The 110843-nt window shown below is 39.8% G+C and overlaps 3 protein-coding genes and 1 long non-coding RNA gene across 4 annotated transcripts; 1 reads left to right on the top strand and 3 right to left on the bottom strand.

Moving 5' to 3' along the window:
- Window positions 1-7046: 7046 nt before the first annotated feature.
- mvb12ba (multivesicular body subunit 12Ba) lies at window positions 7047-29813 on the bottom strand. The gene is made up of 10 exons (XM_031751296.2): window positions 29548-29813; window positions 22466-22588; window positions 18222-18329; window positions 17948-18044; window positions 17664-17793; window positions 17030-17170; window positions 13564-13658; window positions 12800-12855; window positions 10509-10568; window positions 7047-10257 (listed from the first exon to the last, which is right to left on the bottom strand). Exons 2-10 carry the CDS (start codon window positions 22574-22576, stop codon window positions 10171-10173), a joined length of 885 nt encoding a protein of 294 aa, XP_031607156.1. The 5' UTR covers window positions 22577-22588; window positions 29548-29813; the 3' UTR covers window positions 7047-10170.
- A 2884-nt stretch (window positions 29814-32697) lies between these two features.
- On the top strand, window positions 32698-58556 carry mapkap1 (MAPK associated protein 1). The gene is made up of 12 exons (XM_031751305.2): window positions 32698-32883; window positions 34743-35221; window positions 44219-44308; window positions 48915-49063; window positions 49637-49809; window positions 49923-50099; window positions 52161-52270; window positions 53528-53635; window positions 54419-54559; window positions 55279-55416; window positions 55834-55931; window positions 57762-58556. The coding sequence occupies exons 2-12, from the start codon at window positions 34939-34941 to the stop codon at window positions 57879-57881; spliced, it is 1587 nt and encodes a 528-aa protein (XP_031607165.1). The 5' UTR covers window positions 32698-32883; window positions 34743-34938; the 3' UTR covers window positions 57882-58556.
- A 6446-nt stretch (window positions 58557-65002) lies between these two features.
- Window positions 65003-65893, bottom strand: LOC120440879. Its single transcript, XR_005613590.1, has 3 exons — window positions 65529-65893; window positions 65253-65452; window positions 65003-65170 (listed from the first exon to the last, which is right to left on the bottom strand). It is a non-coding gene; the product is annotated as an uncharacterized LOC120440879 (long non-coding RNA).
- Window positions 65894-72057: 6164 nt separating this feature from the next.
- On the bottom strand, window positions 72058-91645 carry ajm1 (apical junction component 1 homolog). Its single transcript, XM_039614296.1, has 2 exons — window positions 91408-91645; window positions 72058-77629 (listed from the first exon to the last, which is right to left on the bottom strand). The coding sequence occupies exon 2, from the start codon at window positions 77573-77575 to the stop codon at window positions 74297-74299; it is 3279 nt and encodes a 1092-aa protein (XP_039470230.1). The 5' UTR covers window positions 77576-77629; window positions 91408-91645; the 3' UTR covers window positions 72058-74296.
- Between the last annotated feature and the right edge of the window lie 19198 nt (window positions 91646-110843).

Raw genomic sequence — 110843 nt, 5'->3', positions numbered from 1 at the left:
TCGGCAGACACCCCACATATGGTGGTGACCACAAAAATGAATTAGATTGAGTTAATTGTTTACAAACGAATTAAACTCAAAATACAAACAATAGAGGGGGCATCATGACACTCATTTAAATATGTGCAGTTTGACACAACCATATATCTCTCTTTCTCTCGCTCTTGCAATCAAGCAGTCAACGTAAATACGAGTAACTACATACATACAACAATAAATATAACATAAAATACATTTATATTATAAATATAAAAAATACTCCTAGCTGGTGGCCATTAGGTTTTCAACTTGCAAAATAAAAACAGAAACAATATTAAAAATATTTTTGCAATACTAAAAATTGAATGAAAATTGTAACTTGACAAAATTGAGTCTACAACCCCAGTAACATAAAGACTACAATTTTTATCTGTTTGTGTGCAGAGATTTTAAGAATTTAACTATTTCTTATCCACATTATTAAATATGCAAAACTGGCGTTTTATAGGTGCCCTGTCACGTGACAGCTCCAAACGTCTCCATGCCTAATGGTAATCTATTCACGTGAAAGACAGGTTTGGAGCAGATTGTCAGGATGAATTCTCATTAAATCTGTGTAGCCTGATGCCGCATAAACCCACAGCCTGCTCTCAAAAACACGCTCACATTCACTTTTGCATATGAAATACATCTCATCAATCGTCATATAACGTCGCATATTGTCATATATACAAACCATGTGAGCCGCAGTAAACAACGATTTGTGTCAACTGTGTGCGATTTTGTTCGTACAGCCCTCACTGTTAGCTCGCAGGTGGAAAGCGTCAGAATATTTGAAGAGCAGGAGGAAGCTTTCACTATCGGGGAAAAATGAATTTTGAGAAAATGAAGGATGTGAGCAGGTCAGGCTTGATACTGAGCCTCAACAGGGCGGGGGATTAATTAGAATTGACAATCTTAGTAAAATATCACTGAAATAAACAAGCACTGACTACATGAATAAGCCAAATAAAACTTTCCGAGGCAGAGGTGCCGCCAGGAATTTGGGGCCCCGTGAAAAAAAAAAAAAAAACCCACATTGGGCTCCACCATTTCATATTGTACACCATTCCAATCCTAAAAATGTTGTTGTTCAGCTGTGCAGACATGGATCAACATTCTGTACAGATAAATAGATTTTTTTTGATTTCATGCAAGATTCATTAGATATGTGCAACTAATTTCTTACATTTTAATATTTTTAATGATTACTTTTTTTGTTATATTGATTGGTACCTTACACTAAATAGAAAAAAAAAATATCCATCCATTTTCGTCCACAGGCTCACTGGAGGTTATCCTGGCTACCAAAGGGCGAGAGGCGGGGTACACAGGTCACCAGTCTGATGCAGGACTATCACATAGAGACAGCTATGGACAATTTAGAACAACCAAATTAATCCAACCCCACTAATTGCATGTTTTTGGACTGTGGGATGAAGCTGAAGATGGTGAATCCTCTTGCTGTGAGGCAACAGGGCTAACCGTGCCACCCTACCGCCTGCAAATAAAATATATATGATTTTTTTTGGTTTAAACAAAAGTTAAGATAAGTAGATAAGTATTTTTACTGCTTAAACATTTTTATTTATAATGTTTGCGTATTGGTTATGGTATGGTATGGTATGAATGTTTGTGAATGTTTGATAGAAACTACTTAGGTAGAAAGAGCATGGAAAAAGTGCTGGGGTGAATGAGGTAAGTTATGTAAAGCGCTTTGAGTGCTCAGAGTAGAAAAGTGCTATATAAGAAGGAGTCCATTTACCATTCCTCTGGATAGCACTTTTCAAAGTATAGACAACTCCGTCCTGAGACCTAGTGGAACTCAAATAGGTTTTAATCTCATTTAGCTTACTGAAAGCTCTCACCACCTGCACAGTCATATAGTGTGTAAAATATATCCAGAATAATACAGTTTTCCAAAAATGCTCTGTGTATGTGGGGTATAATAAAAATAATGTATTATTATTACTAAATAAATAGTGCATAGAAAAATAAATACGTTTCCCAGGGGGCTTCATGCAATTACAGAAATTGTTTTGACAAAATAAACCTACTTCTTCAGATATCAGTGGGGATGGTTAAGTGTCAGGAGTGTAGGTATGGAGAGATGAGAGTGGGACAGGTAGGCCTGAGCCTGGGGTTTGATCTGTTTGGCCTGGCAGCTGATTGGGAAATAAGTGATTTAGTATAGATATGTACATTGGGTCTGCCAGCACCATTTACATGTTGACTAAAATAACACAAACACATTATTTTTTTGTTAAAAATAAAGCAATAAGAGGAAAGTCTGTCAGTTTATTTCATGTGAAATTCGCTATGAATTTCCACCCCTCTCTCTTTTCTTTTGTTTTTTAAAACCCTGACTTAACAGTGCCATCCTACGATCCTACCGCTCCAGCTCTGCGTCAGTTAGGAGCGCTGGCACCTGGACCAAATCAAATTCTGAAATAAGGAGGGTGAAGACGGGGTCAGAGGCTGAGTGGATATTATTGTTCAAACGGAGTTTTAAGGTCTCCTGAAAGGCAAAATATATAGCCCCCCACCATAGAGTGATCAATTCTGACACCATGTGGTTAAAAATTGTATGTGGTTTAAAAAAAACAAAAAACAAAAGTTTGAATGGTTTGAATGCAGTGCTCCTAAAAGCACCAGAGTGACAAGTTATGTGAAGTAAAGTTTAAAAAATATATTTCAAATGTTTTTATTGTACGCTAATTTTTGTTTTTACTTTGAACTAACTTAAAGAAATTACTCTAATTTGTTACAGCTAAATTAGTTTTACTCAGACAACAATTGTGATTTGATTGAAACAAATGTACATTTACATTTACATTTAATTATTCCAAAGACCTTAAAGACCTTGTTGCAGAATTTTGGTATTGGAAACTCTCTTGGCCACATCTGGGTTCTCGTGGAGACAGAGCTGGAAGGTGAGGTTAAGAGTTCTGTGTCATCTCAATGAAAAGATACAGAATCATCACTGACTGTAGCCAAGAATCTAACCCAACAATCAGTTATGGGGATGACCTTTACAGCTTCCAAATCATCAATTTCCTCAGTAGATGTCAAGTTTGCTAGTGCATCTCCGAAGTCTTTGTCTTGGTATTGTAGTCTTATATTCCCTTTTAAACCAGACACTTTCTTGATCTCATTCAAAAACTGCTCCATTGTCTCTGGAAATAAATTAGGCAAAAATACCTTTCTGGTGTTGTCAGGATTCAGAATAACTCACAACTTTGCTGGTGATATATCAGGTCATCCAATACAATCCATTTAAAAAAAGAAAGAAAAAGTATAGAAACAGAACCATATGTTATAATACAAAATTACCCATTATGCACATCACTCATGGACATTACACCTTATGGACATTACACCTTATTTATAAATCGTATTTCTGTTTATACTTCAATGCAAACAACACCCTTACCACTTTAAACTTTATTTATTATAACCTTATTTAGTATAGTTCCAACAGCACCCCCCCACTCAATGTGCAATATCACTGATCACACTGCACCTCTCAATGCACCTGCTAGTTAGATGGCATGTATGTGTATGTATATAGATGTAAGCGTGTATGTGGAAATATGTGTGTGTATGCATGTACGGATGCAAATATGTATATATACATATATGTATGTATGTGCGTGTATGTTTGCAGGTGTATTTATAACTTGTACATATCTTTCTTGTGTAAATGTAAATTTGTCATTGTGTAAATACTTACGCTATTGTGTACTTCACACACATGGAGAGATGCCAAACTGCCTTTCACTGTTCTTGTAACAGTGACAATAAAAAGCTATTCTATTCTATTCTATTCTTATTCACATAAAAAGTAATTCAGTGGTCTTCAGTCTGAAGAAGTCACTTGGATGAGTGACGAAACATTTCTCCCACAAAACGCTACATCCAGATGAACAGATTCAACTTTTGGAGACACTTGTCATTTGATTCAGGTGTGCAGAGGTTTTCCTAAAATTAGCATGAAATTGTGCAAAATGTCTTCTATGAGTTCTAAGAGTTCCTTTCACTGTAACTAAAGGACTGTGCCAAACTCCTGAAAAAAACAACAAAAAAACTCCACACCACAACCCCTGACCACCACCCACTTGGCACAATGTAGTCAGACTGTTCTCGTATTTATCTCGTACCACTGAGAGTACATCTTGAATGGGTGAGTGGAGAACAGCTTGTTTATTCTCATTTATCAACGCACATCACCATTTTTCTGATCCTGCACTCTCAGGATAACCAGGGCCATGCAACTCCTGCCTCCGTTTTCAGTGGGAGAAATGTTTCATCACTCATGTAAATGACTTTTTCAGTCTCAGCTGACTGCAGGTTTCCCCAATATTAGAAACAGTAAATTTGCACAATGACTGAAACTAGCACTACTGAAGGAACAATGGGCTGGGAGGTCAGTTCCTTGATCATTAATATGCAAATTGTCATGACCATTGATCAACAATGACAGATCAAAGCTCATTGATCAAAGACCACTAATCAATGGCCATTCACAGAGAGTAGGGGAATGGCTGCAATCACAGCATTGTAAGATGGTGAAAGATGTACTCTTAGGCCCCCTCCACGATTCAGAGATGGTCTTTCCTTTTTCACGTAAATGGCCTCCTTGACTCCATGCTCAAACCAGGCGATGAGCATGAATCAAGACGTCTTTGCATCCTGCTTACCACCTATTTGACCTGCTGCCCTCCGGTCAGCACCTCAAGTCAATCACGTTCCATACCTCCAGACTTACAACCGGTTTTCTCCTCTGGGCCATTTGGACTGTTAGTATCAGGTGTCCATTTCCTGACTGAGTTTAGTTGGAGGCTGCACACAGGATTTGTAACAAGTCTGCAAAAACCAAGATGTGGTCAGATCTAGAATTATACTTACATATGCATGAGTGTGTGTGTGTGTGTGTGTGTGTGTGTGTGTGTGTGTGTGTGTGTGTGTGTGTGTGTATGTATATGTATATATATATATAAAATATCTGTGTAGTGGAGCAGGGCGTTTGCTTAGCCAAGGAGGCTCAAAAAGTAGATTTTACTTTTGGGATGTAAGCCAGGTTTCTCTTCTAACATATAAGATTGATTCAGTTTAAATGCAAACCACACAAAGGATATTTGTATATTTTAAGACAACACCCTGAACAATGAATGAAAACGAACCCAATGAGATTTAAAACACACCTAGAAATATATTCACAACACTCAACCACAAAAACAATACAAAATTCCATCAACCAGTAAATTCAGTACACAGAGTCCATAATATCAATGCATAGGAGTTGCATAACTTCGTTCACAAAACAGAAGACAAGGAATCCACTCCAGATTTTTATTAGTTCCTCAGTTCATTACCCGTCAGTCCAAAACAACCACACCCAAGCAAGTTTCCACCCACCATGAAGCAAAACAAGGTAGTGTCTTACTTTCTAAGTGAATGTTCTGAAGCTTTTAATTCATTTGACATATTTCTCACACAAATAAACCGTTACCCAGACCAACTAGGTCACAAAGAGAGGGATGGTAGTCAGAACTGAGGGGAATGACTACTGCTTGGCAACACTGGAAAAATCAGGGATAGTTACAAGCACTTTTTAATTCTACAGGCAGGGGAACCACAAAGAATCTGCAACCAACAAATACCTGTAGAGTGTAAGGCAGATCCACCACATAGCAGCAGGGTGCAAGATGCTAGCAGGAAGGGCATACATAGAACGCCATATCCAAGTGGCCGACGTAGTATACAGGACCATCTGTGCCTGGAAATCAAAAGTTCAAAATGGGTTGTCGAGAATGACTGAGCTAAGATCCTGTGGTACTTCAATTCAATTCAATATTATTTATTCCAGATACAGACGTACAAACTGGTGATGGCTAACCAACCGGACATAGTAATGGCAGACAAGTAGAGGAAGACAGCCACAGTGATAGATGTAGCTACACCAAATGACGATGATAATCAGGAATAAGGAACACAAGAAGCTGATGAAGTACCAAGGCCTGACAGCAGAACTTGAGAAGATGTGAAGGGTGAAGTTAACACTGGTTACCAGTTAACACTGGTAATCACAGCACTCATTGTAGTGACTCCCAAGCTAGGTGAGTGGCTCCAGTAGATTGCAGGAAAAACATCCAAGTTTCTGTCCAGAAGAGCGCAGTCCTAGGAACAGCAAAGATTCTGTACAGCAGCGGTCCCAAACCTTTTTTGCGCCACGGACCGGTTTATGTCTGACAATATTTTCATGGACTGGCCTTTAAGGTGTCATGGATAAATACAACAAAATAAAACCAGTACCAAAAAAACCAAAATTTATTCATAACACACGGGAAAAACCCCAGAGAAACCGAGTTAACGATAAAAAACAATTTAAAAAAAATAACGATAAAAAGCAAGCACCCTGAAAACCGTAAATATCACACCCGAGCCTGAACTCTTACGGCCCGGTACCAAACCCGGGGATTGGGGACCGCTGCTGTAGAGGATACTGGTAGAGGACTTGACCTTGAAGGACAGATCACCCTGAGGGGTGAGGGGAATTTTTATAAGGACTTCAGTTCATCACACTTTATTAAAATGTAATCAAAACACAAATTAAGTTAATGTTTTGGTCATGCTTACTAAATAAAATGATTTTGAGACAAATTGATCATTAAAAATATAAACATTAACTGCAATACGGAAACCTCTGAACCCAACACGTCACCATGCATACTATTAATACATTAAAGCGAGATTATTTGTAGTTAATAGTTACATTACTTAGCAAATGAATACTGCAGCCCACCTGGCTGGAAGTAAACAAAGTTGAGAAATATACATGTGTAGCTTATCACACAGCAGGCAGTTACACACGGCTGAAATACACAGAGCTTCACAAAGCCATTTGTCTAACCCTATTAACGTCAGCAGTATAATTAAGTTTTATAGGACACAGTGGAAAAAAGAATTTATTTAAGACCAAGTAGGTACTATACTGAAATACTGACAAAGTAAACAAACAGAGCAAAAGGAGTTACTCTATTTAATGACTTGATAAATTGCAGAACATTTTTTCTTGTCACATATGACCTGTGAAAAAAAATAGAAATCAGCAAAACTAAAACTGATTTAATTTTCTTTACATAATCGGTGATGGTACATCATGTGTTTTAAGAAGATGGTAGACAGACTGACCTTCACAGACACCTGTTCAGGCTGAACATAAGGTCAATAATAAGAGCCCAACTTATACTGGCCTATCACACATGTCTATTAGTGTACATTTTGTTCGATATGAGGAAACATGAAACTTTTTCTATTACAGGACAGACATGGAGATAATTAAGCTGAACTAACATGAGATAAATTATCACACAATTAGTTTCAACTCCATTTTGTTCACATCAAAGAGAATTAAGTGAATAAACAAGACCACTTAATTTCCCTTTAAAAAAAAAAAATACATACGCCTTTTTAGTGTATTACAGATTCAAAGTATCAAACAGCAATAGTCTACAAATAAAAGAAAGTTTCCAATATGACCTTTTTTGTAGCGGTTCATAAGAATACAGTAGGCCAGAGAATACCTCCCTATCTACATCAAACATATCCTACTATTTATTCTCCTGCTTTTCTTTAAACATCTCAAAGGCTCAATGTATAATGTAGGTAGTGAAGGAAAAAAACCAAAGTAACTAACTGATATTTATTTTATCTGGTGGTTTTAATAATAGTGGTTAGTGCTATAGACAAGTGTAAAAAAAAAAAAGTTATTTGGATATAGTGGTGACTCTAATCAGGGTCTAAATTCCATAAAGTCACATGGTTCTGAGTTGGTCTTTATTGTCATCACGTGAAATAGGTGATTTTAATATTAATGGTCAAAAGTTTAAGAACACCCCAATTTTTCCAGTTATTTATTGGAATTCAAGTGGTTTACGTCCAAGGAATAACTTGAAATGCAACAAAGGTAAGTGATGAACTGCCAGAGGTTTAAAAAAAAAAAAGAAAAAAAGAAAAAAAACCCTCCAAAACAACAACACAACCCCCCCAACGGCGAGTTTACCCAAAACTGAAAAATAATGTACATTTCAGAATTATACAAGAGGCCCTTTTTCAGGGAAAACAAAAATGCAGTAACAATTTAAAGCTGTTCTACAGTAATGGAGGTTTATCAAGCCTTGAAAGCTGGTGCTACTAACTCCTACAGGTGTTCCAACTTTTCTGGATTACTTCCAACCCCCTCTGTCTGCATAAAAGCAGTTTTGGAACACATTGTGTTACCATATTCTCGTAAGCATCACTTGAAAAAGGCATAGCAATGGAAGAGAGACGGTCCATCAAAATGTACATCTTCCTACAGAGAAACTGCAAAGAGAGTTAAGGCGTCAATGAGTACAGTTTTCTTCACCATCAAAAGGCACTCAGAAAGTGGGGCAAACTCTGACATGAAGAGGTCTGGCAGACCCAAAGCCACAAATGAATCAGAGGACAAGTTTCTGAGAGTTAACAAGCTTGCGTGATAGGCGGCTCACAGGACAACCCTTTCAAGCACAGCTTAATAGTGATCGTAATAAGCAAGTCTCAGTTTCAACCGTGAAGAGAAGACTTCAGGCTGCAGCTTAGACAGGACAAGTTGCAGCAAGAAAGTCATTGCTAAGACATCAGAATAAGACGAAAAGTCTTCCCTGGGCCACGGCTACCACAGCACTCTGTAGTGCCATGCAATACCCTCTGGTATGCGCCTAGTTGGTCAGGGTTTAGCACGATCTCCAGACTTAAACCCCATCGAGCTGGTTTGGGTGCCACACATTTATGGGAACTTATTTAACAGATATATTCTTCAGAAAGTTCTTCCTATATCTGCCAAAGGTTTCTACTTTGATGAGTGAAAAATTTAGAATACAGAATACATACAGTCTATAAATTGATCCCATGATTTTCTTTTTTTTAAAACCCCAATTGCTTATTTGTACTAGGCTTTCATTTCAGAGTGCAATGAGACATTAAACTGCATAATTTTCAATAAAAACTGGAAAAATTGGGGTGCTCTAAAACTTTTGACCAGGAGTGTAAAATTCTGTACACACGTCCCATAACAAATGTACTAAAATAAAACTCTTTGCGATATTATACTTTTACTATAGCATCCATTTCTGATATAACACCAATGAAGATGAAGGAAACTGAAAACGATGAATATAGCTATGATATTGTCAAGATATAAGGACTAATTATCAGTGCTAAAATGTGTGAGGTTTGCTCGATGTTACTCATTCAGTGGAAAAATGTATCAATAAAATATCTATATGCATGCAAAGTAAGGTATTAGAGTATGGTATAAATAGAAAATCTTGATGTGAATACTCCGCACAGTGAATATTAGCTGTAGTCATGGTTCTGTCAGGCAAGCTGCTACCTCACAGAAAGAGAAGTGGTTTACAGAATATCTACAGCAATCAGGAAGCACAATAACAATCTCGAACACAAAAGTGCACTCACAGTCACACCAGTAAATGGCAATACATCTAGAAAACAATGAGAAGCATTTCCCCATCAAGAAGACCAGTACAAGCTCAACAACAAAACTTAAAATCACAGTTTTCCTTTAATTTTCTGACACACCAAGTGCCTTTATGGTGCGCTTTGATTCAGAACAGAGCATGTTATAAACAAAAAGGCAATATGACTGGTGTGAGATGCAACAGAAGTCCTCCATGAAAAAAGTACCGTGTGATCCTTTTATCTTATTTCTAACAAGATCTTTAGATGGGACAGGGTTATTTTTTTCCACCACAATACGACACTTGACCATTCTTCACTTAACAAAAGAAATGTATTTTTGAAGTCATTCGACTGAGATACTGAAGTATCTCGATGAGCATAAAATGTGTTTTCTTGTCCCAGCTCTGCCATGTAGAAGTTTAAGTCTGACTGAATTCCATTGTTTTCCATTTCCTTTTCATTTCAACAGCACACAGAGGGCCTACAACATGTCCCAGAAGTTAGAAAATCCACAATTTTTGATGGGAATTTTTCTTCTCATTTACAGATTGAATATCCCCGTTGTAGGTATGTTCTCAGTAGTTGTGTGCACTTCTCTCCTGCTGCTGTCTATAGTGTGGAGATGACTGTTGTTCATATAAGAGATGCTTAGGCCTCAGAACTCAGAGAGGTCCGTGTTGGGCTTGGGGGGAGGCGAGCCGCTGCACTATGCTCTGTGCGGAAACTGTAATCATACTTACATAGGGAGAGTTGCATATTATTATTATTATTTAGTATGGTCTTACAGAGATATTCTTATTGTTCACTAAAATTTCATTAACTTATCTGCAAAATAAAGTGTTGATTAACAATCATATACAGTAATCTACTGACCATACTGGTCTCTAGTGGACAGTCAGTAGTTAAGCAAATACGACTTCATTATTCATCTCTGGAGACCATAAATTATACTAGCAAAAATGTAACAAAGTCTTTTGTCTACTCACCTCCTTTTCAATCTCAGCCAGTGATTTAATTGTAATACCCATCAGATCCACCTGCTGCAGCTGTACATGGAGAACAGGAATGCTGAGATGAGTGAACAAGCTCAACTTTAAGCATGATGCAATTGTGTGGGAGTAGCGTTGGGAGACTTGTATTACTACAACGTAAATTATTTGAAGGGGTAAGTCAAATTAAAGTTTATTTTTCTAGGTGCAGTCTGAACATTGTGATGGAGGCTCAACAAATTTATCAGCCCATCACCCAATAAAAAAGGTTTATGCCACAGCCACCCTCAATTAACAGAATTGGTAATTTAGAGCAATACTGGTAATACGACTATTAGCAAAATCCTTTTGTATGTTTCTGTAATAATTGATCTACCAGTATGCCGAAGGTCTTTAAAATATTTTGAATGCTAAAATATATATTTATTGCTACTATCCATGAATTTTCAAATTTACCATTTCATAAATAAGCATTAAATATATTAAAGCATGTTACTTATTAAGATGCCAAATTACTTTTAATTGTATACCATCTGTCATTATGGAAAATGTTACTTAATGTTAATCTCTTCCCAACAAGATGGAAGAGTTAATTTGTGCTGGCTAAACAATAGTGGTACTGACAGTGTACCCTTTAGCACTTCACTGAGATTAGGCTGAATGAACTGTGAAGAGGCTCACTCATCACTCTGGATGGCTTCCACTGGCAGACAGGATATCACCAGAGAGTGATGAATGAGAAAGGGAGGAGGAATAGTGATGTTTGTGAATGAGAAGTGAAATAACACTGGACAACACTTCTTGAGTGCTGATCGAATGAGGAAGAAACTAAAAAAAAAAAAAAAAAAAAAAAAAGGAAAGCTCAAGACCAGAAAAGCTCCCCACTGCTCAGGGACCGTGCAGATCAGCTCTGTGATCATGCGCATGTTTAACCCGAGCTTCAGTCTGGAGAAGGTCCCTATCCCGTGGAAGACATCCTGTGTGGTTCCAGTACTGTCTAACCATTTCACACATATAATCTTAACTTCCCACCTGATGAAGACATTATAGAGGATCATCCTCAACCACCTCGAAACTCTAGTAAGCATGCTGCTGCCGGACCCCCTGCAGTTCACTTTACGTCCTGGAATTGAGGACGTTACATACATTACTGTCATGCCTAATAATACTGGAAACACTGTGAGGGTCATGTTTTTTGACTTCTCTAGCAGTTTCAATACAATTCAACAGGCACTGCTAAGGTGAAGAGCGGAAAAGGAGCAGGAATCGCCTATAACCTTACTTTATGGGCTATCGGGCAATTTTTTAAAAAGCGGTTGTCTGATGGGGAGGTGGCAGCACAGAGTGGGACGGGAAACAGATTAACAGTCTCATAACAAGGGCCAGCTCTTGCCTGGCCAGTCCCCTTGACCGCATAGAAGAGGTGGGTGAGAAAAGGATCTAATGGCCATTAAGGACAACATCTCTGACCCCTTAAATTAGATTATAGAGGTCCTGAGCAGCTCCTTCAGCAGTAGACCGTTTTAGCAACAATGTGGGATGGAGCTCTATTGTAGGTCTTTCATCCTAACAACAGTCAGACTGTAACCACACAGGATAAATACCGTTTAAAAACAAATGTGTATTGTTACCACTCTCACTGCACTTTAAGTACATATAAAAATCTTGATGTATTTTACTGTATATAGTAACCATCTATAAATAGTATAGTGTTTTTGCTTTTTGTACACTACTCTTTTTTTTTTTCCCCCCTATCTTTTTATTATTTGTGCTGCTGTAACAAGTTATTTCCCAAGAGTTTGGGATTAAATAAAGTTTATGTCTATTTCTACTGTTATTCACTTGCATTCCTGAACAGAAAATTTTGTTTTTTTGGTTTGTTGTTGTGCTTGATTAATTTCTGACTTCTCAGTGTGCTGCCTCAAGTTTGGGAATAAAAATATGAATTCATTTAAGTTAATTCTGTACTTTTTAGTTTCAAACAAACTTTTAATAGATTTCTAAATTGTGTGTGTTTTCTTGTGGGTGACATGTGGGTCTAATAAATTTGTTAAGTACTGTACCCCTTTCTTGGGGGTACAGCAATCTCAACTCAGAAATATATGTAATCTGACATTCACGTACCAAATACACATCAGACAATGTAGTGCAGCTTAGTGTATGAATGTAAGGCTACTCTCTTTTTACAGGTTTTGGGCATATACTGTGGTTCTTGTACTTATTTTGAGCAGAGATGATAAAGCACAACACTAGAAATTGATACAGGGGGACATGTTGGCAAGACTTACATCAGATGAGGCACAGGCAAACTTCTCAGAGATCATAAAAGGCACCCCGTCCATTGCTGAAAGACAAAGGTCAAAGAAATGTCACATAATCTCATCTCGTAAAAGAGATCAAGTAGTAACCCATACAAACCAGAAATTGAATAACAGCAACGACTCGAGACTGTTAAACAAATAACAGCGTCCACATATACAGAGATGTGGACACTGTACGGTCTGTTATGAAGAGAGAGCTTAAAAGCACACACAAGTGAAGCTGTTGATTTACCAGTAAATACATATCCCTACCCTCATCTATGGCCACAAGCTCTTGGAAATGAAGAAAAAAAAAAAAATTAGACTGAAGCTATAAGCAGTGAAAATTAGCTTTCTCTGCAGGGTGGATGGGCTCAGCTTTAGAGACAGGTTGCTTAGGCTGCTGCCCCCATGACCCAGCCCAAGATAAGTGGTAGAAGATTAATTAACTGGTAAGCTACAGCTACTTAGGTATGCCAGCAACTTTTTTCCCCTTCGCATTAGGTGAAAGCTTATTATTATTTTTTAATCCTACACATTTCTTTACACTATAATGAATTAACTATGACTATATTATTTCAACACACACACACACACACATACATATGTGTATATATATGTGTATATATATGTGTGTGTGTGTGTGTGTGTGTGTGTGTGTGTGTGTGTGTGTGTGTGTGTGTGTGTGTGTGTGTGTGTTCATCTTTAAATCAACAAATCAACAAGGGCGACTGAAACTGTAAAGACCTGACCTGTAATAGCATACAGGTTGGAGTTCTGGTGCTCATAGTCTGGTCTGGTAGTATTTTTTCCTCTGAAGCTGGCAGGGAGGGTCATGGAAATATGCCTTGAAACAAAAAGAAAAAAAACATTAAGCACCTCAGTAGTTCAATATATATGTGAAAGTGAGCCAAACAGTTTAAGATTTTAAAGAAACTATCACTATCCACTCCTGCTGTGTCAGCTAGAACTAATCCTGGACTGTCCAGTTGCACAGCTAAGCAAAGGAAGTTGGGTTGTACATTAGAGCTGTATCCAAATTTTTGACTATGGCTTGTTGGGTAAATTCTATTCACCCTAGAGACATGTTAAGTGAAATTTTGGGTATTAATACTTCTTCATAAATTGTTATAATGTACTTAATTTGAAAATTATTTTTGCTACAGTAGATGAAATATATATTTTTAATGGTGGTTCCTCCCCTTTCATGGGTTTCTGCAGCGATCAATCGATCGAGGCACAGAGGCACTAATCATGGCAGCACAGGAACAAGCTCTGAGCACAAGATCCATGGAGGCTGTGGTCTATTACATCAGGCAAGACTCCAGGAGCAGGCTGTGTAAAGATGCCTTGGAGACAATCCAGCACATAACAGCATGGTGCAAGATGCTGGCAGGTAGGGCATACATGGAACGCCTTAACCAAGTGGCCAGCATAGTATACAGAAACATCTGTGCCGAGTATTACCTGGAAGTCTCGAGGTCTAAATGGGAGACACCCCCTAGGATGGTCAAGAATGACCGAGCCAAAATCCTGTAGGAATTCCAGATACAGACGGACAAAATAGTGCTGGGTAACCAATCAGACATAGTAGTGGTGGACAAGCAGAGGAAGATGGCCGTAGTGATAGATGTAGCGATACCGAATGACAGCTACATCAGGAAGAAGGAACACGAGAAGCTAGAGAAGTACCAAGGATTTAGAGAAGCGCTTGAAAAGATTTGGAGGGCAAAGGTAACAGTGGTCCCAGTGGTAATTGAAGCACTCCATGCAGTGACCGCGAACCGAGCCGAGTGGCTCCAGCAGATCCTAGGAACAACATCCAAGATCTCTGTAAAGAAGAGCGCAGTCCCAAGCCTCTGGTAGAGGAGTGTTATTCATTATTGTATTATTTGAATTCTTAAGCACATTTTCAATAAAGGTTTAATTAAATCGCTCCAAATGGACAACTTAGGTTGAAGGATTTGGAGACAGAATAAAAGAGGCAAGACTAAGTTGGTCTGGAGTTGTGCAGATGAGGTATAGTGGAAAAAGGATGCTGAGTATGGAGGTGCCAGGGAGGAGAAAAAGAGAAAGACCACAGATGTTTACTGGATTTGGTAATATATGGACATGGAGGCATACGATCTGGAACTGAAATAGGAAGATAACAATAAAGTTAAGTAAGTTCCTCCATTGATTTTTTTCCCCCCCACACATTCAAAGGTATAAAAATAAATATCCACTGTTAATTTATTTATTTATTTATTTATTTATTTTTTAAACCTGTCCCGTTTGGTTCTTTTGCCATCAGAATTATTGTCTAAAGGCGAAGAAAGATGCCCAACGGATTTACTCTACCAAATTGACCATCCCAGCCTTGCCGTAATGGTCCATTTGATTCACCTTTTATTGTTTATTTTATTTTCACTTGCTGAATACGGGACAGACTTGACTGGGGAAGGAAAGGGAGAAAGAAAGAGGAAAAAGAAAAACAGCGGGAAGAGGGACGGGAAAAAGGGCAAAAACCAAAACCAACAGAATAAGCAGACAAAAAATACATATATTGATCACCTGGATCACCTGTTGAGAAAGAAAGAAGAAAGCAAGCAGAAGAAAATGAGAGTAATAAACATCATCACAATGATCTATGGGAATATGACAGTAAATACTAAATATTAAACATTATTGTGCAAGCACGTAAGATCGACAGCGCACAGTGTGCTTTGAGGTAGGAGCCAAAAAGGGTGTAGTTTGTGTGTGTGATCACCTGTGTGTACACCTGTGAGCATGGACGCGCTTGTTTTTTTTTTTGTTTTTTGTTTTTTTAAAAGGTTCCTTCATGTAATGATCGGCTAGAGGGTGTGGGGGGCCACTGCTCCGTCCTCCAGGGCATGACGCAGGTATGGAGGAGATCAAAACTCTAGACATCCAGAGGCCCCCAGAACACAAGAGACCAAGGAAGACCAACAGAGGGGCAGCCGCGTCACTATCCCAGAAAGAGCTGAGGAGAGTCCCAGATGAGGGGTCACTCAGCAGCCGCGGAGCAGAAGCCAGGGGGGGTTGCAGTGACGTGCCCGTGAGCTCCGCCGGCAGCCAGCTGTGCCTGTGTGACCGAGCTCCGGGCCGAGAGGCCGAGGGCACCCCGCCTCCTAAGTGGCCCGAGCGAGCCCCAGGCTCCAGGCCCCGATAAGCAGCCGCCAAGGAGTGAGCCGGTGTGTACCTGGGCGCCCACCCCCGGACACACAGAACCACCAACGCACCGATGTCTGAGGGCGTCCGCCACCGGCAGGGGAAGTGGTGGGGGGAGATAGGCCTCCAAACCTTGGAGGGCCTGAGATGTCCCCAGAGAGGTGGCGTCTGATACCCAACCTGACATATAGACACAGACATACAGGCACACACAGATACAAACATCCATTCCCACCCTCATGCTCTCATAAGCAATTATTCCACACTCAACCAACGTGGAGACAGACATAAAGAGACGCTGTACACACAATCACACTCCCCAAGCGTACTCTAAGAACCGGGTCTGGGTACCCTTGCCCCTGGAGGGGGAAACTGCACCCAGACCCAGGTGGTGTTACCCTTTTCCCTGGGGTGGGGAGAAGCAGACCGCCCCGACTCCGTAGCAGCAGGGAGGCCCCACATTCCAGACCCCAGTCGGACGGCCAACTCCTCCTCCCAGCCCCCCTGCTCCAGCAGGTCGCAGAGAACGGGGGTGTGTGAAGACTCCAAACCTCCCTCCACCCGCTCATATGTAGTGTTGATGCATGTGTGTTCTAAGGTGCATTTAAAACCCAGGAGGGCATGGAGCTACCTGCCAGAGCAGCAGGTAAGCGCATAGCCCCCCCTGCTAGCCCTCAATGTCTACGTGTATTTAAAATTGAGAGGTGGGCAACGACGCCAGGGGTGAGGTGCTGTTAATTTAAACATATCATCATAACAATTTTTGTGACTTCTTAAAGATGCATCCCGCTATTGGAGAATGGTGGGATACATCTTCTCTATGTGTTGGGGCACTCACAAGCGAATGAATCACTACTTGCATGTACATTCCATAACCTCTAGGCAATACCAAGATAAACTAAAGTGCTAATCTGTGCAACCTGTATTGTTACAGTGCACTTGCTTTGTTTTGTGTTGTATTTCTCTTTTAAGGTTACTAGAACTAGTAAGAGATACAAGTGAAGACAATTACATACAAGTACTAGCACATCATTAGAGTGAATTTACTTAGGCATGGGAGCTGGTGGGGCTGATCCTGAGCTGGAGGAATTCACATTCTGGGTGTTGTTGATGGTTTGTGTGTGTGTGGAGTCCTGGGCCCGAGGAACATTTCCCATGCGATACCAGATTCCCATGTTGTTGAGCTCTCTGTCAAACAATGTTAGAAGCATTATTAAGCAGAAAGCGCTGATACCAGTTCCAAGGTTAATGTAAACCTGCTAGTCAAAACGTGTGTGTATTAAATCCATGCCCTCCTTTCTACTTCATACATTCTCTAAGCAATTATCCTAGAAATGTTTTGAGGACAATGGTATTTTTGTAGGTTTTTTAATAAACATTTTGCTAGAAATGCTTGTGATTCTTTAGCTCTCATGTGGAACACATCTGACATACTGGAAGCGTCTTTTCATGTAGAAAACTTTCTGATAGAAATGCCCTGAACATTCCATCATACATTAAAAATGTAAAAAAGGTTCATGTGACTTGATTTCTGGAGTAAGTGGAAACTGTTATGCCAAATGGCGCGATTCCATTTCAGTACAAACAACTTTTTTTCTTTTTTTCTTTTTTTATTTCTAAACTATTTTCTTCTGTTTTTAAACAAAAAAAGTTAAATATGACTGGAAGTTGCAATGCTCACCCTATAAAGGTATACTGAGGAGGTGCCTGCTTGGAGCGTCCCAGGATGCGGATATCACAGATGGCTGCCTCTGTGGAGTCCCGTGGAATAAATTTGATGCAGAGTCGCCTCTTCCTGAAGGCCTGCTCCTCTGTTGCAGAAAAGACAAACTGACGGTCATTCCACAACGAGGTGGTTCATGAATAACAATTCTTATTTGAGAGGTTAAAAAGATGAATTATTTTCACATATTCTTACCACACATTGAGGCTCTAAGTGTCTTTCCACTTGAGATAATAACTTACGAGTATCAACAGTTTCCTGGATTGGGATGAAACCCACAGGCAAAGTGTCCTTTATATCAATCAGCTTCATGTCCACAAGAACATTACCTAAATGGCTCTGCAGAGGAAAGAATAGAGTACAAGAATATGGTATTGAGAAAGGAGATGTTTATTGGGGAGGAGGTGGGACCAAAAAACAAAGAAGCATAACAACTGAAAAATGCTATCTGCACCAAATAGTATTAATATTATTGTTCTTATTATTTATAACTGTTGAGGAGGTAAGTAAACTTACATTTTCTTTAGAGAAAACTCTGGTGAAGCAAAGGTATCGGGTCACCTTGGATTTGAAAAGCCCATCTTTCCACAGGTCAGCATCCAGGCCATCTGTTGTTGTTGAAATCTATAAGCAGAGGGGGATAGATTTTCATTATTCTGAGACAAGAATAACAATATCTGTGGATTCTTTTAAACATATCTCATTCCTTCTTTTTAACCCCAACCTTCCAAAGAAAATTCTCATCCGTTTAACAGATGAGAACTGGCTGTCGGATAATTCCCTCATTTTAAATGAGAGGAAACTGAAATTATGGTGTTCAATAGCCATATTCCTCAAGACCAGCTTGTTGCCCTACTGGGGCCCCTTGCTAACTCTCTCTCTGATTCTATAAATAACCCTGGGTGTCTATTTGGACAGATCCTTTAAGCTCGATAAGTAAGTGTCATCTGTAGTTAAATCTGGCTTCTTTCAATTGCGTAAGATTTCTAAAGCTAAGTGTAATATACCACGCAGGGACCTTGAAAAATGTATTCATGCTTTTGTGACCTTCAGGTTAGACTATTGCAATTCTACAGCTTGTTCAGAATGCTGCGGCTCGCCTTCTTACCGGAGCTAGAAAATTTGATTCTATCACTCCATCTCTTGTTGATTTACATTGGTTACCAATCAAATATCACATTGAGTTTAATAATATTGCGCACAGTTATCTCACTGATCTCCTCAATCTGTACACTCCTTGCTGAGCGTTAAGACCATCAGGTCAATTACTCGTGGCCCAACCTAAGTTTAGGCTGAAGACCAGAGGCGATCGTGCCTTTGCTTCAGCTGCACCTAAACTTTGGAATAGCCTCCCTGCTTCTATTTGTGCCACAGACTCGATCCAATCCTTCAAATCAAGATTGAAAGCTTACTCATTTAACCTGGCTTTCCTGACCACTTATTACCCTTATTAAACTTATAAATAATTTTATTGCTGGTTTTTAACTTCTTAGTTGATATTTTGTATTCCTTCCTTCTGAATTGAGGTTCGATACCTATTTTACTTAACTCTTCTGGTCTATTAGTGCCTGCTTTCTGTCTGTGCTCGTGCTAGTGCCCGATCTGTACTTTGTTAATTGATTTATGTTGATTCTCTGTATTATTGTGAAGCACTTTGGTGTGCCTTTGGGTTTTTAAATGTGCTATATAAATAAAACTGTATTGTATTAACAAGCTAAATTCCTGGTAGGTAACAAATTCAAATTTGGTTGATTGCAGTTGTGAAGGTAATAGTTGAAAAGATTTTCCTGGCAGCCAATTTCTTAGTCAATTAAATGAGGGAGAGAGAAAAAAAAAATCACTTGAAAAACAAAACAAAACAAAAAACTGTAAAACTAAGACACTCAAATATCAAGTTAAATTTGAGAACCGTTTAACGGCCAATGACAAAAACTCTGTAAACAAAGGCATTTGAAAACATTAATCGCATTCTTCAATAATGAATCATGCTGCTTAACTGTGCAGGACCACACATTGTGCATACTGACCACATTACACTCCAAACAGAAAACATAGATGAAAATAAACCGATGTTAAATAAATAAATGTTAAATTCTATAATATAAACTTACTATAAAAGATGTTCATGTATTATTAAAATATGACAAATTAACATTTGAAAATCTAATGAATTCCAACTGAAAAAACACTAAGTGAGGAGGAGGGACATCTCCCTATATCCCTTAAAAAACAAAACAACAAACAAACAAACAAACAAAAACCCACGGCCTGCCTGGGACGGGAGTCTACAGGCGGCTTGTGGTGCATTTTGACTCCGTTCTGCTTGTTTGGGGCAGCATCTGCTCGCTGAGACCACAATTTGTGAACATGTCTTTGCCTTGTGTGTGTCATTAGTGGGTGGGAGAGAGTGAGAGGGCCTCCCTCCTTCTGCTGGGATGGGTGCGCGGATGTCACAGATGCATGGCCTCAAGTCTTCGGTACTTTTGGGAGCTGTTGATCGCTGTGCTGTCCTGGTTCTGTCTGCCTCCAGGCTGGGAGGCATCGCTGCAGCCTCCCATACTCGTTATCAATTGCATTTGTTACAAAGACGCAGGCATTCCCACACCCGCTCACTCACTCATACATCTCTCACTCACACACACGCACTATAGGAAGATTGTTGATTTATGTATTTTCTATTTTTTGTGTTTCATGTGCTGTATGCTTGTTTTGGGGGTTTTTGTCTCTTACGGGTGCAGCAGTTGGCGATACATTGTGTATTTCTATTTGTTTCCATCCCCCCACACCACTTTCTTCTCTTTTTTTCCTCGCTTGCCAGTCTTGCCTTAGACATCGTCATACTATACCATATATAATGTAAAATGTTAAATAACACAGGACAAGATATTAAGAAAAAAAGTTAATATCTAAAATAGTAAATCAATAAATCATCCAGCAATTTTATTCCGCCTATCTGAAGTCGCAGGGGCAGGAGTCTAAGCAGGGAAGCCCAGACCTCCCTCTCTGCAGCGACCTCCTCCAGCCTATACTGAGAAATATCGAGTCGTTACCAGGCCATCCAATAGATGTAATCTCTTGACAGTGTTCCGGGTTTACCCCGGATCATCTCCCGGTAGGAGAGACGGTCCGGTTACCCTAAACTAGCTCCTTTCAGTGTGGAGGAGCAGCAGCTCTACTCTGAACCCCTCACAAATGATTGAACTCTTAATCCTATTCTAACGGAAAGCCCATCAAGCTCATTTTCGTTACTTGTATCCTCAATCTTTTTGTTTTGCTTATAAAAGAACTAACAATAATAGATTAGCCCAAAATTAACAGATTAATGGAGTTTCTCAACAACGATGCGCCAAATGGCAGCACATGGCTGTATAACATTTAGGCACAACAATTTACCATCACTTGGGATCAATTAAAATGACAACAATTAGATTAAATGATTACTACGTCTTGCACTGAATAGTAAATGGCCTGTATTTGTATAGCGCTTTATTAGTCCCTAAGGGCCCCAAAGCGCTTTACATATCCAGTCATCCACCCATTCACACACACATTCACACACTGGTGATGGCAAGCTACGTTGTAGCCACAGCTGCCCTGGGGCGCACTGACAGAGGCGAGGCTGCCGAACACTGGCGCCACCGGGCCCTCTGACCACCACCAGTAGGCAATGGGTGAAGTGTTTTGCCCAAGGACACAATGACCGAGACTGTCCAAGCTGGGGCTCGAACCAGCAACCTTCCGATTACAAGGCAAACTCCCAACTCTTGAGCCATGATCGCCCCATAATAGAATAGTGACAATAGCGACGATTACTTGCCTAGTTTACAAGTGATGCACATCCCTTATTTTATAGGAAGGAAGGATAGGGATTCTGCTCCTCGTTAATTGTAAACTACCAGAGGAAAAGTTGATACAAATGCTAAAGCAGCTACTACTGTTAGCAAACACACACTGTCATCCACCCGATACATGAAGACTAATTCATAGCAAACCACTGTTAAGACTGGGCTATCACCATATACATGGAGAATAATACATTATTTTATTTTTTATATATATATATATATATATATATATATATATATATATATATATATATATATATATATATATATATATATATATATATATATATATATATATATATATATATAGATAGATAGATAGATAGATAGGGAAAAAAAAAAAAAAAAACCCCAAAAAAAAAAAAAAAACAAAAACAGACAGAATCACTATTGGCAAGCTTAAAAAAACAAAATAAAATCAGCCAAGAAAAAAGGAATTTGTGCATCACTGAAGTTCAGTCACTGCTTGTGTTTTCCTAACAACCAGCTAACCATTTTGCTGCTTTTGCTCTCCAGGAAGTCTCGTCTCGTGGTTAGACAGAATTCAACTCCACCAGCATGCAGGGCAACTCGCAACTGGAGGTGTTGTATAAACCGGAAGGATAATCTAACCAGAATGTGCACCAAATGAAAAACAGGTTTGTATGTCAGATGGTGGAGTTTATCCAAGAGAGGAGCCCTCACTGAAAACACATGCGATTATTGTTCCATTAATTTTGTCACAATAGAATACTTAAGAAATTAAATTAATTTAAGAAAGCATGCAAGTGCCTCCTTTCATGCGCACACACAAGTGCATAAATGCGCAAATTAGATATTTGTGCTACTCCAAAAAATAAAATCTAATAGTGTGGGGAAAATTTAGGTATTTGGCAATTCTGACCAATCATTCTTGAGTTATGTTATGTTGCTTACCACATCATATCCAGTTGGTGCTCTATTCCTAGAAGCTACTACTCCGACTCCAGTGATTGGGTCCATTGGCATCTCTGGCAAAGCTTCAGAAAGGTCCCGAACCTCAGGCATCTTTATAGAGATCTGCAAACAAAATCCCCACAGATGACATTATTGGAAAACAGGCACAGAAAGTAGGACATTAAGGGAACAGGAATAAACACCAGGATTGAAGTCTACCTTAACGTAAGATAACACATGTACTTTCCTCTGCTGTTCATACAGGGCGAATTCTTTTACTCTACAGGGAGTGCAGAATTATTAGGCAAATGAGTATTTTGTCCACATCATCCTCTTCATGCATGTTGTCTTACTCCAAGCTGTATAGGCTCGAAAGCCTACTACCAATTAAGCATATTAGGTGATGTGCATCTCTGTAATGAGAAGGGGTGTGGTCTAATGACATCAACACCCTATATCAGGTGTGCATAATTATTAGGCAACTTCCTTTCCTTTGGCAAAATGGGTCAAAAGAAGGACTTGACAGGCTCAGAAAAGTCAAAAATAGCGAGATATCTTGCAGAGGGATGCAGCAGTCTTAAAATTGCAAAGCTTCTGAAGCGTGATCATCGAACAATCGAGCGTTTCATTCAAAATAGTCAACAGGGTCGCAAGAAGCGTGTGGGAAAACCAAGGCGCAAAATAACTGCCCATGAACTGAGAAAAGTCAAGCGTGCAGCTGCCAAGATGCCACTTGCCACCAGTTTGGCCATATTTCAGAGCTGCAACATCACTGAGTGCCCAAAAGCACAAGGTGTGCAATACTCAGAGACATGGCCAAGGTAAGAAAGGCTGAAAGACGACCACCACTGAACAAGACACACAAGCTGAAACGTCAAGACTGGGCCAAGAAATATCTCAAGACTGATTTTTCTAAGGTTTTATGGACTGATGAAATGAGAGTGAGTCTTGATGGGCCAGATGGATGGGCCCGTGGCTGGATTGGTAAAGGGCAGAGAGCTCCAGTCCGACTCAGACGCCAGCAAGGTGGAGGTGGAGTACTGGTTTGGGCTGGTATCATCAAAGATGAGCTGGGGGCCTTTTCGGGTTGAGGATGGAGTCAAGCTCAACTCCCAGTCCTACTGCCAGTTTCTGGAAGACACCTTCTTCAAGCAGTGGTACAGGAAGAAGTCTGCATCCTTCAAGAAAAACATGATTTTCATGCAGGACAATGCTCCATCACACAGCGTCCAAGTACTCCACAGCGTGGCTGGCAAGAAAGGGTATAAAAGAAGAAAAACTAATGACATGGCGTCCTTGTTCACCTGATCTGAACCCCATTGAGAACCTGTGGTCCATCATCAAATGTGAGATTTACAAGGAGGGAAAACAGTACACCTCTCTGAACAGTGTCTGGGAGGCTGTGGTTGCTGCTGCACGCAATGTTGATGGTGAACAGATCAAAACACTGACAGAATCCATGGATGGCAGGCTTTTGAGTGTCCTTGCAAAGAAAGGTGGCTATATTGGTCGCTGATTTGTTTTTGTTTTGTTTTTGAATGTCAGAAATGTATATTTGTGAATGTGGAGATGTTATATTGGTTTCACTGGTAAAAATAAATAATTGAAATGGGTATATATTTGTTTTTGTTAAGTTGCCTAATAATTATGCACAGTAATAGTCACCTGCACACACAGATATCCCCTAAAATAGCTAAAACTAAAACAAACTAAAACTACTTCCAAAAACATTCAGCTTTGATATTAATGAGTTTTTTGGGTTCATTGAGAACATGGTTGTTGTTCAATAATGAAATTATTCCTCAAAAATACAACTTGCCTAATAATTCTGCACTCCCTGAACTTCCTGAGCTCCGATCTAACCGTTTTGAACTTACAGTATGGAATTATTTTTCGTACCATAAGTCACAAAGAGAAAAAATATAATCCAAGCAAATAATTTAATTTCTTGGGCACAACTATGACGTGAATCCTGCTTGCTTAAACCATCAGATTTTTGACTGTTTGGAGGGGGAGCTAGGGCTGTGCGATATGACCAAAATCTCATATCCCGATATTAAGACATCTATCGTCCAATAACGATATAAATCACAAAAATGTAACATTTTCTGTAAATTCTGTGAATGTCGGGCAGCTCGACTTGCATGAAGTGTTTCCAGCTGGGCGTCGCGTACCTGGAGTCGAGTGTTTTAACTGATGCATGAAACGATACATTTTTAGACATAGGTTGTAACGGCCGCCGTTTTCTTTGTATTTATTACACAGCGTGCTGCGGGGAAAAAGCCTGTTCTAACGTTTGAGTCTAAGGTTTATTTTTAGCACCTGACGGCTCTTTTTGCTTCTCATCCGTAAATACTCTGCATCTTTCACGTGATTCAGTTTATTTTGAAAAGTCTCAACAGGATCTTGAGCTTTATTGTGAAAGGTTTATGTGGAAAATAAACAAGCGGACACGAGGTGGTTTTACCGTCGTTGTTGCTAACGACAACGCATAAAAATAAGCGCTTGTCCGTCTGTAGTGTGGTTATATTAAATATAAGAGAAAGAGAGAACTTTAGGAAATTAATATAGCCACTACAGTGACCATCAAAATAATGAAAAAATATTGCCGTAAACAGTTTATTTTGCGACACCACGAAACAAACGATAGCGTAAAATGAAACGATAGACGTTTTTATATCGTCATCCGATATATATCGTTATATCAAACAGTCCTAGGGGGAGCCCAAATAAAGCAGGTGTCCTAATGTGACTGGTCACTTTCACGGACACTTCAGTTTACTGCATTAAATGGAGTTACACTGTCGCAGCAACCGCCCCCCAAAAACCCCCACTGTTTTAAATCATATTTTCTTGGAAAATAAATTTCCACTGATAATAAAAGTCAATTCCGATGAGAGATAAGAACACACACAGGATACAATAAGATGAAGGCTAATAGAATATATTCACAGAAAAAAAACAAAGGTCTTTCAAAATAAACTGCTCATAGGTTTCCATTTTAGGAAATGCAGTGTTTAATAATAGTTTAACTGAACACTGCACCATCACAAAAACCTAAACCCTCGTATTACTGTACTATTGTATCTTCTGGATGAGGTAGATGCGTGTTCATGTGTACGTTTTTCTGCATCTGTGTGTGTTAGTGAATGAATAAGCCTTTAAGAGTATGTGGGGTTCCAATGAAGAATAGTGACCATTTGGACATTTACCCTGAGCTTTGATGCAAAATTTTGTTGGCTGAAAACCGGATATTATAATGGCATAGATTTTAATAATGAATGTTAATAATTCACAGTGTCTAACATAACAGCCCCAGGTCAGTGCCTGAGTTTTACTGGCCCCTGTACATTTATATTGGCCTGCAAAAACAAAACAAACAAACCGTTCATATTTATATTTTTAAATATTAACATTTTATTTTACTTCACTTTAATTTTGAAAAATAATAATTATTAAAAGACTGGTCTAGTACACCCCTTGCCCCTCTTTAAAGTCCCCTCTGCTTGCTGCAGGTATCACTGCGACAGAAAGTGGAATGGCAGCCGTCAGCAAGCTGCGCATTTTAAACATGGTATCAGGCTAAGTTAACAGTTCAGCTGCATATTTTAATGCAACTTGTGCAGCTTTACCATGGAGGTTTCCTGATATGTTAAGAAATAAATTATTTTAAAATGTTGTTCTTTTGGGTCAGCCATGTTTTTGTTTTTTTGTTTGTTTGTTTGTTTTTTTTTGTTTTTTTACATTGGATATGTCACACACTTGTTTTTTTTAATAGCAATAGTACAAATAATCTAATTAAAGTTAAAAGCTGTCATACCTGTGACTCTTCTTGGTTAGTCGTTTTTATAGCCACTATCTAGACCAGGGGTCAGCAACCTGCGGCTCTTTAGTTATAGTGCGACTCTGCGTGGTTTGGGAAAATAAATTTGTTTTTTTAAGTATTTAGCTGAAGTGTATTTTATTTATGTTTATGTTCTTTTTTAACTTGTAGTTCTAAATTAGAAGAGTATTGTGATATTGAAATATAAAATTATATTCTATTATTTTTTGATCGCTCAAAATAAGCGTCACACTCGCGGAAGCCGGCATACCCGCCGAAACGCCGTGCCTTTATCGAGACTTTCAACCCCAGGTAGGCCAATTATGGATCTTCGGATCCACATTATGTCAGCAGCTATTCTCCACCGTGAACCATGTTAAAAACAAACACCGCTCATGCCTCACAGATGACAGCTTACAGTCTTGTGTAAAGATGAAAATATACAGCCCCGATTTGCAGACGCTGTGCGCAGAGGTTCAGGAGCAGAAGTCCCATTGTAAACATATCACGGCAGACCCGACGATGTTTCCATGAACATGCTTTTTGGCATCTCTTTATTGACCACTTTTCACACACGGTTGCTGTACGCATACAACCGGCTGCAGCTTTTCAGCTCACAGCCCGACAACACAACAGCATCGATAGCACAGACGTTAAGGCGGCGAGGCGTGATTGTGGGTGCCGCTCAGGTGCGTCCGCCTCCCCTGCAGCGGTGCTGCAGGCCACACCCCGCCACACACATTAACCAGGTAAAATACATATTTAGGCAGAATTTTGCAAATATCTACTTTTCATTTTTTTAGCAGCATAGTGCTTTTTTTCCCCAATTATTTTGTTAAAAGTCAGGTCAAGGCTCCAAAAGCCCAAAGGCGATATAAGGGTGGCGGCTCACAACAGTTTTTGTTTGCTACATGGATCATTTTAGTTCAGCTGGGTGTCTTTCCTTTTGTTATATTTCTTTAAGAGTTCAAAATGTGTTAATTACATAAATAAAATGTAATTTTCTCTGTAGCACTTCATGGATTTCATAAGCAACACACCTTAGTTGTTCACACAAAGCATAAAGGTCAAAAACAATATATACAGTGTTATCTTCATTTTAGATGTCAAAAAGTATTTGCGGCTCCCAGTGTTTTCTTTTGCGTGGTAATCGCGTCCTAATGGCTCTTTGGGAGTTAAAGGTTGCTGACTCCTGATCTAGACTTTGTTTCTGTAATTTGAGATCATCACATATTTTATTTTACTTTTTTTTTCTTTTTATATATTATAAACACAAAATAGCACCTTTTAAATTTAAATTGTTTTATTTTGTCTCAAGAATTCTTGCTTGATGCTGTGATCTTTTGTTTGTTAAAAGTCTAGTTTTGACCACAGAAAGAGACTTACTGTGACAGTATTGTCATTCGTGAAACAACCTCTGTGTGCAGCTGATGGTTTAAAAATAAAAAAAGGTTAAAATAAAACATTTAAATTCATTCAGATTTTTTGTATTCAAAGTAGAAAAGAAAAATCCCATGACATAGTCACAAAAAAAATAAATAAAATCGCCCAGCCCTATCTGCAACTTGCATAGTACCTGCATAGTTTTTTAAATTGCTGCAAGTCAGATAATAAAATCTATGAGTTTACTTTCAATGAGAAATCTTGGATCAAAGAACACATTCAGAAACTCGTAATTGAGACAGAAACCATTAAGCTATACATATCACACTTGGCCATAATCTGAAATGCACATAGTTAACCCCATTATGTAGTCTAGTTTTCAAAAAGCACATTTTTATATTTTGATCCTTGCATTATCCTCACATAATATATTAGACAAATACATTTTGTGAATATGTGAATTATTTATGATCAATATATTTAATTTTCTTGTTCCTACCTCTCCCATTTTATTAGTTTGGAATACACTTAATTTTGAAACTGCTTGCATTATGTTCTATAACAGTTTTTCTAATATTATTCTTGCGGGACATTTCTTGTTTTCAGATAAGTAGAGACTGTACTGGGGCTCATCTTAGATCATTTTAGTAATCAAGTATCTATTATTGCATCAAATAATCGAATAAGAAATACTTTTGTCTTATTAATGAGCAGTAATAAATATTCAAAAGACAAAAAACTGGTCTTTTAAAATGTTTAAATAGTTCACCTCCATATAACACCTGTAATGTAAATGGAGACTCCTCTTCACACACTAAGGTTAATTATGGAATTCCAAAGGACTCAATGCTAAGATGAGTTCTGTTTACATTATACATGCTTCCCTTCCAAGTATCATTAGAAGGCACTGACCGCTAATTTTCTGCTTTTAAATTCAGATAAAACCGAGGTTATTGTACTCGTCCCTTAAAAATCTCAGAAATATAGTATCTAACCAGATGCCTATCTTAATGATCTCAAAGTATGGTATCACCCTATTAGAGCACTAACTTACAAGAGCCAAATATACCAAATCGAATCAAAAACAGTGACCCCAAAACTGTGCTATGAACAGAACCACAGATTTTGTAAACTGTTCCATCCCCAGTAGGTTATTATTATTATTAGTATTGTTCAGTGTCCAACCAAACAACCCTCAGGACAGTGGCTCAGAGTTTTAAAGGCCCATGTACATTTTTATTGGCTTGTGAGAAAAAACTTCAATTGTCATATTTTTTAAATCTTGATGCAACATATTTTATATAAGTCATCAAAAAAAAAAGGGGGGGTATAAGCAAACAGCTTAAGTTAAGGACATAAATTTGCTTTTTGGGTCTCGAGCGAGCTCCTCTGCAAAGGACTGGATTTCTCCTACGTCCAGACACTCAAAATTCCAGTGGTGAAATGAGATAAAAAGATGTCAATCAAAAGTTCTCCCCATACAGGACAAGTTACGCATTGATTCGTAGGGATTAACATAAATTACTAACAACACCCATAACTAACCCAACAGTTTAACTAAATTATTTATTGTCCGACCATAACTCGCCCTCGCTTGTCAACTGTAACTGTGAAATAATAAATAAGCGACCAAGCTAACAAGCTAGTCAGGTAACATAATGCATCTTCCACACGCCAGCTGCAACCGACGACAGACATCAGCTATGGTTTTACTGGCCAGCCAACGGTCTGTTATCCCTTGGACCGTTTAAGCGCTTATATCACATACCTTAGTCAATCACACCACCAAAGGCAGCTTTACGTATCACATTCTTGCGAAGACACAGGATTTGCAATAAATGATAATGTTAGCAATCTAGCTGGGTTGACCACTTACCGAAACAGGCTAACAGTTGGATGTGAGCGGTTTCCGAAAATTTTCCTTAGTGTTCTGTTTGGTTAGGTCGTTTCACAGCTTTGGAAAAGCTCGCATCGTTAGAAAATTGCCTTATCCATCAAACCAGTGCTAAACACAACCTATTCTGTGCGTATCTGCATAACAATTTTCCAGCTAGCGGGTTCAGGAAGACATCATTGTTCGAAAAGCGGAAAGAACCCGTTCGGATTCGGAGGAGTCGTCGCCGTTTTCTTCTTCTTCTTCTTAATATTTATTGGTTGGCAAGTAGCGAAATTCTTCTTCTTCTTCTCCTGTTTTTTGGTTGGAAAATAACTTCTAGGTGCATTACCGCCACCTTTTAGATTGGCGTATAGCACAGAATCTACAGTACCGCCAATATATTTCTTTTAAAATTCCTGTCTCCTTCAAAAATGTAAAAATATCTGCAAGAACTATGTGCCCTGAGTCGCTTTGAAAGAATTCCCTTATCCTTAAATTATTTTTGTTATTATTAAGATTACTAATTAATACTTCTCTCTCAGGAGTGTTTAAGGACACTGTTAGACATTTGCCTTACCACATATTTTAATTACAGCAAGGGTTTTTACAGACAAAAACATGGATGTGCTATGGCCTCCCCGATGTCACCTATTGTAGCCAATCTTTACATGGAGGAAGTGAAAAGGGTTTTTTTCTTTTCTTTTCTTTTCTTTTTTTTTTTTTTTAAGTACACCAAACCTTGTCTAATGGTGTATTTTTACCCAAATCACAGTATTTTCTCCAATAATCATGGTCCTTCTAACCTGTGCTTGTTTCTTTTTGTAGTTTATTAGATTTTGGGAACATTTTTTTTAATGTTTTGAAAGCCTTATTCTGTTATTTAATTGCTAATGTACATTTTTGTGTCCACCATGCAACAAATCCGAAAAGGTTGATTCTTTTCCTCTGGACATAGTGTTTTCAAACCAGAAACTTTGGAATGTTATAGGTGACTGAGTTGATCATACAGAAAACTGGTACACCCTACACCCTGTTTATGCATCTTCGGGAAACCAAACGACTTGGTATAGATTCCCCTGGGTATAGCCTGTGGTATGAGACCCAGTCAATAGCATTTTCTTGTTCTAACTGCTTCAGACAATCTATCACCCTCTTCCTGCAACCACTTCCTGGGTCTCGTTTCAGGGGCTCATAAATATTTTTGTCACTGAGCAGTGACAACATTTTCTCATGATAGTCTTTCTGGTGCATAGCCATGCACCTACCCTTGTCTGCCAGAAGGATGATAATGTTATTGTCATTATAAGTGATGTGAGTGCCTTCCTCTCCTCCATGTTGATGTTGGATGCTGGGGGCTTAGCATTTCTGAAACAGGCTCAAACCTTCGTCCGTAGTCCGACTTACTTACCTGGATTGTATTTTGACAACTGTTTAGGTATTCAGATAACTATTATTATTTTTTAGACACAGGAGAAGCTTCAATTAGTGCACCCAGTTATGGAAAACAAAGTGGGGTAATTGCTGCAGTTTAGAACAGGTTTTTGTTTCCCAGGAACTGCAGGGTCTATGTTGTCTGGGGCATAGAGTCATAGAAGGTCTTCAGGAGTGGGCCCCTCAATCCAAAAGACCTGAGCCTCTGCAGCAGGTACAGCCTGCTCTGTCCTTTCTTGAGGTAGTCCAGTATCCATGTGTGTATCCACTTCTGTTCTCCAGCTTGTCCTTAAGGACTGTGGGAAGAATGGTGTTAAAGGTACTGGAGAAATAAAAAAACATGATTCTCACAGTGCTCCCAGCAGTCTCCAGGTGAGAGAGGGAACGATGTAGGAGGTGAGTGATGGCATCATCGACTCCAATGCCAAGTTGGCAGGCAAACTGAAGTCAGTTCAGTGATGAGCTCACCAGGGGCTGAAGCTGAGCTAGGACCAACCGATCGAGGGCCTTCATCAGGTAGGATGTCAGAGCTACCGGCCTGTAGTCTTTGAAGTTCTTGGGACATGGAGTCTTTGGCACTGGTACAACACAAGAGTTTTCCAGAGCTGTTGAACTCTCCCCAGCCTCAGGCTCAGTTCGAAGATGTGCTCCATCACCGCACACATTTGATCTGCGCAGGACCTGAAAACCCTTAAGGTGATGCTATCTGATGCAACACCAAAACCTCCGCCCCAGAAGGCGGACCCTGGGAGCACGCCAACAGACACTCTCATGGAACATGACAAATACACATATTATACAGCTTATACGGCTTTCTCTTAAAATTATGCATGTTGTTAGTAAATTAAGCATTTTATTTACTTTAGCAGGCTTGACAAAATCGATAAATGTACTCACATCTCTTTAATGACTTTTTGGAATAATTTCAACATACCTTCAATCATCCTTACACAGAGGAGGATGCAGCCAGATGCTTTTTAAATTATTCCAGCAACAACACTGCTGAGCTGATGTAGCTGGGAAGGGTCTGATTAACACTGGAAAAGCGACAGATGCAAATAATGGCATGTTTATATCGTGGCTCGTTGGAGCATTTCCTTGCGGCTTGTCCATCTCCACTAAATGCTGCCTGCAATACTGTGCAGTTAACACTGTCCTATCGATTTCAGTGTAGAACAAAACGTAATGAACTCTTTCACCACAACCTTTAGGCTCCCCTAGCCTTTGAGCCAGTTGCCCAATTACTTTTGGTGTCTTTAAAAAAAGGGTGGCACATTTTAAGGAGCTGAATCTCCTGAACTCTTCATTCCAGTTTAAATTTTATTATATTAAATATTATGTCCATGTCAATTATATAACTAGAATTGGAATATGTTTCAGTAAACAGGTAAAAAAACAAACAAACTTGTTTTAGAGTCCAAATATATATGGACCTAATTTTAGGTCGAAGAACATAAAATGCCCTCCCTGACTGTCAGGTATATTTTTTATTACAATTATAATTATAATGAAATTATAATTAATTAATTAATTAATTATAATTTATCAAATTAAGTCATAATATTTTCATAAACAGTTATTGTGTGTTAGGAGATATATTTTAATAAAAGCGTAATAAGGATAAAAATGTTGCAAAATGTGTCGATGATTGATGCTTTCTGTGAAAACGAAATCATAGTTTGTTTTTTCCTTTTATCATGAAGTAACGGAACCGGAAGTATCGCTGGGCTGGTTGTGGGTTGGTTGTTAGGCAGAGCATACCAGGTTGAGTTGGTTTGTGTTTGTATTATGACTTTAATGTGGAACATTAGTCGTGATGAACAGAGTTTCTGACTCTATTATGATTATGCTTGTAACATATGGAGAATCGTGGATGTTTCTTTCCCTTGGCGGATAAATCTAAAGGTAAGACGTCGTCTTAAACAAGGGAGGTTCAACGCAAATGCTGGTCGCGTTAGCTTAAATGAGCTTGCAAGCTACTAGATAGAACCGCTTCTGGTGAAATATTTTTGCAATCCTGATGCTAAACATAAACCCTTTTGCCACTCTAACCAGGCGGGCCCTGATTTAAAAAAGTATTACTTTGAAGTCAGCCGGCTACGATGGTTAGCAAAAAAGACAATAGCTATATCACCTATCATTAAAAAAAGCTACGGCGAATCATTAAATGAGGTGCTTTTGCAGGTATCAAACAGTATCACTTGGCATTACACGCCACAACACATTTCGCCTTAGAGAAGAAGACCCTTAAGCTGTCAGCAAGGACAAACTTGACAATACACTACAGCATTTATTAGCTGCAGTTAGCGTCGTCTAGAAGCTCTTTGCAATAACTGGATCTTCTAATAAAAGATTAGGCCCCGCCGCATACAATGGGAACTATTCAAAACCTAACAATATTTTATTAATAGTTTGACGTTTATTTACTAAAGTTAAAAAAAACCTTGGCGCTCTGGTCCTGATCCTTTATTGGACATGTTAACGTGGGTATCTCATTCAACTCAGTTTGAGTGTGGGGTTGTTTTGGCCTGGCTTACAGCTCTTATTTACATGTTGAAATTATCAACATCTTTATGTTCAGTGTTAATATCACGGACAGTCAAACTTCAGTTTTTGTTTGTCTGTGTATCAAAGTTCAAACCCTTTTGAAGAGATTATTGGCAAAATGACAATCTTGTGTCAGATCTTTGTTTTAACTGTTGAGACTTTTAAAGCCTCCTCAGCCAAGCTGAGGCCTATACTGTGAAGCAGGAGTTGGATATACTATGTTTGTTCAACATATTTAGGGTATCTTTCCATTGTCTGGATTCACTTATCCTAACATTGACGATCAGGATAACCGATCACACAAAGCTGGTTATCAAGTCACTGTGTTAACGAAGGGTCTCCCCTGTGCATTCACACGAAATGTGCGGCCCTGGCAGACATCTGACCAATCACAAAATAGGCGATTCAGGAATCCTGTGACTCTTCTTCCATACAAAATTGTTCCTGTGGGTGCTACCTATACTTTAGAGATATTATCAAATTGCAATAAAAATCTTTAAATATCCAGTAAAATGCATCACTGTTTTTAAAAATGATGAGAAAATTCTTCACTTAATCCGGTGATTTGGCGCAAACAATAATTATTTTAATTCTACCTAACAGTTTTATCACTGAGTGGGATTTTGCTGCCATTGATGATTTTTAAGACAGCACCTGCACATTAGAGCTCTACATCTTTAAAATAGATCCATTTAAACATTAAAGTTTACTGTCCCACATCAAACAGCTAGCTGTGTCCTCAACTTTTGATCGGGTGTAAAACAGCCTGTTTCAGTTTAAGCGTTGTTTTCAATAAAATGCATGCTCAAAAGAAATGTTTTGTCTCACTCCCATTCCTTCTTGTTGCATGTTGAAGCTCTACTGGAACCTTGCTAAGATCCAACCATGCAAAATATGGAAAAAACTTTTTTTTGGCATTTTTCAAGTGGTCTTAAACTTTTGATCTGGACTGTATAAAGAACAAAAACCAAAGAATGTATACAAAATACAATACTAGTCCTTTAAAAGTAAATACTGCCCTGAGAGTGAGCTGCCTTGGCAGAGATTTGCTTCTTGTTTTAGTTTATTGTATTTATTTATTTAAACTGTGAAAGTTGGAAGTTAAAGTGGGCTGTGAATTGAGCTTATAGTTTTTAAATATATCAGTTTTAAAAGATTGAGCTGAAATCCTACTTCTAGACTGCAACATGTAATAACAATTTCTTTGCTCTCCTTAGGGACTACTTTGCCTACCTTGGACCTGAAAAAATAGTAATCAAAAGATGGAAAAGGTGACACTTCTCTTGTCATCAGTCACAGCTGTAACACTCTCAAACAGAGACTGATAAGAAAAGAAAAGGAACCCTTTGGCATACAGGCAAGAGGGTGAGAAAATTTCCAAAGCGAAAAGACACACTTAGCCAAACAGAGGAAATGGCATTCTTGGACAATCCGGCCATTATCCTGGCTCACATCAGACAATCTCATGTGACCAGTGATGATACTGGAATGTGTGAGATGGTGCTAATAGATCAGGATGTTGATCTTGAGAAGTGCCAGCTTTCTCTGGTCCCTGGTAGCAGCTTTGGGTCAACTGGGTCAGGCCTCCTGAATGAGGGGGGCAGTAGTGTGACAGACAGTCATCCCTGTGACCTCTCTCAGTCTATGGACATCACCTCCAGCTGGGACTTTGGCATTCGTCGGCGATCCAACACAGGTAAACTCATCTTCAGGCTTTAGCTTGTTAGTTGGGCCAGCTTTCTGTCAGACCTCCCTCCTGTCATTATGGTGGGAGACAGCCAGAAAGCCTGTTCTGCTGCTGTTTGAAGGGGTTTTGTGTGGCTAATCAGGGCCAGTGGTTTCACTGAGTTAAATTGTGTGCAGCGCATGTGAAAAGCTTGGGATTACACTGTGGTTCATTGTGCATTTAAGTAATTTATATGATGTGACATATTGCATTAAATATGGTTATGGAGAGGACAATTGACACAGCAAAATGAATAATCATTGACTATGTGTCACGCAGCTTCTGTGTGCTCCAAAATCAAGTGCCTACTCTATATAAAACCAAAGTTCTGCAAACATTTCCGCCATGATGACAAAAAGTAAGGGAAAACTACTACTTCAGCAAATGTGGAATTCAGTTTTACATTTTCAGTTTTCTTATTGTTGTTGTTGTCGGTATTATTACCATTACTACTATGGCTCCAGTGGATCATGGGCATGAATGTAATAGTAATTTGGCACTTTTAATAATTTCTTTAAACTGTTCATTTTTCAGGTTGGAATGGTGATTCAGCATACGTTTATAATGACTTACCTAAAGACTTGTAGCGAGTTTTACATTGTCATGGACTGAGAGGATGTTGACCAATAAAGAAGGTCAACTGAAATTTGAAGCTGCCCGCATGCCCAAGCCAAATGCCTTGTGGAAAATATTGCTATGGTCAGACAAGACAAAGCTTGAACTATTTGGCTCAAAATCAATTCAACTCAATTTTATTTATGTAGCACCAGATCACAACAACAGTCGCCTCAAGGCGCTTAATATTGTAAGGTAAAACCCTTCCTAATAATAACTTATAAGAGTTTTAGGTCAGACTACAATAACCTCAGTTTTTATGTGAATTTGGAAGCAGAAAATCAGGTCATCCAGGTCTTTATGTCTGTAAGAAATTCCTGCAGTTTAAATAATCTGTATGTTATCTGGCTTCATGGATAAATAAAGTTGGGTATCCCTGTGGAACTCCATAGTTAACTTTAGTGTGTGAAGAAGACTCAATTTGCATGAACAAATTGGAGTCTGTTAGCTGCAGTACCTTTAATACCTACAGCATGCTCGAATTGCTGTAATAATCGTGGCTCAAGAGTTGGCAGTTCGTCTTGTAATCGGAAGGTTGCTGGTTCGAGCCCCAGCTCCGACAGTCTCGCTTGTTGTGACCTTGGGCCAGACACTTCACCCGTTGCCTACTGGTGGCGCCAGTGTCCGGCAGCCTCGCCTCTGTCAGTGTGCCCCAGGGCAGCTGTGGCTACAATGTAGCTTGCCATCACCAGTGTGTGAATGTGTGTGTGAATGGGTGGATGACTGAATGTAGTGTAAAGCGCTTTGGGGTCCTTATGGACTAAGTAAAGTGCTATACAAATACAGGCCATTTAATATATTATGGTCAACAGTATGGAACGCTGCACTGAGGCCTAGGAGGACAAGCACAGAGATGAGTCCACTGTTTGTCCACATTTGTAACCTTCACTGAAGCTGTTACTATGCTGTTATAAGCTCTTAAACTTGACTAAAACAATTCAAATAAACCATTCCTCTGCAGAGGATCAGTTAGCTGTTTTACAACTACTATGAATTTTTGAAATGAAAAGAAGATTGGAGATTGGCCCATAAAATTAGCTAAGACAGCTGGGTCAAGTTATGGCTTTTAAAGTAACTGTTTAGCCACTGACAGCTTAAAGGCCTGTCTTACGTACTCAAGTCATAGAGATAGGTTGATTATGTTTAAGCTTGAAGCATTTATTAATGGTAAATGATGCTTCTTTGAGTAGTCTTGTAGGAATGGGGTCTAAAATGCACAATTTTGGCTGCAGTCCTGAAGAGAAACCTAGGGTGGTTCTTCTTCACTCAGTATTGAATAGTAAGATCTTCCAGCTTTACAGAGGGCTTTTTATAGAGCAAAAAACTAATCTTCCAGGCTAAAGTATGATCTTCTAAATGAGTGAGTTGCCATTTCCTCTCCAGCTTACGAGTTATGCTTTAAGGTGTGTATTTGAAAGTAAAAGGATGTGTGTTTTGAGGAGAAAAGATGAGGCTTTTAGACCCAAGAGCACTGTTCCAACAATACTTGTTTTTTTAAAGTCATTAAAGATATAAACTGTACAATCAGTCCACAGTGGAAAAAGAACAGTCAATCCATTTGGATTGATCTATTTTCTGCTAGGTCTAGGCTTCCCCTGCAACCAAGGCCTCCCTTTACCTGACCACCTCCTCTAACTCTTCTGGAAGGAGTATACCAAGACGCTGCCAAGCCAGCTAATCTCTGGGGCATAGGTCTCCCTTGGGGCCAGACATGCTTTGGACACCTCCTCTCTGAGCCTTCCAAGAGACCCGAATGCCTGAACAAGCTCAAGTGTCACCTTTCAATGTGGAAGAGCAGCGGCTCCACTGCAAGCCCCTCTCAAGTGGCCAAGCTCTTCAATCTATATGCAAGGCTGAAGCTCTGCTCTGCCCTCATTCATGAACAAGATTGTGAGATATTTGAAGCCCTCCACTTGGGGTGGTAATTTATTCCTGTGTAAGAGTGGGCTGAGCAGGGAAAACATTACCTAGGCTGCTTTTGTGCTTATGGTTGACTAATGGTGTATCATCGTATTGCTGTAATGCAAGAATATTCCACTATAATACTGCTACTCCTGGCATCTTGTGGGAATATATTCACACTGCGAATTACATGGTTGCCATCAATGACAATAGCTCATTCGAAAAAAATGACTAAGCTATCCTTAGCTTTGTTTGCAGTAATAAATACTGCTGCCTGGAAACTGCTCTCACAGATGGTAAATGGACTGATTCTTATATAGCGCTTTTCTACTCTCCCGGAGTACTCAAAGCGCTCTATACAACACGCCACATTCACCCAGTCACACCCATTCTCACAAGCACTACCTCTATACTGAGTGCTTTCTAACTACACTCACACACATTCATACTCCGATGGATGCATCGGAGGGCAAGTTGGGGTTAGTATCTTGCCCAAGGACACTTGGCATGCAGATTGGAGGAGCCTGGGATCGAACCTCCAACCTTCCGATCAGCAGGTGACCTGCTCTACCTCCTGAGCTACAGCCACCCCGGATGAAGTTCTTTTTTTTTGTTGTTGTTGCTGTTGGGTTTTTTTTTTTTTTGTTGTTGTTGTTTTTTTTTTTGACTCGACTCGACAGAAACACAATTGCAGTAAATTTCATTGAAATAGTGTGATATAATTTTGAGGCTATATTGCCTACCCGTAGTTTCACAAATTGTGTGTCCGGATATTTTGCCCTGTGTAAGAAGTTTGTTGTGTTGTCCTTATGTGGTTAGAATCACAGTAAAAATTGTGCTCTTTAGTGCTCCTGGTAGCCAGTATAAAAGCAGTGTATTATATAATTTGAAAAGCCACAGCTAGTGTTGTGGTATAAGCTGAATAAAAAAATAAATAAATACATAAATAAATAAATAGATACATTTCATATCATGTGTGAAATTTAGTATGCTACCGAGCACTGAGAAACTGATGGGACAACAATACTTCCAGAACCATGCTTAAGTTTATTTGTTCTTTTTATATTTTGTTAATTATTCAAATGGATAAATAACACAAAAAAACCAACCCCCTAAAAAAAAAGATTTCATTCTCAGTTTCAAAATTGCAGTATTTCTACTGTTAAAAATGACATTCAGAACTATAAACAAGACCAGAATTTAATAGAATAATTCTCCATTTAGATTTGATTATCTTAAAGCACATGCTCTGTTTTTGCTTGCCATTTAATTACTGTTAAGCAATTAAATTGCAAGCACCCACCAGTATTTTACACTCTTAGTGCAAATCGATGATGGTCCCCTCCTTAACGTATAGAAAGCATCTCTATTTGTGCTTCCAAAACAACTTTGACCCAACAGAATAAAGGGACCTCAGTGCTGGGGCTGTTCTGCAGAGTCCAGTAATGGGATGCAGGCAGTAGATCTTCTGCATCCCATGGGTGAATGGTTGGGCTTGTTCCTGGGTGTCTTAGTTAATCTTAACGGGATATGGGATGAGGACCTCGGGAGTTTTGGAGGGTAGAATGACTCGAAATAATGCTGCGAAGGGTGCTTGGTCTCCAGTGTTGTCTATGCAGGGACATCAGAATCCAAAATTGTTAAAATAATCTATGTAATTAACTTCATTTGACAGTGGTATTCATTTTGTTGCTGATTGGCTCATCAGGGATATCCTCAGCTGAGACTCTATATGCCATGGAAAAAGACTATATGGCTAAACAGACCTCACTAACCCACGAGTCTTGCCATCCACCAGAATACAGACTTGGTTGTGTCATGTTCTTCTATTATCCCCATAATCCTAAAGTTTGGTGTTATAATCTAATCTAATCAGTCATCAATTGAGGGGTGTTGGTGTACTATATTGTTTGTTTTGTAAAAATTGTCTATAGTGAGGTTAAAGTGAGTTTGCAACTACTTTCAGAAATTTTATTTGGAAGGAAAAGTTGGTTTTGGTGAAAGAGGGAGTCCAAAGGTAGACATAGTCTCCTTTTGGCTCCCTTGATTAAGTTTTCTAGAGTGACGGGGATGGTTTTGGGTTGTGGGTAGAAAGCTGCAATCCTCTGAGACTTTCAGACTTGACACTGGATACTGACCTCTTGTGGCTCTCATCAGGACTTCACCAAGATAGCTGTGACAAACCAGTGGCTGCTGGTAAGACATGGATTAACAACCATGCAAGTTTTATTTTATGCTAGCCCTTTTTGAACTGCTATACTTATTTGTGTACACGACTGTATTTAAAGGGTTGGTCATATTATTAAAAAAATTTACATGCCAGATAGTCAGTGTGGCTTCATGAAAACTAATGGTCTTTTTCTTTAAAGGCTCAATTAGTGGTACTCTATATGGACAAAAGAAGTGAGTCACATCTCTTAATTGTTTAATTCAGGGGTATAAAATTAAGCACCTAGTCATTCTGAAAGCCTTTAAACATTTTTGAGAGAAATGGGTCATTCTAAAGAGCTCACTTAATTGGTTCTCAGCATGGTACTGATATACCACCCTTCCAACATTTATTACCACTATTATTGTGGATTGTTGAGCTGCCTTGGCTTACCTTGGACATAAATCGATCTCTACTGTACTAACAACGAAGGAGCTTACCCTGCGCTCATCTTGGACTACCACTCCTTGTTCTTACTACTCAGAAACAGACCACTTACAGAAAAGGATAAACTGTAACTAAGATGGTTACAGTCTGGCCAGAAGTGGCTGAGTCTACCCTCAAGTGCTGTTTTGCCAGTACTGATTGGAATCCGTATCATCACGAAGCTACCCAGGGTTCCCACACAGAAATAGAAGTATATCCCTCCTCAGTATAAAAAGTTGCATAGTCTGTCACAAGAACTTAATAGACGTATACCCAAATCAGAAAACAAAGAGACAAACGTCATCCTTTATCTAAACTTTATTCAAAGTTTATTCTAAACTTTATTCAAAGTTTAGATAAAGGATGACGTTTGTCTCTTGCTGATAGACATACCTTGCATTTAGATTTGGCGGCACTCTAGCCCACAGATGCAGGTACAATCCTAAAAGAGCACTGCAAAGCAAAACTATACATGACAAATTGATAATGCCCTCCTATAACACAATCACCCACGGAGCCTGTGGCAAAGAATACGTGCAATAACTGATCACATGAGCACAGGCAGTTCCCCTATTGTCCATAATACTTCACTCCCTGATGTATTAAACCATTTCTATGCCAATTTTGACAGACTCAATACAGAGACTCCCATCAAAACCCTGCCACCACCAGATGGCCATGTGCCTCTGCCCTCTGAGTTCAGGTCCTCCCTAAACAGAGTGAGTTAACACAAAGCTGCTGGCCCTGACGGTATACCAGAACGGGTGATCAGAGCATGTGGCAGTAAGCTGGCTGAGGTGTTTATTAACATCTTTAACTTGTCCTCAAATGCTTCCAAGTCGACAACCATTATCCTATGCCTAAACAACTACCACTAACTTGCCTGAACGACTACTCCCTATAGCCCTTACTCCTACTGTAATGAAGTACTCTGAGAGACTTGTGTTTACCCATATTAAAGCCACCACTACCACCACCATTCTCAACCATCATCTCTTTGCCTATCATTCCAGCAGGTTGATGGAGAGTACTGTCTTCACTGTACTATTTATTGGCTGCTGTGGCTCAGGAGGTACAGTGGGTTATGTACTAGTTAGAAGGGTGGTGGATCAGTTCGCCAGCTAGTCCAGTCTTGGCAAAGATCCTGAATCCCCAAGTTGTCCCCAATGCAGTCATCAGAGTGCGACTGTTAGAAAGTTAAACATTTGTGGATATAAAGGGTTTTTTTTTGTTTTTTTTTAACCTCTGTTTAACTAAGAAGATCCCATTTTGATTAAAAACCCTTGAAACCTTTCAAGGGAGACCTGGCCAAGATGGGCAGCAGCAAGTATCACGCAGTTACAAAAATGACACAATTAACCACACGCAACAACAACACACATACACACACACACACACACACACACACACACACACACACACACACACACACACAAATGCAAATAAAATTTAATTAAAATGACAAGCAATCTAATTGAAACAGTTGCATGTTATGGATTAAAAGCACTTAATGAAATTAATTTTGTCATTTTCCAGTCATTCTGCAGCTCGTTCCAAGCCAAGGGTGCTAAATGGACAAAAGCTCTTTTGCCAAGTTCAGTTTGTGCAAATGGAACAGAAAGCAACAAGTAATCTTGTGGATGAAGAGAATAACGACCAGCATGTTTGATTGCAAGAAGGGAACATATATAGAAGGCAGCAATCCAATTATTGCCTTACATATAAAGCTATATCAATGAGAGTTATAAAGGTATAAAGTAGAGCAGGGCGATATGACCAAAAATATTTATCATGATATACATTTGAAAATTTGCGATAACGATATAACTGACGATATAATTGACACTAGACAAAATACTTTACAACTCCACAACTTTATTAGTGCAAAAAAAAATAAAATAAATGTATTTTCACTTAAACAAGCAGCTGTTTTTTTTTTTTATGTGCATTAAAGTTACAGTGCAAATGCAAATTCCTTGCTGACAGTTTAACAAAAAGGCATTTCCAGTGGAAATTGGTCTACATATCCTCAGCATAACCATGTATAATATCCACAAAACTTAAAAAGAGATTATACACACACAATTCTGTAATATTATGTTGATGCACAGTACGTATCACTTCGTGAGGCTCCTGCCTACGATAGCCGCAATGCTCCGACAATCCATCAAGCGGTGCCGGTTCGTAGCTTAGCAAAGTCGTACTAAAACATTTGACAAATTGTCAAGCGCCGTGTACCACATAAAATCGTTTCGAGGTCAGTAAACACAACCAGAATTCATACATAGGGCACACGGGATTATAAGGGACACTCTTGATTTTCAGAAAAATCGAAGGATTGATTTAAAGTGTGCCGTATTTTCGAAAAAACACGGTAATAATGACGGCCCGCTAGCATGCTCTACCAAAAATAGTGCCTTGGTGTGTATCTGATGGACGAAAGCTAAACCAGTTCCACACCACTGAAGTTGCAGCATTTTTACAAACCAATTCTGGTTCATCAGTTTCATTCAACGATCCGCTTTCACCTTTCTCATTCTCCGTCGCCGCCGTGCTTTTTCCGCCATGTGCGTATGAAAACAAAGGCACTGTGCATGTGCGTTTTACCCATATTCTATTGCGATATTTCATTTTCTTATCGTTGCCCAACATTATACTGGTATTACCGTGAATGGTGTGATATGGCCCAGCCCTAGTATAAAGGTTCTATCAATGTGTGAGAGACTGGGTGAAAGAGACTTGTGGTAAAAAAAAAAAAGCTCAGAGTAAAAACGTGCTATATAAGTAGAAGTCAATTTACTTCACTTTGCCCTTAAACACTACTTAACGATTATAGCTCTGTACCATTAGTACCTCTTTCCTTTCTAAGCTGGTCATGAAATTATTTCACCTTGTCCAGCAAATGCAGAGAAAACCCAGTTTTCATCAACTGCAGAAATTGAGCAGGCAACAAGATTTAAATTCCTTAATCTATGTCATTTTCTATAGATACACCTTCTGTCTGATACAAAAATGTCAATAATCCCTACACTTTCTGAGGAGGTTGAAAAATACCTTGGTAGCATCTCCTACTGCACTGTACAAAGCATTATAACATCTTGTATAACAGTGGTATGGTAACTAGGCGACTGTTGGTCAAAGGGCCCTGCAGTGGGTAGTAACAGCAGCTGAGCACACTGTTAATAGTGTTAACTGTCAGCAACTTGTCATCAAAGACATCTAAAAGTGTTGCATTCGACATGAGTGTAACTCTATCTCTGACCATATTTCGTAAGTATTTTATCAAATGGACTCTCTTAAACACACATTCATACACTATATTATACACAATGACTGAATCTGAAGCTGTGATATACCGCCACTTCAGCAATAACAGACTAGCAATAAGTTACTAATCTGATATTTTATATTCATCTTGTTCTATATTTTATTGTATGATATTGTATTGCATTTTAATTTCCCTCCTTTTTAAATCTTTAATCTTATTCTGTGTTTTATGTTACTTTGCTTTCTGCACAATAACATACAATAACATGATTGATATTGCAAATTTAATTATACCGGCTATGCTTGTTACATGTATAATAAAATAGTAAAGTCAACTGAATCAAACTTTTGGAGAGCAATGTCATCCTCTATGTTTGGAAATAATGACTGTTCAGTGATCTACATTCTATAGAAGCAGTTGTTTACAGGAATTTACAATAATTTTCATGATGTGTTGTAAATGATGATCTGTTGTCTGTTTAACTAAGTTTTAGTGACTCTGTTTTTGTATGCAAAGAAGTTAATGACCAGCTGTCCTTTCTTTGTAGCCCAAAGACTTGAAAGACTAAGAAAAGAGCGACAGAACCAAATCAAATGCAAAAACATTCAGTGGAAAGAGAGGGCGTCTTCCCAATCAGGTACTGTTCCTAGTCATTTCTAAATACCTTTACTTATTTAAATTGCACATTTTACAAACTTTGTAGTAGCATGTTTTACAAACGTTGTTTTTGCTTGTCATTTATATCCCTTAATGTCATTCTGATTACATAGTTTGCTGAGGATCTGCATGTTCAAATGACTTTGTCTAAAATATGACATCAAATATTCTGTTGCCGCAGGGCACAGACCACTTCATTAGTAATATATATTGAAGCATTTATAGAAGAGTATGTTAACATTTTAAGTAATCAAAGACAAAAATCTGTCTTTATTGAACCTGAATCAGTAACTGAACCAGTGAAGTGAATGACACTTACGTACTATACAGTGGTGTGAAAAAGTGTTTACCTCTTTCCTGATTTCCATTTTTTTTTTTTTTTGCATGTCACACTTAAATGTTTGAGTTCATTAAACAAATAACACAAGACAGATAACACAAGTAAACAAAATGCAGTTTCTAAATGAATGTGTTGAGAAAACGAACTTCAAAACGTTTAATTATGCAGAGCATAACATGCATGACCCTGAAAGTAACATTGACCCAGATAACCACTTCTACAATAACAACAATAATACTTGTGAGTACTATACAGATGACCAATTCAATATGAATATTAAAATGGCAAATGCATTGTTGGTCATACATTTCAATAGTAGAAGCCTGTATAAAAAATTTTCAAAAATTACAGAATGTTTAAGTAAGTTAAAAAAAGTTTAATATAATTGCAATATCAGAAACATGAATTATTTACAATGAACAGGGTGAATAAAAAAGGAGGCGGTGTTGCTTTATATGTAGATAAAGTTTTAAAATGTAGTCTGAATGTATGTCAAGCAGCATAGATAACATATTGGAATGTTTTACTATTGAAATCCATGTTGAAAAAGCTAGCAATATAATTATAAGTTGCATCTATAGGACACCAGGATCATGCCTTGACACATTCAATGAAAAACTTGCTGCTATGTTTAGCAACCTAAATGATAAAAAAGTGCAAATAATTTGTGGTGATTTTAATATAGATTTGCTAAACCCAAATGGACATCAGAAAACAACAGATTTCATCAATACAATGTATAGTAACTGCCTTTTCCCTGTAATTATAAAACCAAGTAGAATAACAATTGATACAGCTACATTGATAGATAATATATTCACAAATAAAATTGACTATGAAATAGTAGGTGGACTTCTTATAACTGATATAAGCAATCATCTTCCCGTTTTTGCAATTTTTCAAAATTATTTTGGGATCAAAACTAAACAAAAGAATCAAATATTTGACATGATACGACATAGAACAACAAGAGCCATTGCTGCCCTCCAGGTGGACTTAAAGGAACAAAATTGGAATGAGGTTTTTGCAAATGAAGATTCAAATAGTGCATATGATGCACTCCTATCAACTGTAATTTCACTATATGAAAAACATTGTCCTTTAATGAAAATCGCTAGAAAGCATCACAGATCAAATAAGCCATGGATCACAAAAGGGACAGAAGATGCATGTAAAAAGAAAAATAATCTATATAAGAGATTCATAAAACAGGACAAAAGATGCTGAAATAAAGTACAAGTTATATAAAAATAGATTAGTAAATATTATAAGAACAAGTAAGAAAGAATATTACCACACATTATTGGAGCAAAGTAGAAGTAACACACAAGAAACATGGAGGATATTAAATAGTATAATCAAAAAGGGCTCAAAAAATAAGAATTATCCAGAGTATTTTAAAAAAGATAAAGATATTGTGCTTGATAAAACTAAAGACATTGTAAATGAATTTAATGATTTCTTTGTAAATGTTGGCTTTAATTTAGCAAAGGAAATTCCAGAGTCAAGAAATAATAACGACCTAAATAAACATATTACTCAGAATGTGTCCTCCATGTTTATTGGTGCTGTAACTCATAGAGAAATAATTAACATTGTGAAAACATTTAAAAATAAAAAGTCCACTGACTGTTTTGGTATTGACATGATGTTAGTTAAAAGTATTATAGAATATATAGTGCAACCTTTCGCATACATTTGTAATCTGTCCTTTCAAACTGGTATGTTTCCCTCAAAAATGAAAGTAGCAAAAGTTATTCCAATCCATAAAAACGGAGAGAGATGTCAATTTACCAATTACAGACCAATATCACTACTCCCACAGTTCTCAAAAATTTTAGAAAAGTTATTTGTTAATAGACTTGATAAATATATTGAGAAGCATAATCTCCTAAGTGATAACCAATATGGCTTTAGAGTGAAAAGGTCCACTTCGATGGCAGTGATGGAACTTGTAGAAGGGATATCTAATGCAATAGATAATAAGGAATATACTGTTGGTGTTTTTATAGACTTAAAAAAGGCGTTTGATACAATTGATCATTCTGTATTGATGAATAAACTAGAGAGATATGGTATAAGAGGGATAGCATACAAGTGGATGAAAAGTTACCTGGATGACAGATGTCAATATGTCGAAATCAATAATGTAAAATCTAATCAGTTGAAGGTAACTTGTGGTGTTCCTCAGGGCTCTGTGCTGGGCCCTAAATTATTCATATTATATATAAATGACATATGTAGTGTTTCCAAACTGTTAAAATGTGTATTGTTTGCTGATGATACCACTCTGCATTGCTCAGGTAAAAACCTAGAACAGCTTCTGACTACAGTGGAAAAGGAGTCAAATATATTAAAAAACTGGTTTGATATAAATAAGTTATCGTTAAATATAAACAAAACAAAATTTATTATTTTTGGCACTAGACAAATGAAAAATGTATCTAAAATCAAGGTTAATGGAATTGAAATTGAAAGAGTGTACGAAAATAAATTTCTTGGAGTGATAATTGATGATAAGCTGAGCTGGAAGTCTCATATAAACCATGTGAAAACAAAAATGTCAAATCCATTGCTATTCTCTACAAAACAAAGCATGTCCTGAACAAGAAATCATTATACACACTTTATTGTACTCTGTTGCTTCCATATATGACTTATTGTCTAGAGATATGGGGTAATGCATATAAAACAAATACTCTTCCTGTTTTCAAGTTACAAAAAAGAGCAATAAGAATTATAAATCAATCAAACTATATAGAACCAACTAACATTTTGTTTATTAATACCCTGAAATTTTATGATTTAGTTGAATTAAAATGGCACAGATAATGTATAAAGCACAAAATAACTTGCTTTGCCGCAGTACTCAGAAGCTGTTTAAAGTCAGAGAGAGTTAATATGACTTAAGGGGAACAGATTTCTTTAAATAAAACAAGATAAGGACAAACGTAAAGCAGAGATGTGTTTCTGTTAGAGGAGTTAACTTGTGGAATAGTTATGAAAGTGATTTAAAAAGGTGTTGTTCATTTTCCTTGTTTAAAAACATGTTTAAAAATAGAGTATTAGAAAAATATATAAATCAAGAATGAAAAGAGCAAAAATAACAATTCTGAAACTCTTGATTGTTTTGCTTTGATGTAGTTACTTATCTAAGGTGGAAAGTTTTTTTTGTTTGTTTGTTTGTTTGTTTGTTTGTTTTTGCTTTGCTTTGTTTTATTCTTTGCTTCGAGCCCTGTGTACAGGAGCTGCATGCTAAAAGATCTTTTGTTAAAAGGGTTGGCGTAATAAGCATATGCTTCAGCCAATACCTTTTGATTAGCCTTGTCTCGTGCTTTCTTGCTTTGTGGTAATCTTTATTCTGTATTCACTGAGATATTTGAATGCTAATCAATAAAATCACCAATCACAATATGTGTTTATGGCAGAGTTCTAAGACGAAAACCACTGCTGAAAAAAAAGGAACATAAAGACTCGTCTCAGTTTTGCAAGAAAACATCTTGAGAAATCCCCAAGACTTTTTCCCCAAGTGTTTTGTGGACTGACTAGACAAAAGTTGAACTTTTTGGAAGGTGTGTGTCCTTATACATTTGGCTTAAAAGTAATACAGAATTCAGAAAAGGAACATCATACCAACAGTAAAATATCATGGTGATGTGATGGTCTTGGACTGTCTTGCTGCTTCAGGTCCCATAAAACTTGCTGTGGTAAATGAACCACGAATTCGGTTCATGTTCGAAAACCCTCCAGTGTGGCTTAATTACAACCATTCTGCAAAAATGAATAAACCAAAATTCCTCCACATGGCTGGAAAGAATCATTGTCAGTTATTGCAAACATTTGATTGCAGTTGTTGCTGCAACTGCTGTTGTTGTGTGGCCAAACCAGTTATTAGGTTTAGGGTGCAATAACTTTTTCACACAGGGCCATGTAGGTTTGGAATTTTTCCCCGCTTAATAATCATTAATTCATTTGAAAACTGCATTTTGTATTTACTTTGGTTATCTTTGTCTAAAATTGAAATTTGTTTGATGATCTGAAACATTTAAGTGTGACAAACATACAAAAAATAGGACATCTGGAAATGGTCAAACATTTTTTCACACCAGTGTATCAACATGAGGTATTTGATAAAATCTCCTGAAATTCTCAGCAAAACCTCTAAGATAATGTGTTTAGATTCAGACACAAAAGTCCATCAGTATACGTTAACTCTTTTTTTTCTGTTTCTGTGTGTTCTGTCCAGTGGAAGATCTGGGGTCTCTGTTTGAAAAGCGCGACTTTAAAGACAGGCCACGGACAGCTGGTACAAAATCCACTTTGTCACTGAGGCTTGAGCAGTGTCCTCAGCAGCTCAATAATCCCTTCAATGAATACTCTAAATTTGATGGCAAGGTGAATTATTCAACATTTTATTTAGGTTTATTTGGACATTAAATAATAGGATTTGAATCCAGTTTTGTAGAGTGGGAAAACCTTTGTCTTCAATTTGATTTTCTTCAAGTATTGATAAGCTTTTTCTTTGTATAGGTTTTTCCATATATCATGATAGTCAAGACAGTACTCAATTTTCACTCAATTCAGGGTGAAAATTTTGTTTCTAACTAAATAAGCAGTTATAAATTTTATTTAAGTTATTACCCAAATAATCGCAACACAGTTTTAATCTAATTGTGTATTTATTTCTCCTTTGGCATTTGATGGTAGAATGCCACAGTAGAAATAAATCATTTCATTTGTTGGGTAGGACTTCAAAAAGCTTTGTGTTTTGAAGTATGCCTCAAAGGCATATGGTGCTATCAAGCATTTTCAGCAGGAGAATCTGTGCAGCCACACAATTGACAGACATACGAACGTGCTTATGCTAATGATCTAATCTGATGACAAAATGTAAATCACTTTGACCCATGGTGACTCTAGCAACCTGATGCAATTTTTTTTACTGTACAATGCTCTCTTCAACTTTAGGGCCACATCGGTACCACAGCTACAAAAAAGATAGACGTCTACCTATCAATGCAAATGACTCAGGAGAAAGTACATCCAATGACAGTGGTGACCATTGCCAATGCCCGTGTCCATGACCTCATTGGACTTATCTGTTGGCAATACACAAGCGAGGGACGAGAACCCAAACTCAAGTGAGCACAAAATGGCTAAAAAAATAAAACTGCTACATTTCACAGGATGCCTTTTTCTTTGTAACACACTTTTTCTGTCTCTCTATATCTAAATCCTTCCACATGTCCAACAGTGAAAATGTGAATGCTTATTGCCTTCACATTGCTGAAGATGATGGCGAGGTAGACACTGACTTCCCTCCGCTAGACTCCAATGAGCCAATACACAAGTTTGGTTTCAGCACTCTGGCCTTGGTGGAGAAATACTCCTCCCCTGGCATCGCTGCCAGGCAGTCACTGTTTGTTAGAATGTAAGTATGAAAAGAATGATATATCACTTACAACAACAAATGGTGGAAAGCTGATAGAGTTGTCTAATTATAGATACTTACACAAGTCTTGCTAGGACTAAGATAATGATTTACATCTATGAATAAAACTACATTGTTGGGACAGCACAAAATGACGTAAACAACCAGTTTGGCTGTGTAGGTTCACAGTCTCACAGTCGTCCAGGTCATGGTAGCCTTAAGAGCTAAACAGGAAGGCAACATATGTTTTTTTTGTTTGTTTTGTTTTGTTTTGTTTTGTTTTGTTTTGGCTTTTCGTGAAGACGATTCACCTCTCAAACAAGAGGCTTCTTCAGTTTTAAAAGTTGACAGCCAATGTATTTAAACAGTAGTTGGGTTGTCCCTTAGGAGGTGATTATTGACCCACTATTAATCATGTGCATCATCACATAAGTTGTGAAAAAAGGCATGGGTCATTAGCATCAGGGTTTTGGGTAAAACCACTGTGAGACCTTGCATTGTCCTGTCATGTGACCTATCGAGGTCACCTAACGCAACTTGAGTTTAGAACAACGGTTAACATCCCCTTTTTAGCTGGTGGCATGGTGATTTTTTGTTCTTTATTTAGAGATGTAATTGCCTTTTCTTCAATCGTGATGTTGGATGGAGATGGTCTTGCAGTGGAGATGATAGCTGAAAGCTATAATTAATTAAAGTTAATTATGGAGTTCCACAGGGTTCTGTGCTAGGACTAATTCTGTTTACATTATACATGCTTCCCTTTGGCAGTATCATTAAAAGATATATATTGATATCGAACTTGAAGGAATGGCTTAAAGATATGAAAACCTGGATAACCACTAATTTTCTGTTCACAAATTTATATAAGAATGAGGTTAAAGATATGAAAACCTGGATAACCACTAATTTTCTGTTCACAAATTTATATAAGAATGAGGTTATTGTACTTGGCCCTAAAAGTCTTTGAAATATGGTATCTAACCAGATGCCAACTCTGGATGGCATTAACCTCGGCCTCGAGTAACGGTGTGAGGAATCTTAGACCCATTTTTTTTTAATATGATCATGTCATTCAATGCTTATATTAAACAAATAGGTTGGTATGCTTTCTTGCATTTGTGCAGTATCTATAAAATTAATAACATCATGTCTTAGAGTGATAAAGACTTCTTTGACTTCTAAGCTGGACTACTGTAATTTCTTATTATCAGGATGTCCTATAAGCTGATGTAAAAATCAGCGAATCCAAAATGCTGCAGTAAGAATACTGACGGGGACTAAAAAGGGAGAGCATATTTTTTCCTATATGGGCTTCCCTTCATTGGCTCCCTGTTAAATCCAGAATCAAATTTAAAATCCTTCACCTCATACAAGGTCTTGAGTAAACAGGCCCCATCTTATCTTAATAATCTAATCACACCAATGAAGCCCTTTGCTCTCAGACTGCAAACTTACTTGTTGTTTCTGGAGTATTTAAAAGAAGAATGGGACATAGAGTATTAACTTCCAGGCCCCTCTTCTGTGGAATCAGCTTCAAGTTTGGATTCGGGAGATGGACACCCTCCCTGATTTGGCGCTATATAAATAAAATGGCATTTAAATATTTCCAGTATTAAACGATGTTAGGGTGTGCACAAGTAAATTTTTACAGGCTGATTATTTTGTGCTGCATTTAAATAAATATTTGAATATTTGCCAACAGGAAGACATTTGTATACAACAGTAATACTGTTTATTTGTTAAAAGAAAGGTCTATGGTAATAATTTCTTCAAAAACTATTAAAGTAAAATGTTCCAAATAAGGTATTTGAGATTAGAAATAAATGAAGTGGCTATTCAAAACAAACAGCATATTGAAACTTCCTGCTGTTTGCAAATTAAAAGCAGGACACAGTAGACTATTTATTCAGATTACAATCTTGTCTTCGTGTCTTCAGCTTAGCAGTTTGTGCTAGCACAAAAAGAAGTACCTTGATACTCGCATCTTATTGCTATGAAACAATCAGAACCATTAAATGTTGCTTAATGCATTCTTAATTATTTTATATTTTTCCATTTTAGAAATGCTGCTCATGGTTTTTCTCTAATTCCGGTGGACAATTTGAAGGTGACTATGAAGGAAATTCTCCAGAAAGCTCTCAAGAAGAGGAAAGGTTCACAGAAAGGCTCAGGTAATGATGTTTGCACCATTTATTCCCTTCTCTCTTTAATGCAAGTAAGACAGTGTGCTGTCTTTTTATGATCTGTAAGTTACAGTTTCTGTTTTCCTTGAATTATCCATAAATATAATCCATAAATATAATTTTTATCCATAATCTTTATCCATAAATATAATCTCTTTTGGATACATTGGGCATAATTCTACATCTTTGTATTTTGTGTCTGAAAATAGTTTTTGGCATGTTTTACTATATACCTCACATTGCTAGATAAGGAGTGATTAACCTACAGACTGCCTAGATTGTAACTTGACTTTCCACCCCGAGTGCCATATACAGATACAGGCACTTAGCAAGCTGCGGGTGGCAGTTATGAGAGCTGAGTGTCAGTCATTTTCCAGTCACTTCCCAGATGCTGGGAGTCCTCCCTCCTTCTCCTGGGACATCTCTGCTGTCTACTATGAACACACTTTTCATAAAGTTGCAGAATGTTACCGTGTGTAGGTGTTTGAGGATAGCATGTCAGTGATGGAAATAAGTATCTCTTTTAATCAACAAGAGTTTTGTTTCTGAGAGACAGTAATTTTATTAACTGTGTTTGGTCTAAAGAAGTCAAACCACAGAAGGTTCACATTACAGGAATTCGGAGGAGACAAAGGGAATGGCTAGAAATTTAATAATACATAGAATATCTTTGCTCTTAAGAGGGAAGTTTGGTGGAGTAGAGCTGCAGTGACCCTAATGACTCTGGTCTCTAATTAGTGACAGCAACCAGTGGTTGTAGAGCATAAAACATTTAACTTTGAAACTCTCCTTCTAAAATATGATTTTGACACATGAATGAATATGAATTTGACAATTTGACACATGAGACATGCAGACTTCAGGAGGAGTTACAGTATCTGATTAGTCCGAAGGTCACGGGGAAAGGAGGGTCCCAGATTATTTTGGATATGCTTCTTTTTAAAAAAAAAAAAAAAAAAAATAAAAAAAAATATATATATATATATATATATATATATATATATATATATATATATATATATATATATAGCTACAGTTCCAGTTGTTACCAGTAGCTTTCCTATTAGTTAACATTTCATTGTACTTGAACAACTGCAGCACAAACAATTAGTCTGGCACCAGTTTGAAAGTAACAACTAAAAACAAGACCCAAGTTGTTAAAAAATAACTTTCTCATAAGAGTTTTGCAATATCAATAAAAGTTGTCAGTGCTGTGTTGATGTAAATACTCTTATTCTCAAACAGGGCCCTTGTATCGCCTCGAGAAGCAGACCGAGCCAAACGTAGCAGTAGACCTGGACTCCTCACTGGAGAGCCAGAGTACCCTGGAATTTTGCCTGGTCAGAGAAAACAGTAAGTGATCTTAGAATGACTGTTGTCATGAGACCTCTATACAGCAAACTTTTTGCATGGACTAAGTAAGGTACATACAAAAGTTATTATGTTTGGAAAAAGTGTCTGGACTTCTTTAAGTTTCTTGACGACGTTTCACCTCTCATCTGAGAAGCTTCTTCAGTTGGCTTTTTCACACCTTAGCTTGTGTGAAATGTCTTCAAGAAACTTAAAGTCCAGACGCATATTCTCGACGCCAGAATATGTCAAGTGTGTTGTACAGCTCGCTCTATGCTCTTTCATATGAAATATTACTCGATATGGTTTCTTTAAAACAAAACAAAAATGAAAGACCAACTTTGACCTTGGGCACTAAAAGTGAAGGTCAAGGTCAGATGCTTAGCCAACCTAGGTACTCATATCCTACTATACTGTTAATTTTAAAGGCAATTAATTAAAAAAAATATGTGTAATCTAAAATGTATACTGATTTTCAGATTTGGTGTGACCTTGATCTTGATGTTGACCCAGTTTTCACCTAAATTAAATTGCCTAGAGTTGGCGTGAACTCGACGTTGGCCCAGTTTTTACTGACATTAAATCAGCTGGAGCTACTTTGGTATCTATTCAACAGAATAAAAAAAATATATTTTGGAAAATGTGGACGCTAGACTGCTAACAAACAAACAAACCGATTACATATTTCCTTCCTTCTGGAAGAGCAACATCAAAGTTTTAGTATAGCCCTTGCCCTTCAGGGGTAGTTGGACTCTCTGAGTGCTCTTGTTTTCTTTCTGTCTTCAGGCTCCAGAGGTGAAGAGAGTTCAGAGGAAGACCCTCCTATTGACATCACCACAGTCCAAGACATGTTGAGCAGTCATCACTACAAGTCCTTCAAGATCAGCATGATCCACAAACTGCGTTTCACCACAGATGTCCAGCTAGGTACAAACTGCTTGATGCACATTATCTGCTTACAATTTGCAGTCAGTATTTTTTAATTAAATTCATTGTGTGCAGCTTACAAAGATTTTTTTAATGGATGTTTTATGATTATTAATAATTGAAATACAATGGGTCCCTATTTCTCGACAAAGAATGATGCATCTCATATTTAGTGATTTTTGAATAGCAGCTGTATTGGCTACTAATTTTTTTTTTTTTTTTTTTAAATGCTTCTTTTTTTTTTAAATTCATTGTTTAAACTTGTAATAAAACAGTTTTTAAAAAACAGTCAAAACAACTAGAGGTAACAAATAAAAAACAAACAGAATTTATTGCAATTATGCAAGTATGCATGATGGAAATTAGCAGATCCTCAATGCGAAGATGAAGATCCTCAGGTGGATGGTGGGCTTAACCCGCCTGGATCGTGTGACGAATGAAGGTGTTCGAAAATGACTCGGAGTTGCCCCGATTGGAAAAAAAGATGAGGGAAGCGTGCCTACGGTGGTATGGACATGTCATGCGCAGTGAAGAGAATTTGGTGTCAAGAACAGCCCTCTGGCTTGACCCTGGAAGCCGGCGACCGCAAGGAAGACAGAAAAACAAAAAACAAAAATAAAAAAATGCGTGGCTACCACGACATTCTGCAGCGCCAACAGTGAATGTGTATCGTGTGAAATTCATTGACCGTCATGTTTTACATTTGGGTATCTCATCAGGGATTTCAGGAGAAAAACTGGAGATTGATCCTGTCACCAATCAGAAAGCCAGTACTAAGTTCTGGATTCGGCAGAAACCCATTTCCATTGACTCGGACCACCTTTGTGCTTGCGACCTTGTGGAGGAAAGAAGCCCTAGTGAGTGGACCACAGAAACATTAGGTCACCCTGCACATGTCAACACGATATTCATGTACTTAAACCTTTGTTACCTTTAAGGTTTATTTTGCTTTTATCCATTTATCTACATCTACACTACTCAAAAATTAAAGGAACACTCAGTTCCTCATCCCAGAAGTCAGTTAAACTTCTGGCATATTGATCTGGTCAATTTAAGTAGCTTACGGGGTTATTGATGCATTTCAGCTGTTTTGGTGTTAATGAAATGAATGAAAGGTGCACTAGAACGACACACGCCAAATCATACTGACATTCTTGTTGACATTCAAATTGTTTCATTTCCTGCTCCTATCCTGTAGTCAGCCCAGAATGGTTGTTGGACAAGTTTGTGTCATTTTTGTCTAATGAAACATGTTTTTCCTTTTTGTTTTACAGGTCATGCAATATTTAAACTCACTTATCTCAGCAATCATGACTACAAGCCTCTCTACTTTGAGTCTGATGCTGCTACTGTCAATGAAATAGTGCTGAAGGTGAGTTTGAGCTAAATGTCTGTGCTGGAGCACATTTCTGTGAGGACAAAGATTTAACAGTTTTGATTTAGTTAGTTATTCTAATACCTGCTAAATATGGCAAAGCAGGAGTGGCAAAAGAGACTAAGCAGATCAGAACAATCTCTGGAATGTTAAAAGAACAAATGTTTACGCAAGTACAGTTTAATGTACTTATTTCCCTTGATGATTTTCCTTTTGTTGGTCAGCTTTGATTAGATTGCAGTGCCCTTCAACTTGTTAAAACGATTGCATAATTTTTATTTGCAAATGTACACCATGAGTACAAAGAGACTCACATGTCTGTAGTTGCTGATGTGTGACACTCTTTGCAGAGATGCTGCACACAGGCAGTGCTTCAGAATATCATGTTTCATGATCCACCAGGACAAAACCAAAAATTATATCCTCGTGCACTCGGTGAAATGGCTCAATGAGGTCTTTGCCAGTGAGCTCAAATGGAACATCCATTAATAGGAAAGGGCATAAAGGTGACTTTGGAAAGGCTAGTTGGTGCTATTTAACATTCTGAGCAGGATGCACACAAGCAGTGCACATCTCTTCAGGCTCAGGAAATTGAATTGGGTCATAATTTGGTCCAAAGTTTTAGCATACCATATGCCTCAACAATTATTTCCCACCAAAAACTGTTCTCTTCAGTGCGAGTGTCAGGACTCAATTGATAAAATCTGTCCCTTATCTCTCCTGTATCTTTTGTGCTATGGACACTACATATTCATAGCTCTTGTTAGTACACCCCCAAACATTGCTCTACCAACCTATTAAACCTGGGTCAGTCAACTAGGAGCTATTTCTGTTCATTTTGCCTGTGTTTTATGTCCACTAATCACCATGGGATATTTGTAAACGTCACCATGTGCATACATGGTGACGTTTACAAATATCCCACTCTACTTCCGCCAATGCCCCAGGGCAAACCAGGTTCTGTTAAATCAGTGTCCGTGTACAGCTCAAGTCAATGCCGGTTGTGTTATAAGGCTGACTGCATGGATCACCCAACCTCCTCGGGTGGCTGTCTGCATTTCCAACACTCCTGGCCTGATGTGTGCGTGGCTTCCTAAGAGCTGGAAACAGTGCTTGTAACCTCTAGGTTCTGAGGAGTGAAATGCATGGATAAAGGGTTAGCGAGAGTGCCATTTGGGGGCTTTGGTTGGGTTGATGGGGCAGCAGGTAGTTTTCTCTTTGGTGCTAGCGCTGGTTCCTGCAACCTTCAACCTTTTAGCATAGGCAAAGGGTCAGTCCTCTGCTTCCAGCCTAGAGCTGCTGAAGCAAGGGGGAAATTGCTGGACCAGTCCAGCAGATGTGTGCTTGAAAGTAAATGTTTACTATGACTGCCTGTATTCTTTCCATCTTGTTCATGCCAAAAAATGCTTTTTTGTGACTATCAAACTGTGTGATTGTTGGGATTTGAAGAAATGAGAGCAAATTATGCGTTTTTGTTTTATGCTGTTAGAAACAAAGTGCGTTAAGATACAATTTTAAAATGGCTTCTTTGCTAAGTTGTTATGTGACACTGTTTAATCCCTTGAGTTTCAAACACCTTCAGCTAATACTGAAGACCAGTTATTAAAGAAAGAAAGAAAGAGAGCAGAAAGTCTGGATCCTTAGAAGGAAGATGTAAAGAAAAAAGGGGTGGCTCAATAATTTTTCACAGTACTGTATTGCAGTGTTTGAAATACAAATGAATGCATCACACAAATCTTTTAAGTCAATTCATAATTTTTAGTTTTTCCCAATTTTAGTTTTTCCTGATTTTTTTTTTTTTTTTTTTTTTTTTTTTTTTTTTTTCAGGTAAACTACATCTTGGAGTCCCGGGCCAGCACCTCCCGTGCTGATTACTTTGCCCAGAAACAACGAAAACTGAGCCGCCGGACCAGCTTCAGTTTCCAGAAGGAGAAGAAGACTGGGTAATAGACGGGCTCCTCTGCCACCTGTCAGTACATTCTCTGTATACAGCCTTGTATATAGCCTTGTATATGGAGAGCATCAACCTAAATCTACAATCCCTATAAAGAAGACTGGCAGAAATGTGACAACAGATGAAAATGAGAGGAAGAGAGCAATGGTTAGAAAATGGTCCTGCAGGATATACGTCTGCTTCAGCAGAGCAAGGTGGAGGTTCCTGAAACTTCACCAATGTCAAGTCATTCTTTTTCTAAAATTGAAAAAAAGACTTGTTTTGGCTGTTGTGTTTTTGTCAGTTTTTTTTACTTTTTGTTCATTCATTGCCTCTGAATCTAAGCTCTGTCCTCAAAGTTGGATTTTGTAGAGCTTCAACAAGTTGGCAATGTGCACGAAAAAAATCAAAGCTACAGACTATATTATTGCTTTTGCCCTCCTCGTCTAACAGATTTAACATAATGTGAAAATAAAGGTTTCACATTTTTAATGTATTGTACAGAGATATTTTTTATTTAGGAAATGAAAAGGTCTCTCTGGACTTTGTTGTTGGGTATGTCAGTCTAACATCAAAGCATTTTTTCAGGCATATATTTAAAAAAAGTATTTTAATAGCAAATATTCTTCATGCTTTAAGAAGATCAAACACTTTTAGAAATAAAAAAATGTTAATTTGAAAGTTTTAAAGGGAGAAATGGACTGGTTCTTATCTGAGCACTCAAAGCGCTTTATACAACTTGCCTCATTCATCTGTACAAGCACTTTTTTTCTCTGATTTTTCTGCTGAAGTGCTTTTTATCTAACATTCAGATTCATACTTTGATGGATGCATTGGAGAGCAACTCAGGGTTAGTGTCTTGCCCCAGGATACTTGGCATGCAGACAGGGATCAAACCACCAACCTTCCGATTAGTAGATCACCTGCTCTACTGCCTGAGCTACAGCCACCTCCATATATAAAGATATGACATTTGAATGTCAGACTTTTGATTGCTGGGTTAAGTCTTTATCCCTGCTCAATTAACACTGACTGTAAAACAAACTAAGCAACAACTTGCCAGGATAAAAAAATAAATAAATCTCAGAAAAAATGAAATTCCTCATCGATTCCCTTATCAATTCAAATTGCTTCACTTTGAGAACCACCACCATCTCTAAGCAGGATATCAAAGACATTACATTCTTGCTGAATTGTCAAGTGTTCATGTTGGAGGTATTTCCTCTCTTTCTTGTGATCAGTGTTCATTACTAAAGTAAAAATGTCGTTACACATATTACAAAGAACATTTTTCTTAAAAATAATGCAGCACGTTGATTAATTCCTCCCAGGAGAAAGACATTTGTTAAACTACCGTTATAACTACTCGTTACGTTACTTCAATCTTACTCTGTATAATGATCTTAAACACACGGTCTCATAATTACCAATTAAAAATATAAACCTACAGGCTACAGCCCCACACACCAACACAAATCCCTAGTACAGCTGGTACACATCACTACAGCTGCAGCACCAATCCGTCTGTTGATCCCCTCTCCCATTCACTCATGAACAAGACCCCGAGATACTTGAACTCCTGCACTGGGGGCAGGAACTCATCCCAAACTTGGAGTGGGAAGTCCACCCTTTTCCAGCGAAGGACCATGGCCTCAGATTTGGAGGCGCTGATTCTTATTCCCACCGCTTCACACTTGACTGTGAACCGTTTTAGTGCGAGCTAGAGGCGATCACCTGATGAAGGCAACAGAGCCACGTCATCTGCGAAAAGCAGAGATGACCACCCAAGTGAAAGCCTTCCGCCACTTGACTACACCTAGAAATTCTCTCCATAAAAATTAAAAAAAAAAGCCCTAAATATATGGTTTATCGGAAAGAACATTTTTAAGCTTAATCTTAAAAGTATAGAAGTCATCTGTCACCTGAATCCAAACTTGGAAGCTGGTCTTACAGAAGAGGGCCCTGAATTATGAGGGCTCAGCCTTCCAGTATCCAAGGAATCACAAAATTCTGTTCTGTGAGGTCTTAAGATGGAGCCTGGTTACTCGGGACCTTTTATTTAAGAAGAAGGATTTTAAATTTGATTCTGGATTTAACAGGGAGCCGCTGAAGAGAAGTCGATATGGTAAAAACATGCCCCTTTTAGTCCCTTTCAGTGATTCTACTGTAGTATTTTGGATCAACTAAAGGCTTTTCAGGGAAGTTTTTAGGGACATCCTGATAATAACAAATTACAATAGTCCCGGATAGATGTAATAAATGCAGGAATAGTTTTTCAGAATCACTTAAGACCCAATGTTTCTAATTTTAGAGATACTGTGAAAATACAAAAAAAAAGCAGTGTTACATACAGTAAAAGGAGTATTGAACACGTCACCAATTTTCATTCTGACATTCTCACCAACATAGGCTTTTTATAAAGTATTAATTACATTTCAGTAAGCGTGTTCAATACTTTTCCCTGTGTAATTTGTCATTATTACACATATTTTATGGACATTTCTGGTGTGATTACTTTGCATGTGCAGATTGGATTGTTTTTTATCGACATCTGGTGAGAGTTTCATGTCAATAGCACCTTTAAATAATTATTTGCTTAGAAAATTGGTGATGCGTTCAATACTTCTTTTACTTGCTGTATTTGTATTTGTAATATGTGTATCAAAGGACGTATCCTGTTCAAAACTGACTTCCAAGACTCCTCACAGTGCTACTGGAGGCCATCCAGGGTAAGTATTAGACACCATGTTTCTAGGATTTTTAGGACCAGGTACCATCTGAATTTAGAAGCAGAAAATTAGAAGTCATCAAAGTCTTTGTGATTAAGACATTTCTGCAGTTTAAGTAATTGGTGAGTGTCATCTGGCTGCATAGATGGACAAAGCTGGTTATCATCTACAAAGAAATGAATGCTATACCTTTAATGATGCTACATAAGGGAAGCATGTATAATGTAAACAAAATTGGTCCTAGCACAGAACCTGACTCTGTTATTACCTTAGTGTGTGAAGAAGACTCTCCATTTACGTGAATAAACTGGAGTCTGTTAAGGTAAGAGCTGGGTCAAGTGATGGCTTTTTAAGTAGTCATTTAATTTTTGCCAGCTTGAAGGCCTGTGGTATATAGCCCGTTAACAGAGATAGATTGTTCATATTTAAGATTGAAGTATTAGTTATAGTAGGTAGTTTTGAGCACAGGTGGCCACAAGTTTATAAAATCAAGCACCTAGGCATGCTTAATTTTACAAACAGAAAGAATCGGTTGCTTTGAGGAGCTCAGTGAATACATGGTACTGTGATAGAATGCTACCTGTGCAAATGTCCAGTCGTAAAATTTCTTCCTTACTAAATATTCCATAATTCAATTCAATTTTATTTATATAGCACCAAATCACAACAAAAGTCGCCTCAAGGCGCTTTATATTGTACAGTAGATAGCACAATAATAAATACAGAGAAAAATCCAACAATCATATGACCCCCTATGAGCAAGCACTTTGGCGACAGTGGGAAGGAAAAACTCCCTTTTAACAGGAAGAAACCTCCGACAGAACCAGGCTCAGGGAGGGGCGGCCATCTGCTGCGACCGGTTGGGGTGAAAGAAGGAAAACAGGATGAAAGACGTGCTGTGGAAGAGAGACAGAGATTAATAACAGATATGATTCGATGCAGAGAGGTCTATTAACATATACTGAGTGAGAAAGGTGACTGGAAAGGAAAAACTCAATGCATCATGGGAATCCCCGGCAGCCTACGTCTATTGCAGCATAACTAAGGGAGGATTCAGGCTCACCTGGTCCAGCCCTAACTATATGCTTTAGCAAAAAGGAAAGTTTTAAGCCTAATCTTGAAAGTAGAGATAGTGTCTGTCTCCCGAATCCAAACTGGAAGCTGGTTCCACAGAAGAGGGGCCTGAAAACTGAAGGCTCTGCCTCCCATTCTACTTTTAAATACTCTAGGAACAACAAGTAGGCCTGCAGTGCAAGAACGAAGTGCTCTAATAGGGTGATATGGCACTACAAGGTCATTAAGATAAGATGGGGCCTAATTATTTAAGACCTTGTATGTGAGGAGCAGGATTTTGAATTCAATTCTGGATTTAACAGGAAGCCAATGAAGGGAAGCCAAAACAGGAGAAATATGCTCTCTCTTTCTAGTCCCTGTCAGTACTCTTGCTGCAGCATTTTGGATTAGCTGAAGGCTTTTCAGCGAGTTTTTAGGACATCCTGATAATAAAGAATTACAGTAGTCCAGCCTGGAAGTAATAAATGCATGAACTAGTTTTTCAGCGTCACTCTGAGACAGGATATTTCTAATTTTAGAGATGTTGCGCAAATGGAAGAAAGCAGTCTTACATATTTGTTTAATATGTGCGTTGAAGGACATGTCCTGGTCAAAAATGACTCCAAGGTTCCTCACAGCATTACTGGAGGCCAAGGTAATGCCATCCAGAGAAAGAATCTGGTTAGATACCATATTTCTAAGATTTTCAGGGCCGAGTACAATAACCTCAGTTTTATCTGAATTAAGAAGCAGAAAGTTAGCGGCCATCCAGGTCTTTATGTCTTTAAGACATTCCTGCAGTTTAACTAATTGGTGTGTGTTACCTGGCTTCATGGATAGATAGAGCTGCGTGTCATCTGCATAGCAGTGAAAATGTATGCTATGTCTTCTAATGATGCTGCCTAGGGGAAGCATGTATAATGTAAATAGAATTGGTCCTAGCACTGAACCCTGTGGAACACCATAATTGACCTTGGTGTGTGAAGAGGACTCTCCATTTACTTGAACAAATTGGAGTCTATTAGATAGATATGATACAAACCACTGCAGCGTAGTACCTGTAATACCTACAGCATGTTCTAATCGCTCTAATAGGATATTATGGTCAACAGTATCGAACGCTGCACTGAGGTCTAGCAGGACAAGCACAGAGATGAGTCCACTGTCAGAGGCCATAAGAAGATCATTTGTAACCTTCACTAAAGCTGTTTCTGTGCTGTGATGAGCTCTGAAACCTGACTGAAACTCTTCAGATAAGCCATTCCTCTGCAGATGATCTGTTAGCTGTTTGACAACTACTCTTTCAAGGATTTTTGATATGAAAGGAAGGTTGGAGATTGGCCTATAATTAGCTAAGACAGCTGGGTCTAGAGATGGCTTTTTAAGTAAAGGTTTAACTATAGCCACCTTGAAGGCCTGTGGTACATAGCCGATTATTAGAGATAGGTTGATCATATTTAAGATTGAAGAATTAATTAATGGCAGGACTTCTTTGAGCAGCCACTAATAGTGAACTATTAGTGGTGTGACTATAAAGCTGAAGGGATTAGGAACAACAGAAATCAGCCACAAGGTGGTAGGCCCTTTAAAAATGGGGTCAGCAGATGCTGAAGTGCATAGTGTGCAGAGGTAACCAACTTTCCACAGTCACTACAGATGAACTCGAGAACAGTTCATAAAGTGCTTCATTAAATGGTTTCCATGAACAAGCAACTGAATCCAAGCCATACGTCACCAAACATAATGCAAACAAACAAGTGTTGGATGCAGTAAATAGACTGATTCTTATATAGCGCTTTTCTACTATTCCCGGCATACAAAAAGCACTCTATACAACATGCCACGTACACCAGCACTGTCTTCTGTGCTGTTAAGTACTTACTGACTATCATTCACACTCCGGTGGATGCATCGGAGAGCCACTTGGGGTTAATATCTTGCCCAAGGATATTTGGCATGCAAAATAGGGGGAGACAGGGATCGAACAACCAATCAGTTGATGACCTGCTCTATCTCCTGAGCTACAGCCACCCCAAAGTGTAAAGCATACCACAACTGGACTCTAGATCAGTGGAGACATTACCCCTGGAGTGACAAATCATGCTTCTCAGTCTGTCAATCTGATCGACGAGTCTGGGTTTGGCAGTCGCCAGGAGAACAGTACTTGTCTGCTGCATAGTGCCAAATGTAAAGTTTGGTGGAGGGGGGAATTATGGCGGGGTTTTTTTTCCTTTTCTTTTCAGTAGTTCCACTGAAAGGAACTCTTGTTTCAGCATGCTAAGACGCTTTGTTCGAACTTTGTGAGAACTGTTTGGAAATGGCCACTTCCTGTTCCAATATGACTGCGCACCAGTGCACAAAGCAATGTCCATAAGACATGGTTCAACAAGTTAGGTGTGGAAGAACTTTTGACTGACCTCAACCTGACAGAACACCTTTGGGATGAATTAAAGTGGAGACTGTAAGCCAGATCTTCATTAGTGTCTGACATCACAAATGTACTTCAGGAAAAACTGTCAACAGTTCCCATAAATACATGGTTAAAACTTTTGGAAAGTCTTCCCAGAAGAGTTGAACCTGCAATACCTACATTTAAAAAAAACAAAACAAAAAAGGGACATCACTAAAGTTCATGTGCATTTCAACCAGGTTACCATATTCCCTGCAAATATTAGCAACAATGCGGTAAAATATAATGCAGATAGCATTGTATGTGTACAAGGTGAGCTGGAAAATGGTAAGCTTAATTGTTTTTTGTAATTGTTTGATTTTTTTTTCAAATTAAACAATCTTGGATTACATTTTGCCAAGTCAAGTTGATAACCCGTTACAGGCAGTTTGGTGTCTGTGCCTCCTGCAGCTTAAGCTTTAAGTTCTCTTTTTCGTTTACTGTGGCTGAAATATCTGGATTTGTCTATTAGATGATAAATTGTAATCTCTGGCTCTCTTCCACAGCATGTCTTTTGTCCTGTCTACCTTTTCTCACCCCAACTGGTTGCGGCATATGGCCGTCCCTCCCTGAGCCTGGTTTTGCTGGAGGTTTCTTCCTGTTAAAGGGGAGTTTTTCCTTCCCACTGTCATCAAAGTGCTTGCTCATAGGGGGTTATACGAATGGTTTTTCCCTGTATGTATTATTGTACGGTCTACCTTACAAAAAGTGGCAGTTAATTCTTCCTTAACTAGGTTAGTTAACAAAAACAGGATAACTGATAACAGAATAGCTGATCACTATATATAGTAGTTATATAATATGTCACAATCGGCCCAGAGGCTGGCACGAAACGGGAGGTCCTAGAAGCAGACAGAGTGAACTCAGCAATGATTACACAAGTGATTTATTTATTGATGGCAGTGAATAACAACACCTAAACCCCTCAACCTAATCTGGTGACAACTATTTACAAGAATCTATGTTCAAAGGGGAATGTGCAGGGCATCAGGAAGTTTCTCCGGAAACACTGGGGACGTGGGGAAAGCACAAAGGACAGGTTTTTCCAGGGCGGGGAGCACACAGTCTCTCTCTAGGATACAGGGAGAGCAGAGTAAGTGAAGGAAACCAAGGCAGGGAGACCGAAGAGTTAATCAGTAGGTGTTGCTGCTTACTCGTACAAAGAGACGGTTCAGTTTTGGGGAGGAGTGCTGATCCGAGTGAGTGGTTTTGTGACAGGGAAAGAAGTCCGATCTGTGAGTCCAGTACCTTGAAGCAGACGGCAGGCAGAGAGAGTGAAGGACTGAGCAGGATCGGTTGCAAATGATGAGGTTTCCCAGCTGGAGGCTTCCAACAGAGTGAGTATTGAAGCTAGCTGCGAGCACAAGGAGAACACAGGTAAGGCCAACGTTGAACCACAGGAGACACAGAGATAAGCATCCTGTTATTACCATGAGTAGCTGACGGACTGGTGAAGGAGAGTTGCCCAGGCCGGGTTTAAATGCAGCCTCCACATTGCAGCTGATTAGTCCCAGGTGCGGGAGATTGCCTGACTCCGCCTCAGGGAGGACCCCGGAACACAGTTGCCAGCCCTGTTGACACACTCACCACTGCAGCACTTAATGAAATACCAGAGCAATTTCCTAAAATTTTGATATTTAATACTGCAGGATGAAGGGAAACCGATTTAGAACAGTGTTACTTAGCTGATGGTGAGAGTCAAGTGCAAGAAGAATGTTCTTCACAATTGAGTTTGAGTTTTTGACAGCAGTGTATGTGACCTGTAGTAAAATGATCATTTGATTAATTGTTCAAAATGGAAATATGAACATCAGTAAAATTGCACATCAGGACACCAGTATCAGCAGAAAAATTGAGATACATGAAATAGCTGTAGTTTAGCTGAATTTGTGAGCCTTTGAGCAGAGAGGTCAAGTTTAAACACTTTGAAGTTCTGGTAGGATGGACCTGTTGTACATCTTCACAGCTGAACTCACTTCCTAAATGATAGAGATGATTAGCTCAATTCAATTTAATTCAATTTTATTTATACAGCGCCAAATCACAACAACAGTTGCTTTATATTGTAAGGTAGATCCTATAATAAAATTCAGCTGTGCTCTCCGGAGTCTATATGTGATTGAGGTAGTTATTATCAGTGAGGGCTTGACATTCTGTTGGTACATACTGAGGCCTTAGGGAACAAGCTATATGATCAGAAAGTTACTGGAATTAACCCGAAGATAATCTGGTTCAAAATTGATCAGTGTCCCCTTCAAGACTATGTCACTTTTGCTTCCCAGCATGGTTACATTTTGGGGGTTTTTTTGCCTCTGCAATGATCTCATCCAGCAACCTTTAAACTTGATTTTCAATTTGGAGAAATGAACAAATTTGCAGGGAGACAAATTTTCAGAGGTAGGGCAGGTGGTGAAGAAGATTGAGTTGGTGTAGTCAAAAACCTATCTTTTCAATTTCCTGCATAGTGGTAGACAATGGCTTGCTGTTATTCTCAGATGCTAAAGACACCAGTACATTAAAACTCCACTTTTCCCTGGAACCTGCTGATAGACGAGATCTTGAATTTAAGTATATTTTTATTTATTTTTTGCAGTTGTCAAATCTTTGATTATAACTCATATTCTCTACCATTATGCATAGAGTTCACATTCAATCATGTTTAATTAAGGTGTGTAGCCATGTAATGTCATTTTTTTAAGAAATAGGTATATAAAAATAACTTCTCAGTAAAAACTAAAATTACAACATTACAACACACCATTTTAAGTGATTACAATTGACAATATTAGATATTAATTAATATTATCATTATTCTTTATAATTTTGTTGTGCTTTATTATATCACAGATAATTTTGGTATGGTGTAATACAATATGTGGCTTTAAACCAGGGGTGTCAAACTGATTTTACATCGTGCGCCACATACAGCCCACTTTGATCTGAAGCGGACCGGACCAAGGATCCCGTTTCTGTCAGTGTAAAGAAGTTGCATATTTAACTGTTTTCCTGTATGACAAAGAAAAAGCTGCTGTCAGCACGACTATTTGGACTTAAAATGGTAAGAATTAAATGTGTAAAATTACAGAAAAAGTTCTGGTTGCTCAACGTTTTTTCAAGATTAACTTTAGATTTTTATAGTAGAAAGTAAAAAAATGAACTTTTCTGTTTTTCACAAAGTTACAGAGGTTTTATTAGAGACATAGCTAAGCGTTTTATAATTTGTCAGGTTTTGTGAAAGTTTAAACTCCTTCGGTATTGAAAAAGCAGCGGTCGACAACACTACACAACGGTGCGTGACAAGCAAGCGAAAGAAAGCAGAGATTTTTGATGGGAAGGCGGTCCCGAAGCACACTGAGAGATCGAGCTGTCCAGGAAGTTTCGATTAAAAGTAAGAAGGAATTCATCACATTTTTTTTCAAAAGTGAAGTGTAGTTTAGGTCTTCTTTTGCTGCTGGTTCACAGAATTTTGGTCAGAGTGACGAAATCTGCATTTTCGGTGAGATGTCGACTTCAACACGTGGCAGCATGTCCGGGACCCGCATTTTCTGTTTACATCCTTTTGCGGTATCTGTTTACCCACTCTTTTAGCTTGCATTTAAATCCAGCGCCCCTCTGTTTACGTGGCGTGACGTCTGCCCCCTTCCTTTTTTCACATAATGGTAGAGTCTGTCTTTGCATGTGATTGGCTGCATGGCGTGCCCATCAAAATAAAGCCAAACTCCTGCCTGCATACATTCTCAGCAGGGCCTGTGCGAAGGTTTTAAACTGCCTTCTGCTGCCCAGCACACCACACACAGCTCTTCTTCCTTCTCCTCTGGGTCTCAAGGTGCTGCTTAAATAGGGAAGACGTAATTAGAGTGTTGACTGCCAACTGTGTCGGGCAGCCTCCCCCTGAACCCACTGCCCTGTCCCTCCTCCGCAGAGCTAAAAAACCACACATTGACATAGAAATGTTTCTTAACATTTACATTTTATCAGCGATTAACAATAATAGTAAGACTGCAGCAGTTACTGTAAAGGTGGCAGCAGGTCACTAAAAATGTGTTGCACATCAGGAGATTTTACCCTGCTAGAATTTCTGGAACAGCTGTGAATTACTGTGGATAAGTCGGCCATCTACTAAACATAAGGTCAGCGGTTTGATCCTCTGCTTCTCCAGTATATATTGAAGTGTTCATGGGGAAAAAGCACAGAACTCCAATTTACCCCCCTATGTATACCTCAGAGTTTGAATGTGCAGGTGATGAATTAAAAAAAAAAGAAAAAAAGCCTTAAAGTGTAAAGACTAAAATACCGTATGAATTTGTGTGTGAATGGATGACTTTATCTTTATCTTAGTTCAGTAAAACTTCAAAAGACTACTCGTCCATTTATTTAAAATAGATTTGAAGAGTACTGTGTCTCTTATAGTATGTTTCAATTATTTAATAACAACACTAACTGGCAAATCAGGAAGGTGTATTGTTGGGGTGGCTGTAGCTCAGGAGGTAGCGCAGGTTATCTGGCTAATCAAAAGGGTAGTAGTTCAATTCCTGGCTGCTCCATTCTGCATGCCAAATATCCTTGGGCAAGATACTAACCCCGATGCATTCACTGGAGTGTAAATATTCAGTAGAAATGAATGCTCGGGTAAACACGTTATATAGGAACCAGTCCATTTACCATTTACGTATGCAAACAGAGAATAGGTTGTGGAGGTTGACTAGGTCAATGGCCATGAATTTCCAGTCCGGGGTTTGTGTTGTAATGTTTAGTATTAGACAATTGCTTGATTTTATTATAATTTTAGTAATCTTAAGCTTTAGCTCTAACAAGGGTTTTGTTTTTGTGCTGGTTCCTATTGGGACATTTTTGTTATTCCAGTTATGAGTTTTAGTCCATGTCATATTGTTTAATACCTCCTTTTATTTTATCCCATCTTGTGTTTCATCAGTTTCCCTGTTTTGCTAATTTATACCACTTGATTATTTTGATATGGAATAATGCAATGCTACTTTAGTAGTGTCCAAGAATAAAAAATATGAAGCTGAAATGAGGAAAACCTGAAAGTAGCAGACACTAAAACAAAAATGTGACCATTTTTTGTCACATTTGTGTGGGACTTACAACTTGAACACAGCTGGGACTTGCTTGTTATTGCCATGGTGACTCATGTTGCTGATGAAGTCAAGAGAGGTTTGGTAAAATGAGCTGAAATGAAATTTATTTTGTTTAATGGTTTTGGTCACATGGTTTGTATGACAGTTGTAGATATCTGCTGATAAACACCAGCAGTGGATGAAAATGTTTAAACTTTGCAATGTTTTACCTGATTCCTGTTTTCTTAAACCACAGCATGATGAGCTCTCTGAGTCAGTGCTCTTATGCCTTTGTTATTCATTCTCTAACACATGGCCTAAATTCAGTGCGGACTCATTCACATTCTCTGGTGGGTTTTCTAGAGTACTTGCATTGACTGTGCCCACAGTGCACTGGTGTGTGGCACTAATCTGAAGCTCTGCAGACTTGTCAGACTGCCACTAGTCACAGAAGGTGCTGTGCCTAGCAGCTTAATGCCCAGCCAAAAGAAGAAAGCGTAAACAATTTTACACCACTGCATTACAATCTTACAATGGCATTAGACAGTTTAAACACATGCACAGCAGACACACAAGTCCACATGTAAAGATATTCAACGATTTATTGATTGTTGGGCATGCATGGACTGATGAAGGTCATCTTTTCTTTATCATCTGAGGTTTCATCAGAGAGAGGTTCCGAAAGACGATACAAAACAAAGGAAAGAAGTCAGAAAGAGGAGGGGAAAGCACTAAACTAACAAGTAGAAGTAACGCAATGTATTGTTTCGTTTTTTGTTGTGGAGATTTTAGAAATTCTCTTTACTTAAAAATAAAAATGGAGAAAAAGCTTCAGAAGTCTATTCATCCATCCATTTTCTGCCACTTATCCAGATCTGGAATGCGGTGGCAGCAGTTTAAGCAGCGATATCCAGAGCTCCCTCTCCCCACCTGTGATATTCACCATTTGGCTCTAGCTGTGTCATCAATGCATTTCCAAGCCAGCTGAGATCTCTTTTATAATCTCATTATTTTGGGCACAAAAGAAGTGGCAGGCCTATGATCTACAGCAGATGAACAGAGTATGAAAATCATCTCCTTAAGAAAGAGAAAATAACCCAATAAAGACCTGAGATGGGGCTAGTTGATGCATCTACTGCTTGATAAAGCTTCATCAGAAATGGTCTCAGTGGAAGCGTAGCTGTCCAGAAGGGAAATGGGGGAGAAAAGGCTGTGTTATGCCAAATTACACAAGAAATAGACTGAAGACCAGTGGCAACAGACTGTATGGAGTTATGATTTCACATCTGATCTTTTGTTCCAAATCATTGTTGGTATGTATGACAATAATGAGGATATATAATGATCTGTAGAACACAGTAGATGGAAGCTCTGTCATAGTTGGCCTGCATTTTTAGCCAGTGGTGTTGGGGGTTTTATCAAAGGTAATCAATTATGAACTTAGAAAGGTCCTGTTAGATTTTGATCCACCATGCAATATGATCTGGAAAGTATTTGATTGAAATTTTTCAGCATGACAGTGATCCCAAACACAGTGTGAATGCACTAGAAGCATACCTGGGTAGAGAAAAGACCATATTGAAACTAGGGCTATCAGCGTTAATGCACTAATGCGTCATCACGATTAACTCAATTAAAATTTTTAACGTATTTAACCAATCTGCAGCGCAGAATGGACAAACTTTGGACAAACTGCCCATTGACAGATACATTTCAGAGATTTTGAGTCATTCTGCGCTCCAGATGGGTTAATTTAGTTAAAAATTTTAACTGTGTCAATGGTGATGACAGATTAATCCACATTAATGCGTTAACGTTAACATAACGTTGAAACATAACAACAAAAAAGTGTGTGCATTTCTATTTGTTTCTATATTCTGATTGCAAAAGCTGTCAGACAGGACAGGATATTATTTTTAAAAAAAACAAAACAAAAAAAAAACACAAGAGAGAACAGATCAAAAGAGAGCCAGAAGCCAAAGAAGCGCTTTGGAGTGCCTTCAAGAAGTCTGGAGAAATAATCCTGAAAAAAATGAAAGACATTACAAGAGCTCACCTAAGACACTCCAGGCTTTGTTGAAGAATAAAGAGTTTGGTTTTTATATTGTATTTCCATGTATGTTTGCACATTTCAATAAATCACTGCACCCATTTCCTATTTTCCCAGCTAAATATAAAAAATGAGGCTTGGTTTCAGAATTTTGCACTGCTGTATTGTAGGCAGGAACGTAGATCAACTCTTTAAAAAAAGAAAGTAAGCTAATTGCTAATTAGACATCCCATTTTTTGCAGTTTCACTGAGTTTTGCATGATCTGACAGGGTGGATTTGCTGGGATGTCCACTTTGAGGATGATTGGAGCCAAAGATTGTATGTATTATTTTGCGATCTACTGTACAATATAAAGCGCCTTGAGGCGACTTCTGTTGTGATTTGGCGCTATATAAATAAAATTGAATTGAAAAGATATCAAATTTGGATGCATCACTCTATCACACCTGTTGCCTCTGATTTTCAGTTCAGTTCTTACATCAGGAATTTCTCCCTGTTTCCCTTCTTTAAGAATGGCTTCTTGGCAGCCACCTTTCCCACTGAGACCATTCAGATTGACCAACTAGTAGATTTTTCTGATGGCTTCTTGGAAGAAAAATATAAAGTAACAAGGGGTCAAAACTTTTGCACAGTATTGTGCGTGTATATGTACCCCTCTTTTGAAGAAAAATTAAGAACTTTACAGTCTGACCTTGCTAAACATAGCAGGTAAGTAAGTGAAATTTATTTATATAGCACTTTTTAAGACAGGAATCTGTTACAAAGTGCTTTACTGGGAATCTAAAATAATATTATAATAATCACAAGAACAGCTAGACAGCAGTTCCCATTCCATTTATTATATATGATTTATAAATTGACACACTCAGACACTCACATTGAAAGTATAAAAAATACAAGACTACAGAGTTTTCTAGACTTTTTAGTGAGGTCTCTTCTTCATTGCTTTAATATATTATTTTAACTTAAATGACAAAAATGGAAAATTCCTATTTTTCTTAGGATAGTTTTGACAAATCCATTCATCAAGCAAGTTACTATCATTTATGTCATTTTAAAATGATATCAGAGCATAGAAAACAGAATCACATGCAGCCAGCAACTTTTCACTGAATCTATACAGCACATCCTATAAATAAAATTGACTTTCGAATATATGTGCTTCAAGTTTCATTGTACTTTGTATTACAAAATGTAAGGAAAGGTGATATCACAAGGGAAAAATTGAAATGTCAAGGAATAATTAAAGGCTGGACTGACTTTTGAGCACTAGCTAACTGACAAAGTCATGACTTTTGCAAATACATGGGTCAAAAAAGGGCTTGGCTGAACAATTTTCAAATTGCTGCAACATATGACTGATTCTTTAAAACTGATTTAAAAAATGTAATCACTGTGCTGGCAGGCATTTGAGATTTAGGATACTACAAAAACAAAGTCGAGAAATGTTCTACACTTACAAATAATGAACCAACATGGTTGAAGTGTCTTTCACATACCAGGTGACAATGGCACCTTTGCGCTCTGGAACGCATTCTTTTCTATAGCTTGCATCGTGCAAGAACAGATTACCATTGCGTCAAGCAAAGTGCAGTGCAAGCATGGCAGCTGTGGAGCACTTCTGCATGCGGTGTAATGTAAATTTGTACAACCAACAGAAAACACAGAATGATGGGGAATGGTTACATAATACACATAAAGATCACAAGTGGTTGCAAAATAATAATTTTGTAGTACAGACCCAAGCACAGCACAGCACAAATTTTGAGCCATTCGCTCAACCTAGCAATCAGTGCACAAGCCACTTTCTATGTGAAATGGTTTCATTAAGAAATATTTCTAAAACTTCTGAAAACAATGAGTAATATGCAATTATTCCAGTTTGCTAAAACCAAAATAGGAGGGTGTAAGACACAGATGAATTAAAACTAGTGCAGCACAAATACACAGCTATTGTCTCCTTTAAACATGTATGTACCATATAGCTACTACTCTGGCTCACCTTGCTCTAAGAACAATAACCTGCTCCTGCTGTTTACTCATATAGTTTCATTTATTAATATATCTAAAAAATACATAATTTATCGATATCAGACCATTTTGTATGTGCATGGTTTTGTTTGCTTATTTTTGTTGTAGTAGATAACACTCACTATTCACAGTGCTTAAAACTAAACAGTACAGGCCAACACATACAGTGTGGCTGATAGCTGGCACCATTCCAATAACCATTAAAATGTACCTCAAGCCCAATACTGCTCAGCTGATTTTGCAGAGCAGCCATGAACAACTACTGAATTGAGCCACTCTCCAAAGTACTGTCTTGGGAAAGAGGAAAATAGTGTTTTTGTAAGTGTAGTATTCCTACCAAAGCAGCATACATGCATCAGTTTTTGTTTTAAATGTCACTTCAGAGTTGTCTTATTATGAGTATTTATGCTTCCATTAAAAATTGTAATATTTTAGCTCAGTTGCAGCTATTTTTTTTTTTTACATATAATATAATATAATATAATATGATATAATATAATAAGAGAAACTACAATTTCTGTAGTTAATTCGTGAAATAACTTTGCATAGGAAAGTTATATAGTTACGAAAATTATAAATAAATTTCATTTTTTCAGCATGGTATACCATTTAAGTGACATAGTCATAAGGTATTCACTCACAGAAACGGACAATCATTTAAAGAGGCTATAATTCAAAGAATATACAGAACTTGTTAATTTAAATAAAATGAAAACACCAGAATTTTCCTTTGTGCACACCTTAGCAAAAGAAAATGTATCATAAATGATCAGCATATGAATAATTTAATTTTATTTAAATTAAGAGTGGCTGATAAAAGGTATGCTAAAAAAATGTAAAAAAATGTATTTTACTCATTCTGCACCTGACAGGAAGTATTCTGATAAAGATTAATACTGACGAAGTAAACATGAATATATATATTATTTTGATAACAAAATAGTTATCTACAAATGTTTTGTTATTGAGTGGATATATAAATATGTATAACAATATATATGTATTTCTATACATATATATTTACAACTAAAGGTGCACTTAAATAATGTCATCAAGAAGATGTGGGGTGCCTATCCAATCCAACGTCCTGGGCTCTGAAGCAGCCATAATCATGCACATAAACTGTTTACCGGTCCTCTTATCAATAGGATAGATTGTTGTAGGAGTGAATCTTCTGTTACTTTCCACAAACTCACAGAGCTGCTGATACACTTGTGGATATTCGTGGCGTAAGAAAACCCCTCGAATCCTTAACTCTCGTTGTATATTAATGAAACAAATTTCTCTGGCCTTCCGGCCTTCTTCTCCCTCTTTGTCGAGATCTGCTGTTCCTGGGGGTGGAGTAAGGATCAGTGTTTCCATGTCACTCTCTTGCTTGTGAACCTTTCTCTCTGGGCTAAATGAAGCCAATGCTACTTTTGCATATTTTCTGACAGTTGGAGCTTGGTTCCTTGGTGATGGCCCTTCAGGCAACTGCTCACCTACAGCAATGGATACATTTAAGATGAAACATTCGTTTGGGTCATACTCTTTACCAGCTTCCTGCAGTTCTTTACAGTACTCCCCTAGGTTGTCTTTGAAGCTTTCAAGCTCTCGAAGGGACAAATATGTAGGAGACATAAGTAAACTATCCAGACCATACTGCAAGAAGTTACTAGATGACAAAGGGTTAGGAAAACCAAGGAAGAGAACTCCTCTACCTCGAGAAAGGTAGCCAACTTTGGCAATACGGGAGAAGGCTTTGTGGACTTCAACAGTCTCCCGACAGTGTTTGATGATATGACGGCAAGTGCTACCAATTCTTCCATACAGGCAGCTTTCTTTATGAATATCCCAGTCCTCCCTGCGACAATTTCGAGAGCAGTAATAGGTGTAACAGCTATGGCAGGATTTAAAATAAAGGCAGGCATTGAATAGGGTTTCTGTCCTCCGGCATTTGTTGTTAGAGCACATCATTGTGTCATCCTCATCTGGGCTCTGATCAGGGGAACACTCGTCTGCACTCTTCATTACATCACTTGCCCCATCTATATCTCGAAAAGCATCAGGATTCATTCGGATCGAGGTGGGCTGTTTGTCCAGAGGAGCTGCTTCTTCTGTGCCTGTCTTTGAACTCTTTCTGGACAAAGACACTGCTTCTTCCTCATCAATTAACTTCTTTAGTTGGTCCAGAATGTCTTCACTTGCCCTTCTGCTGGGTGGCTTATAGTCAGTCACAAGATCAGCCAGAAGTTCATCAAGTTGTTCAAGACTTTGCTGAAGTGAAGCATTGTCATGTGTCTTCTCTTTGGCTGAGCTTTCAAAGTCCCGATGAATCATTTCTGGACTCTCTGTGCTTCTGGTATCAAGAATGTCCCAACTGGCAGATCGTCCTTCAGCCTTATTAAGGCTACCTGATCGAATGTCATTATCTGTGATTGTTATTTCAGGGGTGACAAACCAGAGTTTACTGGTGCTGCTCTTTGAGATCTCTGTTGGGCTTTTGTCAATCAGTGAGTTGTCAGACATTGACAAGGCTGCATAGCGTCTTGGTGAACTAGAGAGATTAACAACCACTGGTTGTGGCTTTTCACCAGCAGATCTCTCAGGCTTTCTGGAGTCAAGAAGATCATCATAACTCTGACCTCGCTGTACAGGAAGAGGTTGTTCTCTTTCCACACGTGAGTTCAGAATATTGTCCCAAGACCTTGAGTAAGATTTGGAATCTGTACCAAATCTTTGAGGTTCAACACATGGGTTGGTATACCATGGAGTCAGTGCAGGCTCTTGTTGTACTCTTGTTGGAGTGACTTGAGATGCATGAGAGGGAGGATTGGTGGTATAACCAGATGCATCTGAGCCATACCAGTCATCTGTTTGTGAATGCATTACTCTAGCATGTCTTCTGCCTTCAGTATAATATGCCCTAGCTGGGACATGGTGCTCTGGTGGCATTGCATACATCTCACTGGAATAATAAAACCTAGGTGGAGCAGTCTGAATTTGATAAGACCTTGGATCATCCCCATAAAATATTCTTGTTGGAGGTGTCTGTATGATATATGGCCATGGTTCAGTTGCTGCATAGGATTTGGGATACCCTGTCTTCATAGAGTATGAATAGGGCTCCATTTCAGAATAATGTGGTCTTGTAGCTACAGCATGCACTATTCGAGTTCTTGGATCTTGCACAAATTGGACTTTTGGAGTATATGCTTGTCCAGGTGTGTAACGTTCATCATGAAAGTAAGAACTTGGTTGAGGAGGAGCAGTAGTAACATATCCCCCTGGGTCATCTGCATAAAAGAACTTTGTTGGCACATTAGGACTAGAGTGAGCTCTGCGTTCTCTGCCATAGAAATCACCTGATGAAGGCATCCTCTGCAAGGAAATCTCCATAGGTTGTAAATAACTACTTGGCATGCTACGGGAATATTGATAACTTTGTCTACTTTCTGTAACAAATGAGTCAGTGGGAGTAGGCGTTCTAGAATATGAGAAATGGCGTGGCACAGTCAGGCTCCTAGTCCCTGCACTGTGGTGTCTCTGCCAGGGTATGTCCATTTGAGGTGTGGCATTTTTCCGTCCTGAATGATGTAATGTTGCATCATCAGGCTTGATGTCAACCCGACACCTGACATGAGGGCTAGTTGCTGGTTTATCCAGACCTTCATCCTCAAAATTATCAGCAGTGTAGTGAGGAGAATATCGACTACTGTCACCCATTTGTGGCTGCAACTTAATGGGATGTACTTCTTGCATATGAGCCCTGGTTGCTGCATAGGAGGGTTCCCTATGTGGTGATACTTCTGGTCTCCGACGGGAGTCTCTGTAATCCCTTTGGAACTCTCTGCCCTTCCTCCCTGAAGATGATGATCCTTCAAGAGACACGGCAGTGAAAGTTGTCTGGACTCGAGGCGCACTTTTTGACCTGGTCCTTCGTTTTTGTTCAGGGACAGTTACCTCACTGGCCATATCTGTAGTCACTGGCTGAGGAGTCAACCTGTGACTAAAAATGTCAGGAGCAGAAAAACGGTACCTCTGCCGGTGGCCCAACACATTCCAGGCAACATCTTGGTTGGATGCCTGCCTATCTCCTTTCCTGTATGGAGAATCCATAGGATATTTGTGTGATTTGGGGTACTCCAGTGACTTGTAGTCAAAGGTACGGCAGTGTCTCTTATTGTCTTTGCTTTTACCGTCCTCCAGTGTGTTGGAATCTATACTATCACATTGTTTGGAAGATTGTAAGGACTTATAGAGTGAAGAAATGGGGATCACTTTTATGTCTTGATGCACCGTTGATACCAGTATGTCAGGTGGGTCTGTGCGTGTCATCTTAAAGGGATTCCTCTAGTTTTCTCCATCAAGTTGCTTTAATGTTGATGTTGCCTGGAGAAAAACAAAGAATTTCAGTCACATGTTGTACAGACATTAATAACAAAAATTTATATTAAATTCTGCAAACTATTCAGCCTTCTAGGACTGTTGTAGATCAAAACAAGAGCAGTACTACAAATTTAGTCGAGCAAAATTGTACCGCTCTAAAACCAGTCTAAATCATGGAATTGAATAAGGTCTAGGGCTGGGCGATATCATACCGTTCACGGTAATACCGGTGTAATTTTGGGCAATGATAGGAAAATGAAATATCGCGATAGAATATGGGTAAAACGCGCATGCGCATTGCCTATGTTTACATACGCACATGGCGGCGACGCAGAATGAGAAGAGCGAAAGTGGATCGTTAAATGAAACGGATGAACCAGAATTGGTTTGTAAAAATGCTGCAACTTCAGTGGTGTGGAACTGGTTTAGCTTTCGTCCGTCAGATACACAACAAAGCACTATTTTTGGTAGAGCATGCTAGCGGGCCGTCGTTATTACCGTGTTGTTTGGAAAATACGGCCCACTTAAAATCAATCCTTTGATTTTTCTGAAAATCGACAGTGCCCCTTATAATCCCGTGTGCCTTATGTATGAATTCTGGTTGTGCTTACTGACCTCGAAACGATTTTATGTGGTACACGGCGCTCGAAAATCTGTCAAATGTTTTAGTACGACTTTGCTAAGCTACGAAGCCGCACCGCTTGATGGATTGTCGGAGCATTACGGCTATCGTAGGCAGGCGCCTCATGAGTGATACGTGCTGTGCTTCAACATAATATTACCATATTGTGTGTGTATAACCTCTTTTTAAGTTTTGTGGATATTATACATGGTTATGCTGAGGATATGTCGGCCAATTTCCACTGGAAATGCCTTTTGGTTAAACTGTCAGCAAGGAATTTGCACTGTTACATTTTTATATAACTTTAATGCACATAAAAAACAGCTGCTTGTTTAAGTGAAAATACACTGATGGGGTTTTTTGCACTAATAAAGTTGTGGAGTTGTAAAGTATTTTGTCTAGTGTCAATTATATCGTCAGTTATATCGTTATCGCAAATTTTCAAATGTATATCATGATAAATATTTTTGGTCATATCGCCCTGCTCTAATAAGGTCATCAAATTTCTTTCTCTATTTCAAGATTAACTTCTCTTGTGAACAATTTGGAATAGAATTGTTGCTAACACAGATGCAGCTAGTGAGATGCCACTTAGGCAACTACTTAACTAATAAGATATTGAGGGTGGCAACAATCAGTTGGGGGCGGCAGGGAGGGGATCCCCGTTATCTTCAATCGAATTTCCCACATTGACTAAGACTTAGTGATTCCCAGACCCATGCCTAGCTGTACACACACACACTGCACAAAGACACATATCTATCCACATTGACCCTGAGGGGACAGATGCGAGATGAGCAGGTCACCCACTGCCAGTGATGGGAATAACGGCGTTACAAGTAACGGCGTTACTAACGGCGTTACTTTTTTCAGTAACGAGTAATCTAACTAATTACTATTCCTATCGTTACAACGGCGTTACAGTTACTAACAAGGAAACGCGGTCCGTTACTATTTTTCAACCAACATACGGTTGAAGCTGTGTTCAGCTTACCGCATCTTATATCAGCTGCAGGAAGTAGCTGTAAGTAATCTGGACGCTACAGCTTTAAGCAGCTGCGCGCTCCCGCGGACGGTAATCACGATCGCTGTCTAGCACAACACCTGGAGCTAAGGAGGCAAAACAATCGAGTGCTGCTGTTTGACTGAGGAAGAATAAAGTAGTCGTGGTAAGTCAATCACGTGACCACTTAAAGACAAAGCAACAAGGTGCCAGTTTTTAAATTGTGTCGATAGGCCACGTAAAACCAGAGTCGTGATAAACAAGATATACGCGGCGTTTTTTCCTCAATAGTTTCGCCACCTCAGCGCTAGCACTGACACATCGATTGCAGCTCTCTCACTGTAGATCGTCTGTCGATCTAGAGTGACCTAGAAAAAAGGGGGAAGTTTTAAGATTGACGGCGGGAGAAAGAGAGAGGGAGAAAGAGAGAGGGAGAGCAGGAAAAGAGAGAGAGCGAGTTTTGAGATGTGAGATTTGTGACGTTTAGCGTGTTTGGAGTGTGTAGTTAATGTGTTGTCTTGTGTAGTTAGTGTGTAGTGTTGTGGATAGTTTTGTGTTGTGTGTCAGAACAATGAGGCGACTGCTGTCTCCGGGTAGAAACAGCAGTGATACACCTGCTGCTGTCAGACCTGCAGGTATCAGGCTGTGATGTTCTCCTTTATAGTGGACAGAAATGATTTTTTTGGAGTGGCACAAATAATTTGTGTGGCATCTTATTGAAGAACAGCTGATTGTTCTGTAAATAGTTTGAAATGGTTATTTAAAAAATCAAGGTAAATGGATGCAAATAACTTTGTTGTTTGCAAAACTTGTGCATAGGATTTTAAAATTGACAATTAATATTTGCATTTAAAGTTATGAAATATGATTCATTAAACATGTTTGTGGTTGTTACAGTAAAAATATAACTTTTTCTACTCTGATTTTGTGTTTTTTTTTGTCTGATTTTAGATCAATTCTGGTTATACAGTATGACAAAATGAAAACATAACTGTAAATTCAGACACGTGAGGTTGTGCTAAAAAGAATGATACCAAACAAGGCAAAGCAAATAGTTTTTAAAGGTAAAATGTGGAGAGAAAATCAAGAGTAGTAAAAAAATGGCCAATGATACCCTGGACGCCAGAGGGTTAAACGTTCTTTGTTTTTTTTTAAGTAACGCAATAGTTACTTTTCCAAGTAATTAATTACTTTTAGAATATTGTAACTCAGTTACTAACTCAGTTACTTTTTTGAAGAAGTAACTAGTAACTATAATTGAATTACTTTTTCAAACTAACTTGCCCAACACTGCCCACTGCCCATAACACGAAGAACCCGGGACCCACGCAAACAGCTTGCATGGGTCCCAGGCCCACTTTTCTTGTTCTCTCTTCTGTACGCCAGAGCACCGCTGCATGCAAGGCCACCACCCCTTGCTCCAACAGCAGTAACCTAGCTGATCAACAATGTAGTTGACAAAAGTCAATATTCTCCCAAAGGGCCTGAAAGAACTCAACAGCCACTGAGGCTCAGACTAGGCATGTTTAAGTGGGCCTCTTGTTAGAGCGGCCAAGAGGGTGCAGACCACCCCCATGGAACCAGGGGCCTAACCAGAAAATCTGCGACCCCCGCATCAGAGCCCCAGGTTAAGCTCCTGGACCTGCAAAGAAGAGGCAAGCCACCCGGCCTGGGGCCAGCACCCGTCTCCAGGCCCCTCCAGGCCCTAGGAATCCGCTAGACACCCATAGCCCTAGAGACCACCCCCAGCCACCTGCAACGCAGACAGGGAGAGGGGACTACAGTCGACAACTATCACCAACTAAGCAATGTACTTGATCAGTGGGGACCAGAGAGAAATAAACAAACTAGATGATAACAGTAGATCTATAAGTACATTTCTATATTGAGTTATACAGAATCTGTTTTTTAATTTTTCTTTCATGATTATAGTTTTAATTAGTGATGTGTAAGGAAGTAAGATGTATATGTGACGTATTTACTTTTATAGCATATTCACTTACGTCACCTAAGATACACAGCTACGTGGGGTTGGGATATAGCAACTAATTCATGTGAATAGGTCCCCATAAGGATGGGTCCTGTTCAGAGGTTCTCTGCCAGAACCTCTATGAACAGGAATACAAGATCATATACCATGATGTGTCCATATAGTTATCTGTTGTGTTCACTGTGCAGTGTGTTCTATGTATAGTTTTGTATTGTATAATTTGTAAATTGTAAAGTGTCTTGAAGTTTTGGTCTGGATTGATGGAAAGATCTCACTCCCACTTTATGGTTGGAAAGGAAATTGAATCATCATTTTAATAATAACATTTTTGATAACAATTTGGGGGTACAGAAATGTAATAATTCATAATCAAGTTCAGTTCATTGGGATTAAATCTTTCCTGTTTGATGGATTTCAATTCCTGATATTCAAGAAACTTACTTTTGCTGATGAATTTCTGAAATGAAACAGAGTTTCTATCTTGAATAACATGTAACCAAAATTTGGTAGTTCTACACCACCATTGTGTTTTGGCTTTTGTAGAGTTTTAAGACTCCTTTGTGGAAATTCTTCCCATGAGAAATATAGGTAAAGTTTTCCAACATGTGAGACCATTTACAGTAGAGGAATATGGTTCAACTGTACCATGTCTGAGACCCTGGGAGAAAAATAATTATACCTAAATATCTAATGTTGCCTGACTATAGTAACACAGTGGAGGTTTTCTAAAAATTACAATTCAGAGGCAACTGTTGATTTGCTCCAGTTGATGGAGTAGTTTGATATAGATGAATACTTTTCTATTAGTGTGATTGTCCTCAGAAGATAGGTTTGTGTGTTACCAGGGACAAATAATACATCATCAGCATATAAGCTTATCTTACGGTTTGTATTTTCTTTTAATATTTACATATGTGTTGGACTGCTGCTGAGAGTGACTCAATGAAAATGACAAAAAAGGAAGTGGCAGAGTGGATAGCCCTGTCTGGTGCCCATTTGCAGATTGGAGCTTTGGAAAGTAAGATCAAAATAAGCAATAATCTATTATATTTATTAGTTTGCATGTGTTAGTGGCTGAGTGTCTGCCCCTGATAAAACCTGTTTAGTCAGGGTGTATTATAAATGGAGTGATTTTTTTTCCTAATCTTCTGGCAAGGGCTTTGCAAAGTATTCTGTGGTCTAGATGTATGTGTGACATTGGGCAGTAGCTGGATGGTAGTCATCTATCTTTGCATGGTTTAAGAAGTAGACTAATGATTGTAGGGTTCTTAAACATAAGCTGGTTAAACTTAGAGGTGAGGCGGTGGTGACTTGTAGCTTGGCTGCAGAAGAGGATGGGGCAGCATCCTCACCTGGGACAGTGCTAGGGGAGCAGATAGCCATCATTTAATCATCATTTAAATGGGAGCATTCTGTAGCTCAGGAGGTAGAACAGGTCACCTAGTAATCAGGAGGTTTTCCAGGAACACCCAGCCAAGTCATAAGCAGAAAGAATAAACAACTGTTGAAACAGACAGGCATATCATTACATGGTTTTGAACTACTAATGCTGCTGAGACCAGTCAGGAACAAGTACAACTTATTGCCAGCAATGTGGACCAAGCTCTCACGACAGTTCTACAGTGACTGAATGGCTTATAGCAACAAGCTGGACACCCCACTTCTGATACTCTGTACCCCGAAGGATGTGTTTTATGCCTTCAGGTTCACAAAACACATGTAGACTGGTTGGGAGAACTGCAGACTCAAATATCCTCAAGAGGAAAAAGAGCTGGTCCAGTGTTCTACTACCAGGAAAAAGACCACTGAAGCTGATGTTCGAATAGGACAAAGTCTCCTTTTCAGTACCTTGGCACTGACCTTCTTAGGGAAGCTGAGTAGTGTGATGCCCCTATAGTTGGAACACTGTTGGTGATCCCCCTTCTTAAAGACAGGAATCACCACCCTGGTTTCCCAACCGAAAGGTTCTGCTCCAGATTTCCACGTAGGGCTGTGCGATATGACCAAAATCTCATATCCCGATATTAAGACATCTATCGTCCGATAACGATATAAATCACAAAAATGTAACATTTTCTGTAAATTCTGTGAATGTCGGGCAGCTTGACTTGCGTGAAGTGTTTCCAGCTGGGCGTCGCGTACCTGGAGTCGAGTGTTTTAACTGATGCATGAAACGATACATTTTTAGACATAGGTTGTAACAGCCGCCGTTTTCTTTGTATTTATTACACAGCGTGCTGCGGGGAAAAGCCTGTTCTAACGTTTGAGTCTAAGGTTTATTTTTAGCACCTGACGGCTCTTTTTGCTTCTCATCCGTAAATACTCTGCATCTTTCACGTGATTCAGTTTATTTTGAAAAGTCTCAACAGGATCTTGAGCTTTATTGTGAAAGGTTTATGTGGAAAATAAACAAGCGGACACGAGGTGGTTTTACCGTCGTTGTTGCTAACGACAACGCATAAAAACAAGCGCTTGTCCTTCTGTAGTGTGGTTATATTAAATATAAGAGAAAGAGAGAACTTTAGGAAATTAATATAGCCACTACAGTGACCATCAAAATAACGAAAAAATATTGCCGTAAACAGTTTATTTTGCGACACCACGAAACAAACGATAGCGTAAAATGAAACGATAGATGTTTTTATATCGTCATCCGATATATATCGTTATATCGAACAGCCCTATTTCCACGTGATATCAACCAAGACAGCCCTACAACTAGGGCTGCACGATTTTGCATAAAATGAGAATCACGATTTTTTTGCTTAGAATTGAGATCACGATTCTCTCACGATTTTCTTTTCCAGTATAAATATTTATTGCACTTATTAACTGCACATCAACTTCGTAACAGTTGAGACTGAACATAAAAACAATAAATGAACATAAAACAATAAATGTCTCACATTTTGTCGTTGCCATAAAATGTTGTACCGCTTTGTAATTCCGTTTCCACCGCTGCTCGACACTGCGTGTATAGAGCAGGTAGTGCAACATTTGAAAAATAGTTGCGGGACGGCACTGTGTAGCGTTTGTCTAGGGTGTTGATCATTTTCCTAAATCCCTCGTTTTGCACAGTGTTGATGGGAGCCATATCTTTAGCCAGGTGATAAGTGATAGCCTCCGTAATTTCTTTGTGCCAGCAGGAGTTCGACGGGTATGGGAATGGGGAAGCGCTGTATAAGGTTCCCGTTATTGATGTGGTTGACCGGGACGGATTTTCTCCTGTCACTTTCTTGGCTTTTACAGCTTCGTCATCTCTCACGTGCTCTCCGTTGTTTTTTCCCTGCCAGCTGGCTTCGGTTTTACGTGGTATAAGGCTCCGCCCTTGTCATTTGTTGAGCAGGAAGAGTGAGCGCTTGTTTTCATGCAGATTATGTCCCGGATCAAAATGCGGTACAATCGTCATCTTTTTTCTTTTTTTTTTTTAAATCGTTGTCATTTGGAAATGAGATCGCACATAAGTATGAATTGAGATCGCGATTTTCTAACGATTAATTGTGCAGCCCTACCTACAACATGTAAGGCCTTAAGGAGATAGATAGCTCCATTCATCTCTGGTTTGGTGGTTACCACCTCAACAGGCACTGTCACATAGAGCCTGTGAACTTTCAGCATACTGCATTGTCTTTAATCTATCTGTTGTGTATATTGCTACCACATTACTTCAAAAAAAATCATCAATGGAGTTGCTAAAAGCTCCACCTGGAAAAACCTCAGGAACTGCCACACCAGTCTGGGTCTTTTTGGACTCCTTTTATAGTAAAGTTCCTTGGTGGTTCGATTCCTGGTTCCTGCATGCCAAATATCCTTGGGCAAGATACTAACCCCCACCTGCTCTCCGATGCATCCATCGGAATATGAATGCGTATGAATGTATGTTAGTTAGAAAGCACTGACAAAGCGTAGACAACTGTGCTTGTGTGAATGGGTGTGTACGGATGAATGCGGCGTGTTGTATAGAGCGCTTTGAGTACTCCAGGAGAGTAGAAAAGCGCTATATAAGAATCAGAATCAGTCAACAAACTGCTCGAAATGAGTTGACAGAAACAGTTCAGGTATTTTGAATTATTCTGCACTCTAGATGCGTTAATTGTGTTAAAAATTTTAATCGCGTTGACTGTGATGGCGGATTAATTTGCGTTAACGCGTTAATTTTGACAGCACTAGTACAAATACATACTCACATACTCACCCAACATTGAGACACACAGAACGCAGTATACACACTCCCAATACATACTCTATGCTCCGAGGTCCAGGCACCAACATGCCCAGAGGGGCAATCTGACCCCAGACCAAGGATATGGTTCCCTTTACTCTGGGGTGGAGACAAACAGATTACCCCGGTCCCCCAGCAGCAGGTTAGTCCACCAGCCCAGACACCAACCAGACCTCCTCCTGACCCCCTGCTTCAGAGAGCAAACAGAAAATGGGGGTGTGAGAAGAGGGAAGAAATTAGCGATGGGGAGGCAAGGAAAGGGGTGGGGGGAAAAGTACCCCCTCCTTGCAGCCAGCCTTCTCGTTGGCCCCCATGGGCACCCCCGTTCCCCAAAATCCACCAAGGGCAGAGGGCTCAGGCCCATCGAGACCGGGGCCCACAGCAGCAGCACTACCATGGCCCACAGAGCCCATTCGATCCCTACCGCAGAGGAAAACTACACCCACCCCAACATTCAGTCAACTCACAGACTACACCTGCAGAGTGTATTCCACAAGAGCAGAAACCACCTGCAAAAGATGGTAACAACCTCCACGCCATCTAAAGAGGCCCCAGCTCTACCAATGCACCAAAGGCCCCGCGTCAGCGCCGGGCCCCATGCATGCACCCACGCACAACTCCAGTGACACACCAACCAGGAACCAAGCCCCCCCAGGCTAGCCAGAACACCAGCTTGGAAGCAAAGCACCCATAGAACCCCAAGTCCCCAAGCCTGGCCCGGACCCGCACTGCGATGTCTGCCAGCATAGACCTCCCCGAGCCCTGCTGCATGCAGCCACCAGAAAAACACCACTCAAGAGTCACCAGAGCCCCATCCCCATCAGCACTACAGCCCCCAGGTCAGGACCCCCAAGAAACCCACCCCTAGAGAACCCCCAGACACCCCTAGCCCATTAGTTTTATTTTTTCCAGTTCATGAGGACAGTCTGCTTAGCAATGCAGAAGGCGGTGACAGCCATGTGGACTGTATTCATCTCCGTAGTGAAATCATCTAAGTCACTCAGCAAGCAAAGGGGAGGCTGAAATGTTACATTTCAGACACTGATAGTCTTCACATATCCTGCGCTAAAATGTCTGAAAAAGTGGACAGAAGCAGAGAGCGTGGATATAATTGTCAGGTGTATTGTCTTGACAGTGTGTGCAGTTGTTAGAAGATGTAAAACCGATCCTGAACATCCGCTGACCTGTATAGTGCACCCTGTGTAGTATTTTATATTGTATTAATTGTATACTGTCATTTCTAATCAATTTAAATGTTTTTAAACATGTCTGAAGAAGAACATGTCAGAAGTTGTTGTCCAAGCTGACTGATAGATCCGCCTTCTATTTCGCAATAGGAAGTGATATTGATTAATTTATTTCGGAGTGTCCTGTATATTTTAGACAGTAATTTGAGGGGTTTTGAGATTAAGGAATTATACCACACTTGGTGGTGTTTATAATTTGACTTGATTAGGCTTAAATTTCTTTTTACTATAGATTTAATTTGTTAATATTCTAAAAATCTATTCTTGATAATTCCATATTGTTTAACTAATCTGTCAAATGGAATAAAGTCTGTTTCTTCGAATATTCATAACTGTTCAAAGTATTTAATTCCTTTACAACTCCAATCTGCAACGTTTATCATATTACTGTTCTGTAGTATGTCAGGGTTGTTCCAAATGGGTGTTTGAAGACCATGGGATCAATGAAGACTGTCATTTTTAGAAACTCCCACCATGCTGTTAGAGAGGAGCTGATATTGATGCTTTTAAAGCAATGAGCTACCATCATTGAGCTACCATTCATTAGCTCAATGATGATTGAATGGTAGGACCGAAATCTCTATATTTTCCATAGTTCCAGTTCTACATCCACTACTCACTCCACCACACCAATCTTAGAACTGAAGAAGCTTCTCAGATGAGAGGTGAAACATCTTCAAGAAACTAAAAGAAGTCCAGACGTTTTTCTTTCCAAGCTACGTAGACTACCTAGACTTTTTTTGTTCTGTATTGTCAAATGTTTGAGGCATGGAAGCCTTGAAAATCTAAATTATAATACAGTATTAAAAACTGAAGTTGTTATACATGTGTACTTGATTTTTTATTGTGGTATTACAATAAAATACTTATAACTACAGAAAAGGTAAGAAGACTTTTAAACTGATATAGGAATTCTGTTCAGGAGCAGTATGTGGGAGGCTGTGTGTGAGCAAGGAAGAGAGAAAACTCCTTCATCAAAGCTTTTCAGTTGTGCCAACACGTCTAACACAGTTTTTGGTTCAGTAACAACTACTACAAATAAAAGCTGTTTGTATAGCTAGCGTGAAATCCATCTAAGCTGCTGATACTTTACATTAACTGATAGCAATTATGCTGCTGCTGATGTATGGTGGTTTAAACACAACCACAAAACTGAATGCATCTGCTACAGATTGGCTTGTTGCCACCAATGCCCAATCCAGCTTTTTGAATCAGCAACCCATAAACCATTACCACTCAAAACTGCTTAACAGTCAACATATGAAATTTAAAATTTCCTACAGTGACATAAGACATAAGATTTATTTCATATTAAATATTCAAATGGACAAATCTGACCAAAAGATGACATTGGGAATAGATAAAATATTCCATGGTAAAAATAAGATGGAAACATAACAGTGAGAATATGGCATATACTTTTTACAGCAGTAAGAAATTACAGCAACAGCAAAAAATGATATACTCTAACAGGCTTCAAAATATAACCCCATTGTTCCTGGGAAAATTTGATCTTTTGAAAACATCTCCCAGTAAAAATAACACACTTCTCATGATAATTTAATGCTTGTTTCAAGGTGTAACACATAACATTCTACATATCTAGGTGAGAGGAAGAGGGAAACACCATGTCTTTCATGTGTTTCCTCTTGCACAAAATAGGAGAGGGACCATCCAGCTTGTATGTCAGCACTCAGTTCAAAAGCCTGCATCTCTGATGGCATGGAGTGCATTAGTGCTTATCAAATTGGCAGCATGTGGATCCTGATCAGTGCCAAAAGGTATATACAGAATTTAGAGGAACATACACTACCGGTCAAAAATTTAGAAACACTTTCTCATTTAATGTTTTTTCTTTAGTTTTACTTTTTACATTGTAGATACATAATGAAGACATCAAATATTGGAAACAAGATATATGAAATTATGTAGCAAAGAAAAAAAATGATAAATAACTCTAAATATGTCTTATATTTTAGATTCCTGAAAGTAGCCACCCTTCTCTCAATGAGCTTCATGATGCAGTCACCTGAAATGGTTTTCACTTCACAGGTGTGCCTTGTCAGGGTTTATTTGTGGAATTTCTTCTCTTCTTAATGGGGTTGGGACCATCAGTTGTTTTTGTGCAGAAGTCAGGTTGGCACACAGCTGACAGCCCTATTTGACAACTGTAAAAATTCCTATTATTGCAAGAACCAATAAGCTAAGTGAAGGTAAACAACAGTCCATCATTACTTTAAGAACTGAAGGTCAGTCAGTCTGGAAAATTGCTAAAACATCCAATATGTACCCAAGTGGAGCTTCAAAAATCACAAAGCACTACGACGAAACTGGCTCACATAAGGGCCACCCCAGGAAAGGAAGACAAGTTAACAGCACCTCAGAGTAGAGCCCAGATAAATGCCACACAGACTTCCAGTAGTAGACAAATCTCTACATCAACTCTTCAGAGGAGACTGTGTGAATGGTCAAATAGCTGCTGAAGAACCAATCCCAGGGAAAAGCAACAAGCAGAAGGGATTTGTTTGGCCAAGAAACACAAGGAATGGACATTAGACCAGTGAAAATCTGTGCTTTGGTCTGATAATTCCAAATTTGAGATCTTTGGTTCTACCCACAGTGTCTTTGTGTCTTTGGTCTTTACATGCATAGTTCCTATCGTTAAGTATGGAGGATGAGGTGTGATGGTGTAGGGATGCTTTGCTGGTGACACTGTTGGGGAATTTATTCAACACTGAAGGCACACTGAACCAGCATGGCTACCACAGCATCCTGCAGCAGCGTGCCATCCCATCCCAAACACACCTCCAGCCTGTGTAAGGGCTATTTGACCATGAAGGAGAGTGATGGAGTGCTGCACCAGATGGCCTGACCTCCACAGTCACCTGACCTAAACCTAATCGAGAAGGTTTGGGAGGTGATGGACCAAAGAAAACAGCCAACAAGATTTTGGAAAACCATTTCATGATTACTGCTTTCTGTGCAAAGCAGTAATCAAAGCAAAGAGTGGCTGTTTTGAATAATCTAAAATACAAAACATGTTTTAAGTTATTTCACACTTTTTTGTTTACTACATAATTCCATATGTGCTTCTTCAAAGTTTTGATTCCTTCAGTGAGAATCTAAAATGTAAATAGTCATTTAATTAAAGAAAAAACATTAAATGAGAAGGTGTGTCCAAACTTTTGACTGGTAGTGTATGCTCGTATCCAGACAACATCTTTTGTAGGGAAGGAATTGTGTATTTCAGCAAGATAATGCTAAACCAAATACTATATCTATTACACGTAAAAATTCACAGTAGAAGATTTCAGGGCTTTCACCATATGCATGTTCAGTTATGGTTCTCTTTTAGATACTAAATCATCACACAAAAAGACATATCTCAGCTTGTCTTGTTGTTGCATGCACGAGGGAAAGGCAATAGCAATGACATCCTAATATAGCATTTTTATATCAAGTAAAATTTTATTCCACGGACAACATGATATGGCATAGCCCTAATGAAAAGCAAAAATTTAACGTCATCCCCTCCCAAACTGAAACAAAAAAAAGTAACTAGGACAAACTTATATGACAGCTGGATGTGTGGTTCATACATTCTCTCTTTGGATTGTGTATAAAGTGTTTTGTTTTGAAGAACATATGAAATTTCAAGACCAAAACTCAACCCAAGATGCACTGTGCAGCAGACTTGAGGGCTCCATCTCTTTACTTGTTCTTAATCCAAGTGGAGCAGTCTCTGGTATCTTGTGTCAGCCCCATAACTTAACTATTACAGGCAAGCTGATTCCTCACCTCTACAAATGCCATTTTCTTCTCACTTTCGTGCATACATTGGCAGACAAATGATGTTTGTAGATGACTAACAGTGTGCTGGATCAATGTTTCAGCTGCAGTTTCCTCACAACATGTCTATTGTTCTTCTTAGACACCTCTGTATGTGGCCTCTCTGTGGCCACATGCCGACTCTATTGCATTACAGCAGAAATCTGGCTTTACTGGCTTAAAGTGGTAAAATTATTAGTTTGTACTGACCATTTGATAATGGACCAATTAATATGGGAGGCAATAAAGCAATGATGGGTATTAATGGGCGCAATGATAGGCATTTGCCAGTATTTTTGACATCTTTGTATCTATGCTGAGGGGATACACAGTGCTGAGGGCTAGCACTAGCATTTTTTAAATAAAACGAACTCTGGTCTCAAAGCCGTGAATCAAGCGTGAATAAACGTCGCATGGGATCGCTGGGGTAGCTAATACTGCGCAGGCTACTATCCTGATTGCTGCAGCACATCCTGCAGCTCCTGCTGCTGCCTGGTGCCTGAATCCTTAAGAGGATGATGTCAGTGTTCGATGATGGGAACACATTAGCCTATCGTCAGCCAGCAGAAAGCAAAAAAAAAAAAAAAAAAAAAAAGTAGCCAAATGAATAATACAAAGAACCAATACCCCATCTATGCTCAGAACATGCAATGCTCTGCAAGCTTCGAGTGATTACAAGCAGTTAATTATTAGACCATAGATCCGAGAACAAGGTGTACAGTCTGCATGTTGTTCGGCCCGTATTACCGTCGCAGTGTTGTGAAATTAAGCAGAGATTTGCGAGGGGGTGACGATCCAATACGCATCATCCGTGCCTGGGTGCATAATAGTGGACAGCGCGATACCGTAAATCAAAAGCTGCATCTTACCGCATCAGTTCGGATTCCCAGCTTGTGCTTATCCATTTTCTGTTAGGGACGTGACACGAGGGAGTGTGATAGTGGTTTCTCAGTGACGACATCGAACATGTGCAAAAGGCAAAGCTGCTCCTTATTGGTCAGAATCTTTAGAATTTTTTCTCCTCCTCCCTACTCGGTAGATTGCTGCGTTACCCTGCTGCAACATCCACACGTATGTCGCCGCAACCCATGCTCTGTCCCTTCTCCCTTCCCCCGCCCTCCCGCTTTCTCTCTCGCGCTCTCTCTCCCTCCATTGCGCCTGCACCACTGACAGCAACACGCCTGAAACAACCACGGCCAATGAGGCTGAGTGCCTTCGTCTTTCGCCTGACTGCAATGAGCATTTACAAAAGAAGCAAAGCTCTGGCGCATATTTACACCGCGGTACCAAATTATTATGCAAATGATATTTTCCTCTGATTTTCATAAATAGTCGATCCAAGTGACAGTCAGCATAATTTTCGAGTCATCAAACATTAGAGTATAATTCGAATGTTACTGAACAAACATCCCAGTGATGTATGTTTTTCAAAAATAACACACTTAAAATGCACTGTCCCAAATTATGATGCACAACAGAGTTTCAAAACATTTTATAGGTTGTTACATATTAACATAGGACCCCTTATTTGATAGCGGTTTCACAATTCTTGCATCCATGGAACTTGTGCGTTTTTTGGAGAGTTTCTGCTTGAATGTCAGAATAGCCTCCCAGAGCGCTTGTTTGGATGTGAACTGCCTCCCACCCTCATAGATCTTTTGCTTGAGAATGCTCCAAAGGTTCTCAATAGGATTGAGGTCAGGGGAGGATGGGGGCCACACCATGAGTTTTTCTCCTTTTATGCCAATGGCAGCCAATGATGCAGAGGTATTCCTTGCAGCATGAGATGGTGCATTGTCATGCATGAGGATGATTTTGTTGCAGAAAGAACGGCCCTTTTTTTTGTACCATGGAAGAAAGTGGTTGGTCATTTTCACACCTTCAGGGAACCTAAAGGGGCCGACCAGCTCAGAATCCCCATGATTCCGGCCCAAAACATGACTCCACCATGTCATTACTGACACTGCAGCCTTGTTGGGACATGGTGGCCATCCACCAACCATCCACCACTCATCCATCTGGACCATCCAGGGTTGCACAGCACTCATCAGTGAACAAGACTGTTTGAAAATTAGTCTTCATGTAGTTCTGGGCCCACTGCAGCTTGTGAGCACTGGTTAGGGGTGGCCAAATAGAAGGTTTATGCATAACTGCAAGCCTCTGGAGGGTCCTACACCTTGACGTTCATGGGGCTCCAGAGGCACCAGCAGCTTCAAATATCTGTTTGCTGCTTTGCAATGGCCTTTTAGCAGCGCCTCTCTTAATCCAATGTATTTGTCTGGCAGAAACCTTCCTCATTGTGCCTTTATCTGCACGAACCTGTGCTCTGACTCAGCCACAAATCTCTTAACAGTACGATAATAATGTGGAACATCCTTCTTTAGTAGTTTTTCCTTTCATTGGGCTCACCTGGCAAACTAACTATCACAGGTGTCTGAGATTGATTTCAGTGATCCGAAGAGCCCTAACACACAATGCCATCAATGAGTTTAATTGAAAAATAACATATTTAATCTTCGTGACACTTAAATAAGAATTTGCATAAGAATTTGGAACGCAGTGTACGTTCACATCAACTAATGAGATTTATTCATTTTCTTGCCATCACCTGACTGTAATAACAACAGCAGCAACAATTAAGGAGTGCTGTGTTTTTCATCCTTAGCACATTATTTTACCAAAAGAAAACTATCAAAACCCGTTAATATAAAACAACAAACCTGTTCAGGTCGAGATTTTCATGCAGCTATGACCATTTTAGGTTTTAGACTGATGTTTGAACAGTTTATAGACCAACTGATGATATTTTAGCTGCAGTTTAAACTCATTAACTGCACATTACTGTCACAGTCTGGCTGAGGCAGACTGTATGTATTGCGAAAAAGGACTCGAATGCAGACCAAAACAAAATGCGAAACGTGACGTGGAATAACAAAAAATGAACCGTTTATTAAGGCTGGTAAAGAAGTACAAAACAAAAGGCAAAGGTGAAACTGAAAAATAAACTAAACTGGGTGAACTAAGATTAAAGCATGGAAAAAACCTTCAACATGGAACCTGGCATGGAGGTATGGAAAAGAACTGAATGCATGACGTAAACACAGCAAACGACCTGACAAGGAATGACTGAAAACACACGGACTAAATACACACAGGAGGATAATGACTGAAGTGGAAACACATGGGGAAACAGCTGACACACATGAACATAATGACATCACAGGGGAAGAGTAAACCAAACACACTGACCATAGAAACACAAGACCTCTTCAAAATAAAACAGGAAACATAATGGGACGCAGACATGACAACATGAACTTGGCAACATAAAGCATGAAACACATAAATAGTGAGGGAAACTTAAATACAGGGGTAGAAAACACAAAGGGAATCTAAATAAACAAATGAACTTAGAAAACCCAGTGAACTTAAACATAATCCATAAACATCAAAATAAAAAAAAACCTCAAAACGCTGGGTCAAAAGACCCAGGATTGTGACAATTACTAACACTTCACAGCACATTTAAGGTTAAAAAATTACTTTAAAATACATCATTAGTAGGTATGCATAATCACAGATTCATATTACAGTCACTAAGAAATTTCTAGTAACCATAAACTTTTCTTCAGAAAGTTACAGAGTTTTTATTAGAAATATAGCTAAGCCTTTTTCTAATTTGGCAGAATTTGTGAAAGTTGAAATTTCTTCAGTACTGAATGACACAAAATAGGCTTTCTTGTCAGAGGGCATTTTTGGGAGAGGGAAAACTGCTTTAAGTGCACATTCAGGCCTGTGAGACTCAATTAGATACTCAGACACTGAACCATGGCTCTGTGGTACATGCAGACATTTCTGCATCTCTGCCATTCAAAGAAATGTTTATTTTGTGTAATATTCAATAGTGGACTGTAAATTTAGGCTTTTTTAAGGCTGCAGTTTTCACTCAGTGTTTTCATAAAAGCCTTATATTTAAGCATGTACTATGAGGTTTAAGGCATGTAAAAGTTTTAAACCTTTTCTCCACCACAATGGAAAATGGCTGAAAATAAAAACGGGTATCACTTTAGCCTGCTGGCTAGTTTTTTCACTTTTCCCCTTGCATTTCCCTGCCTCTCTGTGTACCTGGCCTGTACTACTACACTTGCTGTCTTCGTAATGTCTTTCCCCCTTCCTTCTTTCACATAATGATCACAGTCGGTCTTTGCATGTGATTGGCTGCATGGTGTGACCATCAAAATAAAGTCCCAGCCTTGCCTGCATGGATTCTCAGCAGGGCTGAACATTCAGCTCCCGCGTACCAATGGGCCATTAATTACTGGCATATGAAATTGTCTCACAGGCAGATATAATTGTGCCATCTGGCTCGCTGGTCATGCGTTTGATACCCCTGGTTTAAAGAAAATGATGAGTATTTCATATTTTGGGTGGGTCTTGCATATAAGTATAATATAATTATTTTTTAGGCTTCAGCCAGAGGTTCCACACTGTCTGGTTTGTCTCCGCCAGAGTTTTCCACACCATCTGATTTGTCTCTGCTGGAGGTCGCCGTGCCATCTGGTCCAGCTCCATCTCTGCCAGACGTCAGGACACCTGCTGGCTCCTCCAGGTCTTGCACGGCCTGCAAGGCCACATCCATCCACCAAGTCATGTGGTCGGCCTCTGGACCTGCTTCACCTGTGCCGCCGCCGCTTCCCACGCAGTCAGCCTCTGGATCTGTTTCGGCACTGCCTTCTTCCACGTGATTGGCCTCCGGACCTTTTTCAGCACAGCCCCCTTCCATGTGGTCTGCCTCCTGAAATTATGGTTCTTTGTTTTGGACTATTTTCATTTGTTCTGTGCAAATCTGTTAAATCTGTGCATGTGATAGAAACAGAGAAAGGTAATGATACACTCGTGTTCCTTGGTTCTGTAGACACAGGTTCAGATCCTTGGTCAGTCCTTACTATCAGAAACCACAAAGTTAGATGTCTCTGTTATCCCAGCTAAGATGTATTACTGCATAAACTAAAATGTGACAAGGTTATGTAAACCAGATAGACCAGGTGGTACTCCACTTGAAGTGTTGGGTATGTGCAGAGAAACATTATGCAAAGGTGAACAAGAAATACAAGAAAATGTGTATATTATAAAATTTTTTCACATAGCGTTGTTAAGCAGGCCAGTAATTGTCAAGGGTGTGTGAACCTTGTGTGTAGAGCAGACAGCATAGACATGAATGTGTTGAATGAGAACTACCCAAAGCTGGGTCAGGGATTGGGTTTAATGCAGCAACCTTATACTATTAAGTTGAAACCGAATGCTGTGCCTTTTTCCCTAGCCAAGAAGGGTCCCCATCCCTTTGTTAGAAAAAGTGAAACAGGAACTGGAAAGAATGGAGTACATGGAAGTAATCAGCAGAGTCGAAGAACCAACAGAACGGTATGCAGGTATGGTCACTGTGCCAACAAAAAATGACTCAGTGTGCATTTTATGTTGACGTTACTCACCTCAATGAAGCAGTGTGCAGAGAAAAGTCCTGCCTTCAGTTGAACAGGCACTTGGATTCCTGGCTGGAGCAAAAGTCTTCAGTAAGTTGGATGCAAATTGAAGGCTTCTGGCAGGTTCCATTGTCACCAGAGTCAGCACACTACACAACGTTCATTACCCTCTTTGGGCGCTACCTTCTGGAATAGCCTCAGCCCCAGAGGATTGTCAGTGATCCTCTATGGGCTGCTGGGAGTGGTTTGTCACATGGATGACATCCTCATTTGGGAATAGGATCAGCAAGAGCACAATGCCAGACTGCACACAGTGCTCAACAAATTGCAACAAAGAGTTAAAACTGTCTGCAGATGCCTCATTCTATGGACCGGGTGACAAATGGAGACCTGTGGCATATGCATCTCGCTCTTTAACGGAAACGGAGCAGAGGTATGCACAAGTGGAGAAGGAGGCGCTTGGATTAACGTGGGAATGTATGAAAGATTTAAAGATTTTCTAATCGGGAGACACTTCTTCTTAGAGAATGACCACAAGCCACTCGTCAGCCTGCTAGGACAACAAGCCCTAACCAAGCACTCCTCACAGCGGACACACCATCACACGCACCAGTCAATCAAGACACAGATTCTAAGGCTACAGCTGAATTACTGGATGACAGAAATATCAGACCAACAGAGGGCGCCTTGCCCGCATCAAACCAATTAGCACCTGCAGCTCTGACTCCAGAGCTGAAAGCTGAAAGCATATTGATTTGCGCTCCTGATATTTAGACTGTAGTATTGATATTTTAACCTTTGCCTTACTCTGACTCCAGAGCTGCAGGTGGCTAGTTCAGGTGGTACAGCAGGTCAGCCACTAACTAGAAGGTCGGTGGTTTGATCCCAGTCTGCTCCAGTCTGCATGCCAAACATCCAACCCCATGTTGCTCTCCAATGCATCCATCGGAGTGTGACTGTGTATGAATGTTAGATAGAGCTTAGAAGAAGTGCTTGTGTGATTGGGTGAATGAATTTGTTGTATAAAGCACTTTGAGTGCTCAGACAGAGTAGAAAAGCACTATATAAGAACCAGTCCATTTACCAAAGACAGCTGACCCATGTCCTGTCAGAACTAGGTTTGGCAGGCTTGTCATAAAGCAACAAAGACTGGATTTATGAAAGGGAGAAAAAAGGTTTAAATGTAAGGAATAAAGACAGTGTTCTGTAAACGGTTCTTGGGAAAAAAGAGCAAAGAGAGTTATAGTTTTCATATATGCAGTATATATTCTCTTAAGACTGTGGTGTTTTCAAAGGAAGGAGGATGTGGTTTATTCTGTTTTAGTGTAACCTTTTTTATTGTGAAAGACTTAACAGTAAGTGAAGGTTGATTGTGAACCAGCAGAAAAGAAATGACTTACAGGGATTTTGACAATAAAGTACGAGTTTGAGTTGCTCTACAAAGCGTCTCTTGAACTCTTATGCCTCTGAACATGACAGCCACGACGGGTTGGGGTGAGCGGATAATGACAGCACAGAGACATCCTGTGGAAGCACAGCTGGACTGGCCTTGGGCCGATGGTGATTTTTTTTGTTTTTATAGGCCAATGTTTTTTTTTGTTTTTTTGTAACGATATAAACAGTGAAAGGTGGTGGATTGGCCAATTGGTCATGATCAACTCTGGGCTGGACCAATTACAGCCGAGGAGGTCAGATGCACCCTCCCCCTTGCTTGGGCAATGGCTCTGAAAGCAACCTTATCACAGACAAACAGAAGAAAATGGTATTGAGGTAGCCGCATTGAGGTGAAAAGGAACGCTAGAATGAAAAAAAGACACAAAGCTGGAGTTATTCTGTCTTTACGCTGCACAGCGGCCTCTTCTTCTCTCATTCTCTCCTCCTCCCTCTCCTGTTGCTACTTCAATCATGAAACCGATCAATGATCAGCTGATCGGCTTTTCTCTTTTTGTTTGTTTATCGCCCACTTTGTGCCAGAAAGAGGAAACCAGCGGATGTCGCGCTAAACAACAGCAGCACGCTGAAGCTTGATAAGCTGTTGTTAGAATTTATTTAATATTACTTTCTAGTGTCAGCTGATGTTTGCTGGAGCCACGGCCATAAAAGGTGCTTGTCATGATATCAGTTTGGATATCTGGTGAGAGGGAAACATGAAGATAAAACCATGAATCATCACAGCTGAAGAGGTGATGGAGAAACAGGTTTATCTTTTAGGTGACATGGATGAGTTAAAGGGAAGTTATGAACTGCTTCTGAGAGACAAATAACACCAGGATGCTTTTCTATGTAGCTGACAGCTGGTAACTGTGCAGGGGCGGGTCTAGCGAAGTTTTGACAGGGGGCAGGTAGGGCATTAACAGGGAAAGGGGGGCACAAAGAAATACTTTTCTTTCTTATTCTTATTGAAAATGTCTAGCTTTTAATAAATAATTATCTGAATCTTACAACCAAAGTTGTCATCTGATGTAAAATGTATAGAAATCATACATACTGTATATACCAACAAGACAGTGTACATCACTGTCATAACGGCATTTGTTTTCATTCAAAGGCTTTATGGCTTTTCCTATAATACCCGGTGGGCCGGTCTCTAGTCAAAATGCCCGGGCAGATTTCTTGTCCCAGTCCATCCCTGTGTGGAAGAGAGACCGATATTAACAAATAATTAAATGCAGAGAGGTGTACAAACACATAGTGAGTGAAAAAGGTGACTGAAGAAGAAGCACTCATTGCATCATGGGAATCTCCCAGCTGCCTAGACCTATTGCAGCATAACTAAGGGAGGATTCAGGGTCACTTGATCCAGTCCTAACTGTATGCTTTATCAAGAAAAGCCAGTAGTCTCAGTGCAAAGAGCTCTTATTGGGTGATACGGTACTATAAGGTCATTTAAGCCCCCTTTCCATTAGTACCTACTCGGATCCACTCGCCACAGTTTGCTATGGTTTTCAGGGTTGTCCATTAGGTCATAGTAACTGGTACCAGGTACTAAAATAGTGCCTGCTCAACTGGGGTTCCAAACAATCCGACCAGGTACTCAAATATGACATTGTCAGACTACATTCCACCAATTGGCTGGTCAGTGATGTCACTCGATGAATCATGAGAGTGCCTTGTTCCAGAAAATTAAAACTGCCATTTATTAAACCCGGTAATGAGGGAAATGTCTAGAAAAACACTCCTGTGATCCCTGAGTCTGACAAAAAGCCACAGACTGAGCAACAGGTGTATCGTCGCCTCACAATTCACCTTTGTTGTAGCATTTGTGTCGCATATTAATTATGTCACAGGACATTTAGCCATGTTGCTTTGACAATGACTACACGCATTAGGGGGTACTCAAGTGTAATGGAAAACCAGTCGTTCCGAGTTAAGTTGCGGTGAGTCGATCCGAGTAGGTACTAATGGAAAAGGAGCTCAAGATTAAGATGGGGCCTGATTATTCAAGACCTTGTATGTGAGGAGCAGGACTTTAAATTCAATTCTGGATTCTACAGGGAGCCAATAAGCCAATATAGTAGAAATATGCTCTCTCTTTCTAGTCCATGTCAGTACTCTTGCTGCAGCCTTTGGATCAACTTCTCAGGGAGTTTTTAGGACATTCTGATAATAACAAATTACAGTAGTCCAGCCTAGAAGTAATAAATGCATGAACTAGTTTTTCAGCATCACTCTGAGACAGGATGTTTCTAATTTTAAAATAGATTTAAAAAAAAGAAATAACAAAACAAACAAGAGGTAAGCCCAGAATTAATCCAACACTTGTTTACAAAGGAGACGAACTGCGGGGGAGGAGCAACTAAACAGAAATTAAGGTAAAGAAATACAGAGACAAGACTGACATCTCACTGGACACACTGAGGACAAAACATAAAGAGAGCAGCAACATGGAAAGCAGTGTCCTTCAGGATGCTGGGGGTGATAGCAAGGATAAAGGGACACCCAATAGTCTGGCAGTAGACTGACAACAGCAACATGTGATTGCTAAACCTTACCACCCTTAGCAGCAACAACTTCAATCAAGCTTTTGCTATAACAGGAAATGAGACTGTCACAGTGCTGTAGAGGAATTTTGGCCTTCTCATCTTTGCAGAATTATAGTAATTCAACCGCATTGGAGGGTTTTTGAGCATAAACTGCCATCGGTTTCCCCTTAATAATAAACATCTTCATTTAGAAACTGCACTCTATGTTTACTTGTAATGTCTTTGTCTAATATTTAAATTTGCTTGATGATCTGAAACATTTAAGTGTGACAAACGTACAAAAAATAGGAAATAAGGAAGGGGGCAAACGCTTTTCTCACATCACTGTACCAACATGAGTTTGCATCTGGCATCTTAAACTGAGGCAGAGTCTCTGGGAATGCACCAGAAAGAGTGACAGTCTCTGGCAGTGTGAGCTCAGGATCTCAGCCAATTTCTGCTGGTGCCCCAAGCAAGACAACAGTCTCAAGAAAGGCCAGTTCAGGAGGTTTCTTGGATAGCCAACTCAGAAAATCAAACTAACTAAATCTAACTGAGGAATACTGTTAATAACCTATGGTTTATCAGTCCTGCAGCACAACTGTCAATCTCAGAATGGGCTGGCTGTGACCAAAGCATTCTTTTAGACAATTTATTTATAAATAAATGTAATGTATTGTTAATTCAGTAACATCATAAAGAGTCTTTGAATGAGCCAGCTTGGAAATACAAACATGATTCACAAACAGAGGACATTGTCTCATTAGTTTCCACCTCAGAAACAAAAAATATTGTCTTTCTTCTACTTGTCAGCGTGGAAAACTAAGAGGCCGGCTCAGACAGAGAACACTAAAAATTCTTTTATTACTGGCCAACATAGATCCAGACCAGACAATGTTTCATTTGCAAAACACAAAACTTTGCAAAACAAACTCACACATACTGAAAACAGAAAGTTATTGTGGGCGGTTTATAAACAAAACAGAAAACTTCAGTTCTGGCTGAAGTTGGCTGAAACAAAACTCTTTGTTTTCTGTTTTGCTGGCTCTAAGCAAGCATAAAGAGAAAAGTAAATTTCACTCACCGCAGAGGTATATTCAGACAACCCACCATGGACACACCGGTATAGCCACAGGCTCATGCATTGGTGAGTGATGCCGATGACGAGAACCTTGGTAAGGTAAGACGCAGCCGATGAAACCAGGGCATTGGAGGTAGGCGAAGCTGAGAGTGTATTTTCATGAGTGATATTGTTAGGTTTTGTATTGTGATTGTCATTTATGCTTAGAAATATCTACCCCTATATGCTTAGAGGTGTATAATCGATTGTGTAGTGATAGGATGTGTGATCTTTAGTAGGCTGTAAAAGGCTTTGTGTGCATTCCAGAGCTCTCTGACTTTCACACCCACATTTTAGGAGCATGGGAGAGGTCGTACCTTGTCTTATTGTTTTATGGTAGGATAAACTGTTTTAGTGTAAGTGCCTTTTGTTTAGATGGACGGCTCTGGGGAGTCTTCCTGGGGTCACAGTTTGACCCCCCACACACAGATACACAGATACACACACACACACACACACACACACACACACACACACACACACACACACACACACACACACACACACACACACACACACACACACACAAGGTATTCTTTGTTCACATGCATACCTATGTAAGATGTCATATGTTAATGAACCTATGCATATTCATGTAACCACAATAAAAGAGCAGTGTTACGGGAGAGCGGACGAAAGCAACTGGGGTCAAGTGAAGGAACGGCGTTTGTTCAGTTCTCTCCCGTGCACGTAAAACATAAAGAACTTGCCTACTCGTGTCTTGCTTGCTGTGTAATTAAATTGTCTTCAACGTTCCAGCGAATAGGTTCAAGCTACAAACCTATCAGATATGTTCAGCTTTTGTTTTGGAATTGCGTAGAGTATGTAAATTCCTTTCTTGCATGTTCAAGTCTCACATTAGTTGTGTCAGTTGGGCTAAATGCCATAGAGGAAATAATTATAGTACTGCCCAACAAGGAGGACATGGCAAACTGGAGAAATGGAGGACTTCTGCTTATTGAGTTGAAGTAGTAGATGCAAGCCCGTGACCTGGGTCTCACCTGGAGTGATGGACAAGTTCAACATTGCTGGAGCAATATGAGTGAAAGAAGATCAATATCCTCTGCTATTGATTTAATGCAGTAACATCCCTGTTTTACAGGGATTTTAAGATTCCATGGAAATGGTAAATAGACTGCCCCTCTGTGAATCGCTACGTTATCCTTGTGTGCCAAAGGGAGACAAAGAGCTATTTAAAGGATCCCTGTTCCCTATGCAGAACAGTTGACTCTCCCCAGGATAGGGTTATCGGGTCCTGCCCTGGAACCAGACCCAGGGAAGGTGCCCAAGGGAGAGTGTCTGGTGGCCAGGCCTAAGTCCATGGGACGCAGCCTGAAAAAGGGATATGGGCCCATCCTCCTGGTGCTGTAAAAGTTGGGTGCAATGTTTGTTGAGCAGCTGCCAGCAGAGGCCCTGGCGGATCTATTCCTGGCTACTGTGGCTAGCAATTGGGACATGGAATATCACCTCTCTGGTGGGAAAGGAGGCTGAGTTAGTGCATGATATAGTCGGGCTAGATATATTCAGGCTCACCTCAACGCAAAGCTTGGGCTCTGGAACCAGTCTCCTGAAGAGGGGCTGGACTCTGTCTCAGTCTGAGTTGTCAACTGATCACCACCGGGTGGTGAGCCGGATCAGGTGACAGGGGAGGATGCTGGACAGACCTGGCACACCTAAACGTATAGTGAGAGTGCACTGGGAGGCCCCGGTTGGCAAATTCTCAACTCACACTTCCGTCAGAGCTTCAACAGCATTGACCAGGGAGACTGGGGACAGTGAGTCCAAATGGACCATTTTTTGCAGCTCCATTGCTGAAGCTCCTGCACTGAGCTAGGATCATGAGATGGTTGGTGTCTGTCATGGTGGTAACCCCTGAACCAAATGGTGGACACCAGAGGTGAAGGGAGCCACCAGGCTGAAGGAGTCCTATCGGGCTTGGGTAGCCTGTGGGACTTCAGAGGCAGCTGATAGGTACCAACAGGCTAAGCAGAACACAGCTCAGGTAGTGGCTAAGGCAAAAACTTGGGTGTGGGAGAAGTTTGGAGAGGCCGCTGAAAAAGACTTTTGGACTGCCTTGAATAGATTCTGTCAAACCGTCACGCGACTTAGGAGGGGAAAGTGGTACTCGGTGTACTGCACTGTGTATAGTGCGCGTGGAGCGCTGCTAACTTTGATTGAGAACATTGTCGGGTGGTGGAAGGAATACTTCAAGGACCTCCTTAATCCAACTGGCACATTGAAGCAGAGTCTGGGTATGAGGGGGACAACTCATCTATCCCCGGGGGTGAAGTCACTGAGGCAGTTAAACAACTCCTTGGTGGCAGGGCCCCTGGGGTGGATGAAGTTCACCCTGAGTTCCTGAAGGCTCTGGATGATGTAGCGCTGTCTTGGTTGACACACCTCTACAATGTTGCTTTGAGATCAGGGACAGTACCTCTGAGTTGGCAGACCGGGATGGTGGTTCCCATCTTTAAGAAGGGGGACTGAAGGGTGTGTTCCAACTATGGAACACAGGGTGCTGGAAAGGAGAGTCCGTCTGTTAGTCGATACAGTAGGAACAATGCAGTTTTCACCCTGATTGTGGAACACTCGACCAGCTGTTTACCCTCTCGAGGATAGTTGAGGGTGCATGGGAGTTTGCCCAACCAGTCTACATGTGTTTTGTGGACTTGGAGAAGGCATTCAACCATGTCAGAGTGGGGGGGTGGGAGGTGAGAGCTGCTGGAGGTTGTAATCTGCTGGAGGCTGAGAGCTGCTGGAGGCTGCTTGAAGCAGACTACCAGTGGAGGCTGCTGGGGGTTGAGAGCTGCTGGAGGTTGTAATCTGCTGGAGGATGAGAGCTGCTGGAGGTTGAATGCTGCTGCAGGCTCCTTGAAGCAGAGTGCTGCTGGAGGCTGCTGGACGTTGGGAGATGCTTGAGGCTCAGACCTACTGAAGGCTCAGAGCTGGTGGAGGGTATTGGATGCTGAGAGGTCCTGGAGGCTGCTGGACGCTCATCACTGCTGGAGGCTGAGAACTGCTTGAGGCTGAGAGCTGCTGGAACCTGAGAGTTGCTTAAGAATGAGAGCTGCTGGAGGCAGCTGGAGGGTGAGAGCTGCAGGAGGTTGACAACTGCTGGAGAATGTTTCCTGCTGGACACTGAGATCTGCTGTAGTATTCTGGAGGCTGAGAGCTGCTAGTGGTTGAGAGCTGCTTGAGGCTGCTTGAAGCATAGTGCTTGTGGAGGCTGCTGGAGGTTGAGAGCTGCTGGAGGTTATAATCTGCTGGAGGACGAGAGCTGCTGGAGGCTATAATCTGCTGGAGGACGAGAGCTGCTGGAGGTTGAGTGCCGCTGCAGGCTCCTTGAAGCAGAGTGCTGCTGGAGGCTGCTGGAGGATGAGAGCTGCTGGAGTTTGAGTGCTGCTGGAGGTTATCGGCTTGATGCTGAGAGCTGCTGGAGGCTGCTTGAAGTAGAGTGCTGCTCGAGGCTGCTGGAGGTTGAGAGCTGCTGGAGGTTGTAATCTGCTGAAGGATGAGAGCTGCTGGAGGTTGAGTGCCGCTGCAGGCTCCTTGAAGCAGAGTGCTGCTCGAGGCTGCTGGAGGTTGAGAGCTGCTGGAGGTTGTAATCTGCTGGAGGATGAGAGCTGCTGGAGGCGGCTTGAAGCACAGTGCTGCTGGAGGCTGCTGGATGCTTCTGGAGACAAAGAGCTGCTGCAGGGTGAGATCTGCTGGAGGTTTAAAGCTGCTTGAGGTAGCTTGAGGCTGCTGGAGGCTTGAAGCTGCTGGAAGCTGAGAGCTGCTGGAGGTTGAGAGCTGCTGGAGGCTGCTTGAAGCACAGTGCTGCTGGAGACTGCTGGAGGTTGAGATCTGCTGGAGGTTGTAATCTGCTGGACGGTAAGACTTGCTGGAGGCTGAGAGCTGCTTGAGGTTGAGAGTTGCTGGAGGTTATCGGCTGGACGCTGAAACTTGCTGTTGTTTCACAGCCGCTGGAAGCTGCTGGAGATGGCTTGAAGCAGAGTGCTGTTGGAGGTTGCTGGACGTTGGGAGATGCTTGAGGCTCAGACCTACTGGAGGCTCAGAGCTGTTAGAGGGTATTGGATGCTGAGAGGTCCTGGAGACTGCTGGACGCTGATCACTTCTGGCGGCTGAGAACTGCTTGAGGCTGAGAGCTGCTGAAAGCTGAAAGCTGCTTAAGAATTAGAGCTGCTGGAGGCTGCTGGAGGGTGAGAGCTGCAGGAGGTTGACAATGGCTGGAGAATGTTTCCTGCTGGAGGCTGAGAGCTGCTAGTGGTTTAGAGCTGCTGGAGGCTGCTTGAAGCAAAGTGCTGGTCGAGGCTGCTGAAGGTTGAGTGCTGCTGCAGGCTCCTTGAAGCAGAGTTCTGCTCGAGGCTGCTGGAGGATGAGACGTTGGACGTTGGTAGATGCTTGAGGCTCAGACCAACTGGAGGATCAGAGCTGATGGAGGGTGAGAGATTCTGGATGTTGAGTGCTGCTGCAGGCTCCTTGAAGCAGAGTGCTGCTCGAGGCTGCTGGAGGATGAGAGCTGCTGGAGGATGAGTGCTGCTGGAGGTTATTGGCTGGACGCTGAGAGCTACTGGAGGCTGCCTGAAGCAGAGTGCTGATCGAGGCTGCTGGAGGTTGTAATCTGCTGGAGGATGAGAGCTGCTGGAGGTTGAGTGCTGCTGCAGGCTCCTTGAAGCAGAGTGCTGCTCGAGGCTGCTGGAGGATGAGAGCTGCTGGAGGTTGAGTGCTGCTGGAGGTTATCGGCTGGATGCTGAGAGCTACTGGAGGCTGCTTGAAGCAGAGTGCTGCTAGAGGCTGCTGGAGGTTGAGAGCTGCTGGAGGTTGTAATCTGCTGGAGGATGAGAGCTGCTGGAGGCTGCTTGAAGCAGAGTACTGGTGGAGGCTGCTGGAGGTTGTAATCTGCTGGAGGATGAGAGCTGCTTGAGTTTTTAATCTGCTGGAGGCTGAGAGCTGCTGGAGGTTGAGTGCTGCTGGAGGTTATCGGCTGGATGCTGAGAGCTACTGGAGGCTGCCTGAAGCAGATTGCTGCTCGAGGCTGCTGGAGGTTGAGAGCTGCTGGAGGTTGTAATCTGCTGGAGGATGAGAGCTGCTCGAGGTTGAGTGCTGCTGCAGGCTCCTTGAAGCAGAGTGCTGCTCGAGGCTGCTGGAGGATGAGAGCTGCTGGAGGTTGTAATATGCTGGAGGTCGAGATCTGATGGAGGTTGTAATCTGCTGGAGGATGAGAGCTGCTGGGGGCTGCTTGAAACAGAGTGCTGCTTGAGGCTGCTTGAGGTTGAGAGCTGCTGGAGGTTGTAATCTGCTGGAGGATGAGAGCCCCTGGAGGTTGAGTGCTGCTGCAGGCTCTTTGAAGCAGAGTGCAGCTCAAGGCTGCTGGAGGATGAGAGCTGCTGGAGGTTGAGTGCTGCTGGAGGTTATCGGCTGGATGCTGAGAGCTACTGGAGGCTGCTTGAAGCAGAGTTCTGCTCGCGGCTGCTGGAGGATGAGAGCTGCTGGAGGTTGTAATCTGCTGAAGGATGAGAGCTGCTGGGGGTTGAGTGCTGCTGGAGGTTGAGTGCTGCTGCAGGCTCCTTGAAGCAGAGTTCTGCTCGCGGCTGCTGGAGGATGAGAGCTGCTGGAGGTTGTAATCTGCTGGAGGATGAGAACTGCTGGAAGGTTGAGAGCTGCTTAAGAATGAGAGCTGCTGGAGGATTCTGGAGGCTGAGAACTGCGAGTGGTTGAGAGCTGCTGGAGGTTGAGTGCTGCTGGAGGTTATCGATACAACTAGTTACCACCTCTATTAATTATCCATCCATCAATTTGCCTTTGCTTATCCTTTTTCAGGGTCGTGGGGGGTGCTGGAGCCTTTCCCAGCTGTCTTACGAGAGGCAGGGTACACCCTGGACAGGTCGCCAGTCTGTCGCAGGGCTAACACATATACACAGACAACCATTTGCACTCAAATTCACACCCACATTCACACCTATGTGCAATTTAGAGTTTCCGATTAACCTATCCCCACTAACTGCATGTCTTCGGACTGTGGGAGAACCCACGCAAACATGGGGAGAACATGCAAACTCCACACAGAAACACCCCGGCCTAATGGTGGAATTGAACTCAATATTCAATTCAATTCAATTCAGCTTTATTTATATAGAGCCAAATCACAACAATAGTCAGCACAAGGCACTTAATATTTTAAGGTAAAGATCCTACAATATTATTGAGAAACTTCAACAATTAGATGACTCCCATGATACTTTAATTTTAGATTTACTTTGGTAACAGAAAATTTTAACTCAAGAGTGTGAAAACATTTTACAGATGAAAATTTCAAAATACCAATAATTTACTCCACATTCTTACTTTTAATTCTACAAGCTCTAAAATTTTACAGTAGTATCACGTCTTTAAGATAAGATGGTGGCCTGATTGAAGACCTTGTGTGTGAGAAGTACTTCAAGTTATTAAATAAACTTAAACTTTCTAAATGAAATAAACACATACTTACTTATTTGCTTACTCAGATGACATTTTACACAGACACAGATACTAGGTCTCTCTCTCTCTCTCTCTCTCTCTCTCTCTCTCTCTCTCTCTCTCTCAAACCCATCCCTTCACCCCACCCTTTGGCCAGGTTGGGTTACACACATTACACAAGTGATACAGCCTCAGATATCACACTCTTCATAAATTATTATTGCAGAGCCTGTGAGACGTAGCGAGTATGCGCAATTAGCCAGGTAGTTGGCAAGTGAAGTGGTCAGCGTGGATGGAGCAGCAGAATCAGGATGGATATTTCTGCTTTGCCCAACAACAACCACCCAGAGAAATTCCTCCAGCTAGACGTTGGGATGCTGCCAGCCACACACAGCATGTTTCAGGTTGGGGCAGTAATGTCCAGTCAGAAACAATGGCAGAACAGGATTTACTCTCAGGTATGATCTATGTGACGGTAGTTTGAAATAGCAGAGCAGGAGAGCACAGCATTGTTGTGTCATACTTGGCTTACAAGACACGAAGAACATGAACAAATGTTAAGTTATAACATTATAATACAAATATCTTTTGTTTTTAGCTCTTTAGATTCGCAGTGGAGCTTTTTGACAATAAAGCTGACTTTGACTTTGACTTTGAAAGACAACAAACAGCTCCATGTTGACCATGCATAAGTTTTGGTGGTATGTTTAACACACCTGGGACTGCTTCTTTTTTTTTTTTTTATCTTGTTAATAATTTTACTTCCTCACTGTGGACGGCTCCCCTGAAAAAGAAAACCTTTAATTACATGACTCCCTGGTTTAGGCTATCTAACCAGTGTAGCCTACAGCTCCATAGAAAATGTTAAAGCTGGATGGATTGAGAATTCTCCTCTGTCTCCACAGAGGGAGCCAAGGGTAACAACCAAAAGCAGTTCTGTGCCACACCCAGACTGGAGTCCTGTGGTGTTTGTGGACAGATACCTGGAGAAGCACATCACTCCATCCACTCTGAAGACCAACATCAGACAGAACCCTCTGTACATGGATGTAAAATCAGTGATTGAGCAGAATGAGACATCACACCCTTCCTGGACTGTCAAGGACTATGACACTCAAACAAACCATAGAAATCTTGCAGACTATTTACAGGTAATTTGTGGAAAAGTAAAAAGGTTGTGGAAGATTAACAAGGTTAATGTTTGTTTGGATACACAAAACAGTTGTTAGTGCAGTTGTTTGCTAAGAGGACATGTATGTATGTAAACAAAGAACTGTGCATATATATATGCATATGCATATACAGCCGGTAAAATAAGTATTTAATATGTCACCAATTTTATAAGCAAATATATTTCTAAAAAAGATTTTGACATAAATTCTCATGTTAAGAACCCATCCAATCCAGAAATGCAAAGAAATTAAACAGTTGTCCATAAAGTTATGTGTAATAATGAGAAGTGACATGGGGAAAAAGTACTGAACAAGATACCTGAAATTAATTTAATACTTCATGTAAGAGCCTCTTTTGGTGATGGCATCTTCAAGATGTATCCTCTATGGAGAAACTAGTCTCATGCATTCTTCAGCATGGAGTCTTGCGTAGTGAGCGTGCATACAGGCTATGGCAGTTGAGTAAATTACTTATTGTTTTCTTTAAAACCTGCTGTACCTGCTGATTCCAGGTCTTTTGGTAGCTCTCCCCAAGTGGGCGTTGGCTCTTGGACAACTCTTCTGTTAATTATTTTGACTCCTCTGAATGAAATCTAGTGGAGAGCGCCTGATTGTTGTTGGTTTATGGTGACATGAATCTGGATTATGGCCCCAGCAGTGCTCACTGGAACCTTCATTAGCTTAGAAATACTTCTCTAACCAATGCCATCAGTATGTTTTGCAACAGTAAGATTCCAATGGTCTAAACAGGCTCGTTGGTTTTACCCATCATGAGATGTTTCTTGATGCTTCTCACCACTGGAGTAGCTGTAGCTCAGGAGGTAGAGCAGATCATCTGTTAATTGGAAGGTTGGTGGTTTGATCCCTGGCTGCTTCAGTCTGCATGCCAAATATTCTTGGGCAAGATGCTCGGTAATACATCTTTAGGCTGTTAGATAGAAATAGAATTGAAAAAGTGCTTGGATAAATGAAGCAAGTTGTGTTAAGTGCTTGATTACTATTCCACTTAATTTATAGAAATCTGTAGTTTGATTTCTTTGCATGTGTGGACTGGATGAGGTGTTACTGACATTTGGTGAAAATTTATTGTCAATAGCACCTTTAGAAATATATTTACTTACAAAAATGGTGATATGTTCAATACTTATTTTATACACTGTACAGGCACACTAAAGACCCAAAAGAAATAAAGACGATATGAGTAAGTGAATGCTTAGGGCTCAGTTGCTGACCAAAAATCACTGACTAAGTTTTCAAGGTCTTCTAATATGATGATTGCCATCTAAACAGTTTTTTATTTATTTTTCCACAAGTATGCATTTCTGCATATTTGCAGTTGTTGATTTCCAAATATACTCTCTTTGGATCTCATCAAAAAGTCCTAAATTCAATAAAATCCCCACGTTTCGGTGTAAATACCAGTTTAATTTATACCATTTAACCCTTGGAGCTTCTTTCCAGATGATGTCTGTGATAGTTTAATGATTACACTTTTAGGTGGCTTTGATTATTTTTATGTTGTAACACAATGTGATATATTTCTCTTCACTAGTTTTTCTGACCACTGAAGGACTAAAAGTATTCCTGACTTGCTAGCATTAGTGTGCCTTCACCCCTGAGTCAGTATTTGCTAAGTCACTACTACAGTACTTGTGCCCCCAAAACTTGTAGCTTTCCAGCTGCACTTTAAATATTAAGGAAAATAAAAAATGCCGCCGTCAAGTGTTGACTTAAAACTTTTTTGTTTCAGTTACAGTAAATAAACATGTTTAGGGGAAGGAACGGTTCTGGGGGAACGCTATGATTTGGAGTGGTCACGTATATTTCTGACCAAAATGTATCTGCACACTTTTAGTTGATGTGTAACCATCAAATTATGGTGTTCAGCAACCACAAATCTTCAACTTAGGAATCATTATTTAGCTTACTTTGCTGCTGTTTGTGTTGTTGTGTGTAAAGATGCAACATACAAATGATTTGCCTTTCTATTTCTGTAGTCCATGTTGCCAGAAATCCTGAGATTCAAAAGTGACCAGTGGTGCGCTACTCTTGCGATTGTGGCAACAGTTAGCTTTTTGTCCCTTACCTGTGCAGCACATGTTATGTGCC

The sequence above is a fragment of the Oreochromis aureus genome, linkage group 7 (assembly GCF_013358895.1).
Source record: "Oreochromis aureus strain Israel breed Guangdong linkage group 7, ZZ_aureus, whole genome shotgun sequence".
In the NCBI taxonomy this organism is placed as follows: domain Eukaryota; kingdom Metazoa; phylum Chordata; class Actinopteri; order Cichliformes; family Cichlidae; genus Oreochromis; species Oreochromis aureus.
The sequence above is the reverse complement of the archived record's forward strand: the minus strand, read 5'-3'. Positions and strand labels throughout refer to the sequence as shown.

What these genes read in the sequence shown, in the direction of transcription:
- mvb12ba (XM_031751296.2), bottom strand. Translation starts at nt 22,576, where the DNA reads ATGCCTGAGGTTCGGGACCTTTCTGAAGCTTTGCCAGAGATGCCAATG. An exon ending in CCAGGAAACTGTTGATACTC is followed by an intron (nt 17,794 to 17,947) that starts GTAAGTTATTAT and finishes TTTCTGCAACAG; the next exon opens with AGGAGCAGGCCTTCAGGAAG. An exon ending in TGGCTGAGATTGAAAAGGAG is followed by an intron (nt 10,258 to 10,508) that starts GTGAGTAGACAA and finishes TCCCTATGTAAG; the next exon opens with TATGATTACAGTTTCCGCAC.
- ajm1 (XM_039614296.1), bottom strand. Translation starts at nt 77,575, where the DNA reads ATGACACGCACAGACCCACCTGACATACTGGTATCAACGGTGCATCAA.
- mapkap1 (XM_031751305.2), top strand. Translation starts at nt 34,939, where the DNA reads ATGGCATTCTTGGACAATCCGGCCATTATCCTGGCTCACATCAGACAA. An exon ending in GGACGAGAACCCAAACTCAA is followed by an intron (nt 49,810 to 49,922) that starts GTGAGCACAAAA and finishes CATGTCCAACAG; the next exon opens with TGAAAATGTGAATGCTTATT. An exon ending in TGTGGAGGAAAGAAGCCCTA is followed by an intron (nt 55,417 to 55,833) that starts GTGAGTGGACCA and finishes TTTGTTTTACAG; the next exon opens with GTCATGCAATATTTAAACTC.